General features: G+C 41.5%; 3 protein-coding genes across 6 annotated transcripts in view; 2 read left to right on the top strand and 1 right to left on the bottom strand.

Annotated features, from left to right (window-relative positions):
- Positions 1–31,143, top strand: part of KCND2 (potassium voltage-gated channel subfamily D member 2) — a 477,005-nt gene extending 445,862 nt beyond the window's left edge. For 2 of the 3 annotated variants that reach the window (XM_032796219.2, XM_032796220.2), the window contains exons 4-8: positions 13,454–13,552; positions 15,374–15,469; positions 17,338–17,397; positions 22,195–22,442; positions 29,326–31,143. In XM_032796219.2, coding sequence (XP_032652110.1) covers positions 13,454–13,552; positions 15,374–15,469; positions 17,338–17,397; positions 22,195–22,442; positions 29,326–29,503 — 681 coding nt within the window. In that variant the 3' untranslated portion in view covers positions 29,504–31,143. The remainder of the gene's footprint in view (positions 1–13,453; positions 13,553–15,373; positions 15,470–17,337; positions 17,398–22,194; positions 22,443–29,325) is intronic. The other variant, XM_032796221.2, reaches the window with a different exon arrangement.
- A 6,768-nt stretch (positions 31,144–37,911) lies between these two features.
- Positions 37,912–103,773, bottom strand: TSPAN12 (tetraspanin 12). Its single transcript, XM_032796225.2, has 8 exons — positions 103,555–103,773; positions 102,828–102,965; positions 85,399–85,481; positions 81,849–81,984; positions 58,913–58,987; positions 52,701–52,808; positions 48,656–48,799; positions 37,912–39,491 (listed from the first exon to the last, which is right to left on the bottom strand). Exons 2-8 carry the CDS (start codon positions 102,891–102,893, stop codon positions 39,186–39,188), a joined length of 918 nt encoding a protein of 305 aa, XP_032652116.1. The 5' UTR covers positions 102,894–102,965; positions 103,555–103,773; the 3' UTR covers positions 37,912–39,185.
- A 37,577-nt stretch (positions 103,774–141,350) lies between these two features.
- ING3 (inhibitor of growth family member 3) overlaps positions 141,351–144,179 on the top strand; it is a 24,483-nt gene continuing 21,654 nt past the window's right edge. The window contains exons 1-2 of one of the 2 annotated variants that reach the window (XM_075065415.1): positions 141,351–141,491; positions 141,624–141,688. Coding sequence is in view for 1 of the 2 variants with exons in the window: in XM_032796208.2 (XP_032652099.1) it covers positions 141,464–141,491; positions 141,624–141,695 (100 nt within the window). In the remaining variant the exon portion in view is untranslated. Of the gene's footprint in view, positions 141,492–141,623; positions 141,696–144,179 lie in introns of both variants that reach the window. The other variant, XM_032796208.2, reaches the window with a different exon arrangement.

Here is a 144,179-nt window from a genome sequence, read left to right as displayed (position 1 = left end):
TGTTCCATATTCCTAATCCTTTTGTTGCCCTTCTCTGTACATTTTCCATTTCTAATTTATCTTTTTTGAGGTGGGGCGACCACAGCTGCATGCAGTATTCAAGGTGTGGGCATACCATGGATTTATATACTAGCACTATGATATTTTCTGTCTTATCTATCCCTTTCCTAATATTCTCTTAAATTTTTTGACTGGTGCTGCTTTTTTAAGAGCAGCTGTTTTCAGAGATTTATCCACAATGACTCCAAGCTCTCTTTCTTGAGTGATAACAGCTAATTTAGACCTCAACATTTTGTATATATAGTTGGGATTATGTATTCCAATATGCATTACTTTGCATTTACCAGCATTGAATTTCATCTGCCATTTTGTTCTCCAGTCACCCGGTTTTGTGAGATCCCTTTGTAATTCTTCACAGTCATCTTTGGATTTAACTGTCTTGAGTAATTTAGTGTCATCTACAAACTTTTCCAAATTATTTATGAATATTTTGAACAGCACAGGTCCCAGTACAGAGCGTTGGGGGAATCCCATTATTTATGACTTTACATTGTGAAAACTGACCATTAATTTCTACTCTTTGTTTCCTATCTTTTAACTGATCCATGAGAGGAATTTGCTTAAGAATCTTTGCTGAGGGAGATTGTCAGCGGCTTTGTGGAAGTCACAGTACACTATATCAACTGGATCACCTTTGTCCACATGCTTGTTGACCCCCTCAAAGAATTCTAGTAGATTGATTAGATATGATTTCCCTTTAAAAAATCCATGTTGACTCTTCCCCAGCACATCGTCTTCATCTATGTGTCTGATAATTCTGTTCTTTACTATAGTTTCAACCTATTTGCCTGGTTCTGAAGTTAGGTTGCCAGCCTTAATTGCCAGGATAGCCTCTCTAGCCTTTTTTTAAAAATCAACATTACATTAGCTATACTCCAGTCATCTGGATAGCAATAGGTTATATACCACAGTTAGTAGTTGTGCAATTTCATATTTAAGTTCCTTCAGAACTCTTGAGTGACTACCATCCTATTCTGGTGACTTATTACTGTTTAATTTATCAATTTGTTCCAAAACCACCTCTACTGACACTTCACTCTGGGACAGTTCCTCGGATTTGTCATTTAAAAAGAATGACTCTGGTTTGGGAATCTCCCTCACATGCTCTGCAATGAAGACAGATCCAAAGAATTTATTTAGATACTTAACAACAGCCTTGTCTTCCATGACTGCTCCTTTAACACCTTGATCGTCCAGTGACCCAACTGACTGTGTGATAGGCTTCCTGTTTCTGATATACTTAAAACATTTTTGCTGTTAGTTTTTGTGTCTTTTGCTAGTTGCTCTTCAAATTCCTTTTTGGACTGTCTTATTATTCTTTTACACTTGACTTGCCTACGTTTATGCTCCTTTCTATTTTCCTCAGTAGGATTTGACTTGCAATTTTTATAGGATGCCTTTTTGCCTCTAATCACCTCTTTTAGTCTGCTGTTTAGCCATGGTGGCATTTTTTTGGTCGTCTTACTATTTTTTTATTTGAGGTGTACTAGCATGACCTTGGAACCTCATTCTTCTCCTTATAGCACTACCCAGACTGAAGCCCTGCAGGAGGTGTCATTATACTTCCTATCTATTAGAGTGGGTCTCTCAATGGCTATGTTTTCCAATCAGATGAGTTTATTTTAAATGGGAGCTTTCTCCAATAAGATACAGTATTGTAATTTTAATTCAGAAAGGTAGTCCTCTCATGCTGCCATGGCATTCATTCCCTAAGTAAATTCAAGAAATGTACCTCCTTTGGTTAAGCATCAAAGTCCAGTCCTTAGAAGAACTAATAGGCTCAGGGCAGAGTAGTCGTCCTCTTCTGCATTTAGATATATTAGACGACTACATGGCCATCAATACATAAATTCACCAAATTCTTTGTGTTGGTCATCCAATCGTAGCCAACACGATTTCTTTACTTTTGACAGCAGTCTTCTCCACATTTTAGAGGGGAAAGGTAGAAGAGATATTTATATATAATCAATTTAACTTTTGATGTCCACTTTAAAAGAATGATCCCGCTTCCCACCCTGAATGCACACTGCTATTAAAATCCATTTGTAGCGAGATCTGTGAACCTTAGCATGAATAAGAACAGTAAAATGTATCCGTGCTTATATGAAAATTTCCTTTCTTCAAGTAATAAGGTCCACAGATATGACTCACCCTGGAGACCAGTGTATCATCCAGAATACGGATGGAAATTGACATCTGAAGACTTGGGTTTGGTGGGCAGAATTTACCATGTTGTGCCATAGAAGAAATTGTTGTGCCTTTTCTTCAGAGTATATTTACTGCAATATGTAATTTAGGAAAGTAGATTTGAATTATTCTGGCTGTGAAATTTACCTCAACTGGAGGGAAATTCAGAAGACAGGGCATTCCCCTGCTGCCAGTGACTGACAGGTATAGTTCTTCCCCCAAGCTGGAAGCAGGCTGAAGTACCCATTTTACCTGATCTGTAGACTCTATTACTTAAAGGACATTTTCAGTTAGGCACAGGTTTTCCTGTTACATATATTCGGGGTATCATGGGTTGAATGTTAACAGTTATTTATAATAATACTATATGCTTCTCTTTTCTGTAGACCCAATGTTTCTTCCTAAATGCTCTCCCTGTTTTCCATCCCCTCTTTTGCTTCACCTTTTGTATAGCTATCCATTAACCCCTATGGTATGTTTAATGTATTATCAGCCAAGGAATCTCAGGCCTTGTCTACACTAAAAGGAAAAGCCGATCTAAGCTATGCAATTTGGGTTACATGAATAGGGTAACTCAAATCAACATAGCTTAGATCTACTTACCGCGGAGGCCACAGTACACAACTTCAACAGGAGACGCTCTCCCATCAGCTCTTCTTAATCTTCTCAATCAGGTGGAGTACAGGAGTTGATGGGCGAGCAATCGGTGGTTGTTTTAGCAGGTCTTTACTAGACCCACTAAATCAACCCCCGGTGAATCGATTATCATAGTATCAATCTTCTGGTAAGTGTAGACAAGCCATAAGAGTAGCTCCTTCAGAGTCTACCAACAATGGTCCCTAGATATCTTGAGGAGTCCTTGATTGCCAGTCTCAATGATCACTTTCTCCCCAGAAGAGGATTTCATCATTCCTTAATAATGTCCAAAGAATTAACTGGTACCATAAATTAAGTATATGGTCTTTTATGTGATCATGATCTGACAAGGATTTTACACTTTTATATAGCAACTTTTATCCTGAAGGTTGGCTGATCTTTTATTTTACTTACTGATTGTGTACATAACGTATCTATCTGTCAAGTTACGAATAACTTTAGATATTACTGAAGTACAACTAGCTCTGTAAAGTGCAACAACTGCTTAATAGCACCTGGCAGCTCAAGGCAGAGCATTTCCATTAGGGCATAATGCCGGCTACCGTTGTTCAAAACTTAATTGAAATGTTAACTTCGTTGAGATTACAGAGGTATATCTGATGTAAGAATTCAGCCCAGATTTTTGAATGTAGTAATAAAGCATGTTAAGCTTGTGCTTAGTGAGCAATTATTTATAGAACTGCCATTTTTTAAATGCAGGATATCAATTTGAATATAAACAACACTTCCTTCTTCACTAAATGTTGATGTCATTTAAATTCTCATCACCAAGCTAAAGTAAATTATGTGCAGTTAGTGGAAAACAATAAAGCAAAGCAAGAAATATTGGCCTGAGCTCTGTTAGATATAAGTGTAAATTACACTTACACCCACTGTAAAGCCACTTTATAGTACCAGAATGGTGTAAAGGGTCCTTAGTGGAACTGAGAATTCAGGTCATTTAGTCCATTGTTCTTGAATCCACATGACATATTAAGGCAGTGATACTCAACCCTCAATGGTTCAGGAGCCAAATTAGCAATCAACGTTACCCCAAAGAGCCACAGTAGTGTGAATTCATTGTGTCATTAGTATCAATTGTAAACACTAAATAATATATTAAAAGTATCCTGATTGGTTAATAATTAAATCACAGTGTTTTAATATCATGTGCTGCAAACAGCCACAGGAGACACATTAAATAGCCACTTGCAGCTCGCAAGCCTCAATGTGAGTATCACTGCATTAAGGTATTGTTCTTATCTTTACATTAGAAGATCATGAAGGTGCTGACCAAACACTAACTAGAGAATTTGTACTGTTTCCGTAGCGATAGGAAGAGAGGTAGCTATCTTGGTGGCCAGCAGAATGGACACAACACTATTAATGTTGCATTTTGTGCTATTGAAAAAGCTGATTAAAATGGACCAAATGTATCTCTTGGTAAATCTGATAGAGCTAATTTCCAGTGAGGCATAAGAAGCTTCCATTTTGCAGAGTTCCTACCATGGAATAATATTAATATTACTATGTTTTGTGCTGGTGCTACATCTAAACATTTATGAAATTTGGGGGACTAATCTATAAACGTAAATTCAAAAGACAGAAGAAAAGCAAAGAGCTCAAAAGAGGTGTATGGAACCTTTATCATCATGGAGAAAAGAAGTTGGACACCCATAAGAATGTGAGCTGATAGTCCATTTGCTGGAAAGTTTAAGACTGAAGACTACGGTGGAATTTTACCAAAGCAGCTAAAAGAGCCTTTCTAGTTCACATATTTTGTACTTTCCCCAAAGATTGCAAAAATTCACAGAGCACTTCTACTGCTGCAGCCATATTTACAAAACATCAGTGTCCTAGGGACTAAGGGAAGAAATGGAAAGTTCCACAGTAAAGAGGATGGTTTTCTGTGGAGGAGTTTAGTCCTCGCTCTTTTTGCAGGCACTGCTGCTCAAAAGGAGAGTTGGACGAGGTTTGTGTTGGCTGAAAAAAAGAAGTATCTGACAAAACGTTCTGGTGACAGGCACTAATGAAAAAATGTCATCTTCTCTTCCTCTTGTGACGTACAGAAACCAAACATTCTCCACCTGGCATCTCTCGGGGACTAAACTTATATTATACCTCTATTAAGTTGCATTAGAGCACTCTGTCAAAAGCAGCCAAATATAAACATCTCAGAACAGTTCCTTTTTGGCAGCATATTATATGATCATTGGTGCTGTGACAATTTTAAAAAGAAGCAGCAGAATTAATTATTAGAACAACCAGCAGTGTTTATTGGACATGGATTTGCTTGGAAATCCACCTGGAAATGAAGGGAGCATGTTATGAAACAAAGCTTGCCCCCCGTTCCTTCAGCCTAAAACGTAGCACCAGGGATTCTCTATTCCATAGAGTGCCAGCACTAATGCCTTCTCGGTGTCGGAAGGGCAGGGGAAAAATACAGAGGAGCCACTGTGTTCTCTCCTTTCTGTGAATTGAGTGGAATTGCGGACATATTTTTCTACCCTCCACACTCTGTAGTAGATGGAAGTGTATGATCCCATTTTTATGAGCCCCTCATTTATGTGGCAGTCTTCTTCCTACTCTTCTCAGTTCCTTCTTCCTCCAGAAGACATGCTGGGAACTGCCATGCTCAGACTCTTCTCACTCAAGCTCGCACTTACCAACCCAACACCATTTAGGAATCTTCTCAGATATTGGTTGGCAAACTATATCTATTTTGTTTCACATCTCCCAGGAAGATTGAGTATGGCAGCTGGAAGCCCATTGCCCTGGCAAAGAGAGGGAACACAGATGAAGGACTAGTGTTTAACATTTTGAGCCTGCTATCTTCCCTCAAAGATCTGAACCAAAGGATCTGAATTTTTAAAAGGTGGTTTTACATGGGATCTGACTGAGTGATTTATTCCCTCAAAGAACTTTGTAATAGACATGACAACTAGAAGCTATTGTTGTTATTTTATTTGTATTATCTTAGCACTTGGGAGCTCAGGCCATAAAGTTCACCTCAAGCCCCAATGACACCTAATATTTGACAGCGTTCAGAGCTACCGAAAGTGGCATTCCCCTGCCATAGTCCATATACCCATAAACACCTTTGAATGCATCTTGTTATTAAAAAAAAAAAAAAACCTATCATAACAAATGTATGTAATTTTCCTGTCCTTGGATGTAGGGTTTTTTGTTTTTGTTTCAATAACAAAGACCCTTTCTCCTATTTTTACAAAGACATAAAAGTTTGGAAGAATTTAGAGCATCAGGTTTCAGAGTGGAAATCAGATTTTATTTTGTTTTTTGTCTGTACTAGCAACCAGCAATATATAGAACTGATCTTGAATAAACATCTCTTCCATTCTGATAGTTTTGCAACCTTAACTTAGACAATGAAATTATCCAGCCTCCTCCATGAGAATTTATTGCATAATGTATAGTGCTTACAATCCTTTGGCTGGCCTAAGCCTTTATTAAGTCAGTTGTGGGGAGGGTCTGAAGCCACCAGGAGCAGTGAACTAGTTATCTTTTAGGGTCTGATCCAAAGCCCATTAAATGCAATGAATGGACTTCTGTTCACTTCAGTAGGCTTGTGATCAGTCTCCCTGCGAGAAGCATTTTCTAGAATTTAAAACATTAGAATGAAAGTCAGGATATCTGGTTCCTGGCTCTGTCACAGATTTGTTGTGCAATCTTGGGCTCTCCAGTCTGTCTTGCCACCCACTCAAGCTGGACTTAGTGATAAATGATCACTTACACCAAAAATCACAAAATATTCAGGTTCTTCCAGTCTCAAGAGACCAGTCACTCACCCTAGATCAATTTGTATCTTAGATCTTATACCAAAGACAATGCATGTAGCCAATCTTATAATTAACTAAATGTTTATTAACTAGGAAAAAAAAGGAGTTATTTACAGGTTAAAGCAAGCAATCCTATATGCAGTCTGTGATTCAGAAGATGACAGATATGTAGTAATATGTCAGGACTGAATGTCTTTTTAGGGCTTAACCCAGGTTGACCCTGGGGATCTCTGCTTCCTGTTTCTCAGTGCTAGCCCTTGTAAGAATCCAGACAACAAAGATGATAAATTTTCAAGTTAGCTATTTTTATTTCCCTCTTCCAGCATTCAAACCGATGGGATGAAGCCTTCTGCATGTACTTCTTCGTGGGTGAAAGGGGCAATCAATAAAACTTTTGTCCTACAATGGCCCACTTAATTTTTAATAATCCTCCCGGATGGGCAGGGAGAGCAAGTCTTCCCATCTGAAGACTCAAGTTCAGAGCAGGATTTTTACAATTATAAAACAAGCATATATTTTACCTTCGTAGCATAGAATACAGACATTGCAAGTAAGATTAATGGATGCACCAATTTACAAGCATTTCATACAGTCTAAACACTAAATACTTTCTATAAGACTGTGAAAGCAGCAGAGAATCCTGTGGCACCTTATAGACTAACAGAGGTTTTGGAGTGTGAGCTTTCGTGGGTGAATACCCACTTCGTCAGACGCAGGTAGTCACTACAAAACCTCTGTTAGTCTATAAGGTGCCACAGGATTCTCTGCTGCTTTCATAGATCCAGACTAACACGGCTACCCCTCTGATTCTTATAAGACTAATACCTCTTTTGAACAGAACTAACAGATGAGTTGGTTTGGTTTTCAGCTATGAGTTTCAGTTTTTATCTAATGCCTATGGCCTTGGCCAGAGCTGGCACTTGGTTTACCAATATCATACCTGTAACCATGTGTCACATGCTGCAAGCAGAATTGTCTCCATAGTTGCTTTCCACTCTATTTCTCGGATTCCTTGGCTGTCTGCTGAGAACACTCTCTCTCCCTTTGGAAGTATGAGGCAGAAAAAGAAAAATAATTTCATTCCTCAGAACTGATCCAGATCATGATTGGAGAAGATATTTGGCTAATGCAGTGACTCTGTCTCTCCCCATGCACGCTATTCCAGGATCATATTATACTAGCAGGAGTGAAACAGTAAACAAATGGGTTTATTCTGTGATGCCATAGGAGTTGGAGAAGAACTATCCCCCTATTTTCTGAAAACTTCAACCTAGTAATTATTGAGAATGGAAAAAGTCATATTACCTCAAAACAGAACATTGAACTCTCTCTTCTACTGCAGTAGCTCTAAACTCTTCACTTGAGCTTATAGTCTACTAACAAAGTTCAAGTTTGCTAAATCATTGTTCTGCACTTGGCTTTAGGAACCAGAAATCTATGGATTGAGCATGACGACAAAGTCAATCTCACTTTGATATACAGGGAACCAGTCATTAAAATTTCTGCAGGAATCATACTGAGGACTCCACACTTTCCAGGAAGCCAACAAAGTGAAGACTAGTCTGCAACTTCTGCTTTCGGTATTATTGATCTTGAGAGTCTTCTCTTTAAACATAAGATATCTTCTCTATTGTTAGCTTCCCACTGTTTAGTCTACACCATGTGACTCAATAGTTCAAACTGACAATTTTACCAAACATTTCTTAAGGAAGCTCAATCATCTTCCATCCATCATCCTCCACCCACAGATTAGCACCTCCTTTGGACAGCTACCAGAGAGTGGTCCTACTGGGTTCCAGGGAACTGGACAGGCACAAGCCTGCACACAACTAAAGGACCCTCCCCCAACCTATGGGGAGGATCCACTGAGCCAGGGACTCAAATAATTACTGGGCAGGGAGAGGAACAGAAAAAATAACAAGGACATGGTGTGACGGTCAAAGGGTCAAAAGTAGGGAACTGGAAAGGGACACCAAGCAGAAAATCTTGGACAGCACCCACTGCTCCTTGAAGGTGTCAAGGGAGCCAGCAGACTTCGCCCAGAGGAACTCTACCCAGATACATGAACGGAGAGAGGAACGGAAATAGGACCCAAGTCATGGAGAACCCCTTCAGCCAACATCCTCTCCCTGGTATTATAGATGGCCACTTTGGCCATCAGTAGGAGGAGGTTGATGAGGAGGTCCCGCGACTTTGTGGGGCCATAGATAGGGTGTGCATATAAGAAAAGGTGGAGGGAGAAGTGCAGCCAAAAATGCAACAGTAGGTCTAGGAGGAACAGGAAAAGGGGCTGCAACCTGGTGCACTGAGGGTAGACGTGCACCGGTGTCTCCCTTATGCCGCAAAAGGGACAGGCATCAGGGACGAGGTGAACCATGCCAGGCACACGCCCGTGCTCACAGCTCTGTGCAGGAGCCACCAATCAATATCCCTGGTGGGCCCTGGGACCAAGGTGGAATATAGGCTGACCCCCCAGGGTTTCTCACTTTCAAGAGATGGCAATAGGTCCCGCTACTTAGTGTCGGGGTGGGACATGAGGGTTGAGGATATGGAGAGGATGGCACATGAGTGTGTACATATGTGCCTTTGGCGCGGTTCAAAAATGAACCGGCTGTAGGTCATGCCACCGGCTAAAAGTGTGTGAGTGGAATGGCCGGGGGGGGGGGGGGGAGGGCTCATGGGGAAAGGGCCCTTTGAACAGATCTGGAAGGCTTGGGGTGTGGGGTGGGCGTGGAGCACCCTCCTTCAAGACCCGCTCGAGGTAAGCGTGAAAAGCAGGAAATAAAGCTGCCCTCACCTCCTGAAGTACACACTGCAAAGGGTGGAAAGCTCCATGCGCTGAGCAAGCGACAGGGGATCCACCCAGGCTCCCAGTCATAGTCCAGGCGGTCTCCAATTCTGGTGACTTCTGACAGGACCATCCTCTGGCACTCCACTGTCTGCACACCAAGCTGGGGATGGTATAGCAGGGGTCCACATGGAAATCTACCTCCTGAGCGGCTACCACAGATCTGGTTGCAGATACCAGCTTCCAGGTCAAAAGGAGATCCTAGTAGAAGACCCGCAGCTCATAGAGGTCTCACGGAAGACCTCTCGGATGGAGATAAAAGAGCTGCCGGTCATATCGGAGCCCTTGGAAGCAACGCAGGAAGGCGTGCACCAACTTGCTCCACACTAGGCTACCTGCACTATAAAGAAGTCTCTGCAGGGCCTGGAGGCAGAAGGCATAGATTTGAGTGTGAAGGCAGATCAGGCCGTGTACTCTTTCCTCCAGGAGGAAACTCAAGACCCCTGCAGAGACCCAGTACAGTCTTGGCCAAAAGAACTCCAGGACCACCTTCTGGAGGTAGGCCAGGAAACCTAGGTCCAGGATCAGGGTGTTGAGCTGGTGCCAGAGCATGGACAGGACTAGCTGATTGAACACCACTTCCCTCCCCCACAGGGAAAGGCACCGGAGTAGTCCTGTCCACCTCCACAGTTGCTCAAACACCGTGCCCTCCAAACCTTGCCAGTTCTCCAGTGGAGAAGTATGCGTGGTGGTAAGGTAAACGCCGAGATAGAGCAGCAGATCCATGCTCCACCGAATGGCCTGAAGCCCGGGTGGAAGGGTGCTCACCTGCCACTCATCCCCAACCACCAGGTCAGAGCTTTCGACCCAGTTGACCTGGGTGGAGAACGCCATCGAGAAGATGGCCTGGCAAGCCTCCACCCGTACCAGGTCACCCAGGACCTGGACCACGAGAAGCACGTCATTGGCATTCGCTGAGAGGATCAGCCACAACTCTGGCTCACAGAGCATCAACCTTGTCAGCCTCCTACAGGGGAGATGGAGAAAGCACTCGATGGCCAGAGTGTGCAGCTGGCCTGACAGCAGACAGGCACCCCTCGTCTGAAGCTGACTGGTGCGGTCAGGGTTCAGTGGAGCTTAACGAAACACTCTGAGGAGGTGTACAGTACCTGGAGAAAATCCACAAACTGGGGTCTGAAGCCAAATGCTCACAAAGTGCCCAGGAGATACCCATGGTCCACTCTGTCAAATGCCTTCTCCTGGTCCAGAGACAGGAGGGCTAACAACAGACCATCCCTACACTTGAGCTCTAAGAGGTCCCAGGCCAGATATAGATGATCAAAGATGGTGCGGCCCAGGTAGGTCTGGTTAGGGTGGAGCAAGACAGGACACCAGTTCTGAAGGTTGCAGAAGTCCCCCTTCTTTGGAAGCAAGGTGAGCACAGCCTGCCTTCATGACAGAGAGGTGTCTAGCCCCTCTCGCTGGTGGCTGGAATGGGGGAACCTGGGACCGAGACCGGGACCTGGGCCGGGAGGCAAAAATAGGCAGCAAGGGGTGGGTGGGACAGGCAACACAGGGAAAGGGGAAAAACTGCTGCGGGGAGGCCTTTGGGCAAAGAAAGGGTGGGGGAAGGCCACCTGCCAAGAGCAGCAGAGAAAGGGAGGGCAAGTCCAAGGGGACGGGAAAGGCATGTGAGTCTGTGGTTTAAAAGCCCTTGCTCGATGCTGCAAAAGCCAGATGGATAAAGGCCAGGCAAGCGGCCAAGTCCAGGAGTGGAGAGCAGTCAAAATGATGAGAAAGGGTGATAGAGTAGGGGAAAGGCTCCACATCTCTCCCCCACACCCACCTTCCGAACAAGAACCACAGGAGTAAAGATGTTAAAATCACTCAGTCCTGTGAAAAAAAAACCCTCCACAATGTCCTGCAGTAGCTCCAGATGCACTGCAACTCTTCTTCCTCCTCCTAACACCAGCAGCATACAGCCAGCCGAGAGAGACCCCACAGATGGGAGAAGGCCAGCAGGGCTCCCCAAGGAGCAGCAGCAACCAGCTGGTGAGGTAGCGGAGAGGGTTGGGATGGGGAGGGTGTTCTGGCCCAGACAAAAGCTAAAGAGGGTGCTCTGAGCCCAGCAGCAGCAGCTCCACACCCACAAGAGAGTGGTAGGAGACAGGCATATCAGCCCTAGAATGGTAAAGACCCTGTCCCCAGGAGCTGAAAACAGCTTCTCTCAGGTCAACAAGAGACTCACGAGTCCAATTAAGGATCTTTCAAAACCCCTTTTTCTGGTGAGAGAGGATGAGGAGAGATGGAATATAAGCTGTGTCAGGAAGAAAAGGCTTCTCCTAGGTGTAAGGCAGCTCTCCTCCCTGTAGGGGAAGCAACCATGCTAACAGACTGTTTGAGTAAGGACTAGCACTCAGAGGCCAGCATAATGAGGCAATACCCCTCAGGGAAAGGTATTCTCTTTTTGTTTGGCTGAAGAGAACTTCTTGGCCTACTTTTTATCTTGAAAATACTGAAGAATAAAAGCTCTCCAGAATGGGACTGATTTACTCCAGGTGTGCCCCCCCCCTCCGCCCTCCCAGAGAGGGAATTGCTGAGCCTGGTGAAGTGAAGGAGGTGCTTTGCCACACTACATAAACAAGAGTTAATCTGGCCCATCCTCTCTCAACAATTTGTTTAAAATTTCAAGAGAATGCTCAGACTGGGGCAAGTGGTGATTCGTATTAAGTATCATTATACAGGTAGGCATAAACAAGATGTAACAAACACTTTGCAGCAAGTAGAAGGCTTTAGAAAGGGCTATCAGGAACTCAGGAATTTAGCTTTTCTGTGTATTGATGCCTTTCTCTCTCATTGTTATACATATGTTCCTGATGCTGTTGCAAAAAAAGCAAACATGATTCTGGGGTGCATTAACAGGTGTGTTGTGAGCAAGACACAAGAAGTCATTCTTTCATTCTACTCTGCGCTGGTTAGGCCTCAACTGGAATATTGTGTCCAGTTCTGGGCATGCATTTCAAGAAAGATGTGGAGAAATTGGTGAGGGTCCAGAGAGGAGCAACAAGAATGATTAAAGGTCTTGAACATGACCTATGAAGGAAGGCTGAAAAATTTGGGTTTGTTTAGTTTGGAAAAGAGAAGACTGAGAGGGGACATGATAGCAATTTTCAGGTATCTAAAAGGGTGTCATCAGGAGATGGGAGAAAACTTGTTCACCTTAGCCTCTAATGATAGAACAAGAAGCAATGGGCTTAAACTGCAGCAAAGGGGGTTTAGGTTGGACTTTAGGAAAAAGTTCCTAACTGTCAGGGTAGTTAAACACTGGAATAAATTGCTTAGGGAGGTTGTGGAATCTCCATCTCTGGAGATATTTAAGAGTAGGTTAGATAAATGTCTATCAGGGATGGTCTAGACAGTATTTGGTCCTTCCATGAAGGCAGGGGACTGGACTCAATGACCTCTCAAGGTCCCTTCCAGTCCTAGAATCTATGAATCTGTTTCTCTGAAAATTAGAATGCTCTGAGGAACTATGGAGGTTCTTTGTGGCTCATAGCAGTTGAAATGTTATGTTCTCTTGGACCATTGACCCTTCTTTTGAGGAGCTTTTAACTGAAGGATTAGAAATGACATAGGTTGAGATGGAAGCAACATTCCTGACCTTCAAGACAGGTATAGAAGTGACATGATCACTGCCACAGAAAAAGGAAAATATAATTTGCCTAATATTATGAGAATATCTATAATCATTTATCCAAATCATTGTTCCAATTGGCTGATTCATGGAAAGAAACAAAAGCTGCTACCTAATTTGCAGTTTAACCAGGAAAACACTCTTTTGATTTGTTGCCTGAATAACCATCACTTTAGTGATTATGACATTGGTATTCATAAACAGCAGATTCCAATTAGCTACTTTCTATAAACAGACTAATGGATACAAGTAGAAGTGCCACCATTTCTTTTTGTCTCCTTCTTTGCACAGAAAGCCAGACTTGCTAGAATTCGAGCAGCAAAAAGTGGGACTGCTAATGCTTACATGCAGAGCAAACGAAATGGCTTACTGAGTAACCAGCTTCACCAGGTAATATATTTATGTAATCCAGCTCCAGAATAGCTACTTAATAATAGCACAGCTGCTATTTATTCTATTTATCATCAGGGTTAGTCAATCTGACTCTATAAGTAATACTCTCAATAGAAGTAGGTTAAAGAAGGACAAATTGAACTATTATTCTTTAGGCAAGTTACAGGACTGGATGACTTTATATAAAGTACCAAAGGATAGGATGGTTCACAAACTCTGGATTCAAATACATCCCAAACTTAAACAAGTTTGGTTCAAATAAAAAGTCTCTCTGAGCCAAACCAAGACCTTGCATCTGGGCACCCTCAAATTTTGGAAAAATGTTGATCTAGATCTGATCTTTATGGTCTGAGAAATAACATTTTAACTACAGATGTGCTTAAGCAACTAAATATAAATCTGGATTTTATACATCCCAAAGTTTGGAGTGTTTGGGACCTAGAGGATGTTTTATGCCCATCTCTAATTTTGACATTTGGTATAGTCCCATTTTCATTCCAATTTAGTTTAGTGCCCTCTAATGAATAATGATAAAAGCATTTAATAAATCAGGAAACGTTTTCTACATAATACTTCATTCTGTGTCTGTAATATCTGCTGTACACTTTCTGAACTCAGTGGTTTGGAATTAGTCAGTGACATGATTTTTTTTTGTATGAAGGGTAATACCACAAATTCTTCAGAATTATTAAAGAATCTCAAGAGGAAATAAGTATCAGAGGGGTAGCCGTGTTAGTCTGGATCTGTAAAAACAGCAAAGAGTCCTGTGGCACCTTATAGACTAACAGACATTTTGGAGCACGAGCTTTCATGGGTGAATACCCACTTAGTCAGATGCATCATGCTCATGCGCCAAAACGTCTGTTTGTCTATAAGGTGCCACAGGATTCTTTGCTGCTTTTAAGAGGAAATAAGACAATTATATGCAATTTCTTTTTTAAAACATGCCCTTACACAGGGGAAAATCTGTTACCATCAGTTAGATTTATGACCATTTAAGTGTGTGCTGATTTTACATTCAGCACCTTAACATGATGATTACATCTGTAAGTTGCATTGTTCTAACTATACACAAAAGGCCATCCAGTTCTGGGCACCACACTTTAGCAATGGTGTGGATAAACTGAAGAGAGTCTAGAGAAGAGCAACAAAAATGACAAAAAGCTTAGCAAGCCTAAGCTTCAGGGAAGGGTTATAAAAACTGGGAATGTTTAGTCTTGAGAATAGAAAACTGAAGGGGAACCTGATAACAGTCTTCAAATATGTGAAGGGCTATTATAAAGAGGACAGTGAATAATTGTATTCCACGTTCGCTGAAGATAGAACACAGAAGTAATGGGCTTAATCTGCACCAAGGGAGATTTAGGTTAGACAATAGGAAAAACTTTCGAAGAGTAGTTAAGGTCTGGAATAGGCTTCTGAGGATGGTTGTGGAATCTCTGGCACTGAAGGTTTTTAAGAACAAATTGGACAAACACCTATCAGGGATAATCTAGGTTTACTTGGTCCTGCCACAGCCCAGACCTGGACTTGATCACCTCTTGAGGCCCTTTCCAGCCCTACATTTTTATGATTCTGTGGAAATGCTGAGGTTTGAGACATTCAAGAAGGGTTGCAAGGAAAGCAGAGAAAATATTTTGATTAATCAACAAAAAAGACATCATGTGCAAACTGATTTATTTTATCCCATGTAGTTTTGCCCCAGTAAAGCACTGCAGATATATTGCAGTATACACCCCGAGTCTGTTTTCATCAAATATTTGGCTAAGAGACTTTTGTTCAAAAATGAAAATAATAGAGAATTCTATGTATTTACAGTCCAACAAGGAAGAAGAACAGAACTTTCTTAGCAAATCTGGCTCTTCCTTTGAAACACAGCACCACCACCTGCTTCACTGTCTGGAAAAAACCACGGTAAGAAAATGGAATCAGTGTCTTCCTGTAAACCTAATTTTGGTTCTGTAGTAGCTTATTTCTCCTAATTCCTCACATTACAGTCTTTATGCAGGACCAAAAGCTATTTTATAGATTGGGCTGACTTAGAAATTTTCTAGTTTATTTTCATGCAATGTACATAGTAACATTTAAAAATCATAGGTCAGATCCTCAACTGACATCAGGACATTAACCTTAATGGGACACCCCAATAGGCACCAGCTGAGGATCTGGATTTATATATATTTATACAGAGAGTTAGTTTATGATTTGCATGTTTACACACGTTGCTACAGTAAAGTTTCTAGGGACTCCATCCTCCAGTCTTTACTCATGCAAAATTCCCAGTTCAGGCAATTCAAGCTTTCTCCTTGGCAAGGATTGAAGTTCTGGGTCCTTAGGTTCAATCCTATGATTGCTGAGCATTTCCTGTGATGTGAGCACTGAACTCCAATTTAAGTGAGTGAAAGTTGAGAGTACTCACCATCTTATTCTGCAACTTCATCCTCTGAATTGAGATGCAGGTGCAGCACTACAGAATCGTTTAGCCCAGGGACGGGCAAACTTTTTGGCCTGAGAGCCACATCCGTTTCCAAAATGGTATGAAAGGCTGGTTAGGGGAGGCTGTGTCTCCCCAAACAGCCAGGAGTGGCCTGGCCCCAGCCCCTATCTGACCCCCTCCCCTGCTTTTCACCCCCTGATGGCCTCCTGCCCCATCCAACGCCCCATTCCCTGTCCCCTGATGGCCCCCCCAGTACCTCTGCCCCATCCACTCCTCCCTGTCCCCTGACTGCCCCTGGACCCACACCCCTGACTGCCGCCCATCATCCCATCAACCCCTCCTCTCATTTCTCACTGCCCCCCAGACCTCCGCCCCATCCAACCACTCCTTCTCCCTGACTTTCTCCAGAACCTCTACCCCTGACTGTCCCCCTGTCACCCCATCCAACCCCCCTTTCCATCCTGACTGCCTCCTGGGACCTGTGCACCCATTCAACCCTTGCAGCCCCGCCACCCAGAGCATTGCACTAGCGGCGCAGTGAATTGAGGCTGTGGGGGTGGGGGAACAGCAGGGGAGGGGCCGGGAGCTAGCCTCCCTGGCCAGGAACTCAGGGTCCGAGCAGGAGGGTCCTGCGAGCTGGATGTGGCCCGTGAGTTGTAGTTTTCCCACCTCTGGTTTAGCCTCCGCTCTGACAGCCCCTTACAGGAATAACTGATATAATTCACAACCTCCAAAGCACACCTGCTTTGGTTAAAAACTTCCAAGCAGTCAAAAACAGATAATTATGTGCATGTGTCTACTGCTTAATATCTGGATAACTATACAGCCATCATGAATGTTAAATTAAAACATAATAACACTTCAGTAATATTAATAAGAATGAGGTGTGGACACCAAGTGGTTAAGGCACTTGACTGCAATCCTGAAGGTTGTGGGTTGGAGTCTCACTCGATCTCAGGTTCACCCAGCTACAGAATGGGTACCTTATCCATAGCAGTTAGGGAAGTACAACACAGTTGGATATGATGCTAGCCATTCCACTCCCTTGTTTATCTTAAAGGTGTGTTAGCCTCATGAGCCATATTGACTTTGAATATTAACAAGCCATGTCTCAGTCACAGATAAAATATTTCTGGTCAGAAATGTCACAAAGGCATTTCTGTTATCCTGATGATTATTGTTTTTACATCATTTCCTGTTTATTATTTCCTACGGAACCTGAGGACATGAAGAATAATTACACTGAGTGTAACCTTTGTAAATGTAATAATTGCACATTGGGAAATGGTAAAATAATCTATATTTGTCCTTGTATTTTCTCTCCTGTCACCATATTGCCATGTAGGGTTTATCTTATGTTGTGGATGATCCCATCTTATCAATAAGCTGTTCAACACCATTTAAGGTACAATTTACAAATTTAGCTCTGATTTTATCAAATGTAGATGCACCTAACAAATTATCTGGTAGTGACCATCAGTATGTACAATACTTTGCCATTTCCTGACAAAGAATTTAGATCATGTTGACCAGAGATGGGCCCAAATTCCAGATTCAAACACTCACATTTTAGGTGCTGGAAATCAGAACTGGGATCTGAATTTTGTGGCTGGTGCCCATCTCTGTGGTTGACATGTTACAAGCTAAATGTATGAAGGTGCATTACAGCAGAAAAAAATCAGAGGTTGTCTATATGTGTACAGGCATCATGTCTCATCATTTGCAAGTCTAGCAAACTATATTAAATTTCCCTCATACATTGCTCAATGCTGCTCATATTCATGGAATTGCAAAGTTAGAGAATCATGCATTTGATTTTCATGAATCAAAGGTTTCCAAAAAAATTTTGGGGTCCATTTTCCTCCCAAAAATGTAATATGTTATGACATATGTGACAGAGTTTCAAGATGAAAAATTGCCAAGTGGCGTTTTCTAGTCATTGTATAACTTCTCTATGAGGTATGCACATATAGCACAAAGTTTTGACATTTTGTCTTAGTTTAATTGTTTAATGTTGGACTTCTATGCACTGCATCTACTGTATTCAAAACAGAAAGTATATGCAGAAGCCTTTTTTTATTGCTCCTGTTCAAGTGAGAGCATAATAACAATTTCTCCGTTAAATACGTTATTAAATTAAAATACAACTTATGTACATGTATAACTTCATATTTTTTATTTTCACAGCCTGTTTATTCAATTGCCTTGTAATTAATGTGGTCCAGTTGTTGTTTGTCATTTAGTTACTTGTGTCATCTTTCAGGTGCTTATGCTTTTTACATGCTGTCTTTTTTCATATTCATTTCTGATTTAAAGTATAGCACAAACTGCCTGGCTTTAAATGTATATTACAAAGGACTCTCCTGACAACCTATCTCCCCTACTACAGTGTTATCCTTTTGGAACACTTTTTAGGCATACCAGCCTAAGTCGGTCTAACTTATATCCTTATGGGGTGTGACAAAGCCTCCTCTCCCCCAAGTTATGCAAGTTTCACGCTGTTCACACCGGCGCTATGTTGACATAGTGTATCTTCTCACCAAGGTGTAGTAATTATGCTGACGGGAAAGCACTCTCCCGTCAGCACGGCATATATTCACCTGAGGGGCTACAGTAGCATAGCTTCATCGGTGCAGCTACACCAACGTAGCGCTGTAGTGTAGACTTGCCCTCAGTCAAAGACATCTGCTTTGGACATTGCTTTCCACTTGAACTTTACAAATGAATTCGCAAACTTTCACCTCAGCAACAGGCCTGGTCCAACTTTCAGAAAACTGAATAAAAAAGACTCCCATTCACTTGGATGAGACTTGAATCAGGCCCGGAAGCTTTTCTATCTCCCCAAGTTATTAATGATGGAAAACTTGATCTTTTTTTTTCTTTTTTAACAGTGGCTCTTCAAAAAATGTATAGGAAAAGCCTGGTCTTATTTTACAGAATATACATGACATTTATTTGCTTTTCAACAATTTTCTTGAGAGACAAGGTGGGTGAGGTAATATCTTTTATTGGACCAACTTCTGTTGGTGAGACAGACAAGATTTGAGCTTACACAAAGCTTTGCTTCAGATCTGGGAAACTAACTCGATGTCACTGCTAAATACAAGGTTTGAAAAGATATACTAAACAGTCTGTTCAAACCTTGTATTTAGCAGTGACACTGAGTTTTCCCCCCAGTTCCAAAGAAGAGCTCTGTGTAAACTTGAAAGCTTGTCTCACCAACAGAAGTGGGTCCAATTACCCACCTTCTCTCACTAATATCCTGGGACCAACATGGCTACAATAATACTGCATACAACAATTTTCTTGGCTGTTGAGTCCTACCTCCCAGATATGTGCACACCCACAACACAGGCAGGTAATTGCTTAGGAGCAGGTGTATATATTCTATTTGTAACTGATCAATTGATAAAGTCAGATGGCCAGTTCATGCCTTCCCAAAAGTTAAGTGAGAAAATGCAAGTTTGGGAATATTCATCTAATGGTGTGAGGAGTGTTTGTTTATTCAGGGCAGAGATAAAACTAGCCACACACCTTCTAAGCCTCCCTTCCTTCTTTGAAAACAGTGGACACTAGTCACAAGGGGCTTTATGCAGAAGGACTTCCTCAGCATCCAACAGAGGCGACTTTGGCTCCTCTATCCTCTTTCCAACATTTTTAGGCCATTGAGCCTTTCATCTCTTTTCATCTTCTCTGAAAAGTGCAGTGGCTGGCAGGTTATGGCCTGTAGCTTTCTTCTTTGAAATTACTTTTGTAATGGCAACACTTGTATTCAGAGAGGTATTTTATAGGATATCTTTTCAGCTAATATACAACAGTTAATTTACAGCTCACAGAAGAAATCTGGACTTCTTACATTTTAATTATTTTAGACTTGAATTCCTAAATGCATATTTTAAATCCAATATGTCAAAGTTCATTGTATGACAATAAATTAATATATCCCATATGCTGGAAACTTGACATGTATAATTCAATATATTTGTTTCAGCCATTATATAATTTCAAAATATCTCCAATCTATATTAAAAGTTCACTCAGCATCACTCTTTAATAGACTAGGCTAATTGAATTGTTTGATAGCTCCATAATAGCTTTAGGAAGCACAAAATGTTTTCTATTGGAAAACTACCAGAGATCTTGGCAAACATACTGGAAGCCCCTATAACCCGAAGACAGTTATTAAGTAATTTCTCTCTCTGTATCCCATATCCAGACTCTAATTACATTTGAAGTCTTGTTTATGAACATTAACTGGTTAAAGTCAATTTTCAAGAAAGTTACACAAGCAGTTCTTTCTTCTTGTGTCACTTGAAATCATTTTCTTCTACACCATTTCCTTCTACACAAGATGACACCTGACTGTTATATAGGTCAAGGAGGGTATGAGGGAGAGCAGATGGCAATGGCATGCTGAACAAGTTATTTCCAGTTGTACCAAACATTCAGCTGCCTTAGGAAATTACTGTGCTGGTGCTCACATTGCTGATGAATGTGTACTTACTTTCTTCTACTTATGCTATGTTTCTTTTGGACAACATGAATGTATTCACAGAGTACCTATTGGCATCTGAATGACATTCCATGTTAGTAGATCCTTCTTTAGGGAAGGAAATAGTTTTCCTTATCCTGGGGCTTGTACACACTAGCGCTTACTTTGGTATAACTTCAGTTGCTCGGGGTGTGGAAAAGCCTCCCTCCTGAGTGACATCAATTACATCGACCTAAGCACCGATATGGACAGTGCTTTGTCAGTGGGAGATGCTCTCCTGACAGCATAGCGCCCACTGCTCAGGGAGGTGGAGTAATTATGGCAATGGAAGAGTGCTCTCCCATCGGCATGAAGTATCTACCCTAGCACTACAGCAGCACAGCTACATTGGTACAACTATGTCACTGGAGCGATTCCAGTGTACGCTAGCCCCTGGTAAATGAAAATGCAGAGAACCAACCCAATTGAAGTGAATGGGATTATGTGGAGTGTAAACCAGTGTTTCCCAACTCAGTGTCAAAGCATCCACAGTTGGGAATGTGGAAACAGACAGTGTCTCAAACAGTCCAAAATAATGAGATTGAAAGCATCAGCATCCTGTTGTCCATTTCGTCTTGGGATTCTACCTTAATACTACTGCATATATTCTTACAATGTAAAACCACGCCACCAGTTTACCCTTCTTGGTGTGCAGAGAAACTGAGGCAGTTGCACTCTTATGAGTCAAAGCTCAGTGGTTTGAGCACTGGCCTGCTAAAGCCAGGGTTGTGAGTTCAATCCTTGAGGGGCCCATTTACAGAACTGGGCTAAAAATCTGTCTGGGGATTGGTCCTGCTTTGAGCAGGGGGTTGGACTAGATGACCTCCTGAGGTCCCTTCCAGCCCTGATATTCTGTGATTCATAATCACATATGAAGAGTCAAAGTACAATGGCTATTACTATACTTGGAATTTCCATAGGTCACTCACTATGATGTGCCTATAGGATTTCTGTCTATGTTGGGATTAAGCAAAGATCCTGTTCATAAATACTATTTCACTGAATATTTGTTTTATTAACTAATTTAGATATATTAAGCTATTATAACTAGCAATAGTAACCTCTATAGGGAATGTTTTGTATTTATTTTAGCTTCTTTCCAATGGACATTACAGTTGAGGTTGCATTTTACTTTTTGATAAATACAGACTTATTCCTGGATCGTGCAATGTATTGTTTCAAGTCATGGTTTCACACCTTTATTTTAAGACGACATTTTACAGACTGAGTCAAAAATTAAAGTCAGTATTATTTTACTATATTTAAACATAATCGTGGATGTTGTTACTCCCATTTAGAGCATTTATATAAACAGAATTGAAAAAGCCGGGAAAATGTTTCAATTTTTTTTTTATAGATTACACAATAGCTCCTAATAAGAATATCTGAGTAATGGTTTGCCATCCTACAAAAAAATTTGCATTAACTTTTTGAAAACTGAAGTTAATGGTTTGGTAATTTTGACTCTGTAGTGACACTTTTAATATATTCAACCCATCCTGATATGGGTTGAAAATTGCAATCCTTGTCATTTTCCCAGACTCTGGTTGTGTAAAATTAAGCAGGCCCTAACACAGTGGATTTTGACAATCAGCATCATGAATGTTTTCAGTTATAATCCTATCTTTCTGTGTGTGTGCTTTTACCATGTTTTTGATTGCTCTGGACCAGAATCACGAGTTTGTGGATGAACATGTCTATGAAGACAGCTGCATGGAGGTATCCACAGTCAATCGATCCTCAAGCGACAGCCCCTCTCTCGTTTCCCAACAAGGCGTTACCAGCACTTGTTGCTCACGACGACATAAAAAAACTTTCCGCATTCCAAACACCAATATAACTGGCAGCCGCTCAGGCAGCATACAAGAACTTAGTACCATTCAGATCAGATGTGTGGAGAGAACATCTCTATCTCACAGGTATTTATTTTAAACAGTAATCTGAGATGCAATGCTATGGTAAATCTTTGCTCAGTAAGGAAGAGGTATACCTGGGAAGTGAGAAGGTGTTATCTGATGCAAATTCAAAGTAAGTAAGCCGCGTTCCTTAGTATTAATGTGTAAGTGGCTGCCCATTCAAACGAGCACTTATTTTCTTGAGTCTTATTGGGTAGGGGTTATTAAGCCACACAAGTCTTGAAATGGCAGATCAAGGTAAATAATATGGGCCCAGAGCCTGAGAAGCTTTGCACCTCCAACTGCCATTGGGATTTAGTCCTTGTTTAGCAAATGCTTATGCAAACCACAGAAAAAATATTGTAATATTTATTATTTGTATTGCAATAGCACCTAGAGACCCCAGCTGAAATTGGGACCCAGGTGTTCCAGATCTTGTACAAACACATGATAAGAAACAGTCTCTACCTGGAAGAGTGTACAATTCAATTATACAAGACTGAAAAAGGGAAGAGTATTATTATTCCTATTCTTAGTTGAGGTACAGAGACACAAGAAGATTGTGACATCATGAAGTTCACACAGAAAGTCTGTGACAAAGCTGAGACTTGAAATGAGATCTCCTGAGTCATAGTCCAGTTCCCTAGTTTTATAATCTCTGGCTAGGAAAGTTATTGGAAAAATTAGAAAATATATAGCTCCAGAGGCTAGGGAGCAAGCATTTCCTTATCTTCTCTGCACCCTCACATATAAAATACCTGCTGCTGATATTTATGTGTATGAATATAGCCTTTGAAAACACCAGGAAAGTCATGCTAGACTTAAAAGTGTTCGTATGCTGAACTAAAATATACCTTCATTTAAAAAGCATCACTTGCAGCACAGGTTGCCATAGAGATTGATCTTAAGTGAAATTCTGAATAGCTGGCAGGTAAGAAATTCACTGCCATGAGCAGCCCAGAAGCTCCTTGACTTGCAGCTGAGGTAACTTTTTCTGCCATTACTCAAGGGTAGTGGAGGGGGACGTATTCCTGGAGGTTTAATCACATGATCTAATATTTAATTAAAGATTAATCTTTAATTCCTGGTGGGTTGGCAACCGTATGTGGAACCAGCATCCACAGCCCAGGTATTTCACGAATAATTCTGTCTGGCTCTGACCTGTCTTCTGCTGGGTGCTGTTCCAGCACACCCTTCCCTCACAGCACAAAGACAGAGGAGTTAAAATCAACAATACACAGGTACATATAGAAGTAAATCTCACAATCCAATGAATTTAGATTTTAACTGTTTCTCTTACTGCTTTGGAACCACCCCCAAGAACAAATATACAGTACACCCAGCAGCTCAGTGTGCACGTGAACCCACCCGCAGGTGCATGTCTAAACTGATAATTGTGAAAACAAAATACTGTGAGTCACTGCTCATGTGATATACAAATAGTAGTTCAGTAGCCCACAAATTCTGGAGCAAAAAGCAAGGGACTGTGACTTCTGCTCTGTTACTGACTTGCCAGGACTGAGGGGTTCAATAAGAGGCAGAGGGTCTCGGGGGCAGTCAGGGGCTCCCCCGCCCCAGGGTCTGGGGGGCAGGAGCTGTGGGAGGGCACTTTTGGGAGCCCCGCAGTCCCAGAGTGGCCCGGGGATTAGCGGGGGGCCAGGAGCACGCCACTCTGCTTCCCGCACCCCGGCCCCAGCCATGTTGCTCGGGGGAGAAGGCTTGAGGGAAGGGATCCCCCCTACAGTCACCAGCAACGGAAGCAGAGCAGCCCGGTCCCAGCCCGCTCCACTCTGCCAGCTGCAGCGCTCCGCTTCCTGCCACAGGTGAGTATGGGGGGTGTCCTTTCCCCAACCTCCCCGCACTCCCGTGCGGCGGGAAACGGAGCGCCACGGCTGGGAGGTGGCAGAGTGGAGCAGGCTGGAGCCACATTGCTCCGCTTCCCACTGCCAGTGAATGTGGAGGGTGTCCTTTTCCCAGCCTCCCAGCAATCATCGGCAGTGGGAAGCGGAACAGTCCAGCCCCAGTCAGCTCCACTCCACTGGCTCCCAGCCATGGCGCTCTACTTCCTGCCGCAGGTGAGTGCAGGACCTTTCCCCAGCCGCCCCCCAGCAACACAGCTGGGGCCAGGGCAAGGAAAGCAGAGCAGGCTGGGGCCACGTCACTCCGCTTCTCGCTGCAGGTGAGTGCGAAAGGACATCCTTTCCCCAACCTCCCCGCACTCACTGACGGCAGGAAATGGAGCGCCGTGGCTGGGAGCTGGCAGAGTGGACCGGACTGGGGCCGGGCTGCTCCACTTCCCGCCGCTGATGGTGAGTGCCTGTCAGGGGGCGGGGGGTGGATAGGGGTCGGAGCAGTCAGGGAACGGGGGGTTGGGTAGGGGGTGGGGTCCTGGGGGTGATTCGGGACAGGGGTCTCTGGAGGGGGCAGTCATGGAACAAGGAATGGGGGGCAGGGGGGGCGGCACAAAGCAAGTTTGCTATAATGTAGTCTCACCTATAACGCAGTGAGATTTTTTTCTCCCCCAAGGACTGTGTTATATCAGGGTAGACTTGTATGCGCAGAGCAACAAAAACACTTGGAAAGAGGGTGGTCCTCTTATTTGTGCACATATATTCCAGAACAGCCTTTGGAGGTGATCCTGCTGAAATTGTATCTGCGGCCTCCTCGCCCTCTTCCACTCACAACAATTAGGTGTTCTTGTAGATACAACACTGTTCTCTAGTGCCCTTGCATTGCTGGTATAGGCTCTCAAGGTATAGTGAGTGGTTTTGGATATCTAAACATCCCAATTCCTGCTGTGTTCCTTAGCTGCATAGAAACAATATCACATAAAATAAGACATATAACTAGACAAAATCTGCACCTGGTTAAAGAATTCAACTTTAGTGTTGGTTTGCAGGTCTCTTATGTGCCTGTAATCCAAATGTTCTTTCTTTCGGTAACTTTGTCTCTTTGAATGGCTTGGGAAAATAGCTTCAGTGTGAAGTTTGCCAACTTACTGTTTGCATCTTCAAAACATTATTGAAATCCCTCATCTGACTGGTAAACTGTAGCTGACTTTGTTTTGTCCGTTCATTCCATTGCCTCTAGATATATCAAAGGTCAACACCATATAGAGCTCTTGCTTACTACATTTATTTCAAACAGTTTGTCATTCCTAAGCCACACAGAAATTTTGAAATTATATATTGTTATCTGTTTCCATTCCCTCTGCCACTGTTCCCATGGACAGTTCCTGTCATGCATTATCTCATAATGGAACTATGGCATCATCTTCTTCCCATTTGGTGTTTGGCTCAGGCTTTATCGCCTGAACACGCGATTATAATTGGTTCAAATACACTCACTTTCCCATCATGGCGGCACTCAGTGGTTAGTGTCAGTTTTGTTCCCAGATTGTCCTCGCTTCAAATAATTCCATCTGATGAGTTTGACAGAGAAGATAGATACATAGATACTTTTGGAATTACATATAAAAATTCAGAACATCACTAGAAGCTGGATGCTGCTACTGGACCATCAAGTTCAATGAATAAGAACTATGCGTGGGACAAAAAAATAGCTCGAGGTTTAATCTCCGTGTCTGGAACTCTATGTTGTCTTTCCTCTGTGTCGGCATCTTATCGTAGCCTGACCTTTTATATCATACAATTCCCGTATAGTTTGTTGAAGAAGCACATTTGTCAACCTAGCTCGTTTCATGATCATGACACCCTCCCTAGGCTGGCAGGGACCTCGAGAGGTCATCAAGTCCTTCCCATGCCCTAAACATGCAGGCCCAAATACTGTCTAGCCATCCGTCTTCTTAAATCTCGCCAGCGATGGAGATTCCACACACTCTCTTAGGCAATTTTTTCCAGTATAAACCACTCCTGACATGTTAGGAACTTTCTCCTAATGTCCAACCTTAAACCTCCCTTTGCTGCAGTTTAAGCCATTGCTTCTTTCTGTGCGCTTAACATAGAGAAGCAAGTTTCGGGTTCTTCCTCATGACAACCCTTTATTGCTATCATGTCCCCTTCCAGATCTTCTCTTTTCCATAAAACTAAACACCAACCCCATTCTTTCAGCCTTCCTTCAAGTTCAGTTCTCTGTGTGTGTAATCACTCCTCGCTTTTTCCTGGACCCTCTCCAATTTCTCCACATCTTTCTGAAATGCGGTGCCCAGACTCGCCGACACAATACTCCAGGCTGGTGAGCGCAGGATAGGCTGCGGAAAGAATGACTTCTTCATGTCTTGCTCACAACACCCTCTCTCCTCTTAATGTTTGTCAATTAAATTATGTAGAACATCCTGACAGTGACCATTTCTAGACATTTTCACTAGTTTCTTGTTTTGTTACGAAAAAGGCACATTAAGTCATTTTTGGGTGTGTGTGTTATGGCTCATGTCAGCTGTGCATCCAGATATAGATAATATCTTTGTGGACTTCAGAATTCTCCACAATTCTTCGTTTACTTGTGTTGCCAGTAACTGTATGATACTTATTTAGAATTGTTGTGTGTGAAGGTGTGTGATTATTTTCTTGGTTTGTGTTTTCTTAGATGCTGCTGGGAGAACAGCATCAAACTCGGGCCATCAAGCTCCACAAATTTTAAGGAAGTCCATTGTTATGGCACATACAGCTGGATCTGAAGTGCTGCCATCACAAGTGCTAGGCTGGGTCGCAAGCTTCCACAATGGCAAAGAGCTTTTAGAAAATTTGCAGTAAAGACACTCTGATGCAATCTTCTTTTGATCTGATCTCTATGGTGGCCTTTAACTTAGTCTCATTCACTCTTTCCCCTGGATGCTCTTGGTATTGCTGCCTCTCTCTAATAGAACTTATATAGCCAGATTTTTCCAGTCCTTTGTTCCTGTAGGACCCAATGTGGCTGGAACATTAGACTGGAAGAGTTTGCAACAAAGACAGTATGCAGCATGCTGGGTTTTTGAGTACATAAGCCATGGCCTCTCCACTTTGCCACCATTGGGGATTTCATGCCAGTAATGTGTTGGATGGAAACTTCTACTTTCATTTTGTGTAGGGAACATGAAGTTTTTCACTGGCTGTGGCCCATGCAGTACAAGGAAGTCCCTCAGGCTACTGCTCAAGTGGGTCCACAGTCCTGGATCAAACAGCAGCAGCTGTTTCTTGTGCCTCCACCACACTCTTCTCTGATCTACATTTTTCTTCGGCAATGTATGTGGTTACACTCATTTGAGATGGAGATATGGATGCTGCAGTAGCTTCCAGGTCACCTGCACTCTGACTAACTGGAAGATCTAGCATCTCCTCACCACTCACATCCTCACTGGGGCCGGAGGGCTCACTGTGAACATTTTGTGTCTATGTATCTCAGGAGACCTCCTTCCTGCTTAGACAGAAAAGCTTCCTTTGCTTGCTTGCTTTTTCTGAATGCTGCCCCAGAGGGGCGTTTTCTTATTTCACTCATGACTGCTGTTCTGTGCCAGTTATAGTGACTCTCAACGCTCAGTTGAAGGGGACAAATAAGCAGGCTAGCAGGGCCTGAGTGAGGGAAGATATCAGTGTCTTAAGGGCCTAACTGGCTCCTACTACTTCAGCTGACTGCCTGTTCTCCTCAAGTGGGTTCAGGGAAGCAGCAGGAAACAGGAAGCTCCCTGAGAAGCTGGTGTTAATCAATCCAGGCTCCTGGGTGTGCTAGAGAAGTACATAAGAGGCTCCTCCTCTTATCCCTCCCTGCAACTCCTGCTGCTTTCTGTTATTCCCTCTCACTTTCTCTCCTGCCTGCCTGTTATGTCTCTTGTGCTCGCCTTCCTCCAGCACAGCACTCCACCATCTCTGTGCATCTAGAGCAGAGAGAATACATATGCACCAGCAAACACAATTTTCTACACTCTAGGTCCTAGTGGTGCCCCCCCACAGGTGCTGGAGGCAGCCGCCTCAGTTTGCCTCATGGTAAGGCCAGCCCTGCTCCCACCCTTGTTTAAAGGGATAGAATTTGTGTAAGGAAAGAATGACTGCCTTGTAACCAGGGTTCAGGTCAGCTTTGTTTTGCTTCTTTGGGTGCTTGCCCTCTTAATGCCCTGTCCAAAGTGTCCTACATCCCTAAAACTAGGGTGCAGGTCTTCCTCTCACTTTCCTAGGCTTACGTTCCATTTAAACGCTGCTCCACAAAACCACCCTGTAATGAGAGTTAAGGTTTTGTCCTTCACACTGATCTATGATCGTGTCCTACTGCCACCTTGAGCCCTGGATTCTCTGCAGCCAGGTCTCCTGCTCTCTGTCACAGACTGTTGTGGAAGACTAGGAGTTTGGGTAAATTTTAGAAGACAAGAGTTCCTCAGCAGTTTAATCTTTATTCATCCTGTAAGCTACTCAGCCCAACTCTCGCCTCCTTTTGTACATTTCAAGATTTTCCTGAAATGCACCCACAAAAAGGGGGCCCTTGCCCCAGAGAGCTAAAACTCATAACCTCATGCTTGTTAAGATCAATTCCTGGTTTGTGGTGTCTGACTGAACCACCTAGTGTTGGCAAAAACGCAAATAAAAAAATAATACAATGGACCTACAATAACCAAAAAAAAATGTCTGGATAATTGTACGTGTGGAGATAAATTTATGAACAGATTTATATGATGGGGTTGTCTGTGATAGCCTCGGACTGGACTCAGTGACTCAGGAAGTCCCTTTCAGTCCTGTGTTTCTGTGAAAAACACCGAGAGCTAAGTATTTTAACAGGAGTCACATATCTTTCTTCCTCAGCTACATGCTGCATGTCCAATGACCAAAGGAGCAGAGGCCGTGTTTGCAGTGTATCTGTGTTTCTCCTACCTGATAACAAAACAGACTTTAAGCTAGTTGGCTGGGATAATGGAATTGAATAAGCAGAGAAGTTTAAAACAATGTAAATATTTACATCATTAATTTTTTTTCTCCTTTAGCCGATCCAGTTTAAATGCCAAAACGGAAGAGTGTGTTAAACTAAACTGTGAGCAGCCATACATCACAACAGCAATAATCAGCATCCCAACACCCCCAGTGACCACACCCGAAGAGGATAATAGGCCAGAATCTCCCCCATATTCAGGAGGAAATATTGTCAGAGTATCTGCTTTATAAAACAATTAGAATAAAGACCACTTGCCAGCTGAGCTCTAGCAATCAGAAGAGTTCTGGAGAAGGAGAGAGCTGGAAAAGACAATACCCCCTTGGTCAGTGTTACCGCAGCCACAGATTGAAGGGGTCAGAAGAATTAAAACATTTTGGGTTTCAGTAAAGCAGGCAACCAAACAGAGTTTCTACACAGCGTCTGAACGGTTATACAGCGCAATCTTCTGTGATCATTTTGACTTACTATATGAGCACAATGAAATGTCCCCCATTGATGCTTCTTATTACCATGGGAACTTTTTAAAAAAAAAATAAACAAAACAAACAAAAAATACCCCACATTTGAACATTATGTTCCGACTGAATGCAAAACAACAATGAAAAACATTTTGATAACTTCATTTTTTCCTGTTGATAAACCGTGAACTTGTTGACAAACTCCCTATTGTTAAAAAAAAAAAGAAAGGGGGGAAACAAAATGCTCATAGGAAATATGTTTGTGCTGACTGGCAGAAATACAACCATAGTGCATGCTGAAATTTTTTGGAGCTGTGATCTGAGTTTACTTATGTTGTTTTTCAGATTAGGCATGATAAAATATTACTGTAGAAAGGGGCATTTCTGTGCACTTACTGCCGATTGTTAATGTTCCATGGTAGTTGTACAAATAACTTACCTTTGGAAAATGCAGTATTTCTTACTCAAACACTCATTAGCAATCTCAAGGTGTTCAGTTAGTTCAATATTTATTATTGTTTTATCTTGCTTCCTTGGTACTGCTACAACTGCAATAATTCATTGTATATCTGTTGTATCAGGAATCAGGATTAATTTGTTTAAATATTTTGCACAACTTCACCTACACCATGAACCCTGTGAATAGAAAATATTTTCTCTAATGTGGAGAAGTTTTAAATAACCATATAATCAAAACTGTGTCCCATAAATGTACTTTTCTTTCATACTCCTTTTCGTCCGCTGTAATCTCTATTTTCATGATGCAGCACATTTATCTGATTTAATGTTGCTTTCTTCTTTGGGATTCCAAGATTCTTCATGAAGTGGCTTAATCTTTTGTTCTGCAAACATTTGCTTACCTTCGTATTTCCTGAACCAGTCTTCTAGTGTGGTGTTACAGTGTCAATCCCATTTGAAATGAAATTAAAACAAAAGGGGTTTTGTGACAAACTAACACTTAGCTTTAAACCTCTGTGTTTTTCTGCGGTATCCAGAATATTGGCTACGCTGAGCATTCGAAGACATTTTCCTAAAACTCTCCTTGTAATCATCTGTAAGCCAGCATCCAAAAATTTATTTGGGGCTTCATATCTTGTAAGACTATACCCAAGAACACTGATAAACTAGAGATTTGAGATTTTCTGCAAAATTATGATTGACTCCAATGGGAATTTAGCTGTAGGATCAGGGCCATAAATGGACATAAAGACTTTACTATTTAAAATGCCTTTTTGCTTCATTGTCTTACGGAAATCTAAATTTTCTTATCAAAAGATTTCTGCTAACTGCAGTTTTATTTACTAAAAGACAAGAACGTGAAGAGGTTTGTCATCTTGAAAATGTTGTGCACATGAAATAGTAGGTGTTTATAGCAGAAATACTGTATCAGCAGAAATTACCGCATGGCTCCATATAAATATATATATATATATATATGCCAATCAAAAAGCTCTATGCATTAAAAGACATTACCACAAGTGAAAAACATAGTTTGAATGTTGTATGTTCTATAATTTATGGTACCAATTACTAACCACTCCCGTGACTGAGCTTAACATTTATATTAAGAGGAAATACACTATGAAAGTAGAACCTTGCTAATTTACACTCTTTTTGCTCCACACAACTAGTTTGTGGTCTCACCTTATCCATAAGCAAAGATTTAAAAATGGATGCTGTAATGAGGGCTGAGATTTTATTTTTACAAAGTATGCTACGGAATATTCACTACTATGCTATTGTCATAAATGAAAACTAAATTACAGCTGACAAAAGAAGAGAGTATATTTTGCAATAGGTGATCCTTGTTTTCTTAATGTTTGTTCACTTATTCACAAACTTGGTTAATTTGCTATGCAGTTCCCATTCAGTTGTGCAAATTAGCAAGTTTCTACTGTTTATATAAACGGAATCAAAACCTGAATTTCTTTGAAGGAATCAACAGACTGATTTTTCACTGACTAACAGTGAACATGTGAAGTAATTCCACTGAAATCAATTATTTTGATCTCCTCTCTCTTACAGTGTTGTAAAGCTGGGTTCACTATATTAGTTTTTACTTGCTTCCTGCATCTACTCATAATTACTCATGAAAAAAAGACTGGCTTTGTTCCTACCATTTGCTGAAGCAGTTACTGATATGAAAACTGCCCTGTTATTAACAATCTATTACAGCTTCTTCTTTCTCACATGGTGCTTCTTAATTAATTACATCTGGAAACTAATATAAGATGGCAGTTGATGAAAACCATTTGGGACAAGCCCTGAACTGAGTTAGGCCTTGTGCAATCCCATTGACTCCACTGAGATCACACAGGGTTTAAGAATTTGGCCTCTTAATTTTATTTTTCATATGGACTAAAGAAACTACAATACAGCAATATTTGCATAGCGGTTACATCCCCAATTACAAGTTTTATCTTCTTTTTTAAAGTACAGGTTAAGAAATAATTTGGCAAGATTTTTCAGAATGCCATTCTTGTCTCCTATTTCCATATATCACTTATGCAAAATGATTAATTTATTTTGAATTTGGAAAATAAAGATTCTTTTGGTGTTCTAGGTGATTTAAATGCTGTTTTGGTAGTGAATGACGTTGATGACTATAAAATGCATCTGTGCTGTAAATGAAATGTAATTATTTCTGTGTACCATACAAAGAAACCAAGGTTGTTGTTTTTGACAATTTTGTTTGAAATTCATTTAACGTATTTCAGAAGACAGCATAATACATGTGTTATGCTGAATGAATAGACAGCAGAGGAATATTTAAATAAAAGATCTGCATGCTTGAACGGGACAACCTGGTTTTTCAGTAACTTATTATTCATGGAGCCCATTTTCCTGTACGGATTCAAGGAACAGCCTACATGTGTGCAACAAACCTATATGCAAGATGTACACAAATTTACACCACTATAAAAACAACGGGCCCAGTGATTCTTCGGTACAAAGAGATACACCTAGGGACTCCCTTGCCACCTCCTTTGCCAGCAAGTAGCACAGGGGAACGGCCAGGTGGAAAGAGGTGTGTGGGCAATGTATTCCTTGGCTTTTGACATGGCCATGTGGAAGGTCAGATAGTTAGGTGGGCCACAGAATTGGGACCATTAAATTACTGCCAACAAGGTGAGCTCTCGCTTACCTATTTTTAAAACCACCCTTTAAAATGACAATTTTTGAAAACATCTTGGCAAGAACAATTCTGCTGAACCTGCCCGGATGCCACATTATTTCAGTGCTGGCATCAAGTTCTGTTCTTACAACCTTCTTGCTAAGATGGTCAAATTCTTTTTTAGTGTAATAGCAGATGGCAGATTGTAGTTCTCTTCTAAAAGAAAATAACCAAATGTAAATAATTCCCTCTTATTAACCATTGATATGGTAGTATTGATGTGCATGCCATTTTACTGTTTCCAAGGATTTAACAGTCTCTTCTAGACTGCTCCCCTACAGAAAAGCCCTTAGAATTGAAAAGGGTGTTCTTTCTGCAAGCTTTTTTTAAACTATCCCATAGAATTGAATAGACTGATTGTCCTGCTATTTAAAAAAAAAAAAAACTATTGAAAGCATAGCACTCTCTTAGATTCTATGCATTTGTGGAGTCATTTCCACAGAAACATTAAATTCCTGAGGACTTTCTCAGATATAATACAATGAAAAGGACATATGTATGGGAGGGGAAGAATCTTGTAGGTTGGTGAGTCGGGGGGAGATGAGTAAATAGCAAAAATACGGATCTTGGGGTCAGTATTTATTTGTTTTTCCATGGCACGTAGACTATTTTTCAGAACACATACACCTATTTCCCTCCAATAATACATATTTTGCATACAGCAAGCATAGTTACTGAAGCAAACCTCTACTCATACAACTGATCAGATGGCCAATAGCAGTATACTTTGAATCATTTCTCCTGGAGCAACAACCAAATGCAACTACTGAAGGGAACTGACACTAGATCTTTAAATATAGTCACTGGACATGAGTAGACTAGAGAGGGGAGTGGGTGATACAAGTGCCTACATATCTAGAATTGCTATAGATTGAAAGATATACTTGGTTACCTATTTAGCTTACTTAGTTACCATCTGTCTGTCTATCTTTGTTATTTATCTATCTGTTCCTAAAGCACCCATCTTTGTCACATCTAGGCATGGATATCTAAGGAAGATACAGGAATTATGTCCAAAATGAATAGATGGGTGTGAAATGTCTGAAGTATTTAAAAGTAGCAGCCGCATTAGTCTGTATCTGCAAAAAGAACAGGAATACTTGCAGCACCTTAGAGACTAACAAATTTGAAATAAATTTGTTAGTCTCTAAGGTGCCACAAGTACTCCTGTTCTTTTTGAAGTATTTAAGACATTCCAAGTCATCTAAAGACGCTCACTCAATCAGAAACAAGATTTGCTGTGCTATATTAAATATCTCATTTAATCAACAGCGCTTCACACACATTTTAATATTCCAATGGTCAAAACATCAAAAGTGATACCAGGATTCTGGTCTGTATAAGACATTTAATTGTATAGTGACCTATGACCAAGGACCTCTGTTTTTGTTATTACCTAAAATGTATGCGGCACTTTACAAAACAAGTTAGCTATGTTTACTGCAGGCAGAGTTTATAATTATCCTCTCTCCAGCAAAAAGACTAAAATACATAAACCTTGACCACTACATATGGCCAATAAACTAAGGCTTTGGCAGAGCCCTGGGGAAAGTAAACTCAAGGGCTGCCTCATGAAAATACCCTGCCTTTATCACTACACCTCTACCCTGCTATAATGCAACCTGATATATAGGTTCTGATATAACGTGGTAGCAGCGGGGCTCCAGCAGCACTTTAAAGGGTCCAGGGCTCTGGCTGCTGTGGGGAGCCCCGGGCCCTTTAAATCCCACTGGATCCCTGCCACTGCTACCCCAGGGCTGCGACAGTGGGGCTCACCAGCAATTTAAAGGGCCTGGGGCTCTGGCTGCTGTGGGGAGCTCAGGGCCCTTTAAATCACCACTGGAGCCTCACTGCCACTACCCCGGAGCTGTGGCAGAGGGGCTCCGCCACCAATTTAAAGGGCCTGGGGCTCCCCGCAGCAGCTGGATCCCAGAGCTCTTTAAATCACCGCTGGAGCCCTGCCGCCCCTACCCTGATATAATGGGGTTTCAGCTATAACATAGTAGGGATTGTTGGCTCCCCGTGACCACGTTATAGTGGGGTAGAGGTGTATTTATATTCCAGTAGAACCCAGATACTACAGTTAGGTTTAGGTTCCCATTATGCTACCTCCTATACAAGTATAGGGCCTGATCCTGCCCCTGTGTAAATTCACCCATGTGAGTGGTTTCTTCAGTGTCCCACTTGAAGCATCCCTATGCCTTAAGGTCATCTTTCAGACATTTATGCACTACTTACTGTCACGTGAACAGTCCCACTGACTTCCCAAGGAGGTATGTGTGTGTGTTGTTTGCACAGGTAGGGGCTGTGGAGCGTTGGGGAGTAGTGCGGCATTGGGGAGATGTAGACGATAGAATGCAGGAAAGACAAGGCGTTGGCATGCAGAAGAAGGGTTGGCTGAGTGTGGGAGGAAGAATATTACTAGTCAATATTTGCCAAGAGTCCAAAAACTGGAAGTAGAAAGGTCAAAATGCTGGCTCTGACATCAGGAGTCACTTAAACTGCGTGCACCTCCTCCTGCCCCTCCTTGCCGCTGTTCGGCTTCCAGGGGAGCTGGGATGTTAAAGCTTCATTCTTGAAAGCCTGATGCTGGGGCCAGTAGTGGCTGCATGGCTGTGCAAAGCCATAGGAAGGGCCCAGTGTCTCTGAGTGGCTTTCCTGATGCTCTGATAAGAGAGCAGGCCGCGGAGGGCATAGATGGCCAGATGCCCCTCCCCACTTCCCTCTATCACCACTACTCCCACCACTGGGTAACTTCCATCACAGCCACTTTCAAATATAACAAATATCAGCAAATCCCAATATGGGATTGACAGCTCATCTCTATTAGCAATGGTGTACAGGGAGAGAGGTGGTCCCTCCATTGGCATGGATTTAATTGATGCAGGCTTTTGATATAGATCAACACCCTCCCCCTGTAATTAGGATAAGGAAACAGTGAAGTCTATAAAGCACAGGTGTAATGTCCTAGACACGGAAAGATCCTGGAGCAGATGACCATTATACGCACTAATTGATGCTTCTGAGGGTAGCCCACTTGCCACTGCACAATTTGGAGACTATGCACATGTATAATTATAGTAAAGTGCACACTTGAGAAGATAGTGCATGCCTAATCCCTCCAGCTACTGTTGCTGCTTTGGGATGTAGAAGTTGGTGGTCTGAAAGGACTCCTAAGACTGTTACTCTCACTGAAAAAGAAGAGAGAGCAGCTATCACCCCAATAAACTCCTCTGAACCCTTCCCCTGAAACCAGGTCTCTCCTCCACCATATGTATTTATTACACACAAAACACTATGTTAGAAGAACATTATTAAGGCTGCAGAGTCAAGAAGTCAGAAGTTAGGAATTGCCCAGAATTAAGGTTGCCTGATCAACCTTAATCTGACCCATGTGCGTGTTTGCATTATGATATGGACTTCACATACTACTTTTTCCACAGATACCCAAGCCAACTGAAACATAACAACAAACTGACACAGCTAACTGACAAACAGAATCCTTACTGATCAGGGCCAAATCTGGTTATGGCATAGAGACCTCTCTTGTTCTATTGGCAATGATCTACCCACAATGAATTAAGATGAGGTGTTCATGCCAATATTAGCTCGACCAGCTTCCTTAGGGTACACATACACTACAATAAAAAACCCACAGCACCAAGCCTGAGCTTTGGTCAATTGACTTGGGCTCACAGGGCTCAGGCTGTATAGCAGTATAGCTGTTTGGGCATGAGCTGGAGCCTAGACTCTCAGACGCAACCCAATCATGGCATTTCAGCCTCCAGGCTCCAGCCTGAGCCCAAAATGTCTACACAGTAATTTTCAGCGCCGCAGCCTGAGCCCTGGTAACCCAAATCAACTGGCCTGGGCCAGCTGCAGCAATGTAGTGATACTCTTAGATACAATCACAATCACCCAAGAGCCATAGCAAGAATATAAAGCACCACCCTTTGATGGCTTCATTCTTTTCTGTCAGAAACAACCCAGAGGGCATTTTCTGGCAGTAGTTCTTCACACAAGTGGATCTGCAGGGCTGGAGTGCCACTCGGTGCTTTTCTTACACCAGCCCCTGTTCAAGGTGTATATGAGATCACTAGGAGAGTTAGAGAGACACTCTGAACTAAAGGGTGTTCTTTATGTAGATTTCCCACCTATTCAAAAGCATGTATTTATTCTACTTACAGACTTCCCTAAGCTGTCCATCTGAGTGCCTCAAACATTAATAAATAAATCTTCATAACTTACCTGAGAAGGAGAGAAGCATTAACTTCAGTGGGACTAGGCCTGGTAGAAAGTGTTTGCAGGATCAGGTTCTAAGTTGGGGCGGGGGGGACATAACAGGAAATGACAGATGGAATGGGGCAAGAGAAATAGAGAATACAAAACTGAGGAAAAGGGAAAACTGCTCTTAAGAAAGCATCATTTCTTGGACAACTTTGATCTCAGTCATCCCCTTGTCAGGGGCAGCAGAACAATCTTCCATGGCCCTTAGTAACAGTGGACTGCTGCAGAAGAAACCTTGACTGATGTGGTCAGACTAGGGGGGAGTAGGCTCAACAACTTCCTTGCATCACAGTGGCATTCCAAAACCCACTTATTTCCTCCCAGCACTATCTTCGGATATAAACATGATCACTCTGAAGGTGGAGTCCAAAAGCTACACTGTAATGTGGCTTGGGACAGCTCATAGCAGGAGCTTCACCTCAGAGAGGGATGCCTGCAGAGGAATTAAGCACACACACAGACCACTGAAGAAAGGTTAAACTCTGAACTGGCTCCCTAGCTTCCCGTTCACTTGAAACTTTTAAGAAAAGGTCAAAAAACAGTGAAATTCACAGCTCATGTCTACATTTAATATTTGTGTGTTTAACATTAAATGCACAATAGTGACAAACTGACAGCAATAAGGACATTTAACATGGAGTTAAAGTTAAATTACTAGGAAAAAAGCACCCACTCTCTTTAACTTTAAAAACGAAGAAGCCATTACAACATTCTGGGCAGTAGTGATTTTATTGGCTGCCATAGGGCACCTTATTGTTTTTCTACACAGTTCCCAAACAAGTGGAAAAAACTTTAAAATTTTAATACTGTGTAAAAACCCCACTTGTCACGAAGCACTGCTATTGGAATAAACACATTTTTCAAGAGCTTGTCTGACTGTAAAAAATAATCCTATGAAATAAACATTTACATAAAAATACAGTAAAATGCACTTTTCCCACCTCAATAAATAGATTGTAACTCTGTTGCCATTTGGCAATTTGAGTCAACAGAGAACTTTCAATGAAGAAAAGGCTAGAGTGAAATTTCTCCTTTACTCTTACATTACATTTATTGCAATTGCATCCAGAACAATAAACCAGTAGATCATTTTTTTCCTTGTAGTCTTTCATTTTTATCTGGAGGGGAGAAAGGAGGAGTAGGAGAAAGAGGGGTCCATCTATAAAGATTTGCTACTCTCATACTGATCCCTAGTTTGGAAAGAAAATATGTTTTATTTTTACTAAATAAATCCTGTCCAAAGAACATACTGTTTTGAAAAACACTATCTACAAATTAGGTCACATTTAGAATAATAAAGTATAATGATCATATTCATGGTTTTTAAAACCTCTGTTTAATGTGTTTCAATTTAAAAATTAAACAATCATCTTAGGATAAAAATAGAGGTTTTTAGATTATCTTTAAATGAAACAGCTAAAATAAAGGTGCTGTTAAAAAAGAAAAGAAAATTTTACTCTTTTTACATATGTTGCAATTTTTAAACCCAAGCATTTCCTTGAATTGTAGCGCTACTATATATACACACACACAAAGAACCATATATTTATATCCACATATATCCCTGAACATTTTCCCAATGGTTTAGTAGAAATGTGTTCAAAAGTCCATTTTGTTTGCCTCTCAAATATAGGCATTTCTATGGAAGACAGTTATCTTTCTACTTTCTATGATGCTTTCTTTTTTTAAAGTGTCTTTAGTAGTGTCTATCTACTTGTGTAGATATCAGTGTCTTATATGCTGTACATCTTATGGATAAATATCACTGCATCCAGTAAATGGTGCTTTCTATGCAAAATAATTGTTTCATAGCTCTAGGAAGCTGAGAGACAGATCTTTGATCAACTGTCCTTCCATGGAGGTATCTCTATTTCTGTTCATTAGCCATTTTCTGAAACAGAATGGTATACTTAAAAATGCAGGAGATAGAACAGGGGAAAAACAAAACAAGAGCCCCATAATTTTGTGATTTCACACATTCATTTGTATCACCTACAATTCCTCCATTTCAAAGTGTGTGTTAAAGCTGTTTGCCATGGAGGTATTTTCAAAGATCCTTGTCAGGCTGGGTTTCAGCAGCTCTACTGAATGACATGACAGGTGTTGTGAGGTGTCATTCTTCAAGGACATCATTTGATCTGTCCCAGGATCCCTTCTGTCATAATATAGAGCCCACAGTAAAGTAATAGTGAGGATCATAGCCAGAATCTGTGTAACTCCAATAGAGATTCCTAGAAATCGCAGCACTTGCAATTGTTTCGTTCCTCTCAGGAAAGTGTACATTTTTTTACCACAGCCCTGTAGAACAAAACAGATAACAAAAGTCAGTCAACATTATTTGGATCTGCCTCAGAGTTCCAAATGCTTATTTTTAAACAGATATAGTATCTCCTATTGGCCTTTTGACCCATCAAGGGTTACATTTCCATTCTTGAAACCATGCTTTGTAAAATTGTTTTGCTTGCTTCTTTTCCCTTTCCACAATCTTGTCTCAAAATCCTTTCATGGATTTAATTCACATAATCTCCCAGAGATCTGTTTGTTCCATATTTCTCTCCACTCATGACCTCTGCTTATCTTATCTGTGATCCTATCAACCATGTTTACTTTGAAAAAAACTCAAGTAATTATTTTTTCTAATATTTAAGACAGCTCCATCAAATCTTTTCTTACTCATCTTTTTTCTAAACTACAGACTTTAGACTTTTTAAGCCTGTTGCTATAAAGCTTTTTTTAAGCTGTTGCTATTAAGCTTTTAAATCATGAGAAACTCTTTTAACTCCCTTTTGATTTTTCCAAACAGAACATATTTTTATAATAACACGAATAGAAATTAAACCAATATCCTAAAGCAAAGATTTGCCAAACTGTATAACCTCATCATGGCTTTCCCAGACTCTTCAAGTGTTTTAGGTACATACATTATATATCATCTTCTTATTCTGAGCTCCTGAACTCTGTAGAAAGAGTCTAGACAGTGGATAAAATTACACCTCTACCCTGATATAATGCGCTCCTCGGGAGACAAAAATCTCACCACGTTATAGACGAGACCGCGTTATATCAAACTTGCTTTGCTCCCCCCGTTCCTCGTTCCCTGACTGTCCCCTCCAGACACCCTTGTCCCTAATCACCCTCAGGACCCAACCGCCGTCCCCTGACTGCTCCGACCCCTGACAGGCACTCACCAGCAGCGGCGGGAAGCAGAGCAGCCCGGCCCCAGTCCGCTCCACTCCGCCAGCTCCAGGCTGCGGCGCTCCACTTCCCGCCGTCGGTGAGTGTGGGGAGACTGGGGAAAGGATGTCCCCTGCACTCACCTGCAGCAGAAAGCGGAGCGACGCGGCCCCCAGCCCGCTCCGCTTTCCTTGCCCAGCCCCAGCCATGTTGCTGGGGGGCGGCTGGGGAAAGGTCCTGCACTCACCTGCGACGGGAAGTGGAGCGACACGGCTGGGAGCTGGCGGAGTGGAGCTGGCTGAGGCTGGGCTGCTCCGCTTCCCACCACCGGTGAGTGCCGGGAGGTTGGGGAAAGGACACCCTCCGCACTCACCGATGGCGGGACGCAGAGCGACACGGCCCCCGCCCGCTCCACTCTGCCACCTCCCTGCCGCGGCACTCCGCTTCCCGCCACCCGGGAGTGTGGGGAGGTTGGGGAAAGGACGCACTGGCAGCGGGAAGTGACGCGCCGCGGCTGGGAGCTGGCGGAGTGGAGCGGAGCGGGCTCGGGCCGGGCTGCTCTGCTTTCGCCACTCCTGGTGATTGCGCGGGGGATCCCTTCCCTCAAGTGCCCTTCCCCGAGCGACACGGCTGGGGCCAGGGCAAAGGAAGCAGAGTGGGCTGCTCCCGGCCCCCCGCTAATCCCCCGGGGCCAGTCTGGGACTGCGGGCTCCCCAAAAGTGCCCTCCCACAGCTCCTGTCCCCTAGACCCTGCGGGGGGAGCCCCTGACTGCCCGCGAGACCCTCTCCCCTTATCGGACCCCTCAGCCCCGGCCTGGCCCGGCACCCTTAGTGTCGGAGCTTTTCCGCGTTGTATGCGAACCCCGTTTTATCGGGTCCAGTTATATCGGGTAGAGGTGTAGTTACATTAATGCTTTCCAGTGACAGAACAAAGCTAAATGGTCTTTCTGATTGTGGAAACACTGAAGGAAGGTAGCCTTTACAGAAGGATTCTTGATCTGTTTCTCCAAAGTATTAGATACAAGTAGGTTTCCTTATTCACAAAGTACATTTTTACTATTCCACCTCTTCCTTCTTCAGCTAACAGCCTCTGTTCATTGCAATGTTTTATACCTAGGGCAACTCACCAGGGCTATACCCTAAAACTAATCAGACTTTGTGCTCATCTGTACCTAGAAGATTCTCTGTGATTTTTAAATGGTGAAACCTTTAGGTTATAGACTGTTTTTATTCCTGTATCTTATATTGGGCTGAGCGTCTTATTGCTACTTACAGTATAGTAACATATTCAACCTATTTGAAAACATTTTGTTCTTGAGTAATAGAATGTTTAACATAAACTATCACTTACTGTAACTAAAACACAGCAAGGAGAGTAATATTGTGAAAAATTGCACTGATGAAGTTGACCAATCCCTAACAAAGTGGCTTCCCTATACACACAGCATTGTCACTCATCCCTCCCCTAAAATCACTCTTCTTCCTCAGCAAACTGGTCTGAATGCCTCAGTGCTGCTCTGTCAATCAGAATTATTTCAACATTTTATACTCAAGGCCACATCACCTTCTTATTTATTATATCTATTACCATAGCACCTAAGAGTCCCAGTCATGACCAGGAGCACATTGTGGAAGATGCTGTTCAAACATAGAACAAAAGATGGTCCCTGTCAAAAATAACTGCAATCTAAGGCCTTTTCTACACTAACAGAGTAAATCTAAGTTAAGCTAGTTAAGTTACATAAGTTACTAAGAGACGTTGACATAGCTTAAATCAACTTACAGCGATGTCTACACCACATTATAATCCACAGGTGAGCGCTCTTCCATCAACTTATCGCATCTTCATCAGACCCACTAAATCGATGCCGCAGCATCGACTGCACCAGTGCCTATCTAGCTATACTGAAGACAAGCCATTAGCATCTTATTGCGGTGATCACTGCATGCAGCGCCTCTCCTTCCATTCATGATCACATAATATCCCAGCATGCAGCTACAGCCATTCCTGACATGGAAAAGTACTATTAAGAAAGTACTGCACTTCAGCTGTTTTTAAAATGTAAAATCAAGGCAGAGTCAGGACCATGTGACCACCCAGCTCTCTGCACACTATCACCAAGTGCTCCTTGGACCACAGTTTGATAACCACTGATGCAGACAATAATTTTACAGGAAAACACCCAAACCAAAATATCCAAGGCTGACTGTCTTCTCTCTGCAGAAAAAACATGTAAGGAGCCTTGCAGAGTCTTTCTTGAACCAGTCTCTCTTGAGAAAGAAGAGTTTTGGGGAGGTGGGGACACAGATTTTTAAGCCTAGGCATCCAGTCCCCTGTCCTGGCCATGTGTCTCATGGATCTGTGGGAAAGGGAGCTGTCCTGCAGGGATGGCCCTTTCACCCTAACACCTTTGCAGCCGTTCAGTAATAACTGTACATGGGGAACCAATAAGAGGAAATACAACTGCAAATTATATTTCATCTCTGCCCAAATTTCCACATTAAAATCAATCCCAAGGGAAAGTCCTGTGGAGAGTGGCACTTCAGCTCCTTCAGCCCAACCCAGCTCTATCCCACCCCTGAACTCTACAGAGATTTAAAGGTGGATCTTCTGCACAGGGCAAGCAAGGGGAAATTCACAGAGACAAAGGTCTGCACAGGATAGTGTGATGTAAACACACAGTCACTAGTACCAATAGGACACTTCAATAAGCCATCGGGTTGGTCATGTTATTTTCAAAATGTTGTTACTGTGATTATGACCCTATTAATCAATTCCACATAGTCTTATGACAAATAAGTAACTGGCCAAAATGACAGGCTTTTAACACTGAGCATGACCACGTTAGTATTCCAGTCATGTTAAAAGCTTCCAGAAACCAACATTTATTTCAAATGCCAAAGTCATAGATGCCCATTTACATGACTAACAGCCTGATTCTACAAGCACTTCTACATGCAGACTCCCACTGAAGTCAACAGGTCCCTTACTTAGATCTGAAAGGAATAAACTATTCCCATGTATTCTGAAAACATTATGCCAGAATACATTAAAGAACTTGGACATCTTTGACAACACAGACTTTCAACAGTTTCATTCTGTCAATGCTCTAACACAGGTGAGACTCAGAAAACAACAAAAAGCAAATTTGGGCTTCTATGAAATTTCAAAACAAAAATCTTTGCAGCAAAAGACCTTTAATTCAAACTGATACAGAACAAGAAAGTCACTTGGGCATGTTTTCCTAAGCAAAATACATTGTTTCAATTATGCTGCTCCAAATTTGTTTTTAACTGTGAAGAAACTAGCTGCATTTAATATTTTCTGATAACTGATGAGGAACTAAAGTGCATGCTGGTCACAGTTACAAAATGCTTACCCAGAGCAGTACTCAAATTCAGTTCACCTGCTGCCTAGAGGAAACATCAGCATCTGAGAACAACAGCATTAATCCCTATAGCTCCTGCAGTACAGACATGTAACTAAGACAAATTATACCAGATCTCTCTAGGCCAGGGATCAGCAACCTCTGGCACGCGGCTCATCAGCATAAGCACCCTGGCAGGCCGGGCAAGTTTGTTTACCTGCCGTGTCGGCAGGTTCGGCGGATCGTGGCTCCCACTGTCCGCAGTTTGCCGTCCCAGGCCAATGGGGGTGGCGGAAAGCGCCGCGGGCTGAGGGATGTGCTGTGGCTTCCCGCCTCCCTCATTGGCCTGGGATGGTGAACCACAGCCAGTGGGAGCTGTGGTCCGCCGAACCTGCCGACATGGTAGATGAACAAACTGGCCCTGCCCGACAGGGTGCTTACCCTGACTAGCCACATGCCAGAGGCTGCCAACCCCTGCTCTAGGCTGCCTCCTTCCACTTAATGATGCTCTTACATTTCTGCTCTGGTTCACATTCAAAATCAGTTTCTAAAACTATAATTATTCAGCCATTCCCCATTATCCCCAATTTATACATTTTATTTATGCATATTATATATACTCAGAGTTGGTAAATCGCAATTAAAAGACATAAATATACTCTCCTAGGCTGAAGTAAAAATCTATGTCAAGAACAGCTCTTACATTAGTGACAACTCAATACCAACTATAACAATTTGTAATGATCATTCAGTATAGTATTACTTTCTCAAGTTTGCAAAGTTATAAATTTAGGGCCTTATTCTCATTTATACTATAGCCATTTTACACTGCTGGCAGTGTAAAAGGGCCTTAAAGTAGGCAAAAAATACTTTTACACCCACTTTAACACTCAGTGTTGAAAAGTGGCCATAGCGTAAATGAAAATCAGATTCAAAAAGTTTAGTTCCACTCTGAAAGGGACTACGTACAAATGACATCAACTTAGTTAACAGATCTGCTTCATATATGTAATCAGAGTCCATCAGGTTATAAAAAGGAAGGATACTTACCTGCAATTTTGCTTCACTGAAGATAACATCTTTCAGAATTCTTATGCCTAGGCCTTAGCTTCTTATCTTTAGAACAGATGACCTCTCCTACCTCTCAAGATTATATTTTTTTAATTGATTGAAGGCAGGTAGTGATCACACCACGCCCACTACTATGATCTTACATCACCCTCTGATGACTGCTGATCTTCAAATGTTCCAGACTATTCTTTCAATTGCACAGGAAGTGAAGCTCCCAAAAAGAAAACCAATTCACAAAGATCAACATATGCAAAAAATAATAGCTCAAAGGCAAAAAAGGTGTAAGAGGAAAAACAACTCAGAAAAAGGTTATTTCCAAAATCTGCAGTGCAATGGGTGGGGGAGCAGGATTCCAGTAAAACGATATCTTCCGTACACTAGCGTTACAGGTGACTCATCTTCATTTCAGTAACAATGCCATCTGTGCAGGATTCCGACTCTTCAAGAATAAGACGCTCAGGAGATATTTTAAAAGACAATTATAGCACAGCTGCATTGAGCAGCAGCTTTGTCAATGCCCACCATCAATCCAAACACAGACTTTTTTCCATCATAAAAAAAGACTATTAAGTTCTCTCTCAAAATGCAGCATCAGGTGTTAAGGTACAGGCCTGCTGAATGAACCCAAAACTAGAGAATCAAACTCATGGGGAAAATGTTTTTGCCAACTGAAAATATGGTGCCACTTAACACAAAGCAAAAATATTTTTTGTGGTGGAAGAGCAGAAGCATGGCCTGCCTTAACTTGCAGTACTGCAGCAAAGAATCCAAAATAGGATTCCTTCCTGGAAGACGAATTAATCCAATAACGCTTTGGGAATAGGGGTGGAGGGAGAACCATGTAGCTGCCTTTCAGATGTCTGTGATGGAGACATCCACAAGCCAGGCAGGCTTGCCTTGGCATATCCTGTAAGGTTCAGATCACAAAGGTCATTGCAATGGAAAATTAGTTGCCCTATCTAAGGATGTTAGTCTGCTCCAAGTGAAACTAAAAAGACTGTGGACATCAAGCACAGGGAGAAAGGACTCCCTGGAATGAGGACATGGAGTGGAAAGAATGTTGGCAGAACAATAGACCATGGATGTTGATTTCTGATCCCACCTCAGAGAGGAGTCCTGGATGAATCCTTAGCACCACCTAATTCTTCTTAATTGGGTATAATAAGGTGGATCAGGCACTAGGGCCTCAAGCACTCTCATTTTATGAGGCAACATATTCCAGTGTACAGGACAATGGGTTAAGAGTCAGGAGACTGGGTTGTATCCTGTTTCTGTCACTGACCTGCTATGTGACTTGGGCAAGAAATTTCACCTTTCTGGGCTGCATTTTCCCGGTCTGTAAAATGGACATAATGATACATAGCTTTCCTTTCTAAAATGATGTGAGATCCACAGTTGAAAATCTCTACATAATAGCGATGTACTGATTCTTTAAATCAAGACTGGGTCTCTTTCTAAAAGACATCTAGTTCAACCATCAGTTACTGTGTGTGATGTCAAATGGCATTCTTTGCCCTTAGAGCATCATCTTATCCCAGACAGGTATAGCCCAGACTAGGCTTTCATGCTGATCCCATCAGGCTGAAAATCAGGGCACATTACCCCATCTCAGTCTATTACAGCTTGGCTCCTAACAAGGCTGTCTTTAATTATGGTGTCTCTAAGTAGATAGCTGGCTCTTATCCTTCAGGCATCTCTGAAGCAATCTACCAGAAGGACCTTCTTCTCTGAGTGGAAAAGGTTTATCATGTGGTGGAATCAGATCTCAATGGACCCTTTTATCTGCCCGGTACAAAAACTGTTTGAGTACCTCCTTCTTGTTTTATTTGACTAGGTTTATTTAATTGCAGTATGTTTTGGCCTTCTGGTTCATTTGGAGCTTACCACTTTTAATGCAACCCTGATGAAATCTCCTTTTGAACCACTGAGTTCCTAAGACATGGAAAGTCATTTTTTTGGAGACAGTGAGTTCAGTTCATGAATTCCTGGGTGGAAGGCCAGAAGGAAACATCATAATCATTTAGTCCTTGCTCAACTCTCCAAAGGTCCAAAGTGAGCAAACAGAAGTAAAATGCCAAAAGAATGCAACATCACCATAAATTCCTGAGTAGTAAATTGCAAAGTTATTGCTATAATGTTATGTCTTAAGTGTAAAGTTAAAAGCTATTTACTCTTAGGTTTTTTGTTTTGTTTTTAAGCAATGAAAAATACTAAGTTATCAACAAAATAAAACTTTTACATGCTTTTAATATTTGGTTGTTTTTCACACAGAATAATATTGTTACATTCAAGTAGAAACTACAACCATTCCAAGATACTGTCGGTTCTAAGAAATTCAAGTGATCTAAGTTTTGAAATAGGATGAAATGCTATTCCTGATTACCAAAACCTCAAACTTATTTCACATACCTAACATACACATGGAGGCAAATGTACATTTGCTCTCCCCTCAAAGGCCATTTTCACATTTAAATACTGTATACTATGTTCCTTATGCCTCCATCTTGGAGACATCAATCACAGTACTATTGAGAGCACAACTAATGATTTTCAGCTTTCTGCCAGCGTAAGTGATAATGCCTGCAAAAACAGCATACTTTGATGAGGCAGGCTCAAGAGCAAGTCTGCATGAGAAGAGATAAGAGCATCAATAGCGAAAGTGTTTTCTTAGTTTTAACATATTTTGATCCTGCACACACAGATTGTTTGTTCAAGTGATGCTATTAATCTCTTCAGGTTCAAATGTATTCCCTCTCATTATCAATTTTTTATTCTTTTTAAAAAAAATATTATATACAACTCAGCAATAATAGTGTAGACCATGGAAAATGATTGCTTTGGCATAAGGTCTCCATGTATATTCACACAGGAGTGACTGTGTTATTTGTCTGTGTGCATGATCCCTGCTGGCTGAGGCATCAACAGAGTTCTTGGATTTTCAAAGGACTTGCCAGAGGCATCTTCCTGTCTAGGTACTTACGTGGTCATCATTACCATAGTATCTGAGGACCTTCACAATCCTAAAATCTCTTTCCATCCTGGTGAATTGGAGAAACGGAATTTATGAATTAGTGTGTGGTCTTCTATGTCCACAGCCATTTGGAGGTTCAGTAATCAGCTTGCCAAAACTGGAAGACTCATGTGACTATATTATTCAATGTAAAATAGCTATTTCAGGGCTTAGACATGTGCAAGGTGCTAACTGCATTGCTAATGCCTTATCTCATTTCTAGGTGAGCAGATTTTTCAAAGCTTCAATTGAAAGCAGGCCACAAATCCACCAATTCTGTATATCTGCTATGGGCATAGCCACATTTCACAATGGAAGATTTCTCTATTACCTCAGTAACCAAAAAGAGGAAGCCAAATTCTTAATCTTTAAGATGATGATACCACCCCTGTAGCTTCAACTGAGTTATACCAGGAATGAATATGGCTCACTATATAAAATCTCCCCCTCCATTTCCACCCACCAACAGATCCTTCTGCTTACCACAGCCTTTCATGAGAAGCATGACAACAGATCCATCTTTCGGAATCCATTGTCAATATATGCTCATATATTTGGAATGTGCACCTTCACAGCAGGAGGAGTTTCCAAAATATACAGAAGTGGGAACGGGGTGAATGTTTGAGGGAAGGAGAGAGGAAAGAGAGACAAACGTCAGGGAGACATCTCTCTCTATGGTGGGAGAGCCTTGCCAGAAAAGAAAGGGAAAATTCCAAGGAACTCAGCATGAACGCCAAACATTTTTCAGACTTACATGTTATGAGTTTGGAAGTCACAGAAACATGTAAGTACACACCCTTCTGAAATATTTAAGTGTAATGCTATTTTTTCCTCCCCACCTCTTGATAAAGATCACTAAGGTCCTCATGATGTGCCTGCTTGGAGCATCCCGGGAACTCTCTGACACAACAGGAGTCAGGAGGCCAGTCCATCTCTGTCATTTCCAGCCAATCAGTGAAGTACACCACTCCACAGCACTTAAACTGCAAAGGAAAAGTTAGCCAAAATCAGCGACTGCAGTGTGATGCTCTCTCGTCATAAAAACTAAAAACTGAACAAACTTTTAAAAACATGTATATAGAGCCAGACATACACTGGCTATTGTTTTTAGATATTTTTTCCAGCAGCTCCTGTACAGAGCCTCATTTTATGGATGCCTCTGTTGTGCCTGGACATAACCAAGACAAAAATCAGCCAATTACATTGATATGTGATCTGTCCTTTCCCTCCCCACCAACCCCTAGGTCAGTGGTTTTCAAACTTTTTTCATGTGCGGACCCCTAAAAAAATTTAGAATGGAGGTGCAGACCTCTTTGGAAATCTTAGACATAGTCCATGGACCCCCCAGTGATCCGCGAAGCATAGGTTAAAAACCACTGTTCTATGGTAATCACCACCTTTCATGGACCATATGTTGAAAACCACTGCCCTACTTAGTGCTTCACAGAAATTGCCCAAGCCTGCAATGCTGCTGTGCTTATTATGGGGGTAGCCAAGAGAAGTTTAATAGGAGGAGACACTAGTGGAATGGAGAATCCCTATAAAGCTAGAGCAGACTAGAGGCAAATCGGCGGTGGGGAGGGGGAGCGGGAGGAATGCATAGGAAGAGATGTGTCAGAGCAGGGAAAGGGACAAAAATAAGGGAAAGGAAAGAAAATGAGAAAAAAGTGAAGACAATAAAAAAGCGGTAAGAAAAATACTGAAATGGAAAAATGAGGAGGAAGGAAATCTGGGGGGGAATAAAGTATCACAGGAGAACATAATTTGTATAAGAATCATAATAGTAGGAACTCTGACCACAAAACACACCATAATAGATCATAAAAATCACAGTAACAAGATTATAACCTAGTGTTGGGATTTCATTTTTTAGGCTGCATTCACAACAAAGAGGGCTGATGCAATGGCTCCAAACTTACTTGGTGCAATCCCCTGTCCTCTGTCCATTGCCTGGACACCAACTCACACATTCTCTCCCATCATACCCTGGCATGGCTGCCAACTATCACCTCTCTTTTCCTGTAAATTTTAAATTTTTTCTTCCCCTCTATCTTCTGCATCTCATCAGAGTCCCAATACTAAATTCTTACTTGGTTTTCCACCTACCTTTTCATTCAGGCCAAAGTCTTACTGAATTGCTGGGGAGTTCTGCCTGACTGAAGACTTCAAGCTTTGGCCCCTCATGTTACCTGCTTTGGGCTTTTTTCCCCACCTGTTTTCACTTCCATTCTTCTGCTTCCCGACTGTCCTTCTCCCAGCCCCAATTCTCCCTCTCTCTACCTTCCTAGCCACAAGTTCACCCTTTCTGGTTGTTGGATCAGCAATTTGGTCTTAAAAAACATAACGTGATGGTTAAGAAAAACAGATTTCACATCTCTCCCAAAAAGTTATAAAATGCAGAAGACTGAGCTCACGGCTGATAAAAAACCTGATCTTTTATGAACTAAGAAGTCTGCATTCCAACTTCGTAAAAATGGCCCAATACACCAGTGTTCATTCATGCAGAAAATAAGTACATCCAATACCTGATCTGAGAGCAGACAAAAATAGTTAGCATAGGCACAGATTTTTAAAGATATTTAGGCCCTTAACTTCCATTGATTTCCTTCCTTTAAAAATCTGGCCCCAAATGCTCAAAAAATGAGAACCCATCAGTTAGCGAGGCAGTATGCTGTACTGCTGAAACAGTTTGTCCAATTAACCTCAAACTTCCCAAAAATCATTTCCTCTGACTATGGACTAAACACAAGAAATTCCTATTATAAAGGGCTTCCCCCCCTCCCCCCCCCCGTGTGTCAGGGTTTGTTCTTTGGCAAGGAAGTTGATTTTTGATTTATTTAAAAATCAGCCTTTCCAGAGGAAGAGTCATTTAAGATTTACAGGGTCATTGCTGTGACACTATGATAACCAATACATAAAGGCATCTTTTTTATCTAACCAACACATACATTTAAACCAAGATATCATAAAGCAGTGTGCACGGAAATCAGGAATTGTTTATATTGTTTCAGGTAGAGACTATAGACAGACTCTCTCAATCTACCTAAACATGAAGAACTACTGTGTTTCTAGTAGCATTTGAAAAGCTTTAGCAGAAGATATCTTAAACTCTTCTAATCCTTTATTTATTCTTTCTTTCAGGTTCTAACACAATTACAGACTAATCAAGTGTAGTCAGGAAATGTTTAAACAAACAGGAAATCTGCAACAATGATAGATTTCAGCATTTTAACAAAAGCAACACAATGACAAGCACTTAAAGTGTTCTTTTCCTGCATGTGAACATGTATCTGGAGCTAATAGTTTTTACCTTGTACATGCTCCTGTTTCTGTGACATAATAGTTCATTCTTTAAAATGAATACAGTTCTGTATTTCTGAAGGCTATAGAGCAAATATGTGAATGTTCAAGCCATGTTATTTTACCTAGTGACAGGACATAAAACTGACCACTTTAATGGAACTGTAGTCCAAGAGACTGTAATGGCAACTGCTTAGAAACAGCCTTTCATACTCCTTTCCAACCAATATAATGTCTCAGATATGGCAAATCCATAGAAAGGACGCTACAAATGAAAGCATGCAGTAAGAGGGGAGGACAATAATACTAAAATACCACATAGGATGTTCACTTTACTATATATGCAGTGAGTCAATGTTCAATTCTTCATACTTGTATTCTTCACTGAAATAAAAATAAAGGTCTAGGTGCTCCCATCTTTGGCAGAGAAGTAGTAGTTAACTGAAGGTATTATTTAAATCCATGAACGTTTTTATTTTGTATTATTAGTGGTATATAAATGCAGTAAAAGTTTTAACACACACTGGCACAGGTTTTTAATTAGGCCTCAAATATTGCATCCACAATTAAAGGAGTCTGCAACTGTACCGTTTTTAGACACCTACCTGATCTGCAGGTGCAATAAGGTAGCTACGTTTCTAAATCAATGCAACTGCACTCACAATATTAGAGGTCCTTTTTTATATTGTAAGTCAGCGGTTCTCAAACTGTGGGTCAGAAACCCAAAGTGGGTCACCACCCCATGTTAATGGGGTTGACAGGGCTGGCTTAGACTTGGTGGGGCCCGGGACTGAAACTGAAGCCCAACCACCACTGCCCGGGGACGAAGCCTGTGGGCTTTAGCCCTGGGCATCAGGACTCAGATTACAGGCCCCTGCCTGGGACTGAAGCCTCTGGGCTTCAGCTTTGCCTCCTCCTCCGGGGGCTCCAGCTGGCTCAGGCTTCGGTCCCCCCTCCTGGGGTCATGTAGTAATTTTTATTGTTGAAAGGGGTCGTGATGCAATGAAGTTTGAGAACCCCTGTTGTAAGTCAATGGTTTTCAACCTCTTTTTCATTTGTGGACCCCTAAAAATTTTCATATGGAAGTGCAGATCCTACTGGAAATCTTAGACAGTCTGTGTACCCCCCGGGATCTGCAGACCACAGGTTGCAAACCACTGTTCTATGGTAACAATAACCTTTCGTGGACCCCTGAGACATAATCTGCAGACCACAGGCGGTCCAAGGACTACAGGGTGAAAACCACTGTTATAAGTCTTTGTCGGTCCATTTAATGAAATATGATCTGTATATAGAACTAATGCAGCTATAGTGCATTCTTGGAATTATATATAAATAATGTAAGTTACAAGAAGAAGGGAGGTGAAATTATGAAAATACACAATTCCTATGTATTTGTCTAGAACTTACAAGAATTTGAGCGGTTGTGTGCCAACAGCTTTCAAGGACTACACCAAAATATAAGCCATCAGTTAGCTTGCAGAAAAAGCCTTACCTTTTTATTTATAACTAAACCTTTTTCCATCAAACAGATAAGTAGCACTTCATGCACCATTACATTTCACGGACTGACTATCTTCTTACCTCCCTCTGAAAGAAATTCCAAGCATGAGTAAGCCACTGGTACCTAGGTAAGCCATAGTTGGTCATCCTGGCTTTTAAAGTGACCATATCTGACCATTGTACTGGGATCTGAAAAGAAAAGACAAAAGTGTTTCAAATAACTAGAGAGACTGAGAGTTCTCTAATAAATCAATCATCTTGTGCCTGTAGAACCAATGTCATCTATCCTGAGGTTCTAAATGCAAGTTACTTTGGATGTGCCACCTCAATTAAAAAAAAAAAAAAAGAAAATAAATGTTTTGATTTTAAACATACGCAGCTTTAGTTGCATTAATAGAAATAGTGAGAAAAATATTGTTTTTGTCACTTGCTTGTTTAGAAATACGTGTATGGCAATAAGGGATCTAGATATCCATAAATAAAAATAATATATTTTACAGCATTTCCAAGGGTTATGTATAAATTTCAATTAAATTATTATCAGCTGTATCTCACAGAAGTCCAGTGAAGCCCAATGAAGTCAAAAGGCAGCAGATTTAAAACAAATATAAGGAAGTACTTCTTCAAACAATGCACAGATAACCTATGGAACTTGATGTTGTGAAGGCCAAAGGTATAACAGGGTTCAAAAAAAGAGTTAGATACGTTCATGGAGGATAGGTCTATCAATGACTACTAGCCAAGATCATCAAGGATGCAACCCCATGCTCTCTGGGTGTCCCTAAATCTGTGACTGTTGGAAACTAGGACTGGATGACAGGAAATGGATCACTCAAATTGCCTTGATCTGTTCATTCCCTTTGAAGCATCTAGCATCAGCCATTGTAAGAAGACAGGATCCTGGGCTAGATTGACTATTGGTCTGACTCAATATGGCCATTCTCCCATTCTTCTTCCATTTACATCAAAGAGTTTTGAATCAAGTCCAGTGTGTACAAGTTTGAGTGCATACTGCTTCAAGAAATTAAAGAGTAACTTCTGTTCAGTAAGCCTTTTCCCCCATTTTTTTGGAAATGTTTTCTTTTCAGACAAATTATTGGGAAAGAGTTGAATTTTTTTTTTTTAAATTGGAGTATAGATTACATGTCTTGCTTTCTCTTTTATTTCAGACCCAGACACCAGGAACATTGTGAGAATAACAAAGTAAGTAAAGGTGGTCATAGCTGACATAAAAGTAGTCAGCGTTAAGATTAGAAAATGACTTCTGTTTCAGCTGGACCACTTTTATTGTACAGCAACCTAACAAAAGGAGTTGAGTACTTTAGTGTAGTCCTTCAGATACACATACTGTTCACGTTATTTTTAGTTTGCTCATATTAGACTTAATAGTTGCATTTAAATAACTCACAGTTTCAAAGTCAGCTTTATTTTCATATATTTTGTGAAAAAAATATCCAGCTATTCTAAAGCCATTAATGGTAACTGCTAGGCTTTAGTTATCTTTTTTCAATTAATGCTTCCAGTAACAGTTTTCTGTGAAATTTTACAAGGCCTGAATTATTATTTATTACTTATATCATAGTAGCTCCCAAAGGAGAGCTTCATTGTGCTTGGTGCTGTACAAACATAAAACAAGAGATTCTCACTGCCTGAACGACCTTAGTCCAAAAATAGGGTGTTTTGTTAAATAATATTTGTTATATCTGGATTAGTTATAACTGCAATTTCCACCTATTCGGAAATTAGCTTGTCTTCACATTTCCACTTATTAGCTTGTCTTCACATGTCATTTCACAAATAAAATGTCTCAGAAATACAACAATGCCTTTGACAGACTGGGGATTCTATTAACTGTTTTGTTTTGGTTTTTTCCTTCTCAGAGGCTATGATCTCAAAAGGTTTGCAAATGTCCAAATTAAAAATACATCTTAGCAGCAGAGTACTAAAATGAGCACTTGCATCTCTGGGACATTCCTGCTTTTGTAACTCATACTTCAACATTTATGCTGGTCACCACAATAAAATTTTTCTTTATATTAAATTAGAAATCAGGACTTTGCTTTCTTTGGATAACACTTGATACGACTTGCAGTTCAGATCACGCTTCTTGACTTTTTTTTATTATCTTATTTTAGTTGAATCTAGTCCAAGGTTATGCACGTAATACAAGGCATCCAACTTTTTTGAAGATAATGAAAAGCAGACACAAATTAATGCAAAAAAGTGAGAGAAAGAAATTAAAAAGTAAAACAAAACCAACTTACAAGGCAGTTATGACGGAACTAAGAAGGTATTTTAGAATCTATACCTTTGTCACCTTGACATTCCAGAGGTCAAACTCCAAGCATTTGAACATAACTACTAACTAAATCCCAAATAACTAATTCACTTAGTAGTACATATACTATCTGTTCATGAAAATCATTTGCGTGGCTTCGTTCCTTGAGAGGCACTTTCCTGTATGGTGTAGGTAAACTAGAATTCAAGTTTATGGTTTGATTTTTGAGCATGAAAGTTCTCTATGGTCTTGTTTGCTGTTTAATTTTCGCTTGCATTAATATGTTACTAGTTTTCTAACAAGTATCAAGTCTTGACTGAAGTTCAAGTTAACTGAGAACCTGCTCTGGCTTTTCAATCTTGTGGATGGAAGAAATTAGTTATAAGGCACTTTTCATTCTGAGAGCTATCATAAGTTGGAAGCAAAACTATTTATATAGGGACGCTTTTGGTAGACTAACATATATGCCGAACAGGACTCAAACTGGGATAGTATTGGGGTTATGACTCACTGACATTTTTTAACAGCATCACCCACACCCCTATACTAATGCTAACTAATTCTCTGAAGCTCACCAAGGGCTCTTATGATTTCATTATAAACTGAATCCAACATGGCAGCACGGCTCCCCCAAGGAGTTCTAGGGAGTCTCTTCGCTGCCCAGTGTGGAAGACAAAGGGCCTGCATGTTCTGCATTCTTTCGATGGGCCAGCCCCTGGAAGTGACCTGTAGATATTGTAGAACCATGCTGAAGAGCATTTTGGGTTCTGAAGTGCTTTGCTTCAGGTCTCAGAGCCTGACAGTCAGTAGCAGGACTTGGGAGTAGAGGGCCTGCAAGACTAGTGTTCCTGGCCCACCCCACAGTGTGAGTAGTAGTAGGATGAGGGCAAATGGGGGCAGGAGGATCACAACGACAGAAGACAGAGGAACAAACAATGGGGCATATGGGGAGAGAAGAAAAGAGAGCAATAAGAAAGTAACCAGGAAGGAAAAGAAACAAAATGGTGAGAGCACAGAAGAGGGAAAGAGAGGAGGAGAGAGAGATCAAGACTCACAGATTTTAAGGTCAGAAGAGACCATCATGATCATCTAGTCTGACCTCCTGCACATCGCAGGCCACAGAACCTCACCCACCCATTCCTGTAATAAACCCTTAATCTCTGGCTGAGCTACTGAAGTCCTCAGATCATGGTTTAAAGACTTCGAGTTTCAGAGAATCCACCATTTACACTAGTTTAAATCTGCAAGTGACCAATGCCCAATGCTGCAGAGGAAGGCAAAAAAAACCAAAAAAAAAACCAGAGGGTGTCTGCCAACCTGACCCAAGGGGAAATTCCTTCCCAACCCCAAATATGGTGATCAGTTAGACCGTGCACATGTCAGCAAGACCCATCAGCCAGACACCTGGAAAAGAATTCTCTGTAGTAATTCAAAGCCCTTCCCGTCTAGTGTCCCATCAGCAGCCATTGGAGAAATTTGCTGCTAGCAGTTGCAGATCAGCTACATGTCATTGTTGGCAGTCTCATCATACCATCCCCTCCATAAACTGATCAAATTCAGTCTTGAAGCCAGTTAGGTTTTTTTGCCCCCCACTGTTCCCCTTGGAAACCTATTCCAAAACTTTACTCCTCTGATGGTCAGAAATCTTTGTTTAATTTCATGCCTAAACTTGTTGCTGGCCAGTTTATATCCATTTGTTCCTGTGTCTACATTGGTGCTTAACTTAACTAACTCCTCTCCCTTCCTCATATTTATGCCTCTGATGTATTTATGGAGAGCAATCATAATCTCCCCTCAGCCTTCTTTTGGTGAGGCTAAACAAGTCAAGCTCTGAGTCTCCTCTCATAACATCTTAGTATCCTTCTCTGGACCTATTTCAGTTTGAATTCATCTTTCTTAAACATGGGAGACCAGAATTGCACACAGTATTCCAGATGCAATCTCACCAATATAATGGTACTAACATTTTCCTGTCTCTACTGGAAATACCTCACCTGATGCATTCTAGGACAGCATTAACCTTTTTGACAACTGCAACAGATTGGTGGCTCACAGTCATCCTATGATCAATCAATACACTCACTTCCAAATGATACGTCCCCAGCTTATAACAGAAATTCTTGTTAGCCCCTAAATGCATGACCTTGCACTTTGCACTGTTGAATTTCATCCCATTTCTAATACTCCAGTTTTCAAGGTCATCCAGATCTTCTTGTATGATATTCTGGTTCTCCTCTGTATTGTTAATCCCCCTCAACTTTGTGCTATCTGCAAATTTTATTAGCGCACTTCCACTTTTTGTGCCAAGGTCAGTAATAAAAATGTTAAATAAGACTGGTCTGAAGACCTATCCCTGAGGAGCTCCACTAGTAACCTCCCTCCAGCCTCACAGTTCACCCTTCAGTATGACCTGTTGTAGTCTCACCTTTAACCAGTTCGAACATTCAACACTCAGATTAGATATTTAGTTCTATTTATTCATATTCTAACAGTCCACATTACTGAATTTCCCTGGCAGATGTGGAAGAACTTGGGAGTGGTGAATCTTTGGACTGGTTCTGACCTGGTTAGGGAATGGGACAAGGCAGATGGACAAAATTCCCTAGAGGTTGATGGATATCACTTCTTGGTTTTGTTTTTTACGTCACTGATGCCATAACTTATGGTAGGACAAGTGCCAGCCTCAAGCAATGCTGGATTCTGCTAGTGTATCCCAGGGTTATGGGTCCCACTAGTAGAATATCTGTCTGGAGGGATGAGGTCACAATGGTCCAAAGTGCCCACAACCCAGATCCAGTAGGGGGCCTGGCCCATCTAAGGTATCCTGAAAGATGAATGATTTTGGCTTGGGGGAAGGGTATAGCTGGTGAACTTGAAGGATGCTCATTTCAATGCCTCCTAGAGGCAGCTACTACTGATAAGACTCCTATAGAGCCATGGATGTTAGTTATAACTGTCACTCCTGGCAGAACCCCTGAGAATGGTGGCTGTGGCCAGGGGATGAGTCATACCTACGATCTACCTTCCCAATTTAAAAAATGTATCATATCAATGCAACCTGACATTTAAGCAAAGTGATATATTTAAATGATGTTATATTAGGAGCATAAAACACCGCTCTGGAATCTGTATAGCAAGGGAATGAGTTCTGATTCAAAATGCTGCCACATAATTTCAGAGCGCAGATCTGCCAGAAATTCCTTTGGTTCCAGTACTGTACAAATACCAAATGAGCTCCCTCCCTTTTTACTGCAGTATAATTGCTACACACTGGCTGCTGTTGACAAGACCAGTGTCATGGGCATATCTTGGCAGCTTGGAGGAAATTTGTCACTCTGCTCATAAATAGGTATCAAACTGAAAATGAGACAAGACAATATACGAGCACGCAGGATAATATGATAGTTTGTTTTCTGTTCAGTACTTAGCCAATTCCCTTCATAATGGATACAAGTCTCCAGTTTGAAAATTAAAGGCTGGTGATAAAACCTCCTTAGAAGTTTACAGAAATCGGTTTTATAGCTGAGACATGTTTCACGTTAAAACACAGGCATTTATAGTTTAAGGAGACATTATTAACGACCTCAACAAGCAGTAAGTCATTTATGGAATGAATGCACTGTCTGTTTACAATACAGCACAGCAAGATTTAGTCAAAGTGAAAGAGTCTTGGACCAACCCCCTCCCAAATCCCCTCAAAACACAGAACTTAACCCTGCAATCCTTACTGAATCAAAACTCCCACTTGACTTCAGTGGGAACTTGTCTAAGCAATAAATAAAACAGGACCTAATGTTCTGAACCTCATAGGGAGAAAATTTCAGACTGGATCCTTTTAGAAAGAACTGGTTTCCCAGAATTCTCTATATTAACACAAACCAAAATGCCTGAAGTTAATACTAGACTGACAGAAAGCTATAACCAAAGATGCACACTACAGCAGTTGGAGAATAGCTAGCTAATGAAAATCTTTGTTTTCTTCTATTTAATAATGTATCCTCCTTTTCTGACTCACCGTAATTTCCTGCTCGTAGGTCCAAACACCGCAGGCCAGTTCAACACAGAATATCACAAGCAAACTTCCAAAATACTGTGGAACACAGAAAAATCTTAGTTATATTTTTACAATGAAGTTAACACTGTTAAAAAAGCTATTAAGTAATTTTAAAACACTTCAAAACACCATTAATTTTTCATATAACTAAGAGAGTGAAAACCAAAAGTATTAAGGCATGATGATTCATAAAATAAGCCCTGAAGTTTACCTTTTGCTATAAAACCTGTTTAAAGAATGTGACAAGATGAAATAAATGTGGTTTATTTCTAATTGACTTAATATGAAATATGTCAAGCATTGCCATGGGAATATGAATTAATTTCCAAGTTACCTCATGGAACAGGACTATCATGACATTTTACACAGAAACAATTCCAAAAGAGGCTAATATTTTTGTTCCACACACACACCAAACCTCATCATTTCCCACTGTTCCTTATTTAGAATAACTAGAGGAGTTGCAACCAAAACCCAAGTAGAGCTAACAACATGAACATGCTAGATGGAAAAAATCTTCAAAATGTTTGTAGCAAGGAGGAAATTCTATAGGTCTATGTAGTTAATAAAATATTAAGAAAAACTGTATGCAATATCAAATAAACGATTGAACTTGTGGGATGAAGCTCCACAGAAGGCAAGACTCTGCATGATATGCAATTGCTGTAAATCTAAAAGTTAGTTCAGTTTGCTTTTATTTGACGTGTACCTTTCGTCCACTCTTGTGTGGTACCACCTTCTTCCACGTAGATGGGCTGAGTCCCTCCCTGTCTGCCACAGAGCAGAAAGACTCCATTTCCAAACTCACACCCTTTCTAAGAGTTGGCTTTATTTGGAACTCAAAAACAATTAACACAACTGAAACCTCCCACTAAGTTTTCCCCCTGAGCTTGCCTGTTCTTAGAACTTCCCTTCCCTACTTCTTCCCTCCTAGCTCTTCAGATTCCTGTCTCCTAAGGGCCATTCCCACCTGCCTATTTTCTAGGGTGGAGTTAGAAATCCACTGCTTTGTGACACTATGACCTAGAAAACCATGCCCACACCACACCAGTTCCTCCTGTTTCTTTCCAATAGGTCTTCAAGTTCTATTTCCTTCTCAAAGAAACACAGACCCCATAAGGGTCTGTCTATAGGTAGAGTTGTTCTTGATTAACAATTCCTGATTAACTCCATGTCTGGACACTTACAGAACATTAGGAGTGGAAGAGACCTGCTGGGTCATCAAGTTCAGTCCCCCGCTAGCACAGGCATCCCTGTCATATAATCCATTCATAAATATATCAAGCTCCATCTTAAAGCTAATTAGGTTGTTTGTCCCCATTACTCTGGAGCAACTGGAAAGCTGTTCCAGAATCTCACTCTTCTGATTGTTAGAAAGTGTCTTCTAATTGCCAACCTAAGTTTATTCATACTTATTTGTCCTTCTTTACTGCTACGGAAATCCACTTTATACCCATTGTTCTTCCGCCAACATTGTCTTTTAGCTTAAATTGCTCTTCTCCCTCCTGACTGTTTACCCCTTAATGTATTTATAGAGAGAAATCCTATCCCTTTTCAGCCTTCATTTTCCTAGGATAAACATGCCAACCTTATTCCAAAATAAGAATGCTTTGACTGCCCACTTTGAAAGTGGGGTAAACTAAACAGAGACAAGGCACTCTTGTTCTAGAGTAAGTGAGTCTACACATGGAGTTAATCAACAACACTCCATGTGTAGATAAGCTCTAAGAAATAGAATAAAAACACTGTGGAACTAATAAGACACATGCCAGACCCCACCACTCAGTCATCTCGAAATCTCCCATTTCCTGCTCATTTTCATATCTGATCTACTGGATTGTAGGCACTCTTTGCAGGGAACCATTTCTTCTCACCTTCTCTGCACAATGTTATAAACTTCAGCTGTGAGACATGTTCTCTGCTGTGCAGATATAAAGCCAAGAAAATAAATACAATTAAAAATGATGACCAAGTATAAACTATATGAACTTCTCAAGTTGTCTCATAGCCAGTAGGAAAGGGAGAGGAAAAAAGTGGGTGCTAAACCTGTGGCGTTGAACCCTTAGCTCATTCTCATGATTTAGGACAGGCGGCGGAGAGGATTTACACCATGAAATTCCATTAAAGAAAGTATCAGAAGCCACTAAGGAAAGTAAATGGAAGCTAGAAATGACACATTTGGATTAAGATTAACTACAGGCACTCAGCATCTTTCAGAATCAATCCTTTTGACTCTCTCTTAAGAAGTCCATCCTCTGGTCACAAAGGTGAGAGAAGAAAATAAGAGACAACGTGTGAAGCCTTAATTTGCAAAATAACTATACTGCAATAATTAACTACTGCAATGATATTAAAGTATCTCTACAACCACAGATGTGCTTCAATTTCTTCCTCTTATTTTGGGGGAATCTTATAACGCTCCCTGAATTCAGCGAGTTCCAAAACAAAAAATTCTTACAGAAGTTGTGTGAAAAACTCCTGTAATTATTATTTAAATTTCCTTCCCATAATTTTCATCTTCCAAGCCACACAGATTGTTGCTGGCAACAATTCCTACCTCTCTGTTCCCGAACAAATTCCCAGTAGAGTCTGAAGTCCAAAATAAATGCAGCTTCTCACAAGAAACAAAATAACTCTTGCTTTTGTCAGTTACAAGAATCTGGTTTCCACAACAAAGGTTTAATTAATTCTTCCCTGCTATTGTGGGTTGAGTGGCTGAGTTCTGGAAAAAAAAAATCTCTTATTCCCCTGATAGAAAAGATCATGCTCTTCCTATGCCACTCTCAAACTCTTGCATATGATATTCCCACAGTTCTAGTTCCTGCATTACTCTCTATAACATTTGGTTCCTTCCAAGGTTTTTTCTGTTATTCTGCAAAGACCATCCTCTATATCAATAATCAATAGTGCAAATCATCTAATACTCACAGAATCAGAAACCTCTGAACTAACAGGTATCCTCAAAACTCTGACATTTCTCTCTCCTATATGGTTGGTAACCAGTTTTCTCCCTATTAGAGTTGTGTGAAATCTCTATAAAGTTCACATGGTTCATAATCTTGAATCTGGCCCAAAAGCTGTGTTTGTAACTCCATGAGGTTTCCATCATCAGATCTGAGGGGGGAAAAGCTCTGTTTCCTTGACAGAAGCTGAAAGACTAAAATACTGGAAGAAAGTACTCTGTTTAAGGTAATATGCCATAAAGAAAGGGATACAATGTGTGCTGCAGTGCCAGGCATGAGTACCTAAACCTTGGCGCCCTTGAAGTACAGCATGAATGCTAAAAAGCAGCAGTACTTTGTTCTTCTGTTACTCCTGTCCTGAGCTATTAATGCAGACTGAGCACAGGCAGATGCAGCAGCTAAGCAGAGAAACTGCCTCTCAACAGAAGGAAGCCCTGACAATTCCTGGACACAGCACAGGTAGCTGGATAGTTTGTGCAGCAATGGATGGATGTGTGCACTCAACTCTTCCGCATCCACTCAGGATAGGCAGCTGCAGTGAAAGTGACCTTTGGAGCTTTAAAGAATCCTGCCTTTTCAGTACTGCAGCCCCAAGGATGGGAGATACATACAAAGGGAAAGAACTGAGGACTCAGGAGTTCTGAAGAGCCTCCTTTCTGCTCACTTTCAGTGCACAAAGCAAGTTGGGATGTGCAGGGGTAGGGGGAGATGAAGAGAAACTGAGTATTGCAGCTGATGGTAAAGAGAAAGATAAAGTCATCATTAAGAGCTGCAGACTAACAGAGATGGAGAGAGATACAAAGGGAGGAGACATTAGGACAAATCTTCTGGAGGCACAAAAACAACAAAAATTTCCTGTAACTACCATGCTGGGGATACCCTCTCAAGTTGGGGAGTCTCCAGCAGACGTAAAAAATTAGGGCTGTCAAGCAGTTAAAAAAAATTAATGGCAATTAATCACAGTTTTAATCACACTGTTAAACAATAACAGAATACCATTTATTTAAATATTTTTGGATGTTTTCTACATTTTCAAATATGTTAATTTCAATTACAACAGAAAATACAAAATATACAGTGCTCATTTTATATTTATTTTTATTACAAATATTTGCACTGTAAAAATCAGTAGTATTTTTCGATTCACCTAAGTACTGTAGTGCACTCTCTTTATCATGAATGTTCAACTTAGAAATTTAGAATTATGTACCAAAAAAAACTGTATTCAAAAATAAAACAATATAAAACCTTAGAGCCTACAAGTCCACTCAGACCTACTTTTTGTTCAGCCAATCTCTCAAAACAAGTTTGTTTAAAGCTGTAGGAGATAATGCTGCCTGCTTCTTGTTTGCAATGTCACCTGAAAGTGAGAACAGGTGGTGTAGCTGGTATCACAAGATTTTTACGCGCCAGAGGCGCTAAAGATTCATATGTTCCTTCATGCTTCAACCAGTATTCCAGAGGACATGGGTCCATGCTGATGATGGGTTCTGGTTGATAACAATCCCAAGCAGTGTGGACCAATGCATGTTCATTTTCATCATCAGAGTCAGATGCCACCAACAGAAGGTTGATTTTCTTTTTTGGTGGTTCCAGTTCTGTAGTTTCTGCATTGGAGTGTTGCTCTTCTAAGACTTCTGAAAGCATGCTCCACACCTCGTCCTTCTCAGATTTTGGAAGGCACTTCAGATTCTTAAAACTTGGGTCGAGTGCAGTATCTATCTTTAGAAATCTCAGATACAAATGTTTAGCATATCTGGCACATAAATACCTTGCATTGCCAGATACAAAAGTATCATGCGAATGCCTGTTCTCACTTTCAGGCGACATTGTAAATAAGAAGCAGGCAGCATTATCTCCTGTAAATGTAAACAAACATATTTGTCTTAGTGATTGGTTGAACAAGAAGTAGAATTGAATGGATCTGTAGGCTCTAAAATTTTACATTGTTTTGTTTTTGAATGCAGTTATGTAAGGAAAAAAATCTAAGTTGCACTTTCACAATAGATTACACTACAGTACTTGTATGAGATGAATTGAAAAATATTATATCATTTTTACAGTGCAAATATTTGTAATAAAAAATAGTATAAAGTGAGCACTGTACACTTCGTACTCTGTGCTGTAACTGAAATCAATATATTTGAAAACGTAGGAAAACATCCAAAAATATTTAAATGTCAAATGGTATTCTATTGTTTAACAGTGCAATTAATCATGATTAATTCTTTTAATTGTGATTAATTTTTTGAGTTAATTGCGTGAGTTAACTGTGATTAAATCAACAGCTCTAGTAAAAAAATCAACATAGGGCAACTGCTAAACTTCCCTCCCCACAATCTCTGGTGCAGGTGGTGTATCAGGAAAGTGGCCAGAGCACAATGCACTTCAGCTATCACAAGTCCATAGGAGACCATATTCAGCTGGCACAAGTTACAGCAGCTCTCAAGGTACCCTAAACTTTAGCAGGGGCAGAGCATAGAATCAGAGAGTCAGAAGCAAAAGCTGAGCAGTGCAGAGAAACTGTCCAGTATAATATAACAGACCAGAGAAAAATATTGACTGGAGATAAGATGACAATGAAACTGGGACATAGATGAGCAGAAAATAAGAATAAATAATAGAAAAAGAGGTAAAAGATAAGTACAACATGAAACATGGTAGTAAATTTGTTTTGTTTATGCTAATTCAGATGCCCTACATTTTGTTTTTGCTATAAGGCTGGTGGAGTGTCAGGGAGAAGAATGGGAATCAGTGTAAAGATCACAAATTTTCACTGTGCATACATAATGGTCCCTGAAGTTTACTGAAAACTACTGCTAGAAAAACCTTTCAGGTGTTATTCTTAAACACAAACTCACCACAGCCCCCAAACATATGCCTTCCTGGTTTTCCCTTTTGCCTCCATGTAATGGTAAAAATAGGGCAATGAAACTAATTTCTTATTAGCTGTGATGTGCCATGATTTTTGCTTCTTTTTACTAAACTAAATTAATAGGCAACAAGCACGGAATACATTGTGGGAACAAGTGTTTTCTTAGTCATAATAACCATTCAGTTGCAAATGCAAAAATAGCATTGGCAAGCAAAAAATCACTGTCCTGTGCACCGAATCTCAGACATTTTGTATCACTTTAAAGTGCTTGTGCCAGCTCTTCCCATTTTTCTCAGCCAGTAACTAATGCTGAATGTGTCACACTTGAAGAACCTCACAATATAAAATCATTCTCCCACTGCTTTTGGTCCTACAGAGATAGGGCTTTTTCATGCTGTAATTGAGCGCAACTGCAGAAGAGGATATAAAGTACTGATACAAAATGAGAAACACAATAAAAATGTTTTATTCAGAGGGGGCATCACAGAATATATCCTTCATAGTTCTACAGATTTCAACTTGTCTTGGACATTCCCCATGATACTCACAATGGACAGGATCATCAATACCAGGATTTTTGTTTATGCTTTTCTGGCAACAGGTAGAAACCCTGGTGACTAAACTCCTCTCTCCATTACTGAAGTATGTCAGGCAGGATTGTGGAGGGAGATCGGGGGAGGGGGGGGGAAAGAGATTTCATTTTACTTTTAAAAAAACATAACAGCTGAATGGTTTTTTGTTGAATTGCTACAGATTATTTTTCTTAGTTTGAACCATGTCTCTGGGAATGGGAAGAGAAACCCAAAGAGACTGCCATGATTTAGGGTATGTCGTCACTGCGCAGTTAGCCTGCGTGACTGGTGCCTCGGTCTGAGCAGTGGGGTTAGCCTAGCCTGGGTATTAGCAGCCACACCACTCACCACTGTGTCCTCCAGGACACGCCCCATGTGTGTTGCTATATTCCATGGTTCTTTCTGCTACAGTAAGCTGAGCCGTTTACTTGGAGGACTGTCAGCACTCCAGTGACTTACCCTGTGTCCTCACTGCAAAGTGGGCATGCTACCAGCCTAAGTGAAAACAGAACCTGGGCTCTAAACTATACTCCCAGTCATGCCAGCTAGATGGGTTGAATGCATCTCCCAACTTGGGTGACAGAATTTTGTATGTGAAAAGAGGAGGCACTAAAGGAAACATCTGGGTAAGAGCCAGGGCTAGCTGTACGGTGAAAACACCCCTTTATACAGGCTCCCAGGGCTGTCTAAATCACACCAGGAGCCACGGAACAGCCCAAGATTAAATGGTCACACAAGGTGGCTTCAATTCACTTACCCTTCTCCCCTTATACCTGGGCTGCAAGTTCTGTTCTGTGCCTCTTATAGATGCAGGTCAGAATCTCACCCCATTTGCAATCTTAACTCCTGCCTTGCAAGTCAGAATCACAAGGCTTACAATCTGGTCTCCTGCACAAATGATTAGCATATCCCATCACATGAAATGATGAGAACAAGAAACCTGTCCATCAGCAAACTATAAGAAAACTAGAGAACTATCTAGATTCCTAGAGGTAATGGGGAATGGATGGGTGATTGAAGAGGAAGTCTGCTAATGAATGGAGTCAGCTGTCAGCGGGTGTTGAAGAGAGGGGAGAACAGGTGGTATCTTGAAAAAGCTTTCCATTTTTGGGTAATATGTGCCTTTTTATTTGAAGAATAAGTATGTTTATTAGTGAATCACACTGTGTTTTGTGTTTCATTTAATAAAATCTGCTGTTTTTACATTTTTTTTCTTTTGCCAAGTGATTTTTTCCACCAGAAGAGACACACCAGGTTTTTCAAGCTTCAGAAAAACTGCAACCCTAACAACAGAAAGACTGAAGGAGCTAATCAGCATAGCTGACCTCCTCAAAGGCTCTGCCTTGTTTACAGCACCTTTTTCGGCAATGTGTTGCACATGGAAGCAATGACAAGAAAGAGCTGAGAAAGGAGGACAAGGGCTGAGAAGAGATTCCAAGGATAAGCAGCTGCAGCATGAAACCTTAAAGGAAACTCTCAAAGACTGGTGTACATGGTATGCGAAACAGATGCCAAAACATTCTAAGAGGTTATGTGTAGTATTTCCCAATGGCTAACAGCCTGAAAGCATCAGCCTCGTTCTGCAAGCCATCCAGACATCTGTCTGCGTCATTTGACCACCAACAAAATATGCCTGATTACCAATGGGAACAAGACCCCTTCCGTGAAAAGTCTAGTAAAAAACCTTGCAGTCACTGTTACTTTGTTATAGTTTGGAACTAATTAGCCATGGAGGCTATTGAAAGGATTCACCCAGGAACAATTTTCAGACATTGATTTATTACTTGTAAAAGGAGTCAGACTAACAGCGAAGGAAACTGAAGTCCTTTGTTTATCTATTCCTGCAGTGAAAACTTCTCCCATGCTGCCCCAGCTATGTCCTCAACCCTGTTTTGAGGGGATTAATGGTTAATTTATCATTCTAATTCAAACACTGTGTGACAATGGCAATGTTTTGCATGGGTGATGTGGACACATATCAACAAGGAAATGGACTGAAACTACTAATTCACAGGTTTAGGAGTGGTAGCCATGTTAGTCTGTATCAGCAAAAACAATGAGAAGTCCTTGTGGCACCTTATAGACTAACAAATTTATTTGGGCATAAGCTTTTGTGGGCTAAAACCCACTTCATCAGATACATAGAGTGAAAAATACAGTAAGCAGAATATATATTATAGCACATGAAAAGATGGGAGTTAGCATTGATCCTCGACTTGGTAAGGCAAATCCCATCTTTTCATGGGCTATAATATATATTCTGCTTATTGTCTTCACTCCATGCATCTGATGAAATGGGTTTTAGCCCACGAAAGCTTATGCCCAAATAACTTTGTTAGTCTCTAAAGTGCCACAAGGACTCTTCATTGTTTTTACTAATTCACAACGTAGGCCACGGAGTGCCATCCTGTCCTTCAAAATTAATAATCTCCACAGCCAAATTATCTGATATCTGCAGAGTTTAGATGTCTCTGTTTACCAGGTTCTATCACTATGCACATTTAAAGCTTGTGTCCTTTTCAAAACCACCTGATTCCACACAAGAGTAGTTTTTTTTCAAGATTTCACAACTCCATTACACTATTACCATTCGTTTTCTTATAATCCAGAACTACTTTTCTGTAGTTAGATCAGTATCCCTGTGTTTTTAATTTTCAGATATATTTGTCCAAGTTTTTTTCTGATTAGTCCTTTTGCCATTATTATTAAGTGTCTTTTTCTAATTAGACCAACACAAAATTCATTATAAAGAGTAAAACAGCTCCCCACATTCATATTCTCCTATGAGACATCAGTTTGTTCTGCAACCAAAATTTACTTTACCATCTCTCCTTTATGGTAAGGAAGAAATTAATAAACAGTTAGGCATTAGATTAATGTCTTAAAACAATTATTATTATTCACTAACTAAGGCTCAGACACTGTAAGTCAATGGAGCTTCATGCAGGCACAAGTGTACTGCAAGATCAGGTTTAAGAATTCAACAAGAGATAGTTGAAGACAGTCCCTTTGCCCTGAGGAAATTACAGAATAATGTCTATTTTCCTTTCAGTATCATAGGATCTGTATTAAAAACTAATAATCTTTTTTTGCACAATCCAATGAGACAAATTATTCTTTTCAATAGGTTTTTCTTTTTTCACACAAAGGCAATTCATACAAAAATGCTTCTTTGAGTAACAAAAGCCTCTTTCCTCTGATTAACAGACCAATTCAGTATTGAAATAAGGTGCCCTTTGCCCATGCACCACCAAGGTTCTTGAAATGTTCCTTGATTTCAGGCAAGTCTCCCAGAAAGAAGTGAACTAAATGCTGTTGCACAATCAGCACAGGGTTGCAGAACTAGCTCAAAGGTGTGTCTTTCTGTGCAACTGGTGGAAAAGGCAAGACTAGGCAGGAAAAAGGCTGTGGCCAGCCTGAGAGGACATCACTCCACATTCCATACTTGCCAAAAGGAATGCATAGTTGGAGCAGTGATGCTAGTTTCACTCCGGCCTTAGAGTTGTACTAACAATAGAGCTGGGTGACATTTTTTGACCGAAACTTTTTTGGCACAAAATATCGATTCAGTGACATGGAAACATTAAACTGTTGGTTTTATCAGAGATTGTTTTGTTCAGAAAAAACTAAAAATTTTCCAAAAATCAAAATATTTCAAATTTTCAATTTCAAACAACCTTGATTCTAAAATGTCCTTCCGTTTTATTTAAAAAATTAAAAAGTTTAAAAAATGCTCAAAAGTCTAAACAAAACGTTTTGCTTGAGGTTGAACTAAATGTGTCATTTGACTTAAAACCTTTTTTTAGACTTTTTGATGCACCAAAAATTTTGGAAATTTTTGTTTTCAGGTCAACCCAAAATATACATCTTTTTAATGTTCAGACTGGCCAGCAAACCAAAAAAATAAATCAGTTATTTGCTCTGCTCTAATTAACAGGCTAGACACAGACTAGACCCTGAGTCCTTCTAAACCTACTGTTACAGGAGATGATATCACATAGGGCAGACAAAATATCCCCACTCACCTGGCTTTTATGGTTCCATGGCCACAGTTTACAAATAGTTGTCACAATGAATCAAAGTGTCCAAAGCTAGAACCACACTATACATTGTTGATAGAAACACAAGGTGGAAAGGGCAGCCATTTCCAATACCAATAGACAGGCATGTGGTTGTTTGCTACTGCACAGATGTGCTGAAAAGTCCAGTGTGATGTACAATAACTGCCACTATGCTGGTGGCCATTTCACACTGTCATCCCTGCTGCCATAGTTAGGAACCATTTTCCTGCGTAGCCATCTGTCTATGAGTGGTTGCTGGATGGCTCTTCCTTCTCGGACAGTCTGGGCAATAGGGTCCTGAACTAGAGCATCTGCTCTGCCCAAGCACTATGTAACAGAGCGCTCAAGACTGATGTTAGTTGCAAGAGGTGGGATGAATAGAGCATATGCACTTGCATAGATCCCGATCACTTGCAGGAGGATTTAGGCATTCCTGCCAACTGCACGCCTGCCCCTCTGGAGGGGGTGGGAGATGCGCCACTAGAATACATAGGTCCTTATGTTAGCTGCCTATTTTTACTGACCAAGGGGAAGGAGTTATGTCAATAGCACTGCATAGTCAGAGCTCTGTGAAGAAAAGTAATCCCTACCTCTCCATACAGTTACTTTTCAAGTGCTACAGGATGCTGAGCATCCTCAGTCCCCAGCTTCAATAGGTATTGAGAGGGAGGTACTCAGCACCCTTTCAGAATTGAGTCCCACTGTATCCATTGTCCTTCATATCTTTAAACTAACCTAACCCAGATATTTCCATTGCTGGCACCCAGATGTCTCCATCTGGTTTAGCCAACCTTCTCACATGGTTCTGGCAATGAAGTCTTTGTGGCTGCTCCCTGATGTTTTGGGCCTCACACTACAAGAAGGATGTGGAAAAATTGGAAAGAGCCCAGCGAAGGGCAACAAAAATGATTAGGGGTTGGAGTACATGACTTACAAGGAGAGACTGAGACAACTAGGATTGTTTAGTCTGCAGAAAAGAAGAATGAGGGGGATCTGATAGCTGCTTTCAACTACCTCAAAGGGGGTTCCAAAGAGGATGGATTTAGATTGTTCTCAGTGGTAGCAGATGACAGAACAACGAGTAATGGTCTCAAGTTGCAGTGGGAGAGGTTTACGGTTGCATATAGGAAAACCCTTTTTCCACTAGAAAGTTGGTGAAGTACTGGAATGGGTTACCTAGGAGAGGTGATTTCGAAATCTCCTTCTTTACAATTTTAACGGTCAGGCTGACAAAGCCCGACTGGGATGATTAATTTTGGGGACTGGTTCCTGCTTTGAGCAGGGGGTTGGACGAGAGGCACCTCCTGAGGTCCCTTCAACCCTGATATTTAGCCTCTCTTGGGGATCCATTGGTTCCAAGGGTGACTGAAACCAGCCTCTAAGATGTATCATCATCTAATGCTCTATAACTTTGCAGTTGCTGTGATCTCAAGTAGCCCACATATAGATGCTTCAACACTGTTCATACACAATTTGATGACTCACTATGAATGTGCTCGTGCGTCCGCACACAACGAACAACATGTTGGTATGCGTTTATGAAGGCAAGAACAAAGAAACGTGTCCTGCACTTACAGAGCAGAAGGTTTTTAGTGACGTTTGCGATGTGGCCCTTAGCTCCCGTGGTAATCAGCCCAAATTTGTCACGCCCCCATTTTCTAAGGCCCAGCCCTAAGAAAGCCAAGCTCCTGGACAGATGAGCTTTACCCTGTCGGGGAGTAGGTTGTGCAATGTAGTCTCTTAGTGTTTGCTGTTTAACTGTCAAGTCCACCCAAAAGTGAATGAAAAACACTGGAATCAGAAGCTAGGGACATAAGAATAGACTCTCAAACACGCAAGATTCTAATACGCTAAAAAATATATCTAAACGTTATCAATCAAACATTGCTTCGAAAACTTCCATCTTAGAGAGGAGCCTCCCTAGGTAATGGAAATATGCTTCGCCCAAAAAGAATGTTGTTTCAGACAAAGTGTAACAAGTATAGTGTAAACAACAGGGCCTTAAAATAGATAAAACTATGTTGCAAACTTGTAAGGAAAAATTAATAAAAGAAAAGTCTGACTTAAAAAAATTCCAAGACTACATATACAAAGCTATATAAACATAACGTAGAGAAAAGTATCTATCTATCTATTAAAAAAAAAAAAACTTCCCCTCTCCCCTATTGGTGGTATGTTGTCTTCCTCAACCTCGGGTCCCTCTACCAGAGGCCTGGAGTTTTGAGGATTTTCACAGCACACAGTATCTTAGCTGTTCCTCGCACTGCACTCTATCTGGACAGAGAGCTCTGATGTTGTTCCTGGGATCTGTTGGAGCCACTCACCCAGCGCTAGGAGTCACAGCCCCGAGTGCTCCTACCCACTGGGACCACTTTGGCCTTTCACTTTCCACCATCCTTCTCTAGTTCCTCTTTCCAGGCCTCGGTACTTCTCCAGCTTCTCATATTCCTTCGCTTCCTGATGTGTCACTGTCGACTTGGCACTGCTATATCATCTGATCACCACCGCTGTCTTCTGGTCCTTGTCTCTACCAACCGATGTCTGATTGATTGGCCAGTACCTGCCTGTCCCTCTGGATCTGGAAGTCCCCGACAGAATCTTAGCCCTGCTATTCTCCAACCTCTTTGGAATCTCCCATCTGGTCTTGGGAGGGTCCTAGCCCATACGCTGTGCAGATGTTCCTGTCACAATGCCAGCCACTTGGTTTTGTGCCGTTCAGTGTATGCTGTTCCTGCCTGCATCTTACATCCTGCCACTATGTGTTTACCACTGTCTCTGAGGCCTCTCTGCAGCAGTCTGCACCTTGGGTCCTTCTCTAGTGTGGTAGACCCCTGCTTCAATGGATCTGCGTGCTCAGTGCCTGTTCCTGTGCGCTGCTATGATCAAGTGCCTCAGTGCTGTCTCTTTAGTCAGCCCTTTCCAGCCACTGGTAGGATTGTTTCCCAATGTCAGCCACCTCAGCTAGATCTGTCGATGGTACATCCCATGCAAGGGTCTTGTCTTTTGCCATGGCACTTTTTCTGCTTGGTCTTCCTCGCCATCGTCTGCTGCTGCCTCAGGCATTCTCTCAGAAGCTCATTCATCTTTGGGGGCCATCTGTACTGATGTACTCCTGGAATGTTCCGGGTTTTTTGTCCAGGACAGTGGCTTTGAACGCTCACCAAGCCCCGCTCGCCTTCTTTCCGGCTGGTTATACAGTCTCGGTGGGGTGTTGGACTTGGGGTGGAAACCTCCGTGCATTGTGAGAGCTTCCGGGTTCTTCACATCGGCAGCCTCCATGTCCTCCTGTTGGGCCAGCTCACTATACCGGCAGGGTAATCTGATGACCCAGCAGCACGTTGATGGCGCTGGATCTTATGTTTTCTTCCCACTGAGCTGGCTCTTCAGGACCTGTCTTATCCTTGGTGATACTTGGATGTTGCTGTCTTCCTTGCCTCCTCATCGTGATTTTCCATGTGACTGTGGGATGCCAAGGTACTTGTAGCTGGTCTGTAAGGTGTCTGCTATGTGGCCCGCTGGTAAGTTCCACCCCATCAGTCTTGACTAGCCCTTCCCTCTCTTCACTACCATCCGGCACACTTCTCCAGTCCGAATGACATTCCCAATATCCTCACTGTAGATCCGCGTATTCAGGTGGATTTAGCGAGTGCGATGTCCGTCGTTCATTCTTTAGCATACAGCTTGATGTCATCCATGTAGAGGAGGTGGCGCTGATGGTAGTTCCCACCTCCTGAACTTGTACCCGTATCCAGTGCTTGTGATTATCTGGCTCGTAGTAAAGAGGGCGTTTAAGCCCCTATGGAGGCAGACACCAGCAGCGGGACAGTGCATCACCTTGGTATAACTGCCACACTTGATGGCCACTGTGTGCAAGCTGCCTTGAGTTGACTTCCAGTGTTGTCTTCATATCCCATTGAGTTTTGCTTGAGGAAGGTCCTTAGTTTTTGTCCTGTTGACTTGTATAGCGCCAAGACATTCACAGATCCACGGTGTGCGGCATTGAGTCGTAGCTTTCCGTGGTAGTCAATCCAGAGGCTGTGCTCAGATTGGTCTGTCCTAGACCTTGAGTCTTGGCGACTGCTCTATCTATGAGCCAACGGGTGGGTTTTGAAGCCTCTGGTGTTGTTCCCAATGCCCCTGCTCACTGAGCTGTGCTCATGTACTGGCCATGTGGTCCTGCCATAGCTTGGCCCGGCTATGCGTGTGCCTTGATAGGACTTTTTTCGCCATGTTGTGGGGAGGGCAGGTTATTGGCCGGTAGTCGTATGGATGGACGGTTCTGTCCCTTGCAGGGGTCTTTCCATGATCAGCACTGTCCTTCCTTGTGTTAGCCAGTTTGGGTGGGAGCCTGCTGCTAGCAGCTGGTTCATCTTGTGCGTGGTAGGCGTTCATAGAGGCACTGCTGTTAGTTTCTTTTAGCCAGTAGTTGTGGATTCATGTCTGGTCTACGTGTGTCCAGCTCTTCATGTTCTTGAACCCGCTGCTGGATGTCTTTCTACTGTTGGATGGTGACTGGTTTCTTTCTGTCTGGAGATTGCTGTGCTCTGTTTCTCCAGGTCCCTGAGCCCACTTTGCACTGGTGTTATGCAGTCTTCTTCTTTCTCCCATATGTTCTTCCAGTACTGTTCAGTTTCTGCTGCTGGTGGCTCTGCTGTTATTGTTTGTTGTTGCACTGCAGTTGGGAGTACAACCCTTGGATGGTTCTTTGGAAAAGGGCATTTACTTTTTTTGGCCTTCTGCTTCTCTAGTGTATCTCCTTAGCCTGGTAAAGTAGTGCTGTGAGCCTTTGTTTAGCAGTCCTCTGGGCTTCTGATGGAGTCAGGCCCTTGTATTTTTTCAGTAGCCGAGTCTTATCCCTTAATCTCTACACCCTTCTCTATGTAGTTCCACCAGCTGACTAACTTCTCTCCGAGTCGCCTTTGATCTTATCCTCCAACACTCATTTCCAGGGTGGGGATACATACTGTTGTTCTTCTTGATGCAGTGTAGCCAAGCATCTCCAGGATTACAGAGGCTGTAGCGTATACCAGTTCATTGGTTTGAGTTATGGTGGTAGTAGGGATTGTCATGAGGGCTCTATTGCATCTTCTAACATACTATCTGATGGTACTTCTCCACTGAGTCTGGTAAATCGATGTCCTCCTCGAGGATTGACTGTAGCTAGTTTCTCCATGATCTTATGCCTCATATCAGCTGCTTGTGCTCTGCAATGGAGGGGTGCAGTGAAGTTTCAGCTTCAGGTGTGGGCCGCAATATCCACTTGTTCTCTTCCCAGGTCTTCTTGAGTCTGGGATGTAATGTGGGAGTTTGCGTCTATCTCAAAGCTGTGAGAGCCAGCTTCCTCTTTACTATGTTGAAGCATTGGGTAACTAGCTATTTCTCAGTAAGTGTGGTGTAGGTCTTTTGTCCATCCACAGTCTCCTCATATGTTTTCATATATCCCCTCTCATTAAGGTCTACTGTTTGTGTAGCATTCCATCAATTCCAGGTTCTCTTGTCTCGTCCATGAATGGTTTGTTCCAGTAGCCCACTGATCGTAGATTGTCCTGGTTCCTCAACATCTGGCGCGGACCTTGTTAATCCAGGGTGACGTCCGAGCTGGGGCATGACTCTCCTAGTTCGTGTCACTCTCATATTTGAGGTAGGCAGGTGAAGCGTTAGGGGGTCTTTTGCCGAAGGACCCCTACTGGAAAGTTGGGTACCAACCGGGATTTGAACCCTGGTCTCTCGTATCAAAGGGCAGCGCTCTTAACCACTACGCTATCCAGTCTCTCTCTCTATATATATATATTCTCAAATACAAATAATTCTTATTTTAATCTGAATTTAAATTTAGGTGCAGATCTGGCTTCCCATAAACATTATATACTACAACATTCAAAAACACTTAAATCCATCTTTCAAAAAGATAGGCCAGTCAGCTTGAGAAATGTACAATGTGTTAACCACAAAAGTAATTTTATAGTTTAAAACACTAGAGAATACATTTTGAAAGACATTTACAAATTGTGTGCCCCCTACTTCCCCAGCTACACATTAGGCAGCATGAGTTTTAACAAACAAGCTGATGAAAGCCATGGTATCAGAAAATGATGAACTCCAGTCTCTGTCCTGTCTAATGCTAAACTCTACAGACCCAATGCTAAGTACCTGTGTCAGTTATTTATTTTTTCTCTTTCACTGGTTGGTTAATAATAATGAAATCCTCGGAGTTCGTAAATAACAAAATTCCTGTGCCAAATATTTGTACAAGGTAATGGAGCAGCTGTGATTTTGTTAGTACTGTACTTGGGTCACAATGGATTCCTCTATTACCACAGCAATACCTGCTGCCGCAAGACAGACTCAAGTTCAATTATCAAGAGGCTGACTCTCTCATTAACGCATGCTGGCAGGAGCAACGAAAGCTGCAAAGAGCCAGGTGTTGCTATAGATTTCTGTAACCAGTATTCCACAGAGAACAAAAGTTCCATCCAGAGAAAGCCACATTTGTCATTATAGTAGACTTCTTACATTGTAATAAACAGCCAAATTCAATCCTCTGTAACACCTAGGCATCCCAACTGATTTAAATGGAATTGTATGGATGTAAAAGAATCTGTTCCAAAGTAAGCAACATAAAGCACCAGTTCATACTCTGGTTGTGTTTGTCAGGTCATGGCTACAGTTTCTCTTAAGTTGCTAAGTGCTCAGATACTACAGTGATAAGTATGGTATAAAAACCAATATAGAATACAATCCTTTGAGCTTGTCTGTTATTGGGGCACATTTGGCTGCATCTACACAAAAACTTAGTTTAACAATAGTTAAACTCATTTGTGATTGAACCCAGTTCTTACACAGATTGGTCTGGCTGGTGCGGATAGGGGCAAAATAGATTATACCCTCGTTCCATCATAACTGAGTTAAAAACAGGCTGTTAAACAAGTGTTTTACCTGCATAGAAAATGTCTTAATAAATACTGCTTGGAGGATAAACCGTTTCCCATCATGTTTGTGACAAATGCTATCAGCAAACAGATTAACCCTAATATATTTCAAAATGTTTCCAATAGCTTTTCCTTTTATTAATTTAGTAAGGCTTTTGACACAGTCCCACAGGACATTCTCATAAACAGACTAGGGAAAAGTAGTCTAGATGAAATTACTATATGGTGGGTGCACAACTGGTTGCAAGGCTGAGCTCAAAGAGTAGTTTTCAATGGTTTGCTGTTAAACTGGGAGGACATATCTAGTGGGGGTCTCACAGGAGTCAATCCTGTGTTTGATACTATTCAATATTTTCATAATGGAGTAGAGAGTAAGCTTATAAAATCTGCAGATGACACCAAGATGGGAGGGACTGCAAGTACTCTGGAGCACAGGATTAGAATTCAAAACAACCTTGACAAAATGGAGAATGGTCTGAAATCAACAAGATTAAATTCAATACTGATAAATGCAAAGTATTTCAATTAGGAAGGATAAATTGGAGAGAGTCTAGAGCAGAACAACAAAGAAGGACAGAGGACTGAACTAGATCTTCAGAGCCCTAGGCTAACTCCCTACCCATAGGACCATCCTGCAAAACAATAGAAAATGGAGAGTCATTATACTGGAAAATATATTCCTTGTACTCAAAAAAAATATATATTTATATATATATATAAATAAAAAGATGACTTGCATGCTTGATATTAAGGGGAAATCCATTTATACTGTTTTAGCTGAAAAAAAAATATTTTAATTTTTATATGTAAAGATTGTGCCCCTAATGCTATCCAAATTGATATGATCTTGTATGATAAGTGTCAGATGCATTAATTAAATTTGCCTGTTAAGAAGTTTTCCCACTTATAAATCTAGTAGCTTATATGCAGTATCCCCTTTATCTCTCCTCCCCTTTAAAAAACAAACAAACAAACAAACACCCACAATTCAAGCTCCATCATTTCAGAGGGCCATTTTCCAGGCACAAAGGGCAGTTAGGTGAAAGACATGGGGAGTTAGGCACCTAAATGCTTTTTGTGCCTTTGAAAATCTCCTTCTTAGTGTAGGTCATATGGAAGAGAAAGAGAAGATTTTCATTTTTAACTTAAACACAAAAGTAATTCTTACGTGAGACGTAAGTTAGTTTAGAAGACACGTAAGGTTGAAAAATGAAAAATTAGTGAAATCTATGTGCCTTACACATACTGTCGCATCCTGATATTCTTCTCCCACGAATTTATCAAACTGAATATTTTTTTTAAAATCATATGCCTTTCAAGTGTTTTTTTCATAACTAGATCCAGCAACAGTGTAATTCAGACCTAAATCTTTAAATGCCAGCATCTTTCATTCTACATTACGCAGGAAACTAGTCTGCTCTCTTAGGGGCTACTCTAGTAAGCAATCAATGCTTCAATTCCCATGGGCATCAATAAAAGTTGAAGTCACACTGTATCCTTCAGGATTGGGGCCCTAAATTGTTAACATTGTTTCTCATTTGCCTTTACTTCTTACCTTCGCTCCTTTACTGAAATTACAAAGGAAATAGGCTATACAACAAAGTTGTATTGCACTAAATTGTGAATGACTTGACTTACTTGCTTAGTAATAGTATCTGTGTAATTTTAGAATGGCACTGATTTAAATTCATAGTATAAAAGGTCATTCTTTCATTGTGCTAAGGCTTGCATTGTAGGACTAGTGTTGTTAAACTGCATCAGCTGAATGCAATATAGTAAATAACTGGCTGTTTCATGTTATGGGGAGCAATCAACCCTAACTGAAATTACTTTAGTAGTTTCATCTCACTGCCTAGTGGTAAACAGGCCATTCTACAAAAACCACACAGATACTATCACAACAGGCAATCTCTGATTTGGAGAAATCCTCAAGAGAGATGATAGAAAGCCTGATTCCTTAAAGTATTCATCTCCACTTCAGGGCTTTGGTCATTTTTAACAGAGAGCAAAGAAATTCATATTACAGTTGCTCATAATGCACATGCTGTCTTTATTACAGACATCTTCAGTCACACAGTCTACTAACTTTCATGGATATTAATATTAAAGACAATTTAAATTAAAAAATAATAATTATATCTACATAAGTCAGATCAATGAGATACTAGAGACTAAGTTTCAGAGTTAAATTAAGCAAATGTATATAGTATATACACAAATAGAGCAAGCAGAGATTGCCATATGTATTTGTAAATATATAAACTCTTCATAGATCAAATCTACATAAACAGACCGAACTCCATTTTAACCAAATTAAAGTTTTCGCAGTTTAGATCACTGTCAAGTGATCATATGTAAGCTACAGAAGATGATAAATTATGATCTTGTGGTAACATTCTGCTGTTATTAAGCAGGATAAACATGTCAGTTCAGTTTATGCGTATAGCTCATTTTAAGCTGTAAAGCTTTCAAATATTTAGCTACAAATAGAATTTCAAGAACAAATGACTGCAATTTGCTCATGATTGCTGGATTGGCTCTTCATAAAAAGTTTTACTTATTCAGTTGTATTATTCTATTCATGTTTTGGGGAATCTTAAGTATTAAGATTCTTAAATGTTATTAGATATTTTTTAAAACATTCAATTAAACACAGTGCCTAAGAATTTCAGACTTTGGTTCCAAACATTTTTGGGTTTAGTCATTTTAACTGTTTGTGTATCTCAAAAGGAAAAATAAAAGCATGACAGAGAAGGTTGTTAATGTTTTACACCTGGTTTCTTTCCTTATCTTTCAGTGAATCTGGTTTTGCAAAAGCTTGTTCTGTTGACACATCACTTTTCTGATTAGTTGATGAATGGAGTGTTGACTTATGGCTGCACATCTCTGCAGTACAATAGCACTCTGCTTATTTAACAATTAGTCAAAGAGTGTGGCATACTTAAAAGATATCATTTATTTTTGCTTATCAGTCTGGTCAACAAGAGCCAGTTCTCAGGCTCTTGAGAGTGAAATATTGCAAGTTAAGCTGTAGGAATGTTTTGTTTGATTTAATGTGATTTGACTGCTTAATACACATTAAATTAATTTATTTCCAGATGGTTATTGTTTTTAATACAATTTCTTCTTCTTAGTTGGCATTTTAAATAAAATATTGCACCTCCTAGGTTGCCGGGTTTTTTTTTAATTCTGAAAAAATGAAAAGGATTTTTTTCAAATTTTCAGCCAAATATAAAATGTATTGTTAGGACATAATTAAAACAGGGCTTCATAGTGTATTTATCTTCATTTTTGTCTTAAAATCATAGCAATTAGTGATTTTTTTCATACAATAAAAGTGTTTTATTAAAAAAAAAATCTTAAAAACTCTGGCAAAAGTAAAGTTTGACAATGTAATAAAAACCTAAACGGTCTCATGATGTCAACAACTTTTCTGTTTACATAAAATAAAAACGCTTTACACCTTTAAGTTAAAGTCACCTAACGCAATAACTAATGTTTGAGAGTTAGCGAGGCCTAGAAATAGTTACAAAAGACTGTGTCTCCCCATGTAAATAATATAATTCACAAAGTAGTTATACAGTCAGGAATTACAGAAATATCTTATCATTTTCCTGCCAGATTAGTAAATCTGTAATGTATGTTTTGGAACCTGCTCCCATTGACTTCGATGGTGGAAGATCAAGCCTGGAAATAGTATTTTTTTAAAAACGTATTCCTATTCTATTACTGTAGGCTAAAACGAGCATTTCTCTTAAAATATAGAATTATGAAATAATAATCCCAATACTGAGATTTTAAGAAATACACCAGAGGACAAATAGTGCGTGCTACTGTTGCACTTAGCAGAACACAATAATAATTAGTGCTACAGAACTTTCAATGATAATGTCAAATAACACTCAAAGTCATCCCTCTTAAACAAGCCTCTCTGATATGAAGCCCTCATAATTCTTTTTTGACTGTATCACATACTATGACTGTATCTTCTATTAAATAAAGTGGATAAAAATGATGTAGGGTGATTCACACATATTCTTTCATCTTTTCTTCCTCATTTTTCACAAAAATTGAGAAAATTAGGCAGAAATAGACATATGCATAAAATGCAGCTTTAGAAACTTCTAGGGACACCTGACATGCCCTGGAGTCACCAGGTCCATTACTATATGGCTGCTCCTGGGTAATTCCTATATGCTAAAGGATTTTACTTCTCTGCTTATGTAATCCACACATCTCCTGGGTGGAGTGTTCTGTCTCATCTAGCAGCACCAAGACCACTTAAAGAGAAGGATAAAATGAGTCTGCTTTCAGCCAGCTGGCTTTTAGCTCATGCAGTGGAGGCTCATGCTTTAAACTCCAGAGGTCCCAGGTTTGACCCCGACAATGATTGGGGTACTGTCGGTGTTACATTCACTCCTGTTAGAATTACAGCAATCACCACAAATTGTATAAATCTGTCTCATTCCAGTACAATAGTCCTCATACAAGGTTATGGACTGCTTGGGTTCCACTTAATCACCACATTAAAGCTCAATCTTCAACACCACTGCATTCCAGTTGGAGCTGAAGACACTCAGCACCTTGCAGGGTCAGGCCCTAATCAGGCTTAAGTTGTGCATACAGCCTTGCATAAGGGAGAATTTCACCCTCCAAGTCTGTTGCTGGCTTGAAGTTTTATAGCCTCCAAGGGAAGGAGAAAGTTGGCAACTTGAAATTGAGATTTTAATTAGCCCCAACCAACTGCAAAATTCCAGATGCAAATAATAGAATTCAAACCTCACAGTCGCAAATCAGCTAGTTAGGCACATAAATGCTATTACTTGTGCCTACAACTGATTGTGGATGTAGAAGCAGAAGCCAGGTTAATTAAAAAGTTAGTTACTAAAAGTCAGGCCTATAATATAAGGGCTTGTTTCAGATCACACAGACTCATTCTCCTGCACTGATTAGTACTAGAATTTTTCTGAATGATTCCTCTATTACTGACATCAACTAAATTTTTGCAATTCACATTGCTTGCCTTTCAATCATAACTTAATGTACCCTGGGGGCTTGTCTTCACTACGGGGGTAATTCGACTTAAGTTACGCTACTCCAGCTATGTACCTTAGGTCGACTTATCCCAATGTCTTCACTGCGCTGCATCAATAGGAGATGCTCTCCAGTTAACTTACCTTATTCTTCTTAGATAGCTGGAGTACTGGAGTCGACGGGAGAGTGCTCTGCCGTCGATTTAGCAAGTCTTCACTAGACCCGCTAAATTGACACCCGCTGCAATCAGCGTCGATCTCCCCGGTAGTGAAAACAAGCCCTGCCATGATGAATTCTTTCCTACAGTGCATTTTGCAATTATAATACAACACTGACATCATAACTAAACAAGATAAAAAAATGATCACAAGATAGGATGTTCATCTAGGGGCAGGATTGCGAACATTTTTCTTCCTTGCTTAAATAAAATAGAAGTTAATTGTTTTTGAAGGTTAAAACATACCCATACAAGAAGCAAGAGGCTTCTCTTCACTGTTCCACAGTACCCCAACATCCCCACAATGATAAGGAAACAGCAGACTGCAATCATGACTGGATGGACGACAGGAAAATAAGTCAAAATGACAGCCTCTTCTACTCTGAAAACAAATACAACCCAGAATTAAAATAATGAAGTACTACCCCAAAATCAAAGCACCTAAACGTAAAATAATAATATTACTGTCTAAAAAGCAAATAGCATTTACTATTTTCTACATAATTTAAAATGTGTTAGCAGTCTGGGATCATGGAAATAATTTAAATGGTATTTTTAAAGTCCTATGTTTCTTCCAAGTTATGGAAGATTGGATACTTAGATTGTTACTCTTTGGGGCAGAGATTTGTTGTTCTGTGTTTATACAGCACCTAGCTCTTGGGTCCTGATTCCTGACTGGGGTTTCCAGGTGCTACAGTAATAATATATATTAATACTTTGTTATTATTATTAATAATAATAATTCTGAATTCACTAAGACTGAGTGAAGCAGTCAAAATATACTCTAGTTTAATATACTTGAAGAGTATGTAGCCCAAACCAGCAATAAAGAGATGAAGAGATATCAAAAAGGGACTTGGTAAAAAGGGAATTACTTAACAGGTCTTTTCCCATCTGTCACAGGGTGACTGGCCCCTTTAAGAGGGAGCGGGGTCCAGTGCACCTGTGGCTGATTGCCTGCTGCCCAATTTAGCTTAAGGGAAGGCATATGGGCCTTATAAAGAGGAAACAGGAAGAGGAAGGTTGGGGATAGAATCAAGCCACAGAGGAATGCTGCTCAAAATGCTGAGGAAGGAAGCAGCTGAGGAAACTGCTGGAGGAATGGCCCAAGAGTTCAGCCAACTGTCCAGGAACCAAACCAGATGCATGGGCCTAAAATGGTTCTGCAGAAAATCCCAGTGAGATGCTCTGAGTGACAGCACAATTCCCTGACTGGGGCTGTCAAAGAAAGGCTGGAATTTGTTGAAAAGGATCTGAAAGTTTAGGAAAATGCTGTTAACCAGATCCCTGATACAAGCACCAATAACCTCTACAAACTACAGAACCAGATGAAGGCTCCCTGGCAGAAACTGGATGACAGGATGAAAGTTCATGAGGCTCAAATCCAGGAAATAAGACAGAGGTGTTCCCAGGCTATGGATAGGTTGGCTGAGCAATGGAGTGAACCAAGCAACTAGAGCCAATCCTTAAAAAGGCAAGAAAACTTTTACAAGCTAAAGGCATCCATGCTTTGCATCTGAGATCCCTACTTCAAGAAGCAGCACACCAGGAGCCAGTCCAAAACACTGTGCTTGGGTATAATGGGGTTTGGATACCCTGTGGTACAAACACAGAAGAAAGTGCAAGATAGAAGCTATAGTTGGGGAAGGCTACAATAGACACCAAGGAGAAGTCTAAGAGTCTCACTAAACTCAAGAATGGGCACAAAGCCATGGTCATAACTCTGGCACAGTGCCTGCTTCATGGAAAAAAGCAGATGCCAGAGTTGGAGATAACTTGTGGAAAGCTTAAGGGGAACTCCACCAAGCTGCACAACCAGAGTGCTGAGCTGCAGTCTCTGATCACAGAACTCAAGAGACAACTGGCTGAGAAAGAAGAGGAACTACAAGGAGCCTTGACCAAAGTGGCAGAAGGAGCAGCCCAGAAGAACATAGGCCAGCAGGAAATCCACAAGCTGGAATCTCAGGTCACTGAACTTCAGGGAGACCTGGAGTCAGAGCAAGTAGCAGAAATAAGACAGAACTCCCACAGGTCCTGCTTTTGGGTGAGCCAGAGACACTGAAAACAGAGCCAAAAGACACAACAAACTCCACAACTGCACACTGGGAACTCAGGTCAAAGAAGGAACTGGAACCTACTTTTCTGAGGATGACCCTAGATGATGAGGTGAAGACCCACCAAGCACAAATCCAGAAGCTGATGTAGAAACATTCACAAGCTGTGAAGGAGCTGGTAGAGTATCTGAAACAAACTGAGCAGGTGAAAATGAACCATGAGAAGGCAAAGTAGGTTCTGGAGAGCAGGCATGTGGAACTGTCCAAAGAGGTGAAGATGCTTCTGCAGAACAAAAGGGAATCAGTGCACAAGCAGAGGAAAGTAGAAGTCCAGCTCCAAGAGCTGCAGGTAAAATTTACGGGAGATGAAAGAGAGTGAACAGAGCTGGATGAGAAAGTCAGCAAACTGTAGGAGGAAATGCACCAGAAGATGAGCATCAGCACTAAGCTGAGACAGATAGAAGATGAGACAAATAGCCTCAAAGGACAGGGAAAAGAAGGAGGATTCAGCCAGGAGGTCCATATGTTGACTGAAGATACAAGTTGGCCCGCTCTGGAGATGAAAGACCAAATCCTTGAGAAAGAGGAGATGGGGAAAGGAAACCAGTGACTTGATCGGGAAAAACATAAAATATTAACAAAACAATGTGGGTGGAGGAAGAACAGAAGTGGGTTCAGTTAAGAAGAATCCCAAAAGTCTCGAAAACACTATTTATTGGAAACCCCAAGAGGAAGCTCGATATTATTATGGGCTTTCCCAAAGGTGAAAGAGGCACGTGTGTACATTCAGGGATGCTCCTCTCAAAAACGTCACAAAACAGCATTACATAAAAGTAACCAGAGTAATAGCCTGACTTTCTTGACTATTCCACACATAGCCCAAAGACTGAACATTCAGAATGTCTGGCATGTTATAAATTATGAGATGCCAAGAATTCTTGGCAACTACATGAGTCGTATAAAGTGTATTGGGCATAGTGCTAGACAACCTTTGGTTATATTGTTTTTGTGAGCAGCAAGACTAAGGGTATCGACAAAGATTTTCCAGACTTTCTGATGTCTGCAGAAGAATTAGTGCCTGCTTGGTTGGACAATTTGATCAAAAGATGACCACTTTGGGCACAGGAAGGCTTGGGAGAGAGGAGGGATCTGGCCCCTTTAAGAGGGAGCAGGGTCCAGTGCACATGTGACTGGTTACCTGCTGCCCAGTTGGGCATTAAGGGAAGCCATGTTGGCTTTATAAAGAGGGAAACAGAAAGAGGAAACTGTGGAGCAGAGTGAAGCTGCAGATCCTAGGAAGAGCTGATAACTGAGCCCAGTGTACAGCTTAGAGCCAGTCAGACCTAAGGAAGGCAAGGGCTGTGTCCAGTGGGAGACGAGGGGGAAGAGAGCAAAGATACTTTGCTGTGGGTTTCATTTCGTGTTAATAAACTCGCTTCTTGGGGTGTGGTTTGTTATTAGACATAAGCTGCTGTGGGTCATGCGTGAGAACCTATGAAGGGGAAACGGAGGCAGGATGCCAGAGAATTTGGCCAGCAGAGGGGCACTACAGGCAGATGTGCCCTTTAACACCATCTCTGATTCCAGTGATTCAAAACACATCACATTGTGTGCTAAAATGTGTATTAACTGAGGGGTTCCTTTCCCACAGAAAATTTAATTATGAAACCCTGCTATATTTGAAAATCTGTAGCACCATCATTTAGGTACACAGATAATTAGGTTTAAGGAAAAAAGTTTACCTTGTTTCTGCAGTTAAAGTGAGGACATTGTTCAGGTAGTCCCTCATCCAAGCAGAAACACCCAACACACTGATGGACATCAACTAAAAGAAAAAATGGTTATTTATCAAGCATTTAAAAATTCATTCAGGATCAATTGTCAAAAATATCTACTATATCATTTATTCTAACAATATTTTTCCCATGATGTGCTTACACGTGTTTGGAACTGGTTATTTAAGTATTTAGAGAGGCAGCTTCAATTATCATCTCCCTTCCAGTTTGTGTAACTGCCTAGGAAGGCCTGCTCTTTGCTCTTCTGTCAAAAGGTGTAAGTCACACACCAGTTCTCCCCAGTAGTAGACCCTAAGGAGGGCAGAAGGCATGGAAGGGAGTTACTACTGTTTCTAGCATCAATAACTCTTTCAAAGATTTCCCATCAAAACTCCAGTGGTTATCATGAAATATATGAAGCCAGCAACCTGTGAGGCATGATCCCAATCCCAGTAAAGAGGACACAAGTATTAATCAAATCAACTTATTGTGGTTATTTTATTAGAGAAGGATGCTGATCACTTTGCAGTTAAACTCATAATACTTGGGTTCAATTTCTCACTACGACACAAACTCACTATGTGGCCTTGGACGAGTCATTTAATCTCCTAGTCTGTTTCCCCATCTGTCACATGGGGATAACAAACCTTTGTTTGGATTGTGAGCCTTATAGCTCTTTGCCACTTAGGCCATGGCTACACTGGCGCTTTACAGCGCTGCAACTTTCGCAATCGGGGGTGTGAAAAAAACACCCCCCTGAGCGCTGCAAGATACAGCGCTGTAAAGCCTCAGTGTAATCAGTGCCGCAGCGCTGGGAGCACGGCTCCCAGCGCTGCAAGCTACACCCATAGAGGATGTGGAGTATGCGCAGCGCTGGGACCACACTCACACTTCAAAGCGAGTTTCAAGTGTAGCCATAGCCTTACTCTGTATCAACAGCACCAACCACAACAGATCTCAGTTGCAGCCATTAGCCACTACTGTAATGCAAATAATTAATTCTGAATATCTCACCAATCACCACTGATCCCATGCAAGCCCCCATGGCAACTTTGTGCAGTTGGGTGCCACACATTAAGAGGGGGACTTAGCCAGTGGGTTTCTGCTAGGAAATCTCTAATGTATGCCTGCTAGCCAGTGCGCTGCCATGGCCCTCCACCCCGCTTTTCCCTCCACGGGGGTTCAGGAAGGGAGTGCCAGACCCAGCAATGCTTCTACTGAGTGGTGTATCTATGATGCTCTCACTAGTAACAGTGTCTTCTTTCGAGGAGTCTCAGATGTTCCCTTATCTAGTTCAGTGCTGGCTTCATGTGTGCCCTGACAGTGAACAAAAATACTTATGAGGAACTAGTCAACGGGTAAAAACTAATGCATTTTAATGGTTTCTCTGTGTCCTTATTACATTCTTGGGATTCTTTGCCTGCAGCACACATATAGCAGGCTATTTCTGCCTTTAAAATTGCATGTGAAGTCCCAGCGGTTACTTCATCCCTTCTTTTCAAAATCACTGCACCTAATAGAGCATGCAGTCCTGGTTCAAAGCAACATCAGCAGGAACCTCAGGAGTTCTGTATGCTGTGTGCATACTCCTAAAGGTCAGTGCATGTTAAAATTCTACTCTATGTCACTGCACGTTTTCTTAAAGCTCTGTGGGAGATGTATTTTGGTTGGGGAAATGGAGAGTAGAGAGCATTTTCTTCTATTGTTTAGACCTGCCAATCAGGAAGCTATTAACAAAGTAAAAAGAAGAAAAGAATTGGGATCATTTCTGAGCCAAACTCCAGGAAATCCTGCCTGGGAAGAAGAGACAAGTGACATAAAAATGTTGAACAAGTAACAGACCTCTTGTTTCTAGCATTTGACTAGAGGTATTTACAAAAGCCACAAGACTATTGTACAAGTGTCCCTGGCATTTCTGACATTATGAATGAACTATTTTCCTATGACATGATCAACAGGCAAATGAAAATCGTTTTAAAACCCTTTTGATAAATATATGTGACAAAGATAAAGTGTTTGTAAATATTACTATCTGGTTTAAAATACAGTAGAATTACTGAAAGTGGAATGCATTTGGCTCATTCTGTATTATCGGAAAGGCTACAAAAGTGCTCAATAGAAGTGGAGAAAACCATCAAATCCTTACTCCTCAACAACTTCCAGATGAAGTTAAACAGGTACTGCAGAGGAAACAGCAACAGAAAGAAACTCCCATTTGCTAAACAATGCAGTGCTTTCTTCAGCACTACACTAAGGGAAGTGTTTGGTTTTATACCATGTGATCATTTGTTTACTACCTATTGGAAGAAAACTACCAATTCCTTTTACTTACAACTGATAACCTATACCAACAACTTTATCACTGCTAATACTAACCAGACTCAGGGTACATCTAGACTACCCGCTGTATCGGCGGGTAGCAATCGATTTCTTGGGGATCGATATATCGCGTTTCATCTAGACGCGATATAGCAATCCCCGAACACGCTCCTGTCGACTCCGGAACTCCACCAGCGCAAACGGCGGTAGCAGAGTCAACAGGGGGAGCCGCGGACATCGATTCCGCACCGTGAGGACGAGAGGTAAATCGATCTAAGATCTCCCCCCTGCCCCCACCCAGTGTAGACCAGCCCTCATAAGAACAACCTACATATGAAAGGTTTCAGATCTCATTCATAATTCCATGAGCCATCCAGTTCCCCTTTGCTGCTCTCCTTTAATGTGTATCTTTAATGGCAAAGCTAACATACCTTTTACATGACATACACCAAATATAAGAAATTCTTCTTCTTAAATTTGCATCAGACAGTGGATATTACACACAGAGGAAATGCCTTCTCTTTTTTTTTTTGGCAGGCCCACTCTAAATTGCTGTGTCAGACTGACGTTATATTAAGAATCGGGCAGATCCCCTTCTCTCATTCATGTTATGATGCATACTGACACAGACACATTCCCTATATAAAGAACAGATATCATGGAAGGAATTCTTCTAGCTTCAGTTTCACACTCCAAAGTCCAATACCGAATATACTGATGGAAAACTCTGATCATCACTCTGTGATCAAAATCTACAATTATGACAATGACCGTCCTTGAATCAACATGTTCACCTATACAGAATAAAATATTCCTTGTATTTCATTTCTAAACTCAATTTACATATCCAGATTTTTTGTAGAAAGGAATTGCAAGAGGGCACAGACAATGTCAAGCCTAGAACTGTACTAATTTCTTCTCCCTCTCTAGCCACCCTCAAAGAATATTTTTTGATAGGCCTCAAAGAGATTCACTAAAAAGACCATTGCCCTTAAAAAACACAACACACTTTGCCATCCATAATTATTGACATTAAAGCTATGCGTACACAATACTTTGCATAGTGACTCCCATTCAGAAACAAAACCCTATTTCCCTACAAAAAAAAGGGAGCGGGAGGGAGGGAGGGAGGGAAACAGGGAATTATAAGTGGAAGCCATCTGGCAGCTAGATTATGTATATAAATATAATGTGAACTTTTGGCTTTTTGACTCTAGGAAAAAAAACCCATCAACCCACACAGCATCTGTGCTTATAATGTAATTTGTTCTCCTCAGCCCCTCCTCCTCCTCCTGAATTCTAAAGATTTCCAGATAACTCTCTTTGTCTGTATCTATGGACTTGAATATGGTGCACTCTGCTGTTACACAGAAGTCATTTTAATTTAGTATATTAAAAAAAAAAAAATCGTCTAGTCATGATTCCTCCATCTCTTCAATATAACATGCAAATTTTAAATAATTTATGCACCACGGAAAAAAATGTAAATAATTAAGAAAAAATGAATCCCATTTTCCCACTATTTTATTCACAGAGGCTATGTCTACTCTACTAGCTAGGGGTGTGATTCCCCTCTTAATGCACAGCTACTTCAAGTCATATAGCAGTGTCGCTGCAGTGGCTTGGGGAGCAGAGGCACAGCTGAGCCTTGCCGAGTACAAACCCACCTGAAATCAGAGGGTATGTATACGGCATGGCTTAGCCACCCATGCTGTCTCAGCTGCACTGCTATTTATACTCCTGCTAGCTCGATGAGAGCTAGCGCAAGTATGCATACACAGGCAGGGTAATCACACCTCTAATTTTCAGTGTAGTCTCTCTCTCTCACTATGCCACTCCATAACATTCTAACTTGGAAGTAGGAGGCTGTTGTTCAGCATAGACCTGATCCTGCAAAGTTCCCAACTTAAGTAACAGGAACTGAGAGCACTCAGCACCAAACCCTGGGCCAGATCCTAAGGTTGGTATAATCTGGCATCAGTGGAGTTACACCAATTGAAACCAGCTGAAGATCTGGCCTCATGTGTTCGCAATCTCCTCGGGAAGGAGCCACAGCAGCCACCAAAAAAAATCTTGGGGTGCTAATGAGCCTTATGGGGCAAGCAATGGCAATCATATCCCAACAGCCTGCTGCAATCCAATTTCCAAGGAGAAGTCATAAGAGGCAAGGTGATGGGTTTTGTTTTGTTTCTGGAGGGAGGCCAAAAGGAATTAAAATTGGCAGATCCTATTTCAGCCAATTGTTTGCATTACTAATTTAGCACTGAAATATTAACTAGCAAGGAAGCTATACCAGATAGAATTTGACTATCAAAGGGTACAGTATAATGGGGGGAAAAAAGCATCAAAAATAACTTCCGCCACATTAGTAATAATATCAGTACATCAATAAGTTTTTAAATCGACAACTTCTCTTTGAACTCCACTTTGTGTCGTAAGCATAACAATAAGCTTTTTAATATCTGTTACAGCTGGCTGCAGAATTCACAATACATTATATATTTATCAACATGAAACTGAGTTTATAAAATTGCCTATCATATTACATTTATTTTCATCTTGATTAAAGATAATAAATAATGTTGTTTTCAAATATGATAATCAAAATAAATGTTTAAATCACATATTGACATTTAACTTTCAAACTAATTTTATTCATTTTGAAGTTTGACTGTATCCCATTCAAACAACTAAGAAACTGGATGTACAAGAACATTTTCAGAGAGCTAGGAATGGCCACGTACAAGTTAATCTTAAATTATTGTTAAGAGGCTTTATATAAATTGGATATTACGTGGCTTAAAAGAAAATATCAAAAGGTATTTTTATTCATTGAGCATGCCTGCAGAACTTCTTTCATGGCTTTGCTTCTTATGATGTCTGAAAGGTCATGGCTAATTTTGAAAAATAAATTTGATATTTTCAGTTAAGCTATGTACATATGTTTATATAAAGAGAGGGGGAAGAGCATTGACCCTTGTAACTAAGGTTGCATACGTTTCCATTCTTAGCAACTTTTTTGGTCACAACCTAAAAATTACTTGTTGGGCTGAAATTTGCCATGCTTACGATCTACTTGAAGGAGATTTTCTTATTAATTATTATTTTATTTTGCAAATTTGAGCAAAAACATTTAATCCATTTGGGTGTATGTGGAGAAGGCAGGAAACAATTTTCTATATTATTAAAAAATGTTTTAAAAAATAAAACAAACAAAAAAACCTCTTGCATCAAAACAAATGGATGGGGGTAAAAATTTTAGTGTCAGATTCTGATTCCCTTACTCATGCTGCGTAGCATTTTACCCCACACACAAAAAATTACTGTAACTTCAATAGGTTTACTTGCACAGTAAGTTACCATTCAACCTGAGTAAAGGCTGGGCTTTAATTTTAGTATAAAAATAACCCTCACTAAGTCCTTGAGTGGTCAAGTGAAAATTGGCTTGGGTTTGACTAAGCTGCAACCTGGTGAAAAATTGCTTAGTGCACACACAGAACATTCTGGCATAGGCTTTCACCACTAAACTCACAGCTCAGATGCACAGCATAACTGTAGCTAACTTAGCTATTTACGGTAACTTCTTTTCCTGAAATACTCAAGGACTAATCTGCCCCCTACATTCCAACACTATTGTCCTTTAGCATAAGAGAACGTAGAGAGGACCGAGTCCTCAGTTTTGTACCCATCTACTCCATGACTACTTTCAACACCTCTACCTCTTATTAAATAAAGCCTCATACTGCTCCTCCAGGAAGCAAGAAAATACTATTTCCATTATACAACAGACATAACTGAGATCCAGAGAGGTTAAGTGACTTGCTTGAGGTCACATAGGAACTTTGTAGCACAGCACAGATCTCTGATTTGAAAGACTCGTGTCTTATGCCCTAGACAACACCACTTTTCAGAAAAATTGCTTCCAATTGACAATGTATTTTGTTATGTTATCTAAACTACTGATGTGTGCCCACAGACAGTTGTCTAGTGACATTAGAACTACAGATAATGGGCAAAATATTATTAGGCCTATTTTATAGCTAAAAGGAAAATAGTGAATAACTTTCTGGTCAGCAATGGGGGTTAGGCCTTACCTGTGAGCCAACAGACTTAGACATGACAATTTGTTGTGACCTTCATAACATCAGTTAACCTCCCTGTTTCTCACCTGTAAAATGGGGTTATCAATAGGTGCATATACCACTTGTGAGGGTTAATAAGAAATGCTGTTCAATTCTTTTAAATAATAAATATTTACACAGAGATATATTATTGGAGCTTGGGGGAGTAGAAAGCTACATAGGAGAAATACAGGTATTCTTCTTTATAGCCTATGTCTTCTGCCTTCCACAGAGCCTTGAGTCAATGGGAAATTTTCAGGCTATACCAACAGAGAAGGGATTGGGGAGTACTGGCAAAAACATTTTCTGTAAAGAGAGATGTCAATTTAAAAAGAAAATGAGAGAAAGTACCCACAAGAGCAATGGACCATTCAAGCTGTTGGACGTCATGGCTTAGAGTTCTAAACATCTGGTTTGAAATATTTATTCCCCCTGGAGCCATCACTCCAAATACAGGCAGAGCTGGCTCACACCTTCATCCTCAAGGTGGATGTACTGAATTTAATTCAGTTAATTATGTGGATTTTCCAAATCAGGCCTTAAAAGCTATACTTCCCTTACTTCCTAGTAAGGAGCCTAGCGCCTTTGCTAACAGGAACTTCTCCCCAGTGTCACTGTCAAAATTCCCTCTCCCCACCAACACCATTGTGCAGACGCTGAGATGTCAGTCAGTTGCTGTAATGCCATGGTGCTAGACATATATAATGCATAAAGAGATTTGGGATGAGGTGATACACACATTTACATTATGAGTGTCATCTATTCTACCTTCAGTGAGACACAGTATATTAGGATCACTCTGTCAGAGCATTCCTGCCTCCTCTCATTTCCAAAACGAAGACAGAGACACCAACCCAAAGCATCAAGCTCAGCAGACTCTCCTCCCTCCTCAGTTCCCTTCTCGCTTTACCCTCTTACTCTGACAGCCCCTGCCTCTCCCCTACATAAATCCAAATGCCCCACCACACTCCCTCCTCTCCCCCCCAAAAAAGAGATCCAGGACTATCTTTCTACAGTATGTGTTTGTACACCCCTAATCAGAGCCCTGAACCTGACAGAGGCCTTTATGCACTACAACAATCTGAAAATATTAGATAACTGATATAACCTAAAGATTCCTTCTTAATTGGGAAAACATTAGCACAAGTATAGCTATTAAATAATACACTGAATAATCCTCAGTTCTGTAAAAAGATGTTCCCTTCCTACAGCTCTGCTGGAATATTCTCTTCATATATGGGAGCTGAGAAAAGTCTCTTCAAGAGAACAGTCCTTATTTAAGTCCAAAGGACTGAATCCACTGCAACTCCCAATGAAGTCATTTGACGCTGGAGAGCAGTGGAAACAGCTTCTCTCAGAATTTGATTCTAATGGAATGAAGATAAACTGGATTGTTATGACAGCAAAGTCAAAGAAAGTACAAAAGACAGAAATCAAAGTTACAAGATACTACATGTGTATTTATTATGGTAACTTCACTAGATTTTATTTTGAATTTCGCCTTAAGTATGCAAGAAGATATCAGGTTAAATGCCATAAGAGTCTGGCTTGTCTTCAGCTTAAGCACCAATCCTCAATCACAACCGTACAAGTATGTGCACCAACCTCAACAGCACTCAAGGAAGAAACTGACAGATTTTATAATAATCTACAGAAAACAATACAAGAAATTTCATGACCTATTATTGGAGATGGGAGATTTTAATGCAAAAAGTAGTATCAGACTGGAATTCTGATTCAGATTCAGTGAAGAAAACAGAAGAGGAGAAAGGTTACTAAATTTCTGCCTAAGCAACAACTTGGTGATAAACATGTTACTTAAAGCCATAGAAAAGTTATAAGAAAGCCATAGAAAAAATGGACTTGGATATCACCAGATGGGCAAATGAAGAACACGATGGACTTTGTACTTGTGAATTGCAGATGAAAATCACATGTGTTATCATGCAGGTCACTTGCAGCTGATATTGGATTAGTGCAGGCATCCATGAGGTTGCAGTTGAGTGCTAAGAACAAAGATGTGTGTGTCACAGTTTCAGGGGAACTGTGTCTGTATTCTCCCACTCCTTGGTTTACTCCAGGAGTTCCCACTCTGACAAATGAAAGTCCTAGGAAGTGTAAGCAGTTCAAAAGACTATACTGAGATATGCCTGGCATGACAGGCATCAGATAGGACAGCCATGGACTTTTGGGGCAATAAGTGTTAGGTGGGGTAATCCCTGGGAAGTGGTTAATACAAATTCCATAACTCTGGATTATGCAAAAATCCAGATTTTGAAGCCATACACTAAGGAGACGGCCATTGACTAATGATTACCTGTTCCTGGAGACTAGCAATGCACAAGCTGTCAAAAGGAAACAGCTGAACTGCCCAGTCAGGGTTTCTGATCTAAAAACTGACAATCTTATAACCAAGGGGGCAAATGCCATTGATGGGGTTTGAAAGACTGATGCCTACCAGAGCCTTATGCTGGAGTTGGAGCTAATATCTGGTAGACTTTTTAGCATGACTGTAGATTATTTTATATGTTTTTTCTGCTATGCTTTTTACCTTAAGAATAAATGTACCTTACTTCGTGAAGGTTGGTTGGTGAGTGGTGTTCACTGTTATAGTCCCTGTGGAGATTTCAATCTGAGGTGCTGGACCCCAGTCAGATCCACTGGGAAAACCACAGTGAGATGCAGAGGGACTGTAAGGCTAAACTTTCAGTCTAGAAGGAGAGAGATGTGGGTCTCTGCTCAAAAGAGGTGATTGCTGAGAGTCAGAAACCTTAAGAGTATGACTTCATGGAAGACATCTCGCATATAAAAGGAAAGTCCTTTCAGAATCTGAGGGAGGCTGCAGCTACATGTTAGCAAGCGCAACATCATTCTCATCCTCCTCCCTTACTAAGACTGCCTCAGAACTTTCTGAAGCAGCAAACGCAAAAAAAAATGTCATTCTTTCGGTCAGCTGAGAGCGCTAGATCGTATACCTCACTACAGACTTGTGGAGCAATAGGCCATTTACAGATTGCTTAGGTGTTAGTGGACAGTAGGTCAGCAATGGCAGAAACAGCTGCCTCTGTCAGAATTCCTCAACACAGTTCTTTTGTTGGTTTTAGTTCATAGTCTTTTTTCAAGCACAAAGTATTAAACTGTACACTATGGAGAAGCTACAAATGATCATAGCAAAGCAGCTGACAAGCTCCTCTCTCTCCCCCTGCATTTTGGGTCCCTGACAGCAGCCAAAATGTGAAAATGACCATGTCTAAAAGCAACTTTCCACATTTGCAGTTTCCCAATAAGACCTGTGGTTACTTTAGCCAGTTCTTCTAGGCATGACATCTTCTTAAACAGCTCCACATGCACAATGGTCTTCTCTGTGAGCAGATACAGCTGCTGATAGCAATGTCGTAGAATTCCATACTACACATGCTGGTATGGCTGCATGGATGGCACATAGCATAACAACATTTTTGTGTTTGCTCCTCCCAGACCCAGGCCATCAGCCTGCACCTAGCATGGAGGATGTAGGCAATTTCACGTCCATTTGATAATGTCTCAAAAGTAGAATTCAGGAATAACAATGCTATCATCTTCCTACAGGGGAAAAAAATACCTATCTCCATAGCATAATCTGCCTGCTCACATAGATACAAGGTAGTTCCATCACCAGCCTGCAGCCAAACAGCAACTGGGTGAAATAGAGAGAATATCACTAAATCCTGGCTAGGCCCCTCAAACCATGATTTAAAAAATATAATTGCTGTATTTCTTAGTTATTTCAAGCAAACCTTGATGGACCTTTAGGGGCACATTAAGGACATGCTTCTCCTAGTCCAGGGTTTCGCAACCTTTTTCTTTCAGAGCCCCCATACAAACATGCTGTAAAAACTCTATAGCCCACCTGTGCCACAACAATTGTTTTTTTGCATATCCAGTAGATGAAAAGTCAGGGTCAGCATTAGTGGGTAGAAAGCAGGGCAACTGCCCGGGGCCCTACAACACAGGGGGCCCTGCAAAGCTAAGTTACTTGGGCTTCAGCTTCAGCCCCAGGTGGTGGTGCTCAGGCTTCAGTTTTCTGCCCTGGGCCCCAGCGAGTCTAACGCTGGCCCTGCTCTCTGGTTTATTTTGGAGGATCTCCTGAAACCTGCTCACGGCCCCTCAGGAGGCCCCAGACTCCTGGTTGAGAACCAATGTCCTAGACCACTAATCATGAAGCTATTTGGTGGCTGCATCAGCATTTGTAAGGGACACCAGTTTCACAGCAGCCAGACTGAAAAGTCCCTTTAGGATTGCTTGGAGGAATTCAGACCTTTATATCCCAGAGCTTAAGGTTTCTGCAAAACACTAGAGCTATACAGATGGCAGAAAATTATCTTTAAGACACCTCTATTGTGTCTGCCAACATAGAACTGCTACTGTATTAACAGCTCCAAAGTAATGTGTGCCCTGCACATTTACAATAAGCTGATCTTATCTAAGCTCCCTGCCATCCCATGCTTACTCTGAGCTGGTGTTTATTATAACTGTGACCAATCAGCCAAAAAAGGCCCTCTACAGGCAAGAGATCTCCCGCTCCATCTTTATTTAAGTGAACATATGTTCAAGCCCTTAGAGACAATGGCACAGGGAGATTCATAGAACAGTGACTTAACAATATCCACTACGTGCACTGTACCAAACATCAGCAACCAACTTGCATTCAGAAAGACATTTTGTTAAAATTGACTTTAGTTATCAAATGTACACGTCATCAAGGCAGACAGGGGAGCAGAGCATAGCTGTCCACAAAAAAAGAAAGTGTGAGTATAATTTTAATGCACACCTACAGCCCATTTACATCTACCTCTACCTCCAGCATACAGTTAAGACTTTCATCTTCTTTTTGCTTTGAGTTGCTGAACAGTTGTACTCATCTGTTTCTTTATATGTGAAGAATCACCATAACCAAATGGGCTGGACAATTTTTTATTTTAGTTCATAGATTCATAGACTTAAGGTCAGAAGGGACCATTATGGTCATCTAGTCTGACCCCCTGCACAATGCAGGCCACAGAATCTTACCCACCCACTCCTGGAACAAACCCCTAACCTATGTCTGAGTTACTTAAGTCCTCAAATCGTGGTTTAAAGACCTCAAGGTGCAGAGAATCCTCCAGCAAGTGTCCCGTGCCCCATGCTGCAGAGGAAGGCAAAAGACCTCCAGGGTCTCTGACAATTTTCCCTGGAGGAAAATTCCTTCCTGACCCCAAATATGGTGATCAGTTAAACCCTGAGCATGTGAGCAAGACTCACTAGCCAGCACCCAGGAAAGTATTCTCTGCAGTAATTCAGATCCCACCTCATCTATCATCCCATCACAGACCACTGGGCCTATTTACCTGCTAATAATCAAAGATCAATTAATTGCCAAAATTAGGCTATCCCATCATACTATCACCTCCATAAACTTATCAAGCTTAGTCTTGAAGCCAGATATGTCTTTTGCCCCCACTACATCCCTTGGTAGGCTGTTCCAGAACTTCACTCCTCTAATGGTTAGAAACTTTCGTCTAATTTCAAGTATAAACGTCTTAGTGTCTAGTTTATTTCCATTTTTTCTTATGTCCATTTTTTCTTATGTACTAAACTTAAATAATTCCTCTCCCTCCCTGGTATTTATCCCTCTGATATATTTATAAAGATCAATCATATCTCCCCTCAGCCTTCTTTTGGTTAGGCTAAACAAGCCAAGCTTTGTCAGTCTCCTTTCATAAGACAGGTTTTCCATTCCTCGGATCATCCCAGTAGCCCAGGCCTGCACAACTCGTAAAGCAGCGAGGGCCAAATTACTCCAAAGAAAACAGCTGAATGCCGAAACCCCCCCAGCCCTGCGGAAACACCCGCCTCAGCACCTCCTGGCCCCGCGGAAACACGCTGCCCCAGCACCGCCCGGCCCTGCAGAAACAAACTCTCCTTCCCCGGCACTGCCCCACCAAAACAGCTGTGGGCCAAAAAGGAAGGTGGGGGGTGGGGAAGTGATACTTGATTTTAAATCAACCAGGGGCTCCCAGCTGAAGAGGTGGCTGGAAGCCCTCAGGGGCAAATTAAAGGGCCCAGGACTCCGGTGGCTGGGGGAACCCGGAGCTTTGCGGGGCTGGGGCAGGGATTTAAAGGGCCCAGAGCTCCTGCTGCTGAGGGGAGCCCGAGCCCTTTAAATCCCAGCCCCAGCCCATCCGCTGGAGCCGCGGCCAAGATTCAAAGGGCTCTGGGCTGCCTCCAGCCGCGGGGAGCCATGAGCCCTTTAAATCTCAGCCGCCGCTGGGATTCAAAGGGCTCTGAGCTGCCCGTGGCGGCGGGGAGCCCTGAGCCCTTTAAATTTCAGCCGAGGCCAGGAATCTCTGCGGGCAGCCCAGAGCCCTTTGATTCCCGGCCGCGGCTGAGATTTAAAGGGCTCTGGGCTCCCCGCCACTGCAGGCAGCCCAGAGCCTTTGAATCCCGGCCGCGGCCGGCTGGGATTTAAAGGACGCTGGGCTCCCCGTTGCTGCGAGCAGCCCAGAGCCCTATGAATCCCGGCCGCGGCTGAGATTTAAAGGGTTCTGGGCTCCCCACCGCTGTGGGCAGCCCAGAGCCCTTTGATTCCCCGCCGCGGGCCACACAGTGAGCTTCCGCGGGCCGCCATATGATGTGCAGGCCTGCAGTAGCCCTTCTCTGTACCTGTTTCAGTTTGAATTCATCCTTCTTAAACATGGGAGACCAGAACTGCACACAGTATTCCAGATGAGGTCTCACCAGTGCCTTGTATAACAGTACTAACGCCTCCTTATCTTTACTGGAAATACCTCACCTGATGCACCCTAAAACCTCATTAGCTTTTTTAACGGCCATATCACATTGGCGGCTCATAGTCATCCTGTGATCAACCAATACTCCAAGGTTTTTCTCCTCCTCTGTTACTTCCAACTGATATGTCCCCAATTTATAACCAAAATTCTTGTTATTAATCCCTAGATGATGACTTCACTTTTCCTTCTAAATTCATCCTTACTCTTACTCCAGTTTACAAGGTCATCCATCTTCCTGTATGATATCCTGTCCTTCTCTGGGTTAGCAATACCTCCAGCTTTGTGTTCCACAACATTTATTAGCACATTCCACTTTTTTTGCCAAGTCAGTATAAAAGATTAAATAAGATGGGTCCGAAAATTGATCCCTGAGGAACTTCACTAGTAACCTCTTCCAGCCTGACAGTTCACCTTTCAGTATGACCCGTTGTAGTCTCTCCTTTACCAGTTCTTATCCACCTCAATTTTCATATATCCCCATCTTTCCAATTTAACTAATAATTCTCCATGTGGAACCGTATCAATGCCTATACGAAATCGAGGTTAAATTAGGTCCCCTGCATTTCCTTTGTCTAAAAAATCTGTTACCTTCTCAAAGAAGGAGATCAGGTTGGTTTGGCACGATCTACCTTTTGTAAAACCATGTTGTATTTTGTCCCAATTACCATTGACCTCAATGTCTTTAACTACTTTCTCCTTCAAAAATTTTTCCAAGACCTCGCATACTACAGATGTCAAAACAACAGGCCTATAGTTAGTCGGATCACTTTTTTCCCTTTCTTAAAAATAGTTCTAACTATTTTAATTTTATATATGGCACACGATTTGTTCTAGAAAACTGCTTCAGTCTCTGAAACATCTGTGGTACACTCCTGCAACTCATCTGCTGATGTTGGCAATGTCTATTATTTGATTACACATTCACATGCTATTATTTTATCATGTGACTGCTTGAGTGCAGTGCCCAGGCCTTGTTCAGCAAACTTTGGTAACACACGTTATTGTTAACAGTGGGAAAGATTCTTGTTCTGAAGATCAGGCTAGGCAGTTTGTTATGGTATAACAATGAGCTTTAGAAACTGTCTTGGAAAATCCAGCATCCCTAGGGTGAGCAGATAGATTTCCCAGTCAAGTCTAGCTTACACCATCCATTCCCAAATAAACTAACCTTGTTTTAAATAAAAAAAAAAAAAAAAAAAAAAAAAGTTCTAGCCCTTAATGTTGTGAAGCAAATCTTAACACGACCGGAGTATAAAATAGGACTGCTATTATACTGCCAGGCCTGTAGTGTACTGCCTCAGTTCAGCAGTATATCCAGTAAAAAACCTGTAGTGAAAAGAGCTGCACTTGCTCACAATGAATCTTCTAGCGTCCAGTATGGCCAACCCCAGGCATATAAAAATGAGGAGTCAGTCCCGCCTCCCCCCACCCCAAATTCATGAGATTGACTTTCCAGTCACAAAATTTAAGAAAAATGCTTCTTTCTGTTCATAGTTCTGTTTGACTTCTGGTGTTGGAGACTTGAGGGTTGACATTTTCAAGCTGCAGATATAGGAGCTAGAAATTTACTTTTTTTTTTTTTTTGTGGTGGTGGTGGTAAAAATGAGAGCAGAGATTCTGAGGTGATAACACCACTTCAGCTGTTGGGTCAGCAGTAACAGTGTGACAGCCAATCCACCCAGGTGTGCTTCCTCTCTACTCCTCAGAACACTCAGGCTCAACCATCCTGTGGCCTTCTCCTTTGAACAGCCCCAGCCTCCACTTAACGTCCCTTGTCAGCTCTCCAGGCTCATGGACCAGAACAAATGACACCCAGCTTGTTAGCCACCTCCATGGATACCAGCAGGATTTCATAAGCAAGGGAAAAAGCTCAGGACTGAGGCAGAGGCATTATGAATGCAGCAGTCAGCATGAGAGGCGAGAGATCCACCTTTAGGAAAAGATTCACAGCCAATGTGAAGTATGAGAGGTACCTAGGTGGCTGCTGCAGCTTACAAAAACTGTTGCTGAGGTAATAGATTTGGTAGAACTGGCAAGAGAATGGATGCATTTGGGGAGGAGAGAAAAGACGAGTGTGGATTAAGTTGGTGGGAAGAGATGAGTTGAGGCGTGAATGGGGACTCAGTGAGTGGGGGGATTCATAATTTGGGAGATGAACCACTAGCTGTAGAGTGAGGTGTATGAGCAGGGAGTGAATGGCAGAATGGGGCCACATTCAAGTACGTGTATAAAAGCTGTCTATCCACTCGAGTGTGATGCTGAATGCAGAAGGGGGGTTTCTTATATTTCACTTTCAAACTACTACATTCTAGGATCTTAAAGGAAACAACACATAGTATTGCAGCAAGCTCAACAGCACAGTGCTTCAGAAATCTCACTATTTAAAATAAATAAATAAATAACGCTCTGTGAAACCAGAATCTCTCAAATGCGTCTAAAACAATATGCGCACCCAAAATATTCAAACAATGTAACATAGGAATTAGCTCAATGGTTCAACCAGTCCACTACAGTGCCCAGTACCAACGAAGTGAAAGAAACCAAGTAATGGAATAACCTGTACATTCGGGAAATTTCTTACTAACTTCTATTAGCTAGTGAGAGACATGTCCACAAACACCTATTTAGGTGTCTACTGTATATGGCCCTCAACACCACACTATCTGAGCACCTCTCAAACATTAACAAACTTATTCTCACAGCATTGTTGCGAGGGAGCAGAAATGAAGTGCTAAGATTTAAGTGACTTCCCCAGTGTCACATGGGAAGTCTATGCCAGAGCTGGGATTTAATCCAGCTCTCCCAAATCCTGTGCCTTCACCACAAGACTATCCTGCCTCTTGACCAGGAAGATTTTTGTTTGTTATAAATTCTCTCTCGTAGATTATTCTGTGCAATTTGTTCATGATATGAGAGGAAAGGAGTAGGGTGCCAGAAGTAATTGCATGTGCTTAAAAAAAAGTTTCCTCATCAAGTTACATGGGTGTATTTTTTTTTAACAGGCAGCCCATAAAACAGAGTGGGAATGAACACTTATAAAAATGGTGCAGAACTCATTATCAAACAAAACCAATACCAATTGATAACGTTTGGCTAGCATTACGCTCAGGCACCCTGAGAGCACTCCTTCATGTCTAAGAATATACCACTTTGCACCAAATACTACCTAACAATTTCCTATCCCACTCCAAACCCAGTATGACTCCCATCTTAACTGTCAGCCATGTCAGGACAGCTGTAAATTATGTGATTCAGCTTGTGCACACTTCCTGCATGTCTGGTGAATCTCCACACCAACTCTTCATAGGCCAGCACAGTGGGCATGAATGAGGCTGGGATGAGCCAGTAACACAATCATATTGTTTATGTCGATCCGATGGGTGAATTTGCCTTTAACTCTCCTATACTTAATCCGTGTAAAGCCCAATTATAGGGATGAGGTGCATTTCAATTTGAGAGAGTGACTGAAGACTGAGGAATCTACATCATGTACTTTGGGCAGCAAAAGCTTCTGTAGCCAGTGCTGATCACACCCACTCGTGGGAGGGAGTTTCAGAAACCACAATGCCTCTATAAATAGAGCTTAGACTGAAAATCTGTAAATAAAAACAAAAAAAAATCACCCCACCCCTTATGTGATAATAAGGTAACACACTATAGATTGTCTGAGCCATAGCCCGTTGAAGATAAGGGAAGGACTCCCAGGACTTTGTATCAAACCCTCATAGAGTAAATAATGCAGATGTGTTTGGGACAACCAGGAGTCAATTCATCCATGTGATGTTATGAAACTCATTAAACCCAGCATTAGCCCATCACTGGATATTTCCCTTCTCTGTCTACAGACACATATGCACACACTGGACTTATTTTATATCCCCAAGTTAAAATCAAGTCCAATTTTATTTGCAACTAGCTTCCAGGGTCTTTAATCCTGTTTCCCCGATCAGAGGTGACTGGTTGGTGGCTTAGACCAGAGGAGCCCAGAAGGGCAACCTGTACCCTGCTCTGAATGGAGGCTGCTGCCGCTCCGTTAACTCGTGCTCGGCTGTGCCCCCTGGTGCACTACAGGCTTGCTGGGGCTGTAACTCTAGCCGGGACGTTGCCACCTGTTTGGCTGAGCCGGGGCCGGCTCATCCCGACTCACCCAGAAGAGCAGATTGAGGGCGTAGAGCAGGCAGCGCAGGCACTTCACCGAGTCCTCCCTGGCCATGGTGAGCCGCCGGCGGCAGAACGCCCCATCCTCTCACCACATCCTCCCACCCGAGGCGAGGCCGCCAGCCACCTGCAGGAGAAGGGAGAGAAGCGCACCGCGGTCCGTTGGCGGCCGAGCACAGGCAGCCGGAGGGGCAGCGGAGTGGGCACGCCCAGGTGTGCGGCCAAGCTGCGGGCGGCTCTCGCTGCCCCCCAGGCCAGCCTCGGAAGAACGGGGGGAGGGGACGTGGAGGGGTCGCTCCCTCGCTAGCTGCCGGTTGTCAAGGGAGGCAGCCAAAGTTCCAGGTAAGTCCCCAGGCTGCCTCTGCCCCGCCCAGCCAGTCCGTGCGGGGGAGACGAGGCGGAGCGCCCCGGCCCGAGGGCTGGCAGCCGCAGCAGAGCGGTGCCCTGCATGCAGCCCGGGCCGCGCCGCCGGGGTAGGGCAGAGCGCGGACACGGAGTCAGTCACCCTCCCCGACCCCTCCGGAGATGCTGCTCAGCGCGCACCGCTTGCCTGGTCCCAGAGCGCCTGCCCCGGTGCCAGCTCGGGGCTGCGGGCGGAGAGGCAGGGGCTCGGGAGCGCAGGCTGGCTCCAGCGAGGAGTTTAGCGCGCGGCTGGGAAGTCCCCTCCCAGGGAAAGAGGCGCTCGCCGTGGGGAGGAGAGGCGGAGAGTCACTTACCGCGTGGGCTGGGAACAGCCCTGTGCGCCCCACTCGCTGGCCGGCGCGCGGGGCACTCAGCGGGGCAGGGAAGGGCGGCACCAAGTCAAGACCTTCATCTCCCGGGAGCGCAAGACGCTGCCTGCGAGCAGGAAAAGTGCTGGGCACTTACTAGAAAGTCTCTTGCACTCCCTCCCCCTGTCTCAGCCCTCCGCGGCTCTGCAGGACAAGGCAGCAGCCGCCGCCAGCTGCACACACACTGCCACGCATGCTCCAGAGCCTGCTCCGGGCGCTTGTTGGGTCCTAGAGGCCACTCAGCTGAGCTTCCCTCTCTTCCACGCCCGGGGTCACGCTTAGCTCAGCGTCCCTGTGATCCCTCTGGGGTGAGGAAACTTGTTAGCACCTGGCACTGCGCACCATGGCTTCTGCTGCTGTGCAGAAAAGATCGTTTTGATGGTGAATTCAGTTCGTAAAAGAGTTGGGAACTCAGAACCACTGTCATCACTCCATACAAACACAATGTAAACACAGTGCGGTCCAGTGCCAGGCGACGCGTTTATAGGGGGCTCGATCGTGCAAAGACGGCTTAATTTATGCCCTGTCATGAGAGCAAATGAAAGTAAGTTGCTTAAAGTTGTGTATATCCCTGGGATACCCTATGCAGACTGCAGGCTGTGTGTGCCTATGGTTAGGGAAGGGAGTAAAGGATATCTGAAATGATTATTATTTATTATACTTTTTATGTATGTAAGTTAGATATGGGCCAAAAAGGAAACTCTAAGTATGACCCTTTTCAAATTTCAGTGGGTAAGAGTTTGGATTCTACTCCCCAGATCTGAATCTGTTTGTCTGGTTTGGTTCTGATTCAGATCCAAAACCTAAAGTGCTCTGGTTCTGGTTCTGGTTCTGCCTTGGATGCAGTTGAAATCTCAGGTGAAAAGCTATTTTGTGACATTGTGGCCCAGAGTGGCAAAAATCTCACAAGAATAGATGTTCTTGCAAGATTGACTGAAATGTCACAAGATTTCATCATTATTGAATCTGAACATGAACCCTAGTCTAAAACTAGCCCAGATCTGGTTTCAAAGTGCCTAACACCATCTCCTCCGCCCATCTCTAATTAATAGAAAGGAAGGTCTTCAAGATTCAGAAATGAAATCCCCCCTTACAGTCAGTAGTAAACCCATCTGAAATCCTCAGGTAATGCAGAGGAAATTATTTTGAGTGAGTTGGCTCACTTACTGAATGCCAAGTAACTCTGAATGCAGAAGATTCATATCATTTGTGGTGAAAGAGGAAAGTAGCAACTTAGAAATGGGACTAAATTTATTTAAGGGACCAAATCATGCAGTCATTACTCAGACAAAACTCTCTTTGACTTGGCCCATAAGCATAAGTGTATTTTTTAACTCCACAATGGAGTATCAGTCTTTTTGAAGTTTTTCACAGTCTGCTTTGGTCTTAACTATCTTGAGCTGCTTAGTATCATCTGCAAACTTTGCCACCTCACTTTTTACCCCTTTCTCCAGATCATTTATGAATAAGTTGAATACGATTGGTCCTAGGACTGACCCTTGGGAACACCACTCTCCCTTCTGAAAATTTATCATTTATTCCTACTCTTTGTTCCCTGACTTTTAACCAGTTCTCAATCTATGAAAGGATTTTTTCTCTTATCCCATGACAATTCAATTGACATAAGAGCCTTTGCTGAGGGACCTTGTCAAAGACTTCCTGGAAATCTAAGTACACTATGTCCACTGAATCCCCCTTGTCCACATGTTTGTTGACGCCTTCAAAGAACTCTAATAGATTAGTAAGACATGATTTCCCTTTACAGAAACCATGTTGACTTTTGCCCAACAATTTATGTTCTTCTATGTGTCTGATAATTTGATTCTTTACAATTGTTTCAGCTAATTTGCCCGGTACTGACGTTAGACTTACCGGTCTGTAATTGCCGGGATCACCTCTAGATCCCTTTTTAAATATTGGCGTTACATTAGCTATCTTCCAGTCATTGGGTACAGAAGCTGATTTAAAGGACAGATTACAAACCATAGTTAATAGTTCCACAATTTCACATTTGAGTTCTTTCAGAACTCTTGGTGAATACCATGTGGTCCCGGTGACTTATTACTGTTCAGTTTATCAATTAATTCCAAAACCTCCCCTAGTGACATCTCAATCCATGACAATTCTTCAGATTTGTCACCTACAAAAACAGGCTCAGGTTTGGGAATCTCCCTAACATCCTCAGCCATGAAGACTGAAGCAAAGAATACATTTAGTTTCTCCTCAATGACTTTTTCATCTTTAAGTGCTCTTTTTGTATCTTGATTGTCCAGGGGCCCCACTGGTTTTTAGCAGCCTTCCTGCTTTTGTCTTACTTAAAAAACATTTTGTTATTACCTTCTGGTTTTTGGCTAGCTGTTCTTCAAACTCCTTTTTAGCTTTTCTTATTAAATTTTTACACTTAATTTGGGAGTGTTTATGCTGCTTTCTATTTACCTCACTAGGATTTGACTTCTACATTTTAAAAGATGCCTTTTTATCTCCCACTGCTTCTTTTATATGGTTGTTAAGCCACAGTAGCACTTTTTTAGTTCTTTTGCTGTGTTTTTAATTTGAGGTATACATTTAAGTTGGGCCTCTATTGTGGTGTCTTTGAAAAGTGTCCATGCAGCTTGCAGGAATTTCACTCTAGTCACTGTGTCTTTTAATTTCTGTTTAACTAACCCCCTCATTTTTGTATAGTTCCCCTTTCTGAAGTTAAATACCACAGTGTTGGGCTGTTGAGGTGTTCTTTCCACCACAGGAATGTTAAAAATTATTATATTATGGTCACTGTTTCCAGGCAGTTGTGTTATAGTTACCTCTTGGACCAGATCCTGTGCTCCACTTGGGACTAAATCGAGAATTGCTTCTCCCCTTATAAGCAGCAAAGAGTCCTGTGGTGCCTTATAGACTAACAGACATATTGGTGCCACAGGACTCTTTGCTGCTTTTATAGATCCAGACTAACACGGCTACCCCTCTGATACTTTTCACCTTAGGGTTCCAGTACCAGCTGCACCAAGAAGCAGTCATTTAAAGTCATTGAGAAATTTTGTCTCTGCATTTCGTCGTGAGGTGACGCGTTCCCAGTCAGTAAGGGGATAATTGAAATCCCCCACTATTATTGAGTTCTTTATTCTAATTTCCTTTAGCATGTCATTGTCACTGTCCTGTGGTGGTCGATAATAGATCCCTAATGTTATATTCTTATTAGAGCATGAAATTACTGTCCATAGAGATTCTATGGAACATGTGGATTCACTTAAGATTTTTACTGCATTTTCTTTCACATATAGTGCCAATGGCACTATACCAGTTTACATTAGCTGAGGATCTGGCCCAAAGGGACTTCTATACAGATACTCACCTATGTGAGTAAGGGTTGCCTAATTTAGCCTTAAAAGAAAAGCACACACTTTTGTTCTTAATGTCTGTGCTTGATTGACTTTGTTACAGAAACTAGCTTGAATGGATTTATTTGTTTTTTCGTCTTTGTTTCTAACTCTGCACAAAGTAGACTAAGTGAAATGATTTGGTTTGCATTCGGGAATTCCTGCTGCTTGATGATGGAAAAACTTTATGTACGTAAAGTATCAGTGAATCCTCTGGAGACTTTCAGATGTATGTTCACATTTAAATAAGCAAATACTTAAAATGTTTGGTTGACTGCTAGCCTCCTGATATATTTTAATCCTTGCTGTGACTCAGACTAGAACAAAGTTAAGAGGTGAACCGAGAACAATCAAATAAAATGTTACACATGGGAAATCTCAAAGGAAATAAGGAATAATGATCTTGGTTGATGCCTACTGTAATACAAATTAATAATGTATTTTGATTATACAAGGAAAGAGGACAAGCCTCTTTAGCCGCAGGGTTTTTTTTAGAAAACACATTGTAAAATTATTCCAGGTATCTTACACTTATTGGTAAACCTCTAAACATTTCTTAAAAATTCAAAGTGCCTGCTTCTCTTCTCACTTTATGCTAGATTTAAACTGGGCTAAATTCATTTACTTAGAAGTTATTCCTGATTCGCTACAGACTAAAGAAGAATAAAATCAGACTCCTAGTTTTCTTATTTTTTCTTATTAAAAATGATACCTTTGAAACTCTCCTCTTTCTGAGCTATTGCCTTTTGACATATTTGATGATGAGAGGATGTCTCAGGCAATCCGTAATTATTATTTTTTTAGAAATAGTGTTAAACAAACTGATCATTTAATTCTACCTGATAAAGAACAATAACTTCAATTTCCTGTTCTGATCTAATTCTATGTTATAATAAGAAAGAGGGTAAACAGTCTGCTTTAAGAGATTTTCCATCGTTTCCCTCCTACTTGAATAGCAAAACTATCTAGAACAGATTTGTTACAAAACATAAAGGAATTCTTCGAATAAAGAAAACAGGTTTCATTTATGAATGCCTGCCAGAGTCTGCAGTCCCAAAGAAAGATCTCCTGGGAACACTTCTTGCTACCAGAACCTCAGCCTTTGCAAAATTTCCATGATACCAAAACTGGACAATAAATATGCAAGAAGTTCCCACGCTTATAAAGCAGTTTAGCTAAACTGGAAATCTAGCTGATCATTGCACCGCTCTACCTTCCGCCTGCCTCGAAAAAACCCTCAGGCAAGCTATGTCATTTTTTATCTTTTAATTCTGTTTTGCTTCTGGTTAATTGCAACAAACTTCATTCAGTATTCTTAACTTCCAGCTGGGAGGTGGCGGGGCGCTATTTATTTATTTGTGGGGGGTACCCATTTACTCTAATTGCTTTTTAATTCTTTTAAAATAAGACTTTTCCATTGACAAGTGACAATTCTTTAATTTACAAAAACAAATATAGTTACATGTGTGTAACTTCCCTCACAGGAGTAGCACTACTGAGTTGAATGAAACTATTCATGTGTGTAAAGTTATGTTTATAAGCCTCTGTAGAATGAGTCCCTAATATTATAAGGCAAGGGACATAGCCTCTTGAATGTCAAGCACTATACACACTATTGTGCTTACAAAAACAATAAATAATACTCATTTTACTTGCTGCTTAGGATTATGCATCTGAGTGAATTTACTCACATGGGTATTTGTGCTTACGGACATACCTGCATACAATATATATAATTTGAAGCATGTGAGATGTTCCATGGGACTCTGAGGCTGCTCAGGTTAATAGTTACTTGTGTATATGTATTTGCAGACTTCTAGTCTGTCACAGACATGTTTTTGATAGCTGGATCTGTCCCTCACAAGGCAACTCTTAAACAGTTAACAGTAATATGTTACACTGTCTCCATCCACACTTATAGGTTTGTAACTCTTCCAAGCAGAGTGGAAACTCCCTAGTCCCTTTTATCTATATAAGACTCCAGGGTTGTCACTTTGAAGCCTAGAATGTCTGGGCCAGTGTGAAGCAATGGAAACAACTACAAGCATGATTGAGAGCTCTTCTTGTTTAGACTATTACTAAGTTCAGTCCTCACTGGAATTCATGGTCTGTTACTGTCCAATTCTTAAGTTCTCAGACATCTTTGGCTTTTTTCTACGTTATAAATTACACTCATATAATAGCATGGGCTTTCACCAGTTTGTGATAATTGTGTAATTTTGAGAGCAGATTAAAATTAAACTATTAATTCCTTTTTATATGTTTGTTTATAACTGAATATTATCATAGACTAGATGGATTTATGTACACTAACAGCAAAAACTCAATTGAGCAAACAGGCTCGGATTCTGCAAATAATTACAGAAAAGCTTAACTTTAAGCACAGGAATAACCCCATTGGTACATCAGAGTAGATTATTAATATGTTTAAAATTAAGCACAGGATTAAGTGTTTGCTGGATTAGGACCTTACTTTGTATAATGGGACGGTCACATTTGTAAAGTTAAGCATGTGCAAAGTGTTTGCACAATAAAGGCCTATGGAATGAAGAAAAATTTTGAACAACAAAAAATTATTTAAATAACAAAACAAACAAAGGAAAATATAGGAATGATGTAGAGGGAAATAGAAAACAGAACATAAATTTGCTCTTAAAACCATTTATCTAAGTAAGGAAATAAACTCACTCTTTTTCCATACCTCTATATTTGTTTTTGTTACTTTTTTAAAAAAAGGATGAATCATTATCCAAGCTCCTTAGCAACACAAATGAGGGAACTAAAGTCAACCAGAAATAAATGGCCTCAACCCCCAAATTAAGATGTCAGCAACAAATATGCCACCTCCAAAAGCCAGAAAAAGATAAAATTCACACTATACTCTGTAGTTCCCCTGTCCCTAACAAACAGCATGCTTGTGAGGGGTATACATATTCCACATTAGACTACCAGAGAAGGGCTTATCTCCCTGTTAAGAGAGTCAAGGAGAGGTCTTGCCCGCCTCAAAGAACCATCTCAGTCTGTGGGTTAGAAATGGAGATGTTTACTTGGGCTTCTCAGGGCAAGTATTTAAGCAGACAGAGGAAATGCTAGGGCTTTCTTTGGGGGCCAGGGGGGAACAGGAAAGTGTCCCATCACTCAGTCCAGTAAAACAATAAGAGCCATACTACACTTAGGTCTGATCTGGAATGGAGACTCTTTTATTTTGATAAAGGGTAAGTATGTGCATGCGTTTTTCCTTAGTGTCTAGCCTACCCCAGAGTTAACAAGACAACAGTACTGACTTTTCATAGTTTTACTCATACAAGAAGAGGTAGTGGTACAACAAACAAAGGTAGAGTTGGCATCCACTCTTCAATCCCCTAATGGATTGGTGGGAGGGAATGTTGAACACTTTGGTTTTTGTAGTTAGGGATTTTCCTTTTATCCTCCTGAGATCTCTCGAGGAAACTTTCCTGAAGGCACTCTGCAAGCCTCTCCTGAAGATTTCTGGGGATGGCTGCCTCATTCCTTCCTCCATGGTAGGACACTTTCCCATGCCACTCAGCAATGAGTTTGGCTGACACCCTTGCAGTAAATAGGCTAGCCGCTAATAGTGATGCTAATAGCAGCTGTGTTCTTTGTGCCTTTGTGACCCTTAGGAGTGAGATAGCATCTAAAACCACCATTGTCTGTAGAAAATAGTACCAGTGCCCTATACACATCTCTGCTGAAATAGGGACTGAAATTTTATATCTTCATGCAACAGAACAGCCTTCCCCTGCTGTTGGGTCATATTTGCACCTGATGGGTCATATTTACCATGACTAGGGCTGGAGAGTGGTGCTTTGCTAAGGCACTCCAAATGTGAGGGATCGATAACCATTTCCTATTGAATGTTAATGGGAATAGGAGAAGGCAGTTTTGAAACATATCTTTCCCTTTCCACTGTGACTCTAAATCCAGTAGCACACCTGTATGTTTTTATTAGCAGCTTCTGATGTGTGGTGGCTTTGAGGGGTGCCTGCCACATCCACAGAATGCCTATTCCTGACAAGAAGGAGAAAGAAGATGACTAGAGATGACATGTCTAGGTTCAAAAATCCCAGAATTTCCACACTTTGCAGTGCTTGCAGAACTCCATAGTGGCTGCTTCCTACATCCCACAACATACCATACGGCATCATGGGATGCTTCCTTACCCCTACCATGCCACATTGGCGGACAGCAAGAAAAATCACAGTATCACATATGCTAATCAGTGAGATCAAAAGGATAGCTCAGTGGTTTGAGCATTAACCTGCTAAACCCAGGGTTGTAAGTTCAGTCCTTGAGGGGGCCACTTAGGGATCTAGGATAAAATCAGTGCTTGGTCCTGCCAGTGAAGGCAGGGGGCTAGACTCAATGACCTTTCAGGGTTTCTTTTAGTTCTATGAGATAGGTATATCTCCATATACTTTTGGTGTCTGTGTAGCCACAATGGGCTATATTTGTGTCTTGAAATGGATGAAAAAGTTTGCTGCCTTTCCAATTTTTAAGTTCCACTCTGTTAATTTATGTTAAATATGTATTGCCTGTAGGTTTTTCACATTGTTTTCCTCCACTGTTTTTTTCATACTCATTCTATTTCTGGAGAATAAAATTATTTTTGTTAGTTCACAATACATATTGCAGGAGGTATTGAAGTCTTCAAAGCAATCACTATTTGTAAATGTACACCAAGAGCCACATAATTCATAGGTTCAGGCAGAGACGATGTGTAATTCTTGGGGGTGAGGGGGCACAATTTAAAGGATGTGGGAGGCTTATGACCACCCACATATCGTCTCTAGGTTGAGGGAGAGCAAGTGCCTTGGGGAGCATCTCATGGCAGCTCAACTTCACAGGCAGGGTCTGGCTCCAGAGGGCAACACCGGCCGGTGCCAGGTTCCTTAGCAAGACAGGCAAGAGTTCGTCAGGGGTGCAGCTTGCAGCTGTATTGTCTGTCCTGCATGGGGAATACCCGGCTGTGCAGAAGAGGCCTGGCTCAGGGAGCAGGGCCAACCAGGCTGCCAGGCAGCCAGCCAGTGCCCCGGGTCCAACAGTGCAGAGAGCCAGGGCCTGAGTGGGCTGGATGGCTCCCACCAGCTTTCCAAACCACCAGCTCCTGGCAGAAGGCAGGAAACAGTTTTCAAACTGTGAGGTGTGCCCACCTAGGGGGATGCATCTTGCAGTTTTAAAACCTCTGTGCTAAAGGGAAGACAGAAATCTGGGGGGCACATGACCCTGTGTGACCCCTCCCCCATGTGTCACCTCTGAAACACTTTCATAATTATAAATGTAAAGTGAGCACTACACAATTCTTTACAGTACCCAGAGCTTCAGCCCGCAGAAATGCTCTGCACAGAACACTACTGTGGTTGACTGGTAGTGCTCTTTCAAAGCCTCAACTGCATAGCTCCCCACTGGGCCCTTGTAATGGCCTGTAGGTCTGGCTGTTCAAAGGCAGCACACAGCTGCTCCACCTCCACTCTGGTGTCAGCTTTCCCAGTTTACATTACAGATATTCAGGACTCAATAGGAAGCTATAACTGTTGGATTTCAGTGAGAAAAATATTCCATCAAGTGAGTAAGCACCATCATCCTCTCTTCAATCTACCAAAAGCATGTTCAACAGTCATTCTTAATATACTGAGCTGATAGTTGATTCTTTCCTTGGTGCGGTTGTGTATGGACATGAGAAAGGGGTAGGCTGGGTCCCCCCAGTGCTCAATTTGTAATGAAAGAGGTACTGGGGCTCAAGCAATTTTTTACTTTCATAACTGATTCAGCAAGCCCAGAGGTGCTGGGGCTATGAACTGCCAAGCCCAGAGGTGCCAGGGTGATGAACTGCCAAGCCTAGAAGTGCCGAGGCTGAGTCCTGACACAAATTAAGGACTGGTCCCTCCAAATCAGTGTTAAAATTTCCATATTGCCAATGGTAATTTGCTGGTTGGGAAATAAATTCCCTGCTTGCAGATTTCTGAACAGTCCTGTGTTCTTAAAGAGGCACCTTCTCTGACTAGCCCACATTGATATTGGTGAAGTGTCCTGGTTATCCATCAGTGCTTGAATTATGACAGGAAAGTAACCCTTTCTGTTGATGTATATACTGTGGCAAGGTGGGCTGGTGCCAATATAAGGATGTGCATGCCATCTACTGCCCTACCCCAGTTCAGGAACTCCACTGCTGCAAATCCATCCATTATGTCTGGCATATTGCCTGGAGTCACGGTCCTGTGTAGCAAGAGACAATCAATAGTCTTACACACTTCCATGACAGTAGCCCCCCCTGTGGATTTTTGAACTCCAAAATGATTTCCCTGTGACCGGTAGCAATCTGGCATTGCAAGCTTACACAATGCAATCACCAATCGCTTCTCCATTGTCATCACAGCTCTTACTCTGGTTCCCTGGGCTGGAGGACTAGCGTGAGGTCAGCACACAGATCCAGGAACTTGGCCTTTTGTATCCAGAAGTTCTGCAGCCACTGCTCATCATCTCAAATCTGCATTACAATGTGATCCCACCAGTCAATGCTCATTTCTCAGGCCCAGAGGCTGTGCTCCCTGTCTGCAGCTGCCCCATGAATGCCATCAACAGCCTTGAATCGTTTGGGGTTTTTTTACTACGTCCCTTAGAAAACTGTCATCCAAGAAATCATCATGTCCTCTGTTGTTGATGGACTGCCTATTGGTCTGTAACTACAGGAGAATTGTGCATCCTGTATTTATGATGTTCATGAGAATAGTGCAGAGCTTTGCCAGCTCCATGCTTCTGTCAGAGATGGCAGACACAGAAAAGTGCCATGTGGATTTATGTTTTTTTAAAACAAGGTGCAAAAATTATGGGATATAGATGTTATCAGATGGAGAAAGTTACTTGCTGGGAACTTGAGCACTATCTCCCAGAGATCCCTGACTGAGTCATTTCTATCCTGCAACACATTGCGAAAATTTCCCAAAAGCCATTGCACCAGAGGCCGGCGCATGGTGCACCATACACTGCATCAACACAAGCACTCCTGCTGAGTACATGCAGCACAAAAACACGCAGCCAAGTATCCACATGGCCAAGCAATATACAAACTTCAGTGGCTGTATGCTGGCCTAACTTGTGTCGACCAAAGTTAGTAGTGTAGATGTGGCCAAATTTTCACAGCAGAACTAAAACAAATACATGCCATTTCTTTATTTAGTGGGGGAAAAAGAAACCCTTCTGACCCCTCATGTCTCACACACACATTTTTTCTATCTGTTTTCACACCATTCAACTTTAGTGAAACATTATAAACATTTCAGAGTCCTCAGATTATAAGGAAACATTGTAACCTATTCTGAAAAAGATAGTAGGAATCTATATGCCATACATCACAACTATAATTTAAAATAAAACATTTTTTGATATAGAGTTGTTTGGTCATGGACAGGATTTTCTTCATGCTTTGGGCCATCATTTCCATGATTTGTGCACCTTTTTTTGCTATGATTTATCCATGATTTCCCCTGAAATATACCAAAATGAAATTACTTTTCTGGGATATTGTTTATCAAAGGGCTTTGATTTCAGTACTACGCTGTTAAGATGCTTTAAATAACTCTATGGCATGCCTCAGTTTGAACAGCCTCCTCTACTTGCATCACAGTACTATGTATAGAATATTGGACTCTCCTTTTTTAGGATCAAAGGGAAGCGCACTGTCATTTAATTACAAAGACAGATTTAATGGGTGTCTAAAGTATTTGGTACACTGGCCCGGCAGGTGCCTTTGAACTACTACTATGAACAGCTCAGCAGGACGTGCCCTAAATGTACCAAAGGCTCAGCTGAATCAGGAGAATGTGACTTGTTTAGTGTCCTTGGAATAACTTGCTCTGGTTTATAGATCTATATCAAAAGTGCACTCAGTGATATTTACAAGACAGGCCCCTGAATCTAATCATACTTCCATCAAATGGTTTATTTTAGACTATCTGAAAAATATTATTGATATATTAATATACAAATAAGTCAGTTTATTATCCATTGTTGTCTTTGTGTATAAATGTTTTCTGTTCATTAATGTATCTGTGTTTTCTTATTCAGAAGAATAATCGAATAGGTGTCTGTAATGCATGCTTATATTGCTGCTTCTTTCCAGAATACTTTATAAAAGAGGTCTGCCTCTCTAGTAATCTTTGTAGTTTATGACTATTTTGGAATGAATAAATACAATATTTTTTCCCCCAAGAATGAACAAACACAAAGATTTATCAGATACCGAATACCAGCCCTGATACTGACACTTCACAATTATTGAAAGCATCTAATTTATTCCAGTAACACTTTAAAAGTGAAATCAGTACAAATTATCTACATAGCAGTAATTTATAAGCTAAATCAATGAAACTACAATACTAATGAACTTCCTAAAACTTCCTTATAGGGATACTTCACATTTGCTGAATTTAAAAGAAGCTATGCAATTTGTGAGATTAGTGAAAGGTTTTCTTGTCTATTCTGCAACCTGATAAACAACTTCTTAGTAATAATACTAAAGTGGAATGTTCTAGGCCATTCACAGTATAGGGATGTATACAATAAATGGCCAACAACTGTATACTTGGTTCTGTTGCCAATTTCCTGTACTGCTGGTGGGGGGGGGGTCTAATTTGCATAAAATTCTATGGTAGTTTCTCAATAACTGTGTATAATATGCAAATCCTGTTCTAATTGCATTAGGGACATTATTAGCCAATGAGCTCACAGGGGTCTGCATAATCATTGAGTAGCTATTTCTTAATAAATAACTGTACAGTGGTCATGAACATATCATGCTGTCTTCTGAATTCTATAAATCCTTCTGCTTCAGAAATTTTTCATATGGTCACCTCAGCTAAGGACCACACTTCCTTGTCATTCTCTAATTCCAGATATTAAAACATTCATTTTTTTAGAGGAATTGCTTTCAGCTGGGAGACGTTTGGAGTTAAATTTTCCTCAAGGAACAAGATGAAACAGACAGCTCATGCTGAGAAGATTAGTGTTAGGAGTAGGTGAGTGGACAAGGAAGGAATCCAAATTTGAGCCAGTTGTCTTTACTGTGTTCATGTACAGAAAAAACACAATTATTTCTGATTCAGGTGCCTAGCTCTTCCTCTTCTCCTTAGAACTTCCACCCTCATCCTGGGTGCACGTAACTTGTATGTGGATATCTGGGCCAACCATTAGTCTCCTGCCTCCTAGCCTTTATGTCTCTTATTTGATTTTCAGTTCTGAATTCATTCCTTCACTTACCACAATGGCCATTCACTCATTCTTATCTTCACCTAAGTGCTGTCCTCACTGATCTCTCAATATACAAGTTTCCTCTCTCCAGACAGGGGCGGCTCTAGGTATTTTGCCGCCCCAAGCACAAGAGGCAGGCTGCCTACGGCGGCTTGCCTGCGGGAGGTCCCCGGTCCCGCAGATTCGGCGGCAGCCTGCAGGAGGTCCGCCAAAGCCGCGGGACCAGCAGACCCTCCGCAGGCATGCCGCCAAAGGCAACCTGCCTGCCATCCTCACGGTGACCGGCAGAGCACCCCCCATTGCTTGCCGCGCCAGGCACGCGCTTGGCGTCCTGGTGCCTGGAGCCACCTCTGTCTCCAGCCACGATTTTCTCTCTTCCATCATGACCCCTTCCCTATGTCACTACACCAGGCCCTCCAAACACCTCCAATCTAACAATATCCATGACTTTTCTGCCACCTTCCGTCCTCTCCTTCATACTCTTCTCTCATTTCTGTTGACACAGTCATTTAATTGCCTCCATTCCCCTCTCTCCTCCACCTTTAACTCCTTTTTCTTTCATCCTGCTAATTCCCAAACCTAGCTCACCACCAACAGCAATTTCCTTTGCTTCTCTGCAGTTTGAATGCCTCTGGACAAATCCCATGATCACATTCTCTACTAAATGTTTTTTTCTTTCTTATCTTCTGGACTCGGTCTCCACATGCTCCAGTGATTCCATCTCCTCACACTTTAACCTTTCAATGTCTACTACATTTTTTTTCAAAAACAGACAGATTTTAAAAAATTATGTAAAAATGAATTAAGGCTGCTGAATGACACAGTGTATTTACCCAGCACATCATTATTTACAAAACCCAAGCATTTACAAGCAAGAAAATGTACAGTTTAAGGATATATAAGTCTTACACGGCCTCCATAAATATTCTTATCCAGGGGAAAGTGTATATGTTATCACAACACAGCGGCATGAACTCTGTCCCCAAATGAATTCTTTCACCAGTAATCTCAAAATATAAACAGCTCTTTTGTAAAACAAAAATTAGGGATATTACAAGAAACATACATACGATGTGTTCTGCAAATGATGTGATAAGTATTTGTTTCTCAACAGCCTTATTTGTTTAAGTTTTGGGGACTATATATGTACATGCTTTTTTGTATTCTCTCATATACTCTCATGGCACCACAAAAATCTTCAAAAATGCATATGATATATATAGCAAACTAACCATGTGGCCTTATTCTTGTAACCTTGCCCAACTTTCTCTATTGTTTGTTGTTCTTGTCTAAATCTGAGAATATAAACTCTTTAGGAATGAGTATCTTTTATAAGATTCATAGATTCATGGACTCTAGGACTGGAAGGGACCTCGAGAGGTCATCGAGTCCAGTCCCCTGCCCTCATGGCAGGAAGTTAGTACTGTTAGGTGTCTAATAGGCTTGAGTTCTGTAATGAGTAACAAATGAAATATTAATCCTAATTATATTAGACAAGCTAATTTGGTACATTTGCACTAAGTGTTAGCATTGTTAGGGAGAACTTGTCTTCAAGTCTAATATTAAGTTGCTCTTCTTTTTTTCACATGCACTTTCAGTATAATACTCGTGTATCTGCTCTGTGAAAGTCTTTGCATGAAAAATTTTGCATGACACAACAATAATTTTTGGAGTCCAGGTCATAAGGAAGGAAACATCATTTCAAAAAGAACTTAGTCTGTTAGAATGGGGCCATCCACAACTGACAAACATTCACAGGATTTCTGGAATCTTCAACTGTCCAAATGAGTCTCTGCCAGATTTTAATCTATAAAAAACACAGTGCAGCATCAAACTACAGTTCCCCTCTCTTTTTATGATCACTATTATTTATATAGAGCCTAAAATGTGCAAGTCTGTGGTCATGGATGACTCTGTGCAGATGTCTTTAATGGATATTCACATGCACTTTTTCTTACGTGAATAAATGCTTTACCTATCAACCGTCTTTTCTTTTGTGCACACATTTATACAAACAGAAGGGATTTACTACCAAACAGGGAGACATGGACTGGAAAGTTGTGAAAGTGGAGTGTATCATCTTTCAACACATGCATTTCTTATGTTCCATCCTTACTTCATGTCCAATATGGAAAAATACTTGAAACATATGGAAAAATGGAAAGTGATTAAGATAAAGCTGTTCTGGAGCTTGATTTTGCTATTCAATAGTGTTGTTTCCATGGTAACTCTTGCACCACATGACACCTATTATACTAGGCAGAGCAGTTTATTAAAGTACACACTTGTCAATAAACCATGTGAACTTTTGTGTTTCTCTGAATGGTATAAAGTGAAATATTTCATTTCCATGCAAAGAAAGAAAGAGTTCCCCATAATTCAATGATCACTGATAATATTCTTAACAAACTGATATCTACAAAAGAAAACAAAACGTAATCTTTTTAAGGGAGAAAAAGATTGAAGATTGCATGTGGAAAGGAAGGGAATAGTGAATAAAAGGGACAGCTGGTGTGTGTATGTTTGTCATCTGATATGGGAATTCTGTTCTGTGTTACTATTTTGTTGCTGCTGTGGCAAAGCAGAAAATGATAGCTACTAGTAATTTACTGAGTAAGGCACGTGTGTAGTCCAGCTGTGTCCATGCTGTTATTCCTTGTGTGACTAAAGAGTCCCTTATAGAAAACCCTTATAGACCCTAACATGAATGAAGCCAATAGAAATTACTGTAAAACTTGTAGAATTCAACAGAGAATGTTGTCCTTTCTATTGTTTTTTAGCTATTCTATATGATTCTATAGTTGGGATATTACTATCTATTAAAATCTAAAAGAAAATTGTAGCAAGGTTATACATCTATATTTAATTTCTATAGGATTTTCCTATATGTGATGATGTTTCACAGTGTCCACTTTTAAATTCAGCTTTCTGTCTAAAAATCTTATAGAAACTTCACACCTATGCCTGTAAGTATCTACTGTAATTTTTTTCTTTTGAACTCACTTTCAAACTCTGAATCCTAAAGCATTTACTGTATTAATTTATAAAAATGAACAAACTATTGATATAAAGGAGGATAATATCATTAACACATTCTGAATCATTATTTTCTTAAATTCCTCTCCAAGCCAAAGTATCTTATATAATAATTTAATGGCTTTGCACTGCAATTTGTTTAGTATATTATTTTTTTCTGATGCATAGATGCCAATGACACAGACACAGATTGCACAAACAGAGCATCTCCAGACTGTGCTTTAGTCATATATGGAGCTACGTACTAAGGCATTCATTTCAGGAATAGCTCTAAATTAGGAGTGGGAACTGGGGGCTTGTGAAGTGATACCTGTGGAGACACTTACCTTCCCCCTAACTCCCCTTCATACTCAGGTCACCTTCTGCCTGTCGAACACTTAAAAAACTGTTTACTGTATATACGTTGTAATGCAAATACAGCTTATGTATTAATTCCACTATGTAGGTAACAGTAACTGAAAATAGTCATTGAGTAGCAAGCAAAGAGGGGAGAAAATAATATTCAGTACCCATAAATATCTCTTTAGGTAGCTTTTATGTTACACAAAGCCTTTCAGCGCTATCATGAGAATTTAATTTTCTTCCCATTCTGTTCCATATTGTTCAAAACACTCTCCCACATAGCACAGAAATCTTCAATTCTCTGCTGGAAAATAAATATTATTCTTTCTAGGGGCAGACATTCTTCAGTCAAGTTCAACTAAGTGGCCCATGAGGGAGCTGCCTCTGTTGTCCAAACTGTCAGGATACATTTACGAGCCAGCATCAGTAAATAAAGAAGGCAGCTACATCTGTCCTCCAACACTTAAGGTCATTGAGCAATTCCAGCACCATAAGTCACAGATCAAATAGAATTTGTCTGGGGAAGATTAGACTGCATCACAAGCTGGGATAGTGGATTTTAGTGCAGTACCACAAAGAATGTCGCAAAGTACTTTTTTCCATCTGATATCTCTCTTATATAGCAATGGGGTGAACTAGGACAAGAGGTCATCTTCTGGAGACCTCAGGGTTCTGCCTTACCGATATCAGAAAAGGAGCAATGGAGCTAAGTCCTCCAGGCAGCCTAGAGGGACTGTCCAGAAAGCAGCCAATTGTGGGAGGCTGCAAGGGGCTAGTATAAATGGAGCTGCAGCCGGAAGAGTACAGACAGTGCACCTGACTGGCCAGAGAACTGCGGCACCATGGACAGCTCAGTGCTGATAGGGATTTGGGGAAGCAAAGAAGAGCTGCTGGTTGATTGCTGGGCCTGAACATAGAAGAGCCCTGAGATAAGGGTGAAGTTCTGGTGAAGGCTGAGGTAATGGGGAAGTGGCCCAGGGAACTGAAAGTAGTTTTGCTAAAGGGACATGGTGGTATGCAGCTGCTATTCTTAGGATCCCTGGGCTGGTTCTTGCATAGGCCACTGGGGAAGTGGCCTACAGCTGGACAGTGATAAACCCCCTAGAAGAGCATGAGAGGGTGAAACCATTACCTCCAAAGAGGGAGCCATGGGGGTATGGCCTGATACCAGGGCAGGATTGCTTAAAGACTGCAGACACACCTGACCAGAAGGGGTGTTTGTGGAAGATGTGCACCATGCTGTTACACATACATTTTCTCTAATTCTGTGCTGTATCAAGAGGTTTGGAGAAATAAATTCTTTAAACTATGAAATATTGTGTCCGTTCTTATGAGCATCTGCAGCCTTTGGTGAGGCATCTGTAGTAGAATCTCAAAGATATGAACACCAGAGTTATGGACTGATGGATCAACTGGATACCATGTGGAACCAGAAGTAAGCAATCAGGCAGCAGTGGAGACACACAAAAAAAAAGATGCCTGCACTGCATCTTAAAAGTTGGCACATCCGGGCTGACTGTCTCCACCACTACCCCTACTTGTCACATGCAGGGCAGTCACTTACAGGCAGAGGTGAAGATGCTGACATTCCCAGGCACAGTTGTGAGCCCTGAACAGGCAGAGCAGGAGCAGCGCTGGGATCTGCGCCACTTTCCTGTAAGTCACAGGTGCTGTTCTTCCCCGTGACTGGGAGGAAGACAAGCTTGCAAGCTGAGTCCAAGCTTGGAAAAAAAGCTTCCCGCACCCAGCTGTTGATGTTGCAAGGAAGCCACCACAACTAGGGTGGAGCTGCTGCTGGAACCTGGCCTGGAGTATGAGCTGCTGGAGCCAGAGCCAGAGCTGCTGACTGCACGCTGCAACCTGGAGGAGCAGCTCAATTTTAAAGGGACACAGCCTGCACTGCGCGACCACTGACGCTGCAGTGCCCCAGGGTGCCTCACTCTCACCCTTGCAGCCAGGTGGCTAGAACTAGGTGATTGTTCCCACCTCCATTCATCAGGCAGCCACTTACAGGTAGGAGGTGATGATGATGATGTTCACAGGCACAGATGTGAGACCTACTCTGAACAGTCTGCCCTGAGGTACATCCCATAACGTGTTGTTCAGAGTTATGAACATTTCAGAGTCACGAACAACCTCCATTCCTGAGGTGTCCATAACTCTGAAGGTTGACTGAATATGGAATGGAGCCAAAGAAAGTGGAGGAGGGCAGCTAGAAAACTCATTCTTTGCCATAGCTATGGTTGGAGGAGCAGTGTTTGGTGGAGGAGGCCTACAGAAGTGCAGGGACCTATGAGGACACAGGCCAGCCCTGCTTCCAGGGGAAGTAACACCATGTGACAAGGTAGAAGGTGCTTCACATGCCCAGTGCATGAGGGGTTAACCTAGACCCTTCTATGCCACATGGATGAATGGAAGTGAGGAGATAAATATAGAGAGACAATGGCTACTTGGAGGGAAGAGTGTTTCCTTTCCCCTCCCAGATTACTAGGAAACTGGAAATGTCTTAGGCAACTGGAACCAACTGTTCTAAGTGGCTTATTCTTCTATGGAATCCTCTGTTTGCGAATCAATAAAAGAAATCCCTGAGGAGAGGGTTTGAAACTCTGCCATTGGAGACAATGTTAGTCATCGTCCTCAAGTGGTGGTTCTGCTCCCCAGCTTACACCCTTTCCATAGAATAACTCTTGGGAAAGGGGGTGTTGTGACAAGAAGGAATGTCCATGAAGTTTCCCAAAATCCATGAGAGAAGGAAGGGTTCTCCCTAGCACACATATGGGGGGTCTGCCCCCAAGAACCTGTGTACCCCTGAAACGTCTGTATGGCTCCTGAAGAATAAACTGGCCAGGTTTGCACCATTTCTGGGGTCTTCATGCTGCCATGGTTTCCTCTGCCTGCAGCTGCCCCAAACAGGAAATGTTAACCTACATTAAAAGTGTGTTATCTTTCTTAAGGATTTCCCATAAGGTGTGGTAGAAATATTCTCACTCCCTTTCCTTCTTCCAGTCCTGCCCAAACCCTCCCAACCTACAGGCCCCACAGCTCTTAGATAACTCTTTTTGAAGACCGGTGCAGAGGGCAGAATGGGGAGCTGTGAAACCACCTTTTTCAGAAGTAAAGCATATGGGCATGGAAACTCTTCTCATACATATGCCTTTAGGACAGTCCCTACTCGGAGCCAGGTTCTTCTTCAATTGGTTTACTCACACAGTAAACTGGAACCATGAGAAATATTGGCAGAATCTGGCACTCTAGAGATTATCTTCTCTCAGCAAAAGGTGTAATTGACTATGTAGCCACTAGATGGCATTACAAACAATTAACGCATTGCTCTGAGCGCTTACATTTATTTAGTAGGGAACATAAATGTGTGAATTTAGGAAATAAAACCAATTATACGATACTATAATTTTTGTAAATTATCTGTTATAATGTTAGCACCAGCCAATAGTAACAAATTACAGAGTTCATTCCAGGATCCATTACATTCTGCAGATCTATACTATTTAGAATCATTAATCATCATATTCTTTTTGGCAGAACAGCTTGTGTTAATCCTGTTTATTATGGAACAGACCTGCTAAGATACTGTTCAAAGGTTGTCTTGTTCCAGTACATAATTTTATTTATTTACTTATTTTTTTATTTATTTGCTTATACTTTGGCTCAGGTTTAGAAGTGAAGGAATGGCCCAAAATATCAGGTTAGGAAAATGTTGCTATTCAGATTAGAAAATGTTCAGGAATTTGGTTTGGGATTTTTTTTAAAACTATTTCCTATTTGTTATTACTGTAGTTGCCACTTTGCTGTTATAAAATACCAACAACATTTTGTTAACTGAGAGTACAAGATTCATGATTCTACTGAATACAAAGAATTTAGGGTAGGTGAGTTGCTCTTTCAAGACCTTAAAATGGCTTTCGAGATAAATTGAAAAAAAGCTTAATGTTTTCCTTATTTAAAAGAAAATGTCTTGAGCAGCATGCTAGTGTTCTCTTTCAAGAGGCTGAGCAGTGACATCCATAAAACCAGGCTTCGCTATGGCAGGGTCTGCCAGGCCATGTTGGCTGGTTGGCATTGGTCCCCTGACACCCCAGTGAAGGAAAACCCTCTCAGGATAGGCTTCTAGCAAGATTTAGTCCTCCAGAGGCCACGAAAAGCCAGGATATAACAGGAACCAATAAGAAGCCAGCTATCCAATTAAGAAGACTTGCCTGCTGCTTCTGAGCATGGTGCTGGTTAAAACTGGGTCAGAAGAGGTGCTTCCCACTGCTAACCTAGAACCTCAGGGCCAGTTTGGTCCTGGCTTAAAGTGCATTAACCAAACACCTGACTAAGCATTGAGTAATCATTTATGTAAAAATCTGTTAATTTATAAATGGCACCTTAATCTATAGTGTGATTGTACTGGAAAAAACCTGCTTCATTAATCAACAAATCCTCGGAGCACCTTGTTTAACAGGAATTAAAGGACAAATTTCTGAATAACAGAAAAAACAAGACAGGCCTATAACCAGCCATGTGTGGAAAAATGAATGGACAAAAGTCTTCTATAGAATTTGATTACATTCCAGAGGTTTGAAGTCTTTTGAATAATGTCTCCCATATGCTATATGAAAGGCAATGCTTGAACCGTTGCTACCTCTTTCCATTTAAGAAATCTGTTATTTATAGAGATGAATTCCACTCAGCCTTACTCCAGTGTGACAACTCTCCAGTGTGACAACACAACTCCCACTTCATACTCTATTTAAATGCCAGGCAGCTACTGCATCAATGAAGCAAAGTGGAAGTCTGCTAAATAAAACTTCCCAGAGACAATAGAACCAAAACACGGTTTAACTAAAGATTTAAATAATCCATTTGATAAGAATGGAGTGTTGGACTGATCTGAATTATGGATCAGTCACATAAAAGATGATGCTTCTTGCACTGGACTTGAAACAAAATTTCTTTATTCTTTCCTCTTAAATACTGCAGATAAAGGTATGGGCCTGATTTTCTATTATGCTTTGGTAGTGCAGTTTCAGATGGTTACTTGGGACTTGACTACATAGGGAATTTTTGCAGTGGTGCAAACCCAGTGTAGACTCCTGCGTCATTATGACATATTGATGCATAAGTGACACTGCACCCCATATTCTTCATAGAGATATGCTTATTGTATTAATATGGCATAATTAAGACATATTTTATGCAAGATGGGTCATGTGAGGTATCATTGGAAAGGTTATGATTTACTGAATGTGATTATCCAATTTATATGTATGTTTCATTTCTGTATCTGAAGTTAGGAATATTGACTATGTAACAATTACAACTATGTTTTCTCCTGGGGAATGCCCACCAGACAGTATGTGAACAGCCTGGATGGGATATTAGGAAGGACAATAAGACTTTTAAAATACTTATCTCTCACCTTCCTGAGAAGCTTCCTAGGATGCTGCTTTGACACTACAAGGTCATGTGGTCATGTCACCTGGTACTGGACACCGTCCTGGACAGCTGGTATTTTTCCACTAGGAGGGGGTGGGATCAAATTGGGAAACAAAGGATTCCTGCCATATGCAAATCCTATTTAAGGCTGCAGAGTGTTAATCTTGATTCTTCTCCACTGTCTCCCTGCCAGGAAGGAGGGCTGCTGAAAACACCCAAGAAACAAAGGAACTAAACTGGGGGAGGTAGGGCAGGGGCTGAGCCCAGGTGAGAAAGGTCTAGCCTGTGAAAGGAATACCTGCAGATTTAAGCTACAAGCAGTGCAGTGTATCATCAAGAGGCTCTGCAACCTGCATAAAACAACATTTAGGGTGAGAATTTGCTACTATTAACCAGTTAATATAGTGTATTAATTTTAGGTTGAGTGTTTTGTTTTATTTCCTCAGTAATCTGTTTGTCCTGTTTGCTATCCCTTACAACCGCTTGAAATCTACCTTTTGTAGTTAATAAAATTGGTTTTTGTTTATTCTATAACCAGTATGTGTAATTCATAAGTGGGGGGGAGGGTGCAAAAACCTGTGCATATCTTCCTTCACATTGAGGGAGGGAGTGAATTTCATGACCTTATGCTGTATAGATCTATATACAGCGCAAAACAATATAATTTTGGGTTTACACTCCAGAGGGTGTGTGCACTCGAGTGCTGGGTGAACCGCCAAGCAGAGTCTTCCCCTACAGAGATGATCTCAGTGTCTCTGTCCTTTTGCAGCTGGGTGTGGCCCTATCTGTGCATGTGCTAGAGAAGGCTTGAGAGTCTGGCACAGCAGGACAGGAAGAGAGAGCCCAGGCTGGTTGAATGGGTGGGCTCAGTGGGACCCCAGTACATCAGGTGGCACCCTGGAAAGGGGAGACAACCCATGACAGCATAATCCCTGACATAGGCAAGCCCCAAATCATCTGAAGCTGGACCCTGGAACCCAACACCCTGGAAAAGAAGAACAAGTTAAACATTAACTCAACCATTAACCTTTAACTCTGTTTGTCCAAAACCTGACACTAGGGTGACCAGAAGGCAAGTGTGAAAAATTGGGATGGGGTCGAGAATAATAGGCACCTATATAAGACAAAGCCCCAAATATCAGGATTGTCTCTATAAAATCGAAACATCTGGTCACCCTACCTTGAAATGCTTCTGTAATACAAATAATTAACAACAGTTATTGTCTGAAAAGTGGCTAAAAATAGCCTTGTCATTTTCCTTCTTTATTGATTCCTAATGACTGCAGAACAAATTTGCTCATTCTGCAAGTTTTTTAAAGTGTTGCTACTTGACAGCACAGCAAACTCAACCTGGTATCTGTAAGTCAAGCACTTTCCTTTTTAGCTTGTGCAGCATCTCCAGCAATGAGGTTATATGGGCAAAATTCTGCATTTTCAGATGCAGACATCATGTTGTTGGAGAAGACTTTAGCAAAAAGGTGGGTCTTACATCAAAATGTGGTCAAGCTGAGCCTGTCTCATGTCTCCCAGTAAGAAGTTCTAGTGTTTAGGTTCTGCCAATGAGACTGTAAGGAAAGAGAGATCTCAGAGTCTGAACCATGACTTCTCTAGCTTTGCCATCCTTGTGGAGCAAAACTGTCTTTGAATGATGAAGTGATCTCTGTGCAGTCCTCACATCTCTTACAGTGTGTGTCCTGGAGTAATGAATAGTCCAGCATGACCCCAAGGCTGCTATCTTCTTGTATCTTCAGCTGTGTGCCTTCAATCACTGTCAGCAACTGGACAAGCTGTTTTCTCTGGATTAAGTTTGGAGGCAAAGCAGGGTGTGTGTGTGTTGGATGGGGAAGTACCACACCACTGAGAGTAGCCTCAGTACCTCTTTTTGTTCCCCATCTCCAGAACCAGGTCCCTGTAAGGAGCCAGGGGTAAGAAAGGTGATAACACCAAGGAAGCACTTTGCTTCTACTGTGCCCTTCTGGGAGAGAGCTACTGCTTCTGAGTCCCTTTCACTTACAGAAATTAAGCGGATAACCTGGTCCAATATAAATAGGTATGAATATAAAGTCTAGTAACTCAGAAGATAAGAATCATTTTTCACTTCTGAAGCTTTCCACATGTCTGTACCCACCTTGCTGAAAAAGTGACATCATGTATTATACTGGACTCCCATGCTGACAAGGTAAGTGATTTTAAACCAGTTTCCAAACTGCTGTGCTGCTTTAACAATGGTTTTAAAAAACCCTTAATGGTTAACATATAAACAGTGACCACTCATATCCAGCAGACCTGCAGGAAATAGCTGAAATCTGCAAGGAGATTCAAGGGAGCCATTGGCAGATGAAATTAACTAACAGATGAAGCTGTAATTGCCTGAGTCAGTACACAAAGTTGAACTTAAAGATAAATGGCAGTTCCATTTTCCTGTTGACTGTTAGTAAATTATCTGAAGTCATGTATTCATTTCCAGAAATAGCAATGTGAAATACAGGATGTGCACAGTTTGTAATATTCAGAAAAAGGAATGAGTTTTTGAAGCAGATTTGCTGCATACTAATGGCCCAATTCTGCCCTTTTGAGGAGCATTTCACAGAGGTAAGAAGTTTCTACAGATCACAGCACAGGACAAGGGCAACATTATTTATTTGATATTCTCCACTTTCTTTTTGTAAGGTTTGGCTTTGGATGGGATATTTCATTACACAAAATAGACCCCCCAGAGTAAGTATGATCATATTATAACCCTTGCATGCTGTACAGTCTCAGGATAATCAGTTTTTTTTTTAATGTCTGTCCTCCAATAACCTTGTAGTGAGGTACAATGATTTCCTCTAAGAAGCTTTGGGTGATGTCCCTACACCAGACAAAAGGATGGAGTGTTGGAAATGGAAAGATCCATGACAGGGAAGAATGGCAGCTGGATGGCCAGAGAAAGAGGGAACTGGAAGAGTGGAGTGTCAGCAGCAACGGTAAGGCCCTGGGTAGGAGATAGACACGAGGGAACAGAAAGTGAGGGAGAATCAAAATAAAGCAAGGGAAAGAGTGAGAAATTGTGGGCCTGATTCGGAGGTTCTTATTCAGATAGAACTCCCAGGAAAATAGGGGGAATTCTGCCATCAGCAGAAAATGCTCAGTGGAGCTGAGATTCAGTGATCCACAGTGCTGTGATAGACCCTGTCTTATCTGACAGAATTCTTAGAGTAGAGCAGTGGCAGCTGCTGAGTGTTGCCAGAAAGTACCTGCTGGTATTTTAAGAGCCTCTCAGCTTCACACTTGTCTACAGGCTCACTTGCCCACTGCCCCACTCTAACACTGCTATTCAGCTATCTGTGTGCCTTTAAAAGCAATCCTGTGACAGGATTGCCAGCTGTAGTAGACTGTGTTTGCTTATTATTTATTATCTGTATTATTGTAGCAGTTAGCAGCTCCAGTTATGGACCAGGACCCCATCTAGGGTGACCAGATGTCCCGATTTTATAGGGACAGTCTCGATTTTGGGGGCTTTTTCTTATAAAGGCACCTATTACCCTCCACCTCCTGCCCTGATTTTTCATACTTGCTGTCTGGTCACCCTAACCCCATCATACTAGCCACTGTACAAACACAGAACAAAAAGGCCATACCTGATGTCGCCCACATACCTCTATGTGAAATGGGGAGCAGATTGACATCTGCTCCCTAATGAGAGGTCTGAGCACAGCAGCAGTGATTCTCACACCTAGCCTCAGGCCAATGGTGGATCATGCAAGAAGGGAGAAGAGGAAATCAAAGGGTAGAGAAACTGTACAGAATGGGACTTTGAAAAGGGGAGAATGGGAAGAGAAAGAAGTTGAAAGGAGAAAATAGGAAGAGAGGAGCTGGAGGGAGAGAATGGATCCAGAAGTAGGCTAGAGAGGAAGACAAACTGGAGTGAAGATCTGGAATACAGAATATAGGGAATGAAAAGCTGGGGGGCAGGGAGAAGGTGGAAAGAGCTATAAGAGGATAGAAGAATTGGAATGGTGCAAGAGGGAGAAGGGAATATAATAGCTGGGAGATTTTGGTAGGAGTGTGGGGTTTTTTGTAAGTTGATGGTGTAAACGTGCCTAAAAATACCTAATGCTACCTGAGGAAGGTTTATTGGAAAATAAATTAATGCTTTGTTCCTATCAGTTTTGACTCTATGAGCTGAAAAGTTACTCATGAAGTTTGCTTTATAATAATAAGTAGACCAATAATAACCTCTTGTAATCGTCTAACACTATTACAGGTGAAGATATATTAATTATGTAGAACTTTTGCAGGACAAATGCCATCAACATCAGTAATTTTGCACTTTAAATTTTTGGTAGGAAACAGCAACTCCTATGGGCTTCCTTCCATCTTCCATGCTAAAAAGTTTGATTGCTCTCTCACAGTTTTGAGAAATGTGCAATGCTGTCCAGAAACTGAATTCCCATTTCTCTCAAGTTCATGAATGTTTCACAGTTGGAATTCAGTTGTCTTTGAAGTTTGTTTGAACCCTACTCAACTGTCACTAGTCCATATTTCTGTGATTGGAGGGAATTACAGTGCCAGAAAACCATATCAATCAATAGAGTTAGTTCTCTACATTTTGTTAGATATAGTTCTCTACACAACAGGAATTAATTCATCTTTTCAATTTTTCGCTGTTTTTTTCCTTAACTAATCTCCTTTTTAAAAAGTCAGTTTAGGCCATGTCTGCAGTATGAACTTTCATCGTGCATGACCATCAGTGTAGCTGCAATAACCTAGGTGAGAGAAGCAGAGGCACAGCTGAGCCATGCCAGGTACAAACCCACCTGAAACGAGTAGGCCTGTGCTTGGCTCGTCTGTGCCTCTACTACCACTATCCATTCTACTTCAGTACCAGGCAATCTGGTTGTAACCATAGAGGTTAAAAAAAAAATCAGACACACACAATATATTGGGAAAGAGTCCACACAGCTTGTAAAGAGAAATCATGCCTCCCCAATCTATTAGATTTCTTTGAAGGTGTCAACAAGCATATGGACAAGGGTGATCTACTGTACTTGAACTTTCAGAAAGCCTTGTTAAGGTCTCATGCCAAAGGCTCTTAAGCAAAGTAAGCGGTCATGGAATAAGAGGGAAAGTCCTCTCATAGGAAACAAAGGGTAGGAATAAATAGTCATTTTCCACAATGGAAAGAGGTAAATAGTGGGATCCTCCAAGCAGGGGCGGCTCCAGACATTTCGCCATCCCAAGCACGGCGGCATGCTGTGGGAGGCGCTCTGCCGGTCGCCGGTCCCGTGGCTCTGGTGGACCTCCCACAGGCGTGCCTGCAAAGGGTTTGCTGGTCCCGCGGCTCCACCGAAGCCGCGGGACCAGTGGACCGTCCGCAGGCACGCCTGCAGGAGGTCCACCGGAGCCCTGCCTGCCGCCCTCCCGGCGACCGGCAGAGCGCCCCTCGCGGCATGCCGCCCCAAGCACACGCTTGGCATGCTGGGGCCTGGAGTTGCCCCTGCCTCCAAGGATCCACACTCAGACCTGTACTATTCAACACATTAAATGGTCTAGAAAAGGGGGTAAACAATGAGGTGGCAAAGCTCGTAGATGAAACAAAATCACTCCAGATAAGTCTAAAACTGACTGCAGAGGAATCTCAGTAAACTGGGTGACTGGGCAACAAAATGGCAGATGAAATTCAGTGTTAAGTAATGCACATTGGAAAAAATAGTGCCAACTATACATACAAAATGATGGGGCCTAAAATAGCTGTTATCGCTCAAGAAAGAGAGCTTAGAGTCAAAGACAGTGCTCTGAAAAGAGCTTTTTTGACTGTTGCTGCACATTGAGCAGATAGCAGTGTTAGGAAGCATTAGGAAAGGGAGAGATAATAAGACAGAATATATTATAATGCCACTAGATAAATCCTTGGTATGCCCATACCTTGAATACTGCCTGGGCTGTCCTTAGGATTTATGGGGCCCTACGCAGTATTATTAAACTGGTGCCCCTATGCTCCACGGAAGGTAGTTCCCAGCTGGCGCCACTGACCCCAGTGTGTCGAGGAGGCACAGCCACTAACCCCACCTGCAGACCCCCAGAATCCCTCCCCATTGCTGACACACACCGAGCTTCGTACACAGCAGATCTGTGGCAGTGGCTCAAGGCAGGCTACATGCTGTCACATGGGGGCTGCATCTTGCCAGAGCCCACGGCCCTCCTGCAGCCCCTAGCCGCTCCTGGCTCACCATGAGCATTTTGACAGGAAGTACCAAGCAGTAATAACAATATGTGTGTGTGTGTGCATGTGACAGAGTGTGTGTGTGTATGTGTGTGTGAGAAAGAGCTAGTGCATGTGAGAGAAACAGAGACTCTGTGTGTCTGTATGTGTGTGTGTGTGTTTTAGGGAAGTGTGAAAGGATGTTGGGATGCATGGCTAGAAAGGGTTAAATCCTGCAAAATAAATAACCCTCAAAAGACATGTGGGGAGATAATGTTTGTGGTTTTGTACATTTACATATGTATGAGTAGGTTCAAGGATGTAATCAACCATCCCTGTCTATGCTATATTCTGATAGCTCAGAGATGAAAAGAACATTCTAGCATTTAAATGAATTGTAAACACAGGATATCTCAGTATTCATCTGTCTTTGAAAAGTATTGTGAATGATGGAGAAACAAGCAAATGGCCTTATGTTAGTTTGTATAGCTAAGTAGCAGTGATGGACCTCCTTCAAAGTCATCTAATTACCTTTTGTTTCCTGAGGAACTCCAACTTGTCAAAAGACATGAAATTGTATAAAAGCTCCTTGGGTCCTGATTCTGTCATCTCAGATCTGCTTAAGCTTCATCAGGGGAAGTTTGAGCCACACGACTGAGGTCCCAGTTATGCTGATACTCCCTGAAAGTGACATTGGACTATAATCTATGAACTATTTCTGAAAGAACTCTTCGCAACCGCAGAGCTCACCATCTCTGCTATGAATTTGCAGCTAAATGAATTGAACTCAGGTCTGTATGTATATTGATCTTTTAACCATACTCTCTTTCTCTTTTGTTTTTTAATAAATTTTAGTTTATTTAATAAGAATTGGCTGTAGTGTATATTTGGGTAAGACTTGATATATTGAATAACCCGAGAGGTATTGTGTCTGATCCTTTGGGATTGGTAGAATCTTTTCTTTTATAAGATGAAATAAGATTTACAGAAATTTTCATCATATTTGACATGGAATGGAGGACTGAGGCTGGATCACTTTAAGGGAACTGTGTTGTCTGGATTTCTGAGTAACCGGTGAGGTAATAAAGAAGCTGTTTTATGCTGGCTTGGTAAATCTAAGTATTGGAATATCCACCAGCTTTATGGGATTGTCTGCCCCATTCTTTGCAGTTCACCCTAAATGAGTGACCACAGCTGGCCCCCATTAGTACTCCAGTCACAGATGTGTTAGAATTTGAAAAGATACAGACAACTGCAACAAAAATGACCAGGGGCATGGAATAGCTTCCATATGAGGAGCAATTAAAAAGAATGGGACTTTTCAGCTTGGAAAAGAGATGACTGAGGGAGGGCTATGATAGAGGTCTGTAAAATCATGACTGGTTTGGAAAGTGTTATTTGCAAATAGGAGCAGTTAACAGGGGACTTTTGCAAGGGAGTTTAGAGGAGGAGTGTGGGGAGGAGGGTTAGATACACTGAAGATTCTTTAAACTTAAAGCCAAAACTGCCCCCTGATAAAAACAAAACATTAACAAAGGACGGAGCTGCAGGAGTAAAAAGATAATGCAGGCAGAAGTTCAGCAACAGATTGGGGGCTATCCAGTTTATTGCACCCAATGCAGCATGTATGACTACCTGCTCTATGGGCAGGTAGCGTATGTATGCATTCAGTGCAAGGAGCTCCTGGCCCTCAGAGACAATGTATGGGCTTTGGAGACCAGAGTGGCTGAACTGAAGGAGATAACAGAGACAAAGAGGTACATAGATGAGGCTTTCTGGGACACTGTATAACAGTCACATCCCTGGTCTGACAGCCTCTGTGCTGTTGAGGAGGATGGTAGTCTCAGGGAAGGAGAACATCCAATGGGATCAGAGGGAAATGATCCTGTAGTTGGGACCCTCCTTCCAGATGATGATGTGGTACTCTTTCGCACTGACAATACCTCTCCAGGGAAGGAAGCTTCAGTTATTAGGAAGGGACAAGTATTAATAACGGGTGATTCAATCATTAGAAACATAGATAGCTGGGTTTGCGATGACTGGGAGACCGCATGGTGACTTGCCTGCTTGGTGCAAAGGTTGTGGATCTCCTGAGACATCGAGATAGACTTATATGTAGTGCTGGGGAGGAGCAGTTAGTTGTGGTACACATAGGTACATAGGTAAGGATTGGAGAGCGGTCCTAGAGGCCAAATTTAGGCTGCTAGGTAAGAGATTGAAGTCCAGGACCTCCATGGTAGCATTCTCTGAAATGCTTCCAGTTCCATCCACAGCACCAGTTATACAGGCAGAACTGCAGGGTCTCAATGCATGGAAGAGACAATGGTGTAGGGAGGAGGGGTTTAGATTTATTAGGAACTGGGAAAGCTTTTGGGATAGAGGGAGCCTATACAGGCAGAATGGGCTCCACCTAAACCAAAATGGAACCAGATTGTAGGCAGTTAAAATTAAAAAGGTCATAGCAATTTTTAAACTTAGGGGAAAGCCAACAGGTGCAGAGAAGCATGTGATTCAGACAGAGGCATCCCTTAGGAGAAGATCTATTAATGGAGATTCTCTATGTCCTAGTAAGGAGGAGAGAATGGAAAGATGACAAAACACAGGTAGGATCCGATGAGAAACAGTAAATTGAAAAAAGGTCCCTTCAATTACATCATGTAATGGCAGACAGCTAAAAAGAGACAAGTTTTTAAAGTGCTTATTTACTAATGCTAGAAGTCTAAATAAGATGGGTGAACTAGAGTGCCTCATATTAAATGAAGATACTGATATAATAGGCATCATAGAAATTTGGTGGAACGAGGATAATCAATGAGATACAGTAATATCAGGATACAAAACATATCAGAAGGACAGAACAGGACGTGCTGATGGGTAAGTGGCACTATACATTAAAGAATGTGTAGAATCAAATGAAATATAAATCTTAAATGAACCAAACTGTACCATAGAATCTCTATGGATAGTAATTCTATGCTCTAATAATAATATAGCACTAGGAATACATTACCAACCATGGGAATAGGATGATAATAGTGACTGAAATGCTCAGGGAGATTAGAGAGACTATTAAAATAAAAAACTCAATAATTATGGGGAATTTCAAGTATCCCCAAATGTTATGCTTATACAAAGCACACGAGATTTTTTTATAGGGGAGAAGGCAACACACAGCATTTATTGAGAATACAGCAGTTTGCATTTGCCTTTTAGTCACACTTACACATTCCATGCACACTGTCCTGCCAGTCAATGTTATATTTACCAGTCCGTATCAACCTAGTGGCCAGTGGTAGGGAGAGCCAGGTTCCATCAGTTGCTACATGATGCTTGAGGGAAGTCTTGCCAGGAGAAAGTTTCATGGCAAGGCAACCTGTTTATATAGTGATTTTTCTTCATTGGGACTGTCATAAACAGACAGTCCAGGATTAATTCCTCTTTTACCTGTAAAAGGTTAAGAAGTTCACATAGCCTAGTTGACACCTGACCAGAGGACCCAATGGGGGAACAAGATGTTTTCAAAGAGGGAGGACTGAAATCAGTCTTTGTCTGTTGAGAAAAAGTTTGTGCCGGAGTGAAGGATCCAGGAATCAGTCATCTAACATTTCCTAAAAGTAGTAAGTGTTTAGAGAAGGAATGTATTAGATTATGTTTATTTTCTTTTGTGACTTCGTTTTGCATAAGAGGGAGAATCAAATGGGGTTTCTTTGTGTAACTTTAAGGTTTTTGCCCAGTTTTACTCCTTTCACAATTTTTCTTTAATTAAAAGTCTTCTTTTAAGAACCTGATTGATTTTTCCTTGTTTTAAGATCCAAGGTTTTTTTGGATCTGGGCTTACCAGGAATTGGTGGGAGGTGAATCAGTCTCAATCCTTCCAGGAAAAGAGGGATAAAGACTGGGGAAATATTTGGGGGGAAGATAGAGTTTCCAAATGACTCTCCCATAAACATTTGGTTAAACTATGTGGTGGTGGCAGCTACTAGATCTAAGCTTAGGGGTTATCTCATGCAGGTCCTCACATCTGTACCCTAAAGTTCAGAGTAAGGGTAACACCTTGACATGGTAGGCAGCGAAGTGGGATTCATTTTGAGCCAAAAGCCAGTAAGATTTTTTTTCTCCTTTTGGGCTGATTGGGAAGCAGTGAAGAGAGAAACAGATCTTATCTCTTTGTGCCTGAAAGCAGAGGTGTATTTTTTAACAGAGGGCTTTTGTTAGAGGAAAGTTTCCAGCTGTGAACAGCTGGAGAGTAATCAACATTTTGCAAAATGAAGTCACAAAAGAAAATTAGCATAATCTAATACATTTTTTTCTCTAAACACTTACTACTTTTAAGATCTGTTAGATGGCTGATTCCTGGATCCTTCACTTTGGCACAAACTTTTTCTCAATAGACAAAGACTGATTTCAGTCCTCCCTCTTTGAAAACATCTTGTCCCCCCATTGGTTCCTCTGGTCAGGTCTCCACTAGGCTATGTGAACTTCTTAACCTTTTACAGGTAAATGAGGAATTAACCCTGGACTGTCTGTTTATGACAGGGACCAATGAGTTTTGCTCCATTATACTGTAATTAATTGTTGTTTGATGAGTGCTTGTTTTCTTAAATTGTTCTTTTTATTTTTTTATTACAGCTAATTTGTCCCCATTGATAGGTGCCTGTCTCATTTTTAGAGTTGTTAATCTGCCCTTCTCTGACATTTCAATAGGAGCGTGTTGCAGCCTTCTGGCACCCTTGCCAGGTTCTCTGGTTCTCTTCTTGTACGTCTGGTTCAGCAATGGCCTTTACATTTATTTCTTAACACATACATTCCTTATTTACACACAAAACAATTAATTTACACAGAACATTTTGAACAGGAACATCAAATTGCAATGCAAAAGAAACAATCATTACAATTTTTAACTTATTTTAAAATGCTAAGCCTACAACAAATTGGTGACCCTCAAAGGTCTGTTACTGCTTTGAAATCAGTCCAGACACAGATTCTGGCTGACGTGTTCTGTCCTTATTTTAGCCTCTGATTCTACCTCATTTTCACTGGTATTCACTATGTTAGATGTCCAATAACTACCAACCTTCTTGGTGAAAACCGAAAGAAATAAGTCATTAAGAACCTCTGGCATTTCCACATTTTCTGTTATTGTTTTTTCCCCCTCATTGAGAAACGGGCCTACCCTGTCCTTGGTCTTCCTCTTGCTTCTAATGTATTTGTAGAATATTTTCTTGTTATCTTTTATGTCTCTAGCTAGTTTGATTTTGTTTTGTGCCTTGACCTTTCTAATTTTGCCCCTGCATACTTGTGTTATTTGTTTATATTCATCCTTTGTAATTTGACCTAGATTCCATTTTTTGTAGGACTCTTTTTTGAGTTTCAGATCATTGAAGATCTCAGGGTGGTCTCTTGCCATACTTCCTATATTTCTTATGCAGTGGGATAGTTTGCTCTTGCACCCTTAATAATGGCTTTTTGAAAAACTGCCAACTCTCTTGAACTGTTTTTCCCCTTAGTCTTGCTTCCCATGGGATTTTATGTACCAACTCCCTGAGTTTGCTAAAGTCTGCCTTCTTGAAATCCATTCTATGTATTTTACTGTTCTCCCTCCTACCATTCCTTTAAATCATGAACTCTACCATTTAATGATCACTTCCCCTCAAGCTGCCTTCCACTTTCAAAATCTCAGCCAGTTTCCCCCACTTGTCAAAATCAAATCTAGAACAGCCTCTCCCCTAATACGTTTCTCCACCTTCTGTAATAAAAAATTGTCTCCAGTACATTCCAAGAACTTGGATAATCTGTGCCCTGCTGTCTTATTTTCCCAACAGATGTCTGGGTAGTGGAAGTCTCCCATCATCATCGAGTCCTGTGCTTTGGATGATTTTGTTAGTTGCTTTAAAAAAGCCTCATCCACCTCTTTTTCCTGGTGAGGTGGTCTGTAGTAGATCCCTACCATGACATTGCCCTTGTTTTTACCTCTTTTATCCTTACCTGGAGACTTTCATCAAGTCTGTCTCTATTTCCATCTCAGGCTCAGTCCAAGTGTATACATCTTTAATATATTGTATAAGGCAATACCTCTTCCCTTTTTTTCCTGCCTGTCCTTCCAAACTGTACCCTTCTATACCAATATTTCAGTCATGCGTATTACCTCACCAAGTCAGTCTGTGATGCCAACTATGTCATAGTTGTGTTTATTTATGAGCATTTTGAGTTCTTCCCGCTTATTCCCCATACTTCTCACATTAGTATACAGACATCTAAGATACAGATTTGATTTCCCCCTCTCCCCCTCTTCCAGTTCTGGATTGTCTCTCCCTGATCCCTGCTGTAACAACCCATGCTCTTCCCAGATTCTGACCCTTCTCTCAAGTCTCCATGTTTTTGACTTACCTGTGGGCTAAGACACGAGAAGTAATTTTTCCGCTCTACTCCATGCTGATTAGGCCTCAATTAGAGTATTGTGTCCATTTCTGGGTGCCAGATTTCAGGAAAGATTTGGAGAAAGTCCAGAGAAGAGCAACAAAAATGATTAAAGGTCTAGAAAACATGACCTGTGAGGGAAGATTGAAAAAATTGGGTTTGTTTAGTCTGGAAAAGAGAAGACTGAGAGGGAAGATGATAATAGTTTTCAAGTGCATTAAAGGTGTTAACAAGGAGGAGGAAGACAAATTGTTCTTCTTAACCTCTGAGTATAGGACAAGAAGCAATGGGCTTTAATTGCAGCAAGGGTGGTTTAGTTTAGACATTAGGAAAAATGTCCTCACTGTCAGGGTGGTTAAGCACAGAAATAAATTGCCTAGGGAGGTTGTGGGATCTCATCATTGGAGATCTTTAAGAGCAGGTTAGACAAACACCTGCCAGGGATGGTCTAGATAATACTTAGTCCTACCATGAGTGCAGGGGACTGGACTAGATGACCTCTCAAGGTCCCTCCCAGTTCTATGACTCTATGGTTCTTCTTTTTAAGGAGCAAAACAAGATGCATCTTGATTTTATAATATCTTTCACTAAATTATAAAGCATGGTGTGAACAACATCTAAAAGAAAATGACCCTAACAGTTCAGATTTCCTCTATGATTTTAAATGGGCAGAGTCCTCTACCCATGTGGAGCCCTTTGACTACAAGAAAGATTGGAATCTTAGTCCTACAGTAAAAAAAATAGGTAGAAATGGTTTCCTCACACACAACTTCAAATTGCCCCATGACAATCCCCCAAGTCTGTATTATGTCCCTAGCCCTACATATCAGAAATTGCACTTGGAAGACTGGATGGCTCAGAGGATTGGGGTACAGTACTTTTCATCTTAAATCTTCTGGTTGATAGTGACTGAACGAATTACCATTTAACAAATGTTAATGTAACTATATGAAATTAGTTGATGGTCTCAGACAAATATCCACACCACAAAAACCATCATCATAGCTGGCACTAATTTTTATTTGTTCACAGACTAGCTAAAGACAGAATGAGTATGGAGACTGATCACCTAACTGCAGTCTGTTGGGGAAAAGATCACCACCTCTTTGATTTGATCAGACAGCCTGAGGCACCTTTATTGCATATACACTTGTGCACAAGCGGAGGCCAGCGTATGCCCTAGCAACGGTTAAGCTGACCTGCCTGTTACAAATGTTATTGAGCTTATAAAGGTTAAAACCGCAAAACGTCACACATAGATACAGCCTTATTTTGGAATACAAATTGCTAATGCTGCAAAACATGACTAATATTTACCCTATGGCATACATATTGCTATTTAGCAAGCAACTCTCACACATTTTCCTATTTTCCTGTTATAGTCTTTGCCAGTCAAGTCTGCGGTTTTACCGTTTTAGCACTTTTTTTGTAGTCTTAACAGCAGGGTCAGCTGTTATCAAAACAAATCTCCTGGTTCCCCTTTATCCAATTCTAGTTCCTCTTTTGGGCCCTGACTACATCTTTTTGCCTCAGCATGCCCTTTATACAGTAAAACAAGCTAAGTTAAAGCTCTAAATTATTTTTGCTCAAAGGCCTAGGGCCTAAGATAATGGGAGGGGGGGTATTTTCCCTATCAAGTCCTTCCTGAAAGAGCTAATGCTCATTGTCAGGGCACCGTGCAGACGCTTCTATGGCCCATGGTGATATATAACTCTTCAAAATTGCTTAGCTTCTTATATATGGGCTTGGTAAACATCCCGCCCTCGCCCGCCAGTTAATGTCAATTTCTCCATACACAAATAAACCCAGGAAAAAATAATGTATATCCATTAATGATAATTGAAATTTACAGATAGGTGATGTAAGAAAAATGATGCTTGAGAACTTATTAGGTTATGATTTAAGGATACTTACTTTGTATATTTTGACCTGTGATGTTAAGTTTGTATTTTAAGTTACAAAGCTTTAACTTTTTGAATCTTGTCTGTCATTAAATTATTGTTTAACATCCCTTATTGTTGGATCCCTTCATAATTTCCTGTAACTGTGAATTGTGAATAAAAGTAAAAAATGCTTAAAATAAACATATCTATTGAAATGACAAAACAAAAAAATTCTGCCAAGTTTATCTTCATGTAACTGAAATCTAGCTTTGAAGAGTTTCCACTCAAATTTTCATTATAGAGATCTTTACTCCTTCCTTTGATGCATTTGGTACAAGTCACTGGACAGAAACAGGATAATGTACTGGGTGGACCACTGGTCTTGCGCTGGTATGGCAATTCTTATGCTGCTAACAAATCAATACCACTTGCAACTCCCCTCCCCCTGGCAAACTCCAACTATTTACATTGTAAGTTGGGGGCAGAGATCATCTTTTTGTTTTGTTAGTACAGTGCCTAGTGTAATGCAGATCTGTCACATGACTAGGGCTCTTAAATTCTCTGGTAATAATAAATAATAATTGTAGAAGAGCAAAACCCAGTGTTCTTTGAATGAAGTTTTCATCTCAGTCCCAAAATGACATTTTGTAGTAAATGATGAATGAAAGATTATAGTGGAATTGAACAAGTTTAATTACCTTTGTGATAGGACCATTGTTTCCTATACTTAGGAACTGACCAAGAGCTCAGTGAATTCAATGGAAAGATTCTCACTGACTTCAGTGGGCTTAGGGTTAGACTCATGTCATATTTTATATTATATCTGAGTATGGACAGTGGCAGTTTCATATTAGTCCAGTCATGTGATAATACATGGAGTTATAATACACTTGGTGCTTATACACTATATTTACTTGTTACATCTATATTGTGGACTCATGTGAGGTTAGCGCATTATTGCCAACTCCAAGCATTCAGAAATGAAATCATGCTTTAAAATATCCCTAGTTTGGTTAAAAAACACGAGGTTAAATATAAAATACATGTTTATTTGCCATCTGTTTTTTCGGCCTTTTGAGACACACCAGGGTTACATTTTTAACCTTTTTTTTCCCCTGCAACCAAAAGGGCTAGAAGTATATATACTTCTTTAAATTATAAAAAAAATGACAGCTGAGATTCTTACTCAATAACATGAGTCCAGGAACTGAGGCTTTAAAAAAAAACTTTAAATACCATGAGAATTGGCAATGATATGGCTGCCTCTAACTCAGCTAAGTTTTTAAGTGGGAACATCAACGTGTGACACAAGCCTCCGTTTGCCTTGTGGCCAACAATGCCATGCACCCAGCGATACCCAGTGGCGAGGAAGCACAGCGCTGGCCACTCTCTGTCCGTTCAGGTTTGGGCTGTGGCTCTCCAACAGGACCGAGACAAGGTGCCAAAAGCGAGCGACTGGCATTGGAACCTAGTGCATGAGACTGGCGTGACACCAAGCCTGGGCACGGGCTGAGCGCAGGGGCCAGTGCCGGCGCCCGTGCAAAGCTCCCCAGGGCTTGAGACGGCCGCGCCACGCGCCACTGCCCCTGCCAGCCACCATGAACGCAGCGGCACCACTGCGTGGCCCCGCCCCTCAATCCAGGAGAGAAGCTGCTGCTAGCGGTGCATTGTGGGACATGTAGTCCCTGCCCCCTCCTTCACATGGCAACTACGTTTCCCAGGATGCTGCGGGCGGGCGCCAGGCGCGGCGTACGTCAGAGGCTCAGGCAGCCAATCGGCGCAGGGCCGGAGCGAGCCCCGTCCCCCGCCAATGTTGTTTTCGCCGAGTGGAGCTGCTGGTGTTGTTGGCGGCGGCGCCATATTGGAAGGGACGATCCCCCGTTAGCGAGAAGCCCCTTAGCGCTGGCCTCGCCGCCGCCATGCTGTACCTGGAGGACTATCTGGAAAGTGAGTGTGCGCGGGGCAGGGATCCCGCCCGGGTGGCCTGGCGGGGCGGGGGCGACAGCGCGGGGGCTCCCCCTCCCCCTGCCATGGCGGTGATTGACTCCTCTCTCCCCCCTCCCTTCTGTGTCCCCGCAGTGATCGAGCAGCTACCCATGGATCTGCGCGACAGGTTCACCGAGATGCGCGAGATGGATCTGCAGGTGCAGAGTACGTGAGCCCCGCCTCCTCGCGCTCAGCCCCAGGCGCTGCGGGCCCGCCGGAGGCAGCGCAACTCGTACCCGCTCCCGGGAGCGGCCAGGGCTGGCACCCGGGGCTGAGCCGGCCTGGAGCGGGGAGCGCACTGCGGGCCTGGCTAGGGGGACTCCCCTGCCCAGCGAGCGGCCGGCGGGAGCGGCAGGACGGGAGCCCGCGCAGCGCAGGGTCCGCGTGGGGCTGGGAAACAGCCGGGGCTCCTCAGGCAGCGAGGGGCGGAGCGTGCTCGGCGGAAATGTGCCGAACTGTTTCCTTTCCGTCACCGGCTGCCTCGTGATCCCGAGCAGCCCGCGGTGCCAGGCGAGCTGAAATGACACCGGGTTGCATTCGGGTCTCCAGATGCCCTGTGGCAATGGGCTGGAGTTTCACTGCTGGGTCTTGTGCTGCTCCCTAGGGCAAGGCAAGGTGGCGCTTCCCAAACTGCATTTCTGGCCCTCAAGTCCCTGGCAGCGGACTGGAGCTTCAGCTGCCACCCTCGCCTAGGAGGAGGCAATGTGAAGCCTCTGAAACCTTCCTTCCTGGCCATGCTTGGTGAAGCAGCTCCCTGCAAGTCCCCTGCCACTTCTGCTGGCACCCTGCCTGTGCTTTGTCAGGCATCCATACTTCTTTAGGTAGCTTCTTGGTATTCATTTTTGCTGTCCACTTATGGCTCAGTCCCTATGTTTACTTTTTTAAGGCTGTCAGGTCATGTAAACAATTAATTGTGATTAATCATGTAATTAAAATAATCGTGATTAATCACGGTTAATAATAGAATACCATTTATTTAAATATTTTTGGATGTTTTGTATATTTTCAAATATATTGACTTCAGTTATAACAGAATACAAAGTGTACAGTGCTCACTTTATATTTATTTTTTATTACAACTATTTATACTATAAAAAACCCCAAAAGAAATAGTATTTTTCAATTCACCTAATGCAGGTACTGTAGTGCAATCTCTTTATTATGAAAGTTGAACTTACAAATGTAGATTTTTGTTCAAAAAAACTGAATTCAAAAATAAAACAATGTAAAATTTTAGAACCTGCAAGTCCACTCAGTCCTACTTCTTGTTCAGACAATCGAGCAAACAAGTTTGTGTACATTTGCAGGATTTTGGAAGGCACTTCAGATTCTTAAACCTTGGGTCGAGTGCAGTAGCGGTCTTTAGAAATGTGTGCCCCTTGCTCTGTTTTACCCACGTTCTGCCATATATTTCATGTTATTATAGTCTCGGATGATGACCCAGCACATGTTCATTTTAAGAATGAACAACTTTCACTGCAGATTTGACAAAACACAAAGAAGGTACCAATGTGAGATTTCTGAAGATAGATACAGCACTCTACCCAAGGCTTAAGAATCTGAAATGCCTTCCAAAATCTGAGAGAGATGAGGAGTGGAACATGCTTTCAGAAGTCTTAAAAGAGCAATACTCAGATGCGGAAACTACAGAACCCAAACCACCAAAAATAAAAACCTTCAGCTGGTGGCATTTGACTCAGATAATGAAAACAAACATGCGTCGGTCTGGACTGTTTTGGATTGTTATCAAGCAGAATCTATCATCAATATGGACGCATGTCCCCTGGAATAGTGGTTGAAGCATGAAGGGACATAAGAATTTTTAGTGCATATGGTATGTAAATATCTTGCAGTGCTGGCTACAACAGTGCCGTGAGAACACCTTATTTACAGTGTCGCCTGAAAGAGAGAACAGAAGAGGACAGCATTATCTCCCATAAATATAAACAAACTTGTTTGTCTTAGCAATTGGTTGAACAAGAAGTAGGACTGAGTGGACTTGTAGGCTCTGAAGTTTTACTTTGTTTTGTTTTTGGGTGCAGTTATGTAACAAAAAAAATCTACATTTGTAAATTGTACTTTCACGGCAAAGAGATTGCACTACAGTACTTCATGAGATGAATTGAAAAATACTATTTCTTTGGTTTATCATTTTTACAGTGCAAATATTTGTAGTAAAAATAATATACACATTGATTTCAATTACAACACAGAATACAATGTATATGAAAATGTAGGAAAACATCCAAAATATTAATACATTTCAGTTGGTAGTCTGTTGTGTAACAGTGCAATTAAAACTGCGATTAATCATGATTAATTTTTGTGAGTTAATCGCATGAGTTAACTGCGATTAACCGACAGCCCTTCTTTTTTTGTTTTCAGGACCGCTGCCTTTTGGACTCCCTTGACCACTGGTTGCCTGTAGGGCTTCTGTGACAGGATACCCCAGAGAGATCTCTGGCCATGATTAGGTCTTTTTTGGCATAGTACTTCACAAAGCCTCTGCTTTCTCTGTGACAAATCTGTGAAGCATCATGCTTTAAATAATTTTACTTTGAGTTACAGTATGTTGTCTGATTCCTCAGAAAGGGAGGAAGACAACTCAGTAGCATCAGAATACATCCTTGAGACAGTCTGTGGCTACGT

This window comes from Chelonoidis abingdonii, chromosome 1, assembly GCF_003597395.2.
Source record: "Chelonoidis abingdonii isolate Lonesome George chromosome 1, CheloAbing_2.0, whole genome shotgun sequence".
Taxonomy (NCBI): domain Eukaryota; kingdom Metazoa; phylum Chordata; order Testudines; family Testudinidae; genus Chelonoidis; species Chelonoidis abingdonii.
The sequence above is the reverse complement of the archived record's forward strand: the minus strand, read 5'-3'. Positions and strand labels throughout refer to the sequence as shown.

Coding starts and splice junctions, on each gene's coding strand:
- TSPAN12 (XM_032796225.2), bottom strand. CDS start 102,893: ATGGCCAGGGAGGACTCGGTGAAGTGCCTGCGCTGCCTGCTCTACGCC. Junction 81,985..85,398: donor ACTTTAACTGCAGAAACAAG/GTAAACTTTTTT, acceptor ATTTGTTTTCAG/AGTAGAAGAGGCTGTCATTT. Junction 39,492..48,655: donor TTAGTGATCTTTATCAAGAG/GTGGGGAGGAAA, acceptor TTTGTTCTACAG/GGCTGTGGTAAAAAAATGTA.